This window comes from Phyllostomus hastatus, unplaced genomic scaffold (genome assembly GCF_019186645.2).
Source record: "Phyllostomus hastatus isolate PE091 unplaced genomic scaffold, TTU_PhHast_1.1 phas_contig_36, whole genome shotgun sequence".
Classification (NCBI taxonomy): domain Eukaryota; kingdom Metazoa; phylum Chordata; class Mammalia; order Chiroptera; family Phyllostomidae; genus Phyllostomus; species Phyllostomus hastatus.
Genome location: NW_025333862.1, coordinates 4,341,375 through 4,477,876, shown reverse-complemented (window position 1 = coordinate 4,477,876; position 136,502 = coordinate 4,341,375). Strand labels below are relative to the sequence as shown.

General features: G+C 45.4%; 2 protein-coding genes, 2 non-coding genes and 1 pseudogene across 11 annotated transcripts; 2 read left to right on the top strand and 3 right to left on the bottom strand.

Moving 5' to 3' along the window:
* Positions 1-9,752: 9,752 nt before the first annotated feature.
* Positions 9,753-49,361, bottom strand: MDM4 (MDM4 regulator of p53). Of its 4 annotated transcripts, XM_045841356.1 has the most exons (11): positions 49,249-49,361; positions 35,424-35,534; positions 33,910-33,984; positions 31,797-31,930; positions 27,473-27,528; positions 23,289-23,356; positions 22,201-22,297; positions 19,840-20,000; positions 18,512-18,661; positions 16,813-16,893; positions 9,753-14,968 (listed from the first exon to the last, which is right to left on the bottom strand). In XM_045841356.1, exons 2-11 carry the CDS (start codon positions 35,499-35,501, stop codon positions 14,396-14,398), a joined length of 1,473 nt encoding a protein of 490 aa, XP_045697312.1. In that variant the 5' UTR covers positions 35,502-35,534; positions 49,249-49,361; the 3' UTR covers positions 9,753-14,395. The 4 variants fall into 4 exon arrangements, 1 of the variants encoding a protein (XP_045697312.1); XR_006785995.1 differs by lacking the exons at positions 9,753-14,968; positions 19,840-20,000; XR_006785997.1 differs by lacking the exons at positions 9,753-14,968; positions 16,813-16,893; positions 19,840-20,000; positions 23,289-23,356 and having other exon boundaries at positions 18,541-18,661.
* Positions 49,362-55,417: 6,056 nt separating this feature from the next.
* Positions 55,418-55,976, bottom strand: LOC123820674 (annotated as a pseudogene).
* Positions 55,977-56,171: 195 nt separating this feature from the next.
* Positions 56,172-56,244, top strand: TRNAK-UUU. Its single transcript has one exon. It is a non-coding gene; the product is annotated as a tRNA-Lys (tRNA).
* A 260-nt stretch (positions 56,245-56,504) lies between these two features.
* TRNAK-UUU lies at positions 56,505-56,577 on the bottom strand. The gene has a single exon. It is a non-coding gene; the product is annotated as a tRNA-Lys (tRNA).
* A 9,266-nt stretch (positions 56,578-65,843) lies between these two features.
* PIK3C2B (phosphatidylinositol-4-phosphate 3-kinase catalytic subunit type 2 beta) lies at positions 65,844-130,834 on the top strand. 5 transcript variants are annotated; one of them, XM_045841418.1, is made up of 34 exons: positions 65,844-66,322; positions 84,469-84,586; positions 89,040-90,056; positions 92,987-93,090; positions 93,731-93,885; positions 94,177-94,297; positions 97,178-97,289; positions 97,405-97,484; positions 97,869-97,932; positions 99,328-99,474; positions 100,100-100,133; positions 101,017-101,212; positions 102,260-102,382; positions 105,659-105,826; positions 106,429-106,540; positions 107,705-107,847; positions 109,143-109,331; positions 110,532-110,625; positions 110,778-110,872; positions 111,305-111,485; positions 112,267-112,374; positions 113,000-113,092; positions 113,848-113,977; positions 114,757-114,893; positions 118,246-118,415; positions 118,923-119,079; positions 119,432-119,541; positions 120,445-120,646; positions 121,078-121,202; positions 122,500-122,617; positions 125,460-125,541; positions 125,952-126,058; positions 128,150-128,278; positions 128,803-130,834. In XM_045841418.1, exons 3-34 carry the CDS (start codon positions 89,127-89,129, stop codon positions 128,989-128,991), a joined length of 4,905 nt encoding a protein of 1,634 aa, XP_045697374.1. In that variant the 5' UTR covers positions 65,844-66,322; positions 84,469-84,586; positions 89,040-89,126; the 3' UTR covers positions 128,992-130,834. The 5 variants fall into 5 exon arrangements, with proteins under 5 accessions (XP_045697374.1, XP_045697373.1, XP_045697372.1 ...); XM_045841417.1 differs by having other exon boundaries at positions 84,469-84,600; XM_045841416.1 differs by lacking the exon at positions 84,469-84,586.
* The last annotated feature ends 5,668 nt before the right edge of the window (positions 130,835-136,502 follow it).

Below are 136,502 nucleotides of genomic sequence, written 5' to 3'. Positions count from 1 at the left end.
ACTACGCTGTTTTCAAGGCAAAGGGACCTTCCGCTATTGCATAGGTTACTGATGCCCTCTGGTGGAAGTAAGGGTTAACTACTGGTTAGAGACCAGAAATTTGATTGGTTGCTCTTGTTTGAGGAAGCTGCAGCCCCTGGCTCCGAGGGAAGCAAGAAGAGGAAAGAGGTCAGGGGCTCAGCACCTCGAATGCCATCACGCTTTGTCCATCACGCTTTGTTTTCCGGATGGGGAGCTGAGGCTTAGGGACACTAAGCGACATCATGATCACCCATCAAATAGCTAACTGGCAACTCTAAGTCAATGCTGAGGGTACCAGAAACCCTGATTATGAGCTTTAGAGAGAGGGGGAAGGAAGGAGGAGAAAGCAGATGCAATCACCCCCAAAGCATGTCCCATGTTTAGGTGGCAGCTTCGCCCAGTTTTAAGCAGTGCACTTTGCTGGAGTTTGAGTTATGATTTCCCAATTTAGTGCACTGGAAGTGTCACATATCTTTAACTCGATTCAGATGCAGGCTTATTTCCCACTAGTGATTTTTTTAAGGGTTACTGATGGAGAGGTAAGAGCCCCAGAGTGAGAATAGGCAGGACAGTCCATCAGTCAAGCAGTGAGTATGACTTCCCCTCTTCGTCCAGTGAGAGTGCTGAAGAGAATGATCTGTGAGGACATGGAATGCAAAGATTTTCTTTCGTAAACCTTGCCCTAAACCTGGAACGAGTGTTCACTCCTCTCCCTTTTCTCCATACTGAAAGGTTTTCTCTGTGTGTGGCACAAACACTGGGATATTTATTTGCCTAGCTGAAGTCAGAAATTTTTGCCTAGCTGAAGTCAAAAAATTGTTTTGAGTCCAGCAGAACAAAACCCCATCCTTATCCCCATGACCTTCTCTCTAGCAATTTCCTATTGCTCCTCTCCCTCCCAAAACTCGCTCATATTTTTACTGCACAGTGGTTCTGAGTGTGGGTCCACAGCCCTCCACCCCAGCGTCACCTGGGACCTGACAGAAACGCAGGCCTGCCGAGGGTAGCCTATGGAAACGGGACCTAGTGACCCGCGGGCGGAGCCCTCCAGGTGATCCCGGTGCTTGCCGAGGTTCAACCCGTAACAGGGGCCTTAACTAGGGTTCAAGGAGGGCTTCAGGGGGTGTACAAGTTTTCTGGGTTTGGATATAAAATTTACACGTGTATGTGTGTGTGTGTATGTGTGTGTGTGCGAGCGCTCTCTATATATATACTCTTTCTGTGTCTGTGGAGAGAGGATCCAGAGCAGCCACCTCTTGACTCACGCAAGTTATCAACTACTCTTTCGGTCTGCTTCAGGGTAAGTGTCCCCTGCCTGCCTCCACAGACCTCTCTCTCCTCCACTTCTCTGCCCGAAAGGATGCTTGGCTCTCCCCCAAGAATCTTGGCAGTCATTTCCCACACCTCCTGGACCTCCAGCACAGGAGATGGGCCCTGGTGTTGCGCCTACACATCATCCTTCCGCATATAAATCTCTGCGCTTGTGACACGAGTCCGAGACTTCTCCCTACTCCTCCTTCACTGTGTCATCCCTTCCAGCTCATTCATTCCCTCATTCATTACAGACTCTGGGTCCCTGCAGCCCTGCCACCCTGGTGATGTCACATCACATGAAGGACTTACACAACTCTAGCCTCACAGGACCGCCACTGGCCGCCTCCACAAGGAATTTCACCTCCCTGGCTTCAACCACTCACTTGGTATCATGTCTGGTTCTTGCCCTCACCCGGGGTCTCTCCCCCTCTGTACCTATCAGCTTAGCCTGAGTTACATACAGTGTGGTAACAAAACCCCAAATTTCAGTGACTTCCAGTAAAATGTTTGTCTCTCTGCCCCTGCCAGACAGCTGCTGCTCTACTCCCCGACCTCGTCAGGCTTGGGGCAAGCCGAGGAGCAGCCCGGTTCTGCAGTGTGTTAGCCTTATGCGGAGGGAAAAGAGCATTGACTGACCCTGGCAACAGTCCCCACACTTCTGCTCAGAAGTCGCACACCTCATTTCTACTCACTGCTCACTGACAACCTACAGCCGGTAGGGCGGAAAGCACAACCCTCCCCAAGGCCGGCGGGGGAAACAGAAGAACCAGGTAGAACTGAGAGACCAGAACACAGGCATGGATCTGCAAGCTGTGTGACTTGTCTCCTGAAGCACTCAGCCCCTGGGCCTACAACCAGGGCCGATTTTCTCCTCATGTGACATTTGCCAAATGCTGCTCCCATTAGTGGACAGGGCCCAGCGATGCTGCTGGACATCCTACAAGGCACAGGACCCCCTCCCACAACAAAGAAGTTTCCAACCCGGGATGTCAGTGGTGCAGAGGCTGTGAAGCCCTGGTCTAAAGATAGGATGGTCTCAGGCATTCATCTTGCACAATTTTCCTAGTCTGTTCTCTCCCCTATTCTCCCGAGTACCTTTCAGACCTCCATTCCTTCCAAATTCTTAACCCAGCTCCCTCCTCTCTCCTTCCATGCTTTCAGCCACACTGAACTTCACAGTCTTTTTTTTAAGTTTTTTTTATTGATTATGCTATTACAGTTTTCACAATTTTCCCCCCTTTATCCCCACTTCCCTGCCCCTCCAACCTTCCAGCATCCCCCACCTTAGTTCATGTCCATGGGGGGTACATAGAAGTTGAGTTCTCTGCTTCCTACACCATTTTTTATATCTCCCTGTCTATTTTTATGCCTACTAATTATGCTGCTCCTTCCCTATACCTCCCCCCCTTCCTTTCCCCTCCCCACTGAAACCCCTCCAATGTGATCTCCATTTCTCTGATTCTGTTCCTGTTCTGGTTGTTTGCTTAGTTTTTGTTTTCATTGTTTTTCTTTTCTTTTAGGTTCACTTGTTGATAGTTGTGAGTTTGTTGTCATTTTACTGTTCATGTTTGATCTTCCTTTTCTTAGATAAGTCCCTTTAACATTTCATATAATAAGGGCTGGGTGATGATGAACTCCTTTAACTTGGTCGTATCTGGGACGTGCTTTATGTGCCCTTCCATTCTCAATGAAAGCTTTGCTGGATAGACCAATCTTGGATGTAGGTCCTTTGCCTTTCAGGACTTCAAATACTTCTTTCCAGCCCCTTTTTGCCTGCAAGATTTCTTTTGAGAAATCAGCTATCTTGCAGGTAACTCTCCTTTCCCCTTGCTTCTTTTAGGGTTCTCTCTTTATATTTAATCTTGGGTAACTTAATGATGATGTGCCTTGGTGTGTTTCTCTTTGGGTCCAACTTCTTTAGGGCTCTCTGGGCTTCCTGGACTTTCTAGAAGTCGGTTTCCTGGGGAAGCTTTCCTTCATTATTTGTTCAAATAAGTTTTCAATTTCTTGCTGTTGTTCTTCTCCTTCTGGCACCCCTGATTCAGATATTGGAATGTTCCAGGCTGTCCCAGAGGTTGGTAAGACTCTCTTTACTTTTTTGAATTCTTGTTTCTTCATTTTGTTCCGGTTGGATATTTCTTCCTTTTGTTCCAAATTGTTGCTTTGACTCCTGGTTTCCTTCCTGTCACTGTTGGTTCCCTGAATATTTTACTTTATTTCACTTTGGGTATCCTTCATTTGTTTTTTCATTTTTTGACCAAGCTCAATCAATTCAGTGAGCATTTTGACTACCAGGGCTTTAAATTCTCCATCAGATAGGTTGGCTATCTCCTCATTGCTGAGTTCTCCAGTCCTCTCCTTTCTGAGGTTTTGCTCTCTTCTTTCCTTTGGGCCATATTTCTTTGTCTCTGAGCAGCTGACAGGCTGTAAGGGAGCGGGGCCTTAGGTATCCACCCAGGTAAGGCAGCCTTCCTTGCTCTGCTTCGGCACTGCCTGTGGGGGAGGGGCCGGAGAGGGGACAGTGTGGCTCACCTACTCGGCTCTAGCCCCACATTCCAACGAACTCTTGTGTGAGACTGGGAGCGTTTCCCACCGTGGCAACCCCAGCTGCAGCCCACGGTCAGCTCTGAGTCTCGGTTTCCTGTTCAGCCAGCCCCACCTGCCGGGTCCACCAAGTCAGCATGATTTTTCCGAGTTGGCCAGCATGGTCCACCACCTTACGGATTTGGTTGTTCTGGTTCATTTTTTCTTTAATTCCTTGGTTGTCAGAGTTCCATGCAGTTTGATTTTCTGGCACTTTTGGTTGTTTATTGATTTTAGATTGGTTGTTATCCTCCTGTCGGTTTTGCAAGGAAGTGAAGGGTTTCTACCTACGCCTCCATCTTGGCCGGAACTCCTCATCTGAACTTCACAGTCTTCACAGACATCACTGTTTCCTCACCCAGAGGCCTTTGTACACCCCTGCTTACCTGTGGCACTCTTCCCATCCTTGCTAACTCCTATCCTTCCTTCAGACCTCTGCTTCTCATTTTTTCAAAGAGGGTGCTCCCAGACCCATGACTAGATGAGGTCCCTCCTCTGTTTGTCACAGCAGCAAGTGTTCCCCCAACACTGATAGTAGGTGTTAACTAGGTTTCCTAAGCCCTGAGCATGGGGGCCACGTTCATCACCTTCCCAATGGTGTCTCCAGTACCTAGAAAGCACAACATACGTAAGAGGTACTTAGTATTTACAGCCCACATCTTTCCTGAGCTCCATTTCCATTTGGACCTTCCCATATGCACAAAGTCCACACATCCATGATTAAACTCATCGTTTCTTCCTACCTCACCACCACCATCCAAAAGCGCATTCTTTTACCTATATTCTTTACCGCAATGAAAGGCACTCCACCCACCACCTGCCCGAGCCCACCCCTGCCTCCTCCCTTTTCCTCACTGCCACATTCAAGTCTGTCACTTCCACCTCGATGACTCTCAAATCCACATACCTCTTTCAGGCTTTTGACTCAGACACAACTGTTTTAACCACTGACTGACTCTGTGATTCTTAGTTGCCATGGACAAGTTGTTAATTTCTCTAAGCCTTAAAAACCTCAGGGGATGAGAGATGACGTCAGTATCTACTGAGTGTTCAGTAAATGTAACCTACTACTGCTGTTTGCAGGCCCACTGACATTCCATAGGCATACTATCGTTCACAGCTCAGATTGCCGCCACAGCCTAATTGTTCTAGCCAGCTCTTCAGTCTGTCCTTAACAATGCACCCAGAATGACCTTTCCAAAATGCAAATGAGGTGACATCACACCCCTGGCTAAAACCCTCTAATGACCCTCCACTGCCTTCAAGATAAGGTTCAAATTAATTAGCTTGGCACATTACTCCTTCATCACCAGCCCCTTCAACTCCCCAGCCCCATCTCTCATGACTTCTCCAATCACATCCTTAACTCATTACACGGAACTTCTCCTTCAAACAGGCCACTCTCTCCTGCAGTTCTTTCATTTGCTGCTTCCTCAGCCCATGTGGAAAGTCTTTTGTCCCTAACCCCATGCACAACCCCAGGAAACACGCTATGCAGTTGGAATCATTAAATACCTTAAAGAGGTCACACACATGGAAAGGGTTATGTAACAAGAGCTGGTCTCATTTCTTGTCTCTAGTGCTCCTCGTTTCCTATTTTTAAAACGCTACCCTTGGCATTTTCAGTATCACGTCCACCACCACACCCCCAGGGCCTCCTCATTCAGGGGCAGACAACCTATCTCTACGGCATATCATTTTTTATTTTTTCATTTTAAACAAGAAATTTATCTAACCATCAAGACACTTGACTTGAAGGGAAAACTATCTAGGATTCATTTCTTTTAATTTATCTTAAGGACAGGTTGCCCTACATGTAGCAGCTTCATACAGGTATGAAATTGTCCTCGGTTACAGTGGTCAACTATGTAAACACCAGCACCTAGAGAGAGTGCTGAGCTTAAATCACTCTAGACATATAAATACTGTATACTCTGTAATTCTCAAGGGCTCAGGTGAGGGGGAAAAATTAAAATTCTCCAGTTGAACAAGGTGTGCAAGGCTTTTTATGTTGTTCTTTTGAGCAAAGTAACTCACTGGAATATAAAGTTAAGAGCTGAATGAGCATTCCACTAGTGGAGGAAGGGGGTACGTTCACAGAACCAGTATTTTCCCCCATTCCATCTCCACTTGATGTGGATTAAAACATGCCATTGGCCAATTTGTTTATTTTTTAGATTTTACTTATTTTTAGAGAGAGGAAGAAAAACATCAGTGTGTGAGACAAACATCGATTGGTTGCCTCTTGCACACGCCCTGACCGGGGACTGAACCAGCCACCCAGACATGTCCTGACCAGGAATCAAACCAGCAATTTTCTGCTTTGTGGAACGACACCCAGCCCACTGAGCCACACCTACCAGAGCAGCCAATTAGGTTAAAAAATGCAGACTTCTGACTGCATTTTTTGATGGAGGCATAGGTAGATACACTGTGCCTCCTCACACAACCAAAGGAAGGACAACAATAGTAAAAAAAAAAAACAAAAACCAGAACTGACAGAAAATCGAACTGTATGGAAGTCTGACAACCAAGGAGTTAAAGAAGACACATTCATCCAGACCAGTAGGAGGGGCGGAGACAGGCAGCCAAGCAGAGAGGACTGGTGGCAAGGCAGCAGCTGGCGGACCCGGCAAGGTGGCGGATTGCGGACTGGACAGTCCCACATCCACGTGCAGATAAACCAGGAGGAACAATGGGGGAGCGAGACAGATTGTGCAACCCAAGGTCCCAGAAGGGGAAACAAAGCCTCAAACCACTGATTGAAAACACCTGTGGGGGTTGAGGCAGCAGGAGAAACTCTGTCTCACAGGGGAGTTCATTGGAGACCCACAGGGTCCTACAATGTACACAAAACCACCCACAAAGGAAATCAGCACCAGAAGGGCCCAATTTGATGGTGGGAAGCAGGGGAAGTGACTGAAAACCAGCAGAGAGCAGAGCAAGTGCCATTGTTCCCCCTCAGACCCCTCCCCCTCAAGTAGCATCACAATGCAGCAACATGGGTCACCCTGCCTTGGTGAACACCTAAGGCTCCGCCTCTCACTACGTAACAGGAGCATCAAGATAAAAAAATGGGGGGGGGGCAAATGAAAGAACAGATAAAGCTCCAGAAAAAAAGACAACTAAGTGACAAGGAGGTAGCCAACCTATCAGATGCAGAATTCAAAGCACTGGTAATCAGGATGCTCACAGAATTGCTTGAATTTGGTCGCAAATTAGATGAAAAAAATGAAGGCTACACTAAGTGAAATAAAGGAAAATGTGCAGGGAACCAACAATGATGGGAAGGAAAATGGGATTCAAATCAATGGAGTGGACCAGAAGGAAGAAAGAAACATACAACCAGAAAAGAATGAAGAAACAAGAATTCAAACAAATGAGGAGAGGCTTAGGAACCTCCAGGACATCTTAAAACTTTCCATCATCCTAATTATAGGGGTACCAGAAGGGGAAGAGGAAGAGCAACAAATGGAAAAGTTATTTGAGCAAATAATAAAGGAGAACTTCCCCATTCTGGTGAAGGAAATAGACTTCCAGGAAGTTCAGGAAGCTCAAGAGAGTCCCAAAGAAGTTGGACCCAAGGAGGAACACACCAAGGCATATCATAATTACATTAGCCAAGATTAAAAAGAGGGAGAGAATCTTAAAAGCAGCAAGAAAAAAAGAGACAATTGCCTACAAAGGAGTTCCCTTAAGACTGTCAGCTGATTTCTCAAAAGAGACCTTTCAGGCAAGAAGGGGCTGGAAAAAAGTATTCCAAGTCATGAAAGGCAAGGACCTACATCCAAGATTGCTCTATCCAACAAAGCTCTCATTTAGAATGGAAGGGCAGATCAAGTGCTTCACAGATAAGGTCAAGCCCTTATTGTATGACCTGTTAAAGGGATTTATCTAAAAAAAATAAGATAAAAAATCTGAACAGTAAAATGACAGCAAACTCACAATCATTAACAGCTGTACATAAAAACAAAAGCAAACTAAGCAAACAACTAGGACACGAACAGAAACACAGAAATGGAGATCAAATGGAGAGTTATCAACAGGAGAGTGGAAGGAGGAGGGGGGAAGGTACAGAGACTAAGCAACATAGATGGCAGGTAGAAAATAGACAGGGGAAGGTAAGAATAGTATAGGAAATGTAGAAGCCAAAGAACTTATATGTATGACACATGGACATGAACTAAAGGCAGGAGATGTGGGTGGGAGGGGATGTGCAGGGCAGAGGGGAGTGAAGGGGGAAATGGGACAACTGTGATAGCATAATCAATAAAATATATTAAAAAATAAAAATACAATTAAAACAAAAAAAACACAAATGTTTGTGCATCTACATAGTCACTTTGCATACAATAAGGAAATGGGGAAGGGGAGAGTGAAGAAAGTCGTAGTCAGAATGTGGAGGAGCCCAGCTGCAGTTTTCAAAGTGAAAACGTCTTCTTGGTCTGCAGGAAGAGTTCTGGAGCAGTTTCTCTCTTCAGGAGACACCTCCCGTCGGTTGCTGGATCACACCAATTGTATCTTCATCCTCCACTTCCAACTGTGCGGTTGTGTGTTTCACTGATTGGCTGTCCTTCAAATAGAGATCTGATCTGCCCCATCGACAAACCCTGTTGTTCACAATAGGCTTTCATTAGTTAAGAGGTGTATGCCTCTTAATCTTACACTGCACCACAGAACCACCCTGCCCCAACACCTTCAAATCAGTATGATCCCTGTTCTGTCTGGACTTTCCTGGGCTTTTCTGCCATGGTGGGCACTGGAGTATCCTCAACTGCAGCTTCGCAAGAGGTACCAGGCCCACACTAAATGCCAATACAAGCAGGCCCAGAAGCCTTAGGTCGTATCATTCCTAAGGCACCTAGGAAGGGTACCTCCCAAAGTTGTGCAGTGCACACCAATCTGCAACCATGTGTTGGCCATAAGCTCACCACAACTGAACAGATGTTCCACTCACCTTTAAGGCCTTAGTGATAAGGGAATGACACTTTGAAAAGCATGTGGGCTGCCAAGGTTCTTGTAGGCATTCTCATTGTCCCTTAATATCCCCCAGGAACAGAACCTGAAGACCAGGGGCTTCAACATAGCTCCTGAAAGTGAATGTAAAATGTTCTGCACTTTTTAAATGAAATTTCTTAAATTTCACTTGCTTTTCAAAAAGGCTATATCCCCAAAGTTTAAGAACCACTGCTAGAGAACATAGCAAATGCTAAGCATATAATTAATGTACACTTTTGCGAGAAGCCCTCAGTATCTCTTTGCACTAGCCACAATTCACCAGGCACTCTTTGTAAACTCAACAAACCCATCATCTCACCATTTGAAATCTCTTCAGTAACAAAGAGCATGGACTCATGGGTTCAGAAGATTATATACACACTTGTGCCTAAAGAGGGCTTGCCTAAATCACTCCGGACATGCAAGCCCTGGACTCTGTAGTTTCTAATTCTCAAGATCTCTATTGGGGAAAAAAACCTCCACAATTCAATGTTTAAAAATACTCTGCCAAATTTTGAAGTCTCCTTCAGGACTGAGAACCTAAAACTGTAATATAATTACTCTATAGCTGACTAAGGGGAAATACCAAAGTTGCTGTTTAAGTACACTTTTTTTTTAAGATGTACTTACTTTTAGAGCATGGAGAAGGCAGGAAGAGTGGGAAAAGGCCCAATCCACCAAGCCACACCAGCCACAGCTAAGTACACTAATTTCTATGGCGAAAGCTACTCTATTCTCTTCGTCCCCAAATCAGACCAAAGTTCGAATGTCAAAACAGAAAATGAGATTTTGCTGTATATAAACATATATATTTCCCCAATAATGACACCACAAAATGGCAAAATTAAAAATATTTATTACACAAAAAGGCACAACAGAATCAACAGATATTTTAAAAGCATTACATAGTGCAAACACCAAAAAAACACACAGCTATTTGGTGGCGCTTATCATTTTAGCAAGCGGGCAACTATTCAGAGTTATTTTAAATTGCCATTTTCTTCACACTTTATGAAAACCCCAGAGCTTGGTCTACCAAAAACACAACAACTTGTACTATCTTATTCAAGGTTATTACGAGTTTAATTGTTCCCACATACTTAATCCTCACAACAAACTATATGAGGTACAGAGGGTAGTTATGTATATCACTTTACAAACGAGAAAAACTGAGGTGTCGGAAGGTTAGGACTGGGACTCAAGGTAGTGCAATCACCTTACTCCTTATCTCTAAGAGGCTCTTACAAGCATCTAGCTATAAACTAAGGAGACTCCCATTCACAGGCTGCTTAAGACCCCTATATGCCAAGTGCCAAGGGGGCAGAAACATTTCATTCCCCTTTGAAAACATTCTCTACTTTTAAAAAGAAGGACCAATGCCAACTATAAGGAGAAAGACATAATCCTCCTGTAGGAAGATGGAAGGTTGACCCCAATTTCTTAGTGCTGAGACATAGGGGAGCTAATTGCCTTGTTCCCCCATGACAGACACTAAAAAAGCTTCAATGACAAGTTGTTGTGACATCAGATACTCTGATGTCACAGCTTCCCTTCCTTACTGCTACAATCCACCAACTAACTCTGCAACAGAAACATTTCCCAGGACCAAATGGAAAGAGGACTCTTACCTAAAGGCATGCTATATGGAAGGCCTCTGGTATACATGCAATACCCAAGAGTAGAGAATAACTTTGAACTCCAAGGGAAAAAAGAAAAGAGTAATAGTAAAGAAGGAAGGAGGGGGAACTGTCTGACATCAACTAATCACTGCTTTAAAAAACACCCTGGGATAACAGCAGGTGTACTGCTAAACTCATGCTGTTATCATAATGCCAATTTTCAATAAGGCATTTGCCTAAGTCCACAACTGCTCTGACAAATTGCTGACACCAGTACTTGCCCTTTTTTATATCCGTGATTCATTCTACCCCCAAGAAATGCTCAGTTCTACTTCCTGTGCTACACTCGCAGAAGCCATTCAATAAGGATTCTGGATAAAGGAACACCATCTGCAGAAGCAACATCTTGCATTTCAGATAAGCTACCAAGAAATACTGACTACCTTTTCTGCAGATACACTTCTTTCTCTAACCTTTTCAGTCATTCAAAAAGTTCTTGATAGAGGTACAGTAAATGCAAGTACAGATTTATTATGTTTTCTTTAACAACGCCACATTCACTGAAAACGGCATTAGTTGGGATTGCTCGTTCTTGTATAAGATCTTAAAATACTGGGATGTTCTCCCACAGCAGAAAAAAGGTATGGTGGCTCCTATGAAGGAATAATACAGCAATGGCAAACAAAGAAAACTGTTAACAGAAAGTACATGTCAAAGCAATCTAGAAAAACGGTCCCCAAATTAGGCTCTGGGGAGCCACTGGAGCCACCACCTCAAACACTCAGTTCCAGTTTAGGGTTCTCAGTATTTTTCCTCAGATGACAAAGTGCAACTCCACTAATTACAAATCTGGGAAATCCCAGCAAAGTAACCTCCGCATACCCTGTGTCAGCGCAAAGCCCAGGCATTTGTAAACAGTGTACATTTTAGTTTTGGCACAGGAAAGAATGTGCAGGTTCCTTTATCTTTGAAGTGTAGATTCTAAACACAGCTAGCTTCTAATCTATATCCATTTTTAGCGAAAGAATTACCAGTCTTGATACTGTGTGTGCACACATGTATACCCATGAACGGGAGAACCAGCAGTACGAGTCCTTTGTTCTTTAGGACAGGGGTTTCCACAATTTAAGCAGCTACTTGGCTAAACAGAAAATAAGATTCACAGTATCTAAAGGCATATACTTTCAGATTACATAGCTCTCTGTGGGAAATAAAACCAAACAGCTAGTTAACAAGTCTCCTCCTTTCTAAAGAGAACCGAGGTAACAGTATAATAACAATCACCAATTTCTCATTAACAACTTTTCAAAGGAGGTGACGTTGCATTGAACTGGCATTTAAAAAGCTACCAATGATCCTAACCTTTAAAAATAAATTCTTACAAAAAAAATAATGTCCTACAAAGCATTATATACATCTAAATATATATAAATTATTAAAACAACTGCATCTTTCAAATGCATGGCAGTGATTCAATTTTACATTTCAGGAGTTCATGGCAGGCTGGAAGCTGGCCTGGCTGGATGCTCACACACTATTCAAGCTTAGAATTGAGAACCTATGACATTCCATACATTGGCTTTACAGAAGTGGTTTTATTGGTTTACATTTAGTGGTTTTAAAGTCTTGGTCTTAAATTTGTATAAAGTCTGATTAAAGTATCAAATATAAAAACATACCAAATATTAAATGGAGTGCAAGTACAGTTGAGTTATTAAAAGACAGGAAACAGTTTTAGCTATAATCTATAAATTTTTTGTAAGGATTTACAAAACTCCTACATTTATAGATTATATGTAGGGTTAATGTAGGACAGATTATATGTAGACTAAATGTACGATTTACAAAAATCCTTGTAAGGATTCATTACTGATGTTCTGAATCTTCTGTCATGGATAACATAATCACAAATACTAATACTAATTTAAACAGAACAAGAAACCTGCTGCTAATGTGGGATGATTCCAACAACCACAATCGTGTAGTGCGATAGAGCAGAAAAGACAGACCCCACTGACACCTACTCTAACAGGCCCCTCCGCTCAGTCAGGACCTCAGCTCAGGGCAGCTGACTAGGGGACAATGTGATTTAACATCTCAGTGAAACTATGTGAGAGTGAAAGGGACGAGACAGGACAAACCAGATAGGATGCTGAAAACCAGGGGTGAACTGCCACTGTTTCCAGCAACCCAGGGCATATAGTTATCCTAAACACAACTGAAGATAAACGGTAGTGTTTGAAAGTCAAAAGTTTATCTTACAGTAGCAAACTATGAAGAGTTCACATGCAAATGTCTTGCTTTAGTGGTAGTGAGTATAAAATAAATCTGTAATGAACACGCATTGAAAAAAGAACAAAATCTCAAACACATCAACATGTAAAAAACTACTCCGATATGCAATATTTGGCTCTTTGAAGCATTCCTGACCCATTTCATTCTACCTCCAAGAAATCATGAGTTCTACTTCCTGAGCTATACTCCCAGAAGACATTAAGTAAGGGTTCTGGATGAAGAAAAACATTTTGCAGAGGCAGCATCTTGGATTTATATAAAATACCAAGAACTACTGATTACCTCTTTCTGCAGATTCACTTCTCTATAACAGTTTCAGTCATTCAAAAGGCTCCATGGAGGTACAGCAAACCCATGTAGGTTTTTATATTTTCAGCTCACTCAGATCAAGGGCCTTCTAAGCAAAGTACTTAGTACTAGTGGGAAGAGTGAAAACCCCACATGAACAAAGCAGAAAAGAAAGCTGAGTACCATAAGAGGTGTCTGTACAAGGTCGCACCAAAATCAACTATCTACAAACACGAATAAAATTTTAAGATTTTTTTTAAGTTTTCTAAAAAACTGTAACTTCATATAAGGGGAAATCACAGGATCCTAGTGCAGATCCCCAATTCTCCCTGCCTCTTGTAAGGTATCCCTTGTAAAAAGACCTAACCGGAAAAAATAAAATTGAGGGCTGTCAAACTAACATGAAGAAAGGAGTCTTGGGGGAGTAACAGGGAAGTAATTTAACTTTCTGAAGTTTTAAAACATTTACCAAAGCCCAACAAAATACTGAAATCAAAGGGCTAGTCCCCCATACTGGGGAAAGGCCTTGTTCCTGTCCCCAGAGGCAGAGCTGTGAGCTGCACTCCCCAAGAAGGGACCGTATTGGAGAAAATGCTTCAGGGCCCTTTGCCACCTTTACTTGCCCTCCCAATAGGAGGAATCACTTACATGATTATATAGGAAAGCCTGACACTTACTGGGCCTTCTCTCTTTTGGGAAAAACTGCTACAAACTACTGTTCTATCTAAAGGCCAACCTTGGCTGCTAAGTCATATTCTCCATTATTTTAAGGCTATGGGTTGTTCCAAATTCAACAAGCACCACCATTTAAATATTTAACAACTAATAAGAAGAAAGCAAGTATGGCTTCAAGATTTACTGAAAATATGACTTAAAATATAGATCTGAATTCCAGTACTAGCTCTGACTTTCTGCAGTCACTCAACCTTTAGCCTCATGTGCAAAATAAAAAGAGGCTGAGTATATGAGTGCATTCTAGTTTTAAAGTTCTTGGATTTTAACAAACCTTATCCTCTAGAAATTAAATATGAATGCTAAATAAAAGAATCTTGTTTACTTCCCGTATCTGGAAAAACCCCATTGTTAATTGAGCCCCCAAATTAATGATCTAGTTCTGAAGAATTCATTCTCAATTTCCATGTTTGGAAGCAAAAAATGTCCTGAAAAACATGAATAAATGAATGGACACGATGGGTCACACTGAGTGGAAATGCTTAACACTGATGTTTTGCTACATGCTCTGGCCCTGTTAATATTTTTGTAATTCATTGATTCAGCTATGCTATAAAAACCCTAATAACCAAATGAATCGCTTTCTTGCAAATAGGACATGAAGCTCCAGCCTTCTTTAATCTTCTGGCACAGGGAAAACAGGTGACAAGGTGGCTCGTCTTCCCATGAATAATGTTCCCGTCTCGTGGTCTTTTCTCACATACACTGCATGGCTTCAAAAGATTCCGGCAATCCTCCACGTTTTCTACAGCTGTTCTCTGTTTAAAAAGATCAGCCGATTTGTCTCCCATGCTTGATATGGTCTCTTGGCTTTCAGATCTATGAGCCAAATCCAAGAATTCCACCGAGGTGCAGGAATCAAAGAGTCTGGGGTTTTCTTCTTTTCTATATCCATCTTTAGGTATAACAACTGGGGCCGATATGGTTCTCCGACAATCAGGAACATCGATTCCTTCACTTTCCTTCTCTTCAGGTATGGCAGTGATGTCAGACGTGGAGAGAGAGTGGGTTAACTTAGAACAATCTGAATACCAGTCCTTCCTCAGGGCCCAGCACCGAAAACAGTACCTCTTGCTTGGAGAGTTAAATTTCTTGCACTCAGTACACTGCCATTCATCCTACAAAGACAAGTGCAGCCAATTAACACTCGGTAGGGAACTGGATGCTGAGAGAAAGGGAAGGTAGGCCAAATTCTCATCATCTCACTAAGCCCGACGTCTAGCCTAGATGAAAATAAACTGTACAGCCACTTTGATAGTTACAAAATGGCCAATTCAAGCCAAAAGTTTATGTAGCAATCTTTTAAAAAGTTAAATTAATTATTTTGGTGTTTTAGTCTGAGTGGAATTTACAGTTTACTTTTCCCCACTGCCTTCTTTTACGATCATTTCTTTTTGTACAACTAACTCTTATATTGAGTTAAGAGATACAGAATGAAGAAGAGATACTATTCTCATTCTTTCCTACTATTTAAGAAACATTGTAACATCTGGCAAAAAAAAGCTACAATTCTGAGATTTAAAAACTACTAAGTGTATTCATGCTTTCTCACTGCTCTCAGGATCATAGGTAGCTAATTGTACACCCAACTTACACCCTCTGAAAAATGAATGTTCTTATCCTTGAATGCCAAGTGAATTTTTCCTACTTCACAATATTCAAATTAGGAGATCCCAGAGCTCAATACATTTTACATGCCTTGCTTAATTCAAAGGTTGCTACCTGGAACAAGTCAAGAGTATTTAATGCAGATAACTGCCTGGCTTTGACACAGGCTGACCTAACTGCTTTTAAAATGAACACCAAGCACTTTAAGTTTGGAAGTCATAACTCAGCTGCCCAGACCAAGAGACAGGGACACCATCTGTTAAACTGGGATGTTCTCTAGAGAGTTTCAAAACACTCTTATGGCTGTTGAAGATCCTCAGATCCCACACAAATACTCAAAGGGACTTCATAAAGATCTGGAATTCATACTCGGTGGTGTGTCATAATCTAATTGGCATCAACTTTTCTAGTAGTACATAAAGTAACAGGACTTGTTAAATTCGAAAAGTCTATTTGCTTAATAGGTTTTCTGGGTCCAAGTAGCCACAGAAATCTGATGAAGATATAAACACTTTACTCTGCTATTTGTACTATGGTCAAGAACACTTAATGGACTGACATATTCTACTTTATTACTTAGCTATGCACAGATAATTTGCAATGAATTATTACCATAATGGTCAATAGTGGTGGGATGGGAATGGGGGAGGGATCAACACCAGAGACAACCTAAAATGTTTCTATCCCCAAGCAGCAAAAAGTAAACCCCCTCCTTATCTTTCCCTCATCACCCCCTTTTTTTCAGTGAGTTAGCTCAGGAGAGTACTTACAGGAAAATGGGGAGCTAGCATGAAAATAGAAAAACAAGGAACACATATGTGTCTACACCTGAGTTATAATTGCTGACAAACCCACACCTATTACCTGAAACCTTAATACTAAATCTTCACTTATTAGCCCTCCATTAATGTAAATCTGTTTGGAAATTAAGCCATTTTCCATTTCTTTTTAAGATAGCATTGAAAATGTAGTTTTTATTCTTGACAAAGAATTGTAGACAGCTTGTAAGTCTAGCTTTGGCATTACAGAGATGTTAGTGGGAAAAGCAGTGCAGGACTGTTCTGAGTAACTGTGTACCCACTACATTGTGTACAAAGTTTCTGTGGCAGGGCGAAAGGCACACAAAGAAACATTTAAGTCATCTCTTTTCAAGGCAGGAAGAAGACAGATCAAGTCATCTCTTCTCAAATTTCAATAAAAATCTCAACAAAATGTAAAGAAACCCACATCATTAATCACCCAGGAAAGGTAGATAAAGATAGGGGGAAACGACATTCTTCACAGCAAACTGCTGGAATGTTACCATCTGAAGACATAAAGGGTGCAAAATGGCTCTTTTCCCAGAGACTTGTACCTCAGAGGCAACCTCTACATCAGTATCATCACATATGGACTGAGTGTCCTCAAGGTCATCACTGTTTCCTGCTTCAATCACCTGTGATGGCAAAGACATCTTATTAGTAAGGTTTACCTATTTCACATGAAGTTATTACCAGAGAGAAGAAAAGACAAAAAAGCTTCCATTGAAAGCTCACATGCTGCCTCCATCATTACCACTTTCAAAGGAGAGAACTTAAATATGAGACCAAAAACATGGTTCTGTACATACCTAGCACTCAGAGAGTTACCAAATACCTTCTGCATTCAGAAGGAAGAGGGTGCCCATATTTATGACTTAAAAAAACAAAACAGTATTTGAGTAGAAAAGCTACAATTAAATATGGAAATCTATCTTGGGACTCTACGTGGGCATTTTAAGACTGTATACAATAAGTAACTTAAATGTAAAGAATGCACATTGCATATTCAAAAGCACAACTAGATATGTGATGCTCTGGTTGTCCCACAAAAAACATGCCTGCAGCCCTGGCTGGTATGGTTCAGTAGACTGAGTGCCAGCCTGCAAAATGGGGGCCTGCGTGGGGCGGCACTGCAGGTTCAATTTCCAGTCAGGGCACATGCCTGGGTTGCAGGCCAGACCTCCAGTAGGGGGAGCATGAGAGGCAACCACACACTGATGTTTCTCTCCCTCTCTTCCTCCCTTCTCTTCCTTCTAGGAGCAAATAAATAAAATCTTAAAAAAAAAAAAAAAAAAGCCCACAGGCCAGGAAATGAAATATGTAAAGTGTTTTCTGAACTTTAAAATTTAGAATATAAAATTCTAAAAATTAAAACCCCTTATGACATATTAAATGGAATAAAACCAATTATAATACAATTATGACTCCCTGTATAGCAAATTTCTCACAAAAGTTCAAATATTTTAAGTCCCATCTCTCTATAGAGGTTCCCAAATGTCACCTTTGTCTTCATTCTAGCCACTTGCATTTCCTCCTAATGCTACCCATGTGACTCATCTAAGAGAACCCAAGCATCTATCTGCCTACCACAAACACAGTGGATATCCCCTTCAGGAACCCAAATTACTATGAAAATTCCTTAAATTAAAACAAATATCCAATTTAGGTCTGCTTTTTGCTATTTATTCAGTGGATATTTACTGAGATTCTTGATCATGTCAGGCACTGGGGTCTGCTGCCCAGTTGTTTTTGAGACTTGAGCACATACTCTCCATCTCGGTGTAGTCATATCATGTGCACTCAGAATTCTACCCCCCCACCATCTAACATGTATAATATTTAGGAAAAACTCATCTGTTTATTTCCACTGGGTATAAAATGGTTACAAAAGCCATTGAGATGTCCAAGAAATAAGGATTTCTACTTCCTACAAGCTATTGTGGCCATTTAGAACTTTGCCTTATTAGCAAAGCAAGGTCTCCAGAAAAAAAAGCTCTACCATGAGAAACCAGGCAAACAGGAAAAGGGTAGATTATTGCTTCTAACAAAGAAGGAGCTTTATCCATGGAATCCTAGCCTATTTTTAAGACACCCTTGATTAACTTAGTATGAATCTGAAAATTAATATAGGAAAATATTAAGAAAAAAGGGGGGATGATGTACAAAGCAGTATAGTACAGGTCACATCACCAGATCTGAATAGATTCTGCACACACATAAATACAATCAATGTGAAATATTTCCACAACATACCAGTTTGTCTCTCACTTTCCCTACTTCTTCACTTGTTTGTTCAGTACCAGCAGCTTCAACTCTTACTCCAGCACCAAACTGCTCTGGTACTGACTCATTCAAAAACCACACGTCATCTGTAGTATCTGAAACAATGGCAGTTCCCACATCCTAACAGAAAAAAATAAACATGAGTTTTTGTAGTCAGAGGCTTATCAGAGATGCTGAACCAACATAAATGAACCCAAAACTCAGTGTCCTCAATGTCTCCAAACACCTAGCCTTTCTCCAATGGACATCTACCCATTCAGCAAATATCTACCTGGCACCTGCTATGTAAAAGCTAATGGACGTACGGGTGCCTGGTGAGTTTTCTGATGTAACAATACCTCAGTGTTAACACCTGAGAAGCAGCACTAACGAGCTCACAGAATCCATTCCCTACATTCATGTCCACAAGTGGCACTCTGAGAACCTAGAAAACATTCTATTAATTATGAGTTATTCCTTCCTTTAATGGTCCAAGTTTGTTAAAGAAATATGAGAAATACTGACAGTAACTCAACTTTCTGATCTTAAACAACTTTAAATTTCTTTCTGCATTCAACTATGGAATTTTATGACATGCTTTTCTACCATATTCATAAGAGACAACTTATTATTTTGCCATAATATGCCCATTCATTCACTGAACAAATACTCAGTGAATGACTAGTATGTGTCAGATACTGTTTTAGGTAATAGGCAACAGAATAGAGTGGTTAATAATGCAAAAGCCCTGGACTTACATTTCAGTGGGGATAAACAGTCAAGGCATACATAAGCACAGTAAAATAATCATTTTACAAAGCAAGAAGTACAATGGAGAATATAAAAATAAGACAAAGGAACAGAATAATGATGGCTTAAATTAGGGTATGGCAGTAGAAGTAATAAAAAGTGGTTGGTTAGATTTTGGACATTTTGGATAACCTGAATGTGGCATGTGACAGAGAAAGAAATCCATCATATTCCTTGGTATTTGGCTGGAGTAACTGGTAGAAGGTAGACTTACAAAGGATAGGCTGGATAGGAGTATTTAGTATAAAAAAAAAGTTCTGTTTTCAACATGTTAAATGTCAGATCATCTAAGCAGAGGTGTTGCGTAAGGAGGCAGCTAGGTACGGAGGTTGGGCATTTAGGGGAGAGGTCAGGACTAAAGATACAGATCTGCGCATTGTCTGTACACAGACGGCACAAGTCACAGCACTGTATGAGAATTTTTAGAGAATGTCATGTGCGGACAAGAGTAACCAAGAATGTTACTCTTTCCAAAAGGGAAAAAAAGTTCCTCTCAAACAGAAATTTACCCGATTTGTCTGTAAATCAGTTGAGGCATTACTTCTAGGTGTATAATTGTTTCTCAAATTTCCTAAAAACCACCAAGGCAGGCCGGCTACATCCCACTCCTCAAGCCCGAGGTCCAGCCTAGATGTCTCATCTTGGGTTAAATTTTCTATCAAGTCTTCATCTACAGAAGTCAAATGAAAAGGATGGTAACAACTATGTACACAACCCTTAAGCATCAAGACTCTTTATAATTCTTATAATCTCTTTATAAGTAAAAAGTAATTCCTACTCCCAGTAATAAAGACTCAGAAACCAAATACCTTAGCAGAGCCCAAATCTCCTCCCCTGTTTAGGCTTCATTAACAAGTAACAACACTAGAAATAGATAATCGTTTATCAAGAAATCTATACTCTGAAATCATACAAACAATGACATTGTTCTAAAGTGGTTTCTAAGGGTCACTTACTGGCATTTTAAACATTCCTACCACTGTAGTAACTAAAGAATGTCTTGCTCTAGTACATGGTATTTAATAATAGCTGATCTACTGGACTGCACGTGGCAATGGTACAGTGGCCAGACCCTTGAGATAGGAGGTGATATAGGACAAAACACAGGCAAATACAAGGTTGTCAAAGCAGTCTCATTGGTACCACACATTTTGGGACATTTCTCAATAATTCATATGTTTGACGGGTAATAACCACTGTAAAATGCCAATTTCTAGGATGTCCAAAAAAATATATACATATGTCCCTTCTGGATCAGTGGGCTCTTTCAGAGTTAAGATACCTAAAATCCAAAAGTACTGAAAACCCAAAACACATTAAGGCCCCACATATTCCATGTAAAAGATCCTCTGTCCTACATCTAAATGACACTCAAGGCAGTTACTAACATGTGTTTGCTGCTACCACATAAAATTTTTTCTCTCCTATTGTGCAGTCTTTTTTGTTGTGTTTTACTCTTTTCCTTTCTCCCTCTCCTCTACCTCTTCTCCCAATGCACTAGACATACCAATGGCAACCACGGGTGTTTAAATGTGCTGAAGTACATATGTTTGAAAAAAATGTGTAATAATGGGTCCCTGCTAGAACAAAAATTTATCCCACCTACTTACAAATTATGTTGATCCTGCCTATTAAAAGGTTTATCTGTGCTCAGGGAAATGTCAACTCCCTTTTTACTCACTCATTGCTGAAGTTATCAGAAACCAAACTCCTAAGATGACTATTGAAGTATCTTCACCCAGTCAAGCTCTGTAACTTCTCATGCAGGGAATGGAAATAGATCATTCTTTCCACATATAAAAATTCTGTCCTTTTTACCTATACATCTTTCTGAAAATATTAGGCTGTTTATTCTCAAAATTTACATCATAAAATACATAGTTTCTTGAATTGGCTGTTGTTATATGTTAAACAGCATTCTAAGTAGAAAATAAGCAAAACACTGCATTTAAAGAAACAAAATTTTATACATTTAATGCCATAAGACTGGAATAAGCTCCAAGGCAATTAGACAGCCCACTATTCAGTTTGCAATCAAATGCAACCTGAGGAAAACCACCCAGCTGATAAACTGATACAATTTTAATTTAAACATTTACAACAATTTCTACAGTATAACTTTCCTGCCACTGCTCAAAATGTGAGCCTAGACTAGAAATCATCATGCCATAAAATACCTTTGGGGAATTTTTGACTTTATACATTACTGCAGAAAAGTTTTCAGGATATATTTCATAAAGTAGGGCTCACGGGAAACGTCAATGAACTCATTTAACCTAACCATACTATATCTAGTGTGGATGGCAAAGATCTGATAACTATCACCCAAGGGCCAAAGAACTACAAGGCCCCTTGTAGTGGCCTCTGAGATACTAAGACTCTGAGATACTAAGTATATTTTATCATTTTTCAAACTTCAAAAACCTATGAAAATTTGCATCAAGCAAATGAATCAAAATAAAAATTCTAACCAAACCAAATATGTACGGGGGTGCCAAGGTTTAAAAGGCCAAGGCAGCTAAGTTACCACTTGGCAAACTGATCAATGTGTAGCCATCTTCTATGAGGCTTGCTGGCTGAAGGAAGTGTCTCTGCACCATCCCAGTAATCATCGGCTGCTAAAAGAGCACTACCATCTTCTTCAAAGTGAACAATAGTAACAAGGACAGAAAAAAAGATTTTCAGAAAAGAATGAGAAGCAAGTATGACATATGCCCCTCCCACTTTACATGCGAAGAGATAGCATTATTATTTTTTGAGTTGTCTATATAACAGCATTAATTACAGCTAGTGCTTAATTTGGATAGATGCCATTTCTAGAAGTCATCAACAAAAAAGAAAAGTCTACACAGCCTTAATCCCAAACTTACTTTCTCTAGAAAGTTGTTTGCACTGTAAGGTAGGCACAGCGGGAATATCGCCTTCTTCAGTACCTTTCCTGGAACTGGAACTTTCCTCTGCACTTTGCTGAAAAGAAGGGAAAGGCATGTGTCAGTGCAGCAGAAACAACTGAGACCAGGGGATGTAGCAGTTCCGTTCTGGCTCAACAGCTAGTGTGCGACACAATGGGTTACACACAAGAAAGAGAACTTGAAGTTCACAGGAGTCATCAAATAAAGGCAACGTCTCAACCCACTGTGAACACAACTAGGAGAATCCCAAACCTGGGGGTGGGAGGGGAATCTCTGCACAAAAGAACAAAATCTACTGTTAAAAATAGGCTATCAATATAAATCCTTTAGTCTACTACAAAATTAAGTATAATTCAGAAAATATGAGAAATCCTCACCATATACCAAGATGATCATAAAGTTTTCCCAGGTTTAAGGAAGCTTTAAGAAATAGCCTCCAACTATGAAGACAGTAATTCTTTTTCAGTATAAGCTACTTATTACAGTGGAATGGAGCACAGCAGCAGACTGGGATCAATATTTGTAATTGATTAACAAAATCTAAGTTTGTCACTGAACTGTTGGCTGCAAGTACAAACATAAGAATAAGCACAAAATTCTGATTTTTCTCTCTTTTGATGAGTCTTATGACTAATTGAAGTGTTATTTAGCAGGAATAAAATATCAAAAATGTAAAAAAGAAAGAAAAAGAAACGACCTGATATAAACTTAAACTTACTTGCAATGAGTCTATTAAAATCTTATCAGTTTCTTCACACACCTATGAACATATACCATCACACACACACAGGTGCGCACACAAAGAAGATGCAACTGGAAAAACTGAAGATCAGAAGTGCTACATCCCAAAGAAAGATTCAGAGCCTGAAGCTCTGTTATGGATAGAACAGAGAATTTTCACTCTGTCCCTGGTCTGTGAACTCCCAAGAACCTTTCTTATTAAATTCTTACCACATTAAGCAAAAGGTCTTGGGAGTTCAAGATCCACAGGTACAGAGAAGGGGCCACTCTGTACAACAAAAGAAGTCACCATGTGGTGATTTTACCTTCAGTTGGTCTTGACTTGGAATATCCAGATTTTGATCCTGTGCGATAGCGAGAGTCTGAGCAGCATCTGGATAGCAAGTAAAACAAAAGGAAAACCTTCCCTGGTAATAACCATTCTTTCCACACAAAAAGGACCTCAGCAAACAGCCCTGGAGCCAGGTTTGGTCCCTAGAGATGAACTTCTCCATGTTGGTTGAACAAGGCTCTCATCCAAAAGGAACAGAAAAATCAAAACTGGTAAAAAGCGCAAAAACCGAAACAGGCTATAATCAAAATATATTACCAAAATATAATATAGGGGGAAATGAAAAATGACCAAAAAATCTTCTTCCACAGCAAGCTTTCAAACTTTAGTATGAAAAGTGATTGCAAGAGGAAATAATGGGGCATATTTTTACCATCTCTTCCTATAGGTATTTTATTACCAAATTTGCCTAACTATAAATAACAACAAAAGAAAAAGGTTTGGCTTTTTAATTTAATTTTTACTTTCAAATGTTAAGAAATTATAAAAGGTTATGAATCTGAAAATCTGAAATTTCTCACTTGCTTCATAGCACAACAGCATCTTCATGTAAACTTACATTCTAATGTCAATGATGATTTCACAGTTTAAATTCCCATCAACCTGAATATAGATTAGGTTTTTTAAATCAACAAGTCTTATTTTTCCCAGCTACTAGAAACATTTCCCAAGAAAGAAGAAACAGCAGAGAAAGTTTTTTTCAAGGCCAATAAAAAGATGCACAGGAAACAACAACCTGAGAGAAATTCTTAGATAGTCTGAAAGAAATGTATTCAAGGACCTAGAAATTTTCAAACAAAACAGAAAGTGAAAACTTAGCTTCTGAGAGTTTAATAATCTGGACCACTCATTATATCAGACTATACATAACTAAGATGCTTGTAAATCAGTCTATCATTGATTGGGTTCATTGACTACTATCAATCAGGTCCAGAGATATTATGGAAAATATCCTCCTCTAGGCCCTGGCCAAGTAGCTCAGTTAGTTAGAGCATCATCCCAACACACCAAGGTTGCGGGTTCAATCCCAGTCAGGGCACATACAAGAATCAACCCCAGGCCCTGGTTGGTGTGGGTCAGTGGATTGAGCACCAGCCAGCAAACTGGAAGGTTGCAGGTTTGATTCCTGGTCAGGGCACATGCTTGGGTGGCAGGTCAGGTCCCCAGCTGTGGGTATTCAAGAGGCAACTGATGGATATTTCTCTCCCTTTTGCCCCTCCCTTCCCCGCTCTCTAAAAATAAATAAATAAAATCTTTAAGAAAAAAAAAAGAATCAACCAATGAATGCATAAATAAGTGGAACATCAAATCAATGCTTCTCTCTCCCCACCCTTCACCGCCAACCCCCCCACCGCCTTAACCTCTTTTACTCCGAAAATAAATAAAAATTTTTTTAAATATCCTCATCTAAATAGACTGGCAGAGAATACAGATTCTACAACTGGTCTCATAATTCAGTTGTTTTGCACAAAGCAAACATTTTCAAAATTGTAATTATAAAGGACATTATTTCTAGAAGCACTGTTACTGATAAACAGAGCTACTGAGAAGCTATCTGCATTTTCTGACCACAGTGGTCTTCAAGCTCAGTCAACATTTAATGTAGATGAAGCACTTTTTTTCACTGTCATTTGATTGTCATTTATATTCTAAAACCTATCACCTTACTTAGGTTACAACAGTCAGAAGCAAAAAAAAAAAAAAAAAAGTTACCTGAGAAAACTATACTGCACTAAACAATTTTAAAAATAAATTCAAAGTTTGTCATATATATTTCATTTTATTAGGATGCATGTGGAAATTTGGAAGGAAAAAGAACCACTGTCTCCCTGGCCAGGCAGCTCAGTTGGTTGGAGCTTTGTCCCATACACCAAAAAGGCTGGGGGCTCGAATCCCGGTCAGGGCACACACCTAGGTGGTGGGTTCAATCCCCAGCTGGGGCACATATAGGAGGCAAACAATCAATATTTCTCTCTCATATTGATGCTTCTCACCCTCTCTCTAAAATCAATAAACATATCCTTGGATGAAGATTGAAAAAAACAAACAAACAAACAAAAAACCTTGAGTTTAAATAACATTTTCTTCAACTACCAAAATAAAAGATTTAGCTCAGTTGCAGAGGTGTAAAATAGGTGATACGGAAATCACTTATCTCATTTGTCCTTTCAAATAAAACACAGAGCAGGTAACCCATTTTACAAAAATGAACCGCAAGTACTAATGTAAGTGCAAGTCAGAGCAGACACGGTTACTTCTACAATGATTATGCAAGATGTTACCCTTTGGGCAATCTAGGTAAAGAATATAAGAACTCTTTATAATAGTTTTGTAATTGGTTTTGTAGGTGAAATTATTTCAAAGTGACAAGCTGAAAAATAAAACATTTTAAAGATTTAATGTTCAAAATGTTCAAAGAAAAGATTAAAACATTTTAAGGATTTAATGTTGAGAAAAAAATGTTTAAAAAATTAATTGGAGCAAATTCTGTTACAAGCAAGGGTTAAGCAATGTGTGGCATAATAAAAAAAAAAATCAAGGGCTCGCCAATCAGATGTGTCTCCTGTACCACTTAATCAGTGGCATCTAATCTGGAAAAATTACTCTTATTTAAAAAAATCTTAGTTTTTTTATCTCTAGACCTTTCTCAGGGTTGTTGTGAGGATCTATTGAAATGTTTGTCATAGAAATGTTCATTAGTGAAACAGCGTAATAAATTCTGCAAGGGGAGTGTGAGAAAGAAAATGAGAGACAAAAAGTGAGAATTATACCTACTCTAGATATTCACAGACAGATCAGAGAACAAATTTTACTGAAATGCACAGAAGCAAATATAAAATTCTCTATTTCAAGCATGTAGTAAATACCACAGAAATGCCATATTATTTCTCAAGTGAGTGAACTTCAAATCAAACTATCATTTGGAAGGCCTTCCCCCTCAAACAGAAATTTACAGCTGGGTGAAGTGGGCAAAAGCTCAGTGAAACCCCAGGCTTCAAAATTTGCTCTCACTTTAAAATGTAAATCTTTATTAGGAACAGATTCTTTTCCAAGCTATTTGTTTCAATAAACTATTGAAAGATAGCCAACCTAAAGTGCTATCTTGAAGAAAAACAGTTGCACTACTTGGAAATGAGTGAGAAACAGGGTTACATTTCAGCTGTCTCCAGTTTAACTCACTTATCTCTAACACATCACACTTCAGACCCAAAGCAGCCAACTTCCTGTACACACCTAGTGAAGTAAACTCAAATGGCAGTATTTAAAAGGTATGGAATCAAGCAAAGTGTGAGACAAACTAGCGTTCAGATAACAGAAAACTAAAACCATTAGGTCAAGGGGTTCTTGGGGGACCTTTATAATAGATAGATCAGGCTGATACTATGCAAGCCCACAAAACCTGATCTCTGAAAGAGGGACACAAGACCTTACACGACTCTGATGTAATGCAGTAGATATACAAAGCACCACCTATGAAACTTTATCAGCAAAAAATTTAAACTTGAATCTATTCAAGCACTACTAGTTTACCAAAAATAGAGTAGAGAAACAAACATGTTAAATAACATCACAAGGATACAATCTGCTAATTCTAAAATGCAGAAAATGCTACAGGACAAATGATCCATTTCTTCACCAAATAAATGACATAACAAAAGGAGTGTTAGCAACAAATGCAATGTGTGGGCTTTGCATCAAATGTAGCCTTTGAACAAGCCCAGTGTAAAAGATATTTCTGAGATAACCGGGGGTCACTATACATAAACTGGCTATTGGGTAGTATTATGGAGTTAACTTAGTTTATTATTATACTGCTGGGTATAATAATGACATTGTAGTTAAGTTGGAAAAAAGTCCTAATCTGTTAGAGCTTTTAAAAGTATACCTACATGAAGCAAACACAGTCAAATGTTAACAATTACTAAGCCTAAGAGGCACACACATTAATTATAACAATCTATCTTTAATATATTGAAAATTTTTCACAATGAAAAATTAAATAGCATAGTAATCACATTCTGTGTAATCATGTCCCTCCAAGTCATGCTAAGATAGCATTCCATCTCCACTTGATCCTTCTTGTTTTCCCTTCCCATCATTTGCCCCCCTTGAATTCAAAGCTGTGATACAGACTGAAAAAATATAATGAGATCATACCTGCAGCAGCAGTGGTTAAAGCAACAAGATTCCTTCTTAGCATAGCATAGAGAGGGCTGTCAGGGAGATAAAAATAAAAAATTAATAACCCCATGGTTTTCCATTAAAATGTTAAGTGTATTTCTGATATGCCCTATCTCCCAACTTTGTAACATGTGGAGAGATAACCTTCCCCCCAGAACAGATCTTTTAAATTACTAAAATATCAAGATGTTGCCCTGGCTGGTATGGCTCAGTAGATTGAGCACCAGCCTGCAAACCAAAGGGTTGCCAGTTCCCAATCAGTGCACATGCCTAGGTTGTAGGCCAGGTCCCCAGTAGGAGGCGTGTAAGAAGCAACCACACACTGATGTTTCTTTCCCTCTCTTTCTTCCTTCCTTCCCCTGCCTAAAAATATATAAATAAATAAAAATATGCCCTGGCTTGTATAGATCAGTGGATTGAGCGCAGGCCTGAGAACCAAGGCATCACCAGTTCAATTCCCAGTCAGGGCACATGTCTGGGTTGCAGGCCAGGTCCCCAGTAGGGGGTGCGCAAGAGGCAACCACACATTGATGTTTCACTTCCCCTCTTTCTCCCTCCTTTCCCCTCTCTCTAAAAATAAATTTTAAAAAATTTACAGATTTTATTTATTTATTTTTAGAGAGGGAAGGGAGAAAGAGAGAGAGAAAGAAACATCAATGTGCGGTTGCTGGGGGTCATGGCCTGCAACCCAGGCATGTACCCTGACTGGGAATCGAACCGGTGACGCCTTGGTTCACAGCCGGCGCTCAATCCACTGAGCTACGCCAGCCAGGGCAATAAAATATTTTTTAAAATTAAAAATTTAAAATTAAAATTAAAATCTTAAATAAAATAAAATATCAAGATGTTAATGCCCAAATCCTATTACTTGTATTACTTGTCCATTAAAAACTGATTAATTTATGTTTTACTTTATTAGCTGAGTAACCAAAGTGGGGAGATTTCCTTGGCAGACTACTCCTTCCTTATGAGAGTTAAGTTTTACATTTTAATCAGGGAGTGGTGGTAGAAGTGAGTCTTTGACCAGAAGACAAAATAACTCAAAAGAAAGTCATCACAAAACTATATAGAGAGAAAAAGAACACTGGCTTCTCAATCACTAATTAGCTTTTGATTATACAAATAACCAAATACTCCATGCATATGAAGAAAGTCACACAACAGGTCAGAGAACTGCTACTGTGACTTTTATGAAGTCCATTATCAACCTCAGACTACCCAGCAGTCCTACTTTTCTCTCATCATCTTACTTTTCCTTTCTCTACAACCGTTTCACAAAATTCTAACCTAGCCACACCAAGCTCCCTAATATCCAGGCCTTTACATATAGAGGTTCAATCTGCCATAAACGCCATTTCACCCAGCTCCTTCTAATTGACTCTTTAATTATCCTTCGGCTCTCTGTTCAAATATCAGTTTCTCAAGGAACATTTCCTTGACACTTAAGATCCTAAGCCCCAGACTGCAAGATGGCAGCGTAGGCAGACATGGCTTGCCTCTTTGCACAACCACATTAAAATTACAACTAACATAAAGAATAACCATCACTTAGAACCACCAGAAACTGAGTTGAGTAGAAGTCTGAAAACTATGGAATTAAAAAGAAACCACATTCAACCAGACTGGTAGGAGGGGTGCAGATGCAGAACAGGCTGGTCCCTCACTCCACATGTGGCAGATAAACATTTGGGCAGAATATCTAGGAAGCAAGGAGTACCAGCCCTGCATCAGGCCCCCTAACCCAGGTTACCAGTGCCAGGAAGTTAAGTCCCCACAACTTCTGGCTGCAAAAACCTGCAGAGATTGGGTCAAGGCAAGAAAATGCTGGAGCACCAAGCAGTTCCTCTTCAAGAACACACACACAGACTCACCTACTCAGACTCCCTCCCTCTGAGCTCCAGCAGCAGGGTAGCAGCTTAAAAGGCACCAGTGACATACAGGGAGAAACTAAAGTGTCTGGCATCAAAGCAAGCAGAGGCCATTGTCCCTTTTCTACTCCCTCCCACCACAGAGCCAGAGGGCTGGTGCCATATCTGAGACTCCATAAACATGGCTAACACTGTGTGTCCCGCCTTAGAGATCAGCACTCAATGTACTGGCCCACCAAAGCTGCTTTTCCATATGAATGGCTGGTCCTGGCTCAAGTTGCACAACTTCCTAACTCCTCTCAAGCAACAGCTGCCCTCAGTAGCCCCAGGCCTGACACTAGCAGCACCAGCCTACATTCAGAGCTTGGCTGCACCTGGGAATCTCCAAGTCAAGCACAAATAGAAGCCATCTCTTTGAGCTCTAGAGCTTTATAGCTCAGGCAGGGTAGCCACAGGCAAAACACAGGTGGGGGATGACCTTGGGTTATACCACCTGGGAAACCCCAGAGCCAGTGCACCTAGTAGACAGCTACAGACCATGTCAGAGCACCACCACCCTGCCCCTGCACAAGTGATCGACCCTCCATGGAGGTTAGGTGAGGGTTAGTGGTCAGTGGTCACAGCCAGTCCTTGCCTCTGACTAGCTTGGGTACCCCCCCACCATTGATCTGCCAACAGCAACCAAGGCTCAACTACAAGGGGAGGGTGTACTCAGCACATGAAGGGCACATCTCAAATACCCAGCTGGGTGATAGGGGAGGCTGTGCCACTGGACCCTACAGGACACCTACTACATTAGGCCATACTACCAAGACATGGAGTCAAAGCAGCTCTACCTAATACATAGAAACAAACACAGTGAGGCTGCCAAAACAAGGATATAAAGAAACATGGCCCAAATGAAAGAACAGATCAAAACTCCTGAAAAAGAGCTAAACAAAATGGAAATAAGCAATCTACCAGATGAGAGTTCCAAAAACTGGTTATAAAGATGCTCAAGGCACTTAGTGAGGACCTCAACAGCATAAAACAGGTCCAGTCATAAACAAAGGATACACTAATTAAAATAAAGAACAATTTACAGGAAAACAACAGTAGAGTGAATGAAGCCAAGAATTCGAATCAATGATTTAGAATGTAAGGAAGAAAAACACAACCAATCAGAACAAAGAGAAGAAAAAAGAATAAAAAACAAAACAAAATCCAAGGATAGTGTAAGCAGCCTCTGGGACAACTTCGAGAAGTTCCACATTCAAATCATAGGGGTGACAGAAGGAGAACAGAAAGGGCAAGAAGCTGGAAATCTGTTAGAAAAAATAATGAAAGAAAAGCTCCCTAATTTGGTGAAGGAAATAGACATGCAAACCCAGGAAGCACAGAGTCCCAAACAAGATGGATGCAAAGAGGCACACTCCAAGACACATCAGAATTAAAATGCCAAAGGTTAAAGATAAAGAGAGAATCTTAAAAGCAACAAGAGAAAAGAAATTAGTTAGCTACAGGGGAGTTCCCATAAGACTGTCAGCTGATTTCTCAAACTCTGCAGGCTAGAAGGGACAGGCAAGAAATATTCAAAGTCATGAAAAGCAGGGACTTACAGACAGACAACATTGCTCTCTACCCAGCAAAGCTATCCTTTAGAGTCAAAAAGCAGGGAAAAAGCTTCCCAGACAAGAAAAAGCTAAAGGAGTTCATCATCACAAAAGTGATGTATTCAAGAAAAAGAAGATCAAAGCCATAAACAATAAAATGGCAAAAAATATGTATCTATCAATAATTTAATCTAAAAATTAAACTAAGCAAACAAGAAGAATAAGCAAACAGAATCATGGATATGGAGAGCATTTTGATGGTTGCCAGATGGGAGGGGAGGTGTGGAGGAATGGGTGAGGAGATGAGGGGATTAAGAAGTGCAAATAGGTAGTTATAGAATATTCATGGGGATGTAAAGTACAGTATAGGAAATGGAGTAGCCAAAGAACATCTACACATGACCCATGGACATGAACAATGGTGGGGGGACTGCCTGAGGGAGTGGGGTTGCTAGGTGGAGAGGGACAAAGAGGTAAAATCAGGATAACTGTAATAGAATAATCAGTAAAATAATTTAAAAAATTTTAAAAAGATCCTAAACCCCACACATCACAATTTCATGTACCTCTTTTCTATAATGTTTATCATAGTATAATTTTACTATATATTAGTGTGATGATTTGATTAAGATGGGGAACAGCATCTGTCTCACCACACTTTAAGCTCCATAAAATCAGAGACTGTTGGTCACTACTATGTTCTCAGTACCTCATAGGCTACTTGACTTATGTAGGCTCTTAAATATTTGTGGAATAAGGGAACATACAACCATTAATAACTTATGGAGATTAAGTGGTTAGGAATAAGCACCCCAAAAAATAAACCCCCACTCTTTTTACCTTGGATCTTTCACAGAGAAGCTCTGACATCCTAAGAGTTCTCCCAAAAGATCTCCACCACAATATACCATATGCTGTTCCCGTGGATCATACAGCTGCTTCATTGTTATATACTGGCCTAGATAGTGCATGACCTGCATGGAACCAAAATACCATTAAGAGTTCTATCCAGCTGCTGTCAAAAACATACAAATTATAAGGAGGTAAGGTAAGTTAGGCTTGCTAGAGGAAGAGGTAAAATATAAGGGGTCCAGGGTCATACAACAGTATAGTTGACCCCAACTACTAGGTTCCTCCACTTATTATTATCATTCTGGACATTAAAAGACCCTTACGTTTTGTAACAGAAATGACTGGGAATAAGAAAAAGTGGTAATTTACCTAGTACCCCTTTAAGTTTTTCTCACCAATCCAAATAAAGGGGTCTCTTATATTACAAGAGGGGACAAAATTTAAATCTGCCTGGGTCATAAAAATACTTTACAAGTCCAGGGATACATAACTATAATAGTCTTTTGATATGTGTTCACTTAATTATTTAATGGTTAATAAACCATCGGCTCTATAAGTGCATAAAACAATTTAAATTTTATCAAAACAGAATTTAAAGTTTATCAAAACTTTAGTCTTTTTTCACAGGTTCACAAAATAGAAGGGAACACAGACAAGTTCATAATTCAAAACTTAAGAATGATCAAATTTTGTCCTAATGTTTTCCCTAGGTAACAGATTTTTTTAAAATTGCTTAATAATCAAGTTCACTTATGGACAGTAAGAATACTGTTATCTCAGATTACAACAGACCAAAGCAGCTATCGTTATCTTTAGACCCCAACTTCTCAGAAATTATTGGATATCTGGTGATCTATCCAACACTGTTCCCATTATACTAGGAGCAATGATGCTCCTAGGCTACCTGCCATCCCAGGCAGGATGCCCCAATATTAACAAAGTTCTCATAGCTAATCAAATATCCAGGGGAAAATAAGGTGGGGAGAGCATCCACTATAAAAAAGCGGGGAGGGCAAAAACGGGGGGAACAAGTGTTTTATTTATGTCTACCCAAATTTCAGAAAAATATACACCACTCTAAATCTGTATATTCTCATTATACTACACTGCCTCAATGCACACCCTGAGAACCAATATTTGAAAGTACTTAGGGAATTCCTCTTTATGGACCAGGTAGGGTCAAGATTCATAACATAGGGCTTAACACATAAACTGCCTCTGTCCAACTTCTTCCCCAGTAAAACATTTTCCCTGAACATTACGTACTTCATTTCTTAATCTAGGTAAATTCTGCTACATTATTAGAGACAACGTAACTCATAATTTTGATATAAAAATCCACACTTTTAGTAAATTTGAAAAAAAGTCACTTATCAGAATTTTAGAGATATAGTCCAAAATGATGCAATTCATTTAAAATAATAAAGAAAATATGAATGTTCTAGAGAATCTGAAATGCCCCCAGATTTGTTTCCTTACGCGTTTTCATGGCTCAGGGGTACAACAGTGCAGATAGGTGTTATAGACTTTTTAACAGAACTCAAAAAAAGCTTAGTAATTTTGTTTTCTTCTGTTTAGGAAGAGTTTACCTTACTAAAAGCAAGCACAGTTGGAAGAGTTAACATTTTAATACCGTGTCTTTTCCACTTCAAGATTGCAGTTTGTTTTTGTTTTTGTTTTTTAAAAAAACTTTAGAAGCTAAATAGGTTATTTAAATGCATAAGTGTTTAAAATAACTCACGGTGCCCCAAAGAGTATCTGACACATTTATAATGCAAAACTACAGCATTTAATTCCTGCCTGGCAGCATATCCTGTAAATCATAGACAAGTCACTATTTAAAATCTTACACGTTTTGCATTTTAATACTAAGATCAACAGACTCATGATTATGTTTAACTGGTGGGAATTTGATAACATACTTCAAAAGGAAATTTAAAGGAAATATGAAATTCAACTTAATTCGATGGTTATTAAAACAGAGTGAAAGTTGCCTCCCCAGTACCTCAGGAGAATTTCCTGTTTTAGGCCTGAGTTCTGAACTACATATTCATCAGCTTCTACTTCTCGGCTATTCTTAAACAGAATTTTGACAGTTTACCTGGGTAACAGTGAAGATTTCACCTTGTGCACCTGCTGTCTGCAAAATCTTCAAAAGTGGCAGTTTTGGTCGTACCTGGGGTGAATATAAAATAAACCTGATATTTACATTTCAATTAGATTGGCTTCTGATATCTCAGAAAACAAGAAAACCTTTACCTTTTTAACACTGGTAGTCACTTATCTAATACTGTACAATCTTTCAATGCATAAGGTAACTACAGATAATTTTTTTCCCTAAAAAATCACACTTTCAAAAGATAGCACATTCACACCACTAAGATGGCTATAATAAGAGGAAAAAAGAAAATAGTGTTGGTGAGAATGTGGAGTAACCAGATACCTCGGGCACTGCTGGTGGGAATCTGAAATGGTGCAGCTACAGTGGAAAACAGTTTGGCAGTTCCTCAAAAAGTTAAACAGAATTTGCATATTATCCAGCAGTTCCACTCGTAGGTACACATACAAAAGAACTAAAAGCAGGGATTCAAGCAAGTATTTGTACATCAGTGTTCATAGCAGCATTATTTACAATAGCCAAAAGATGGAAACAACCCAAATACCACTGGCAGATAAACAGATAAGCAAGGTGTGGTATATCCATATAAGGGATAATGACTTTGTTTAGTATCTCTTGACTTTTGATTGTGAAGCCTGCCTTTAGCCACACAATTTTGTTTTCTAAATTTTACATAGTCAAATTTGTTTCTTTCTCTTAACCCTAGACAGTTTTGTCCTAAGGCTTCCCTCATCTAAAGTTTCACAAATATTTCTTAAATTTTCTTTAATGTTTTTAATCATTTCATTTTTTACATTTAAGTCTTTATCTATCTGCAATTTGTTTTTATACAAGGTTTGAGGTCTTAATTTGTTTCCTTCCAGAGATGGCCATGTATGTCGAAACCATTTATTATATAAGCCACTCTTTCCCATCAAGTACACATTCCGCCTTTTTAACAAATCACACTACATACTACATAATAGTGTGCACTTTTTGTGAAAACACAAAACAAAAATGATGTACTTTGGTATGTTAGGGAAAAGATATGGAACAAGACACAACAAACTGATTAGTAGTAGTATCTTAGGGGAAAAGGACTTTGGGGGAAGAGATGAGTCAAAAATCTCTATAAATACTTTAAAGATAAATATATTATAAAGTTTTAATCTTTTATAAGAATACATTTATCTACAATTTAAAAATTAATTAGAATGAAGAGATAAAACACAAATTTATGCAACTTGGTCCCAAATTCCCCACTAGCCACCTATACCCTAAAAATGCTAATTTTCAAAATTTACCAATGAGCAATCAGTAACTTCCATACATTTATATTAATCAATGAGCAGTTCAAATTTAGGAGTGTTAATACTGTTTATTAGTTTCTCTGATGACATTTTTAAAACAGTACTTCCACTCTGTATAAAATCCTACCATCAGTGAAGTCGGCTACATCCCCTGACTCGATTTTCTAAAAACATAAAAAGAAGTAGGAATGCTTAAAAGTGATTTACCTGCTTGACTTGTCTCGGGGGGCTCCTGCAAGCACCATCAGACGCCGAACACTGGGCGGAGGTAGTAAGTGATGCCATTCTGGCAGTGAAGAAATTAGCCTGTTGATAAGTCTAAAAGGATAAAAAAATTATAAAATCTCTTCTAAAGTAGAAAATTCTCTCTTTAGAATTTACAAAAAGCAGTCAGCAGAAGTAAAAAAGACGCATACGTCAGAACGCCCTACACAGGTGCAATATACCTATGCTGACATTCCTGATACCCCACCACTTCCTAGTCCCAATCCTGCCAGAAAACAGGAGCATAATCAAGAGTAAGAACCATTTATGCAATCTACCAACTTAGCTTCAGGAATATGAAACTTTTTAAAGTTTCAAAGATGGGAATGAAGGGGCCAAAGTTTTGCCACCCCAAAATAAGCCTTTTGGGATATTGAGTTTAAGCTGGTTTATTAAGAAACAAAAGACCCAGGAAGAACCTTTGACATCCCCCTCTCCTGCCTAAAAGAATTCAGATAGAAAAATCTGCTCAAAGGAAGGGAACATTAGTATCGTAATATAAACTAAATGTATCAGGGAGAAATCTAGCAAAGCCCGTTTTCCTCAGTCCCATTGTTTGCGGTGGCCCAGTAAAAACTTGTTTATCACTTGTTGCTCTTTCTCTACACATAAAAAGGGGAGGAAAAATGGTGAAGTAAGGGCAGTTCTTTCATAAAGGCACAGTTTGTAAGAAAATGTTTACTACTTTTGACTGGTTATGGCAACAGTCCCCAGAGAGTTCGTGCATATGCAGGATTCCGAGGCCCCAAAGGTTGGTCCAAATCTCCAACATACACTAAAGGGATGTAAGCAATCTTCTGTTAATTGGCCCATGGTTATTAAATGATTAATTATTCCTGTGTTTCTCACTCTCCAGCAGCTGTAATTTAATTTAGGCCAGAATTTTTCTCTTGTCAAAAGCAACTAAATATCTATAAATTGGGTTAAACCAAGGTGAACACATATGATCAAATAAAGATCTAGCATGAACTGAAATATAGAATAAGGTTTAATTAAAAATTCTCAACTTCTACCTTTTCTCCTTAAAGAAAAACTGTAGAAAACAAAAATAAAATTTTTAAATAAACTTGCTTGACTTTACTTCAGGCCTTTTCTAGTAGAAAGGTGACAATCAGTGAAATTTATGAACATGCTGCATCAGGAAAAGGGTGAAAAGAGCATAGAGAAACCGATAGTCTGGCTAAAGCCAGCAAGATCCCTCACTCTTCTTACAAAAGTGTCAATTCCTCCTTCCTATCAGCTTCCCTTGCTACAAAAAGGGAAGTCTAATAGGATTCTAGCATAACTCACATTTTAAAACAGCTAGCTTTTAACTGACATTTCAAACTTTACAAACAAACTGGGGGCCAAAAAAAAAAAAAAAAACTACCTACCTTCTAGGTTCCTCTAGCTGGGCTAATAATTAACAGACAGTTAACAGGAGAAAATCAAATTTTTAATACATTTCACAAGGATGAAAACTCCAAAGACAGGCAAAACTGGGTATATGACATTTTAAACAAAAGAGAAACAATGGGGAATGGGATCTTAGATTTCAAAAGTGAGGGTTGGCCATTTACAGATAACTGTGGAAGAGTGGAACATAAAAGCAGGTAAGTTTTTGCTAAGCAGCCACAAAACAATGAGATGCTGCAAGGGGTGCCTAGTTAACAGGGCTGGGTTTGACACCCTCCAATCTACCACACTCAACTGAAATTAGGCTAAAGTACGTATGTTAAGATTTCCTTCCTGGAACAAGTTTTTTCCATCTGGAATTCTCAGGCAGTAAAGGAGGGAGGGTCAAAGTTTCTTTCTGAGTCTTGTTTTTTAATAACCAATTTAAAATTAATATACCAAAAAGCAGCTTTAGGTGGGCAAAACTCTGGTCCTCTTCAAAACCCATCCTCCCCCCAAACCTGCTAGTCCTGTAGTCTTCCCCATTCCAGTAAATGGCAACCCCATCCTTCAGTTGCTCAGGTCAATGGCTTAAACCATCCTTAATTTCCTTTTTCTCTCACACTCCATACCCAGTCCATAAATAAATTCTGAAGCTGTGCCTGCACAATGTATTCAAATCTAAGCACTTCTCCCTACTTGTATTATCACTACACTAATCCATCTCTTAACTGCACTGGCCTTTTAAAAGTTCTCTTGCTTCTGACACGGGAGGGGCAAGTCTATAGGGAACCTATCCAAATGATATGGCGCATGTAGCCCAGTCCCTGATATGGAAAACCAGTGCAGAGCGAGTGGCACACAGGAACTGAGCCCACGGATAGGTTCTCCCATGGGGAATCAGGCCTGCATTGCACCTAGGATACTTTGAGGCTTGCTTTTTTGCTAAAACTCCCTCACCCTGAATTGAGGCAGCAAATGTTTACTGCATATCTTTAAAGTAACTTCCTGAAGTCTTTGTGCTAAACCTCCAAAGTATGGAGGGGAACCAGTTCAACCACCTTCCCCCTTGCATCTGAAACATCCTTTTCTTTGAAGTCATTAGCAACATTCTTTCCTGTTACCTGTAAAAGGTAACCACCTAAAGCAAACCTGTGCATAGTAAATGTGATATACCCAAAAGAGCAATTTAAAGCCTGTCCAGGGAGGGCTCAGGGCCCTCTCTCACTCAGAGTGGCCATGCTGTCCCTGTTTCTCCACAGGACTTCTGCAGTCCATGTGGATTTGTTCACCACAGCCACAACACACAGACCCCGCTGGCCAGAGTCTGCATCACAAGTACCTAGGGAAAACTCCATGGAGCCAAGAGGGTTCTCAGCTTCACAAAGGAGCTAGAAAGAATCCAAGACTTGAGCCAGACCAGAGGTTAAAGCAGAAGCAAGTTTACTGAGTACAGAGGATAAGCAAGAAAACCCACTTCACAGAGTGGATTCTCCAAAAAAGAGAAGGAAAAAAGATTCACAGCCATCTCTAGAAGTTGAACTGTTTGTAGATTCTATGGAAAATTACCAACCGGTAGAAATAGAGGGTGGAAAAAAACAGGATTAACATTAACCTTTACGAGGTATATTTTGCAGTCTGTTTTCCTTTTATGGTATGGGTAACCAGGAAGGTATTAATCAATCTTTGCAGGAATTTTCTTTGTTCTGGGGGCTCTCTGTAGTCTCCCTGCCTGCCTATGTCAGGTAGCACGTGGCAGGCTCCTGACTTTATGTAGTTCCCATGCCTCTCTCCTATGTTACTTCCACTCTTATCTCTCTAGCACCTAACCTCCTCCTTTTGTTTTTTGCTCAACTGTCAATTTACCAATGAAGGCTTCCATGACCACCCATTTTTCAAACTGCAACTCCCGTACCCAGTGTTCTGTCTTCCTGGGTTATTTTTCTTCACGGTCCTTGTTACCAACCAACACACTAGACATTTTAATTATTTAATCACTTAAGATACAAGCTACAAGTGGGGAGGGATTTGTATTTATTTATTCATTAGTATACCCCCAGTGTCTAAAATAACAATATACATGGTACAGCAACATTGTGGATACAAATATTAATAATAGTATGGATGATTTCCAAAAATGGTCTCCAATAAACCACCTCTCCCAACTGGCTCTGTGACATAAGTTAATCTATAGAATGCAACTGTTAAAAAAATTGTTTTTTAACTTTCAAGGGAGAAAGTATTTTGTAGAAGAAAGGATTAGGCCATGGACGGCAAGAAAGACCAGGTCCTGAGGCACAAAGCCTGAACCATCAGCAGTATGGCTAGGTGAAAAGACAACATTTCTACTGTCCTGGTGTTGTTGAGTGTTTTTATACATCAAGTGGACCAAGTGACGGGGAAAAAGATGTAAGCCATTCTAAAAAATTTACATTAGCTATAGACAAAGGAGGTGGGAGAAGATGAAGCAGAGCCAGTTCTGGGATAGGCTCAGAGTCAGCAAGAAGTGTCATCTATAGTTTAGCTGTGGGCAATGGATGGAAAATTCACATGTAAATAAAATGAGGAGGGGTGCCTGGCTATTCCCTTTTGGGTAATCACAGAAATAGCCACCTAGAAAGTAATCCTAAATTCCAACAGATACACAGGAATGTGAGCAGCCTTTCCTCAGAGCTAGTCCACAGCTATTAACAGGCTAACTGTTCTCTCCCCTTCTCCTGCAGCTGTAATTTAATGTGTCCAACCTGCAGGCCACATGCGACCCAGGATGGCTATGAATATGGCCCAACACAAATTTGTAAATTTACATAAAACCTTGTTTTTTGCTCATCAGTTTTCATTAGTGTTTGTTTATGTAATGTGTGGCCCAGAGACGCCAAAAGGCTAGGCAGCTCTGATTTAGAACACCTCAGAATTTTTTTTTCTAATCACAGCAGAACGGTATGTCCCTGTTCCAGGCCTGGCAGCTTCATTTCCATGCTTATTGAAGCCCCTGAAATCTGGCCACTCTACTGGAGACCCCACAAAAAGGACATGTGGATATCACTCCAATAAGTTTAATTTAAAAAAGGAAAGAAAAAAGGATACATGGAGAGGTCATTTGTCCATCTGAGAGCCCCAGCCTTCCAGGTATACCTACCCTCAAAAAGCAACACACATCTTTGGACACGTCAGCCTCAGATGGACACCTGTCTACGGCTCAATGACAGACCACAAATGAAACAGCAGAAAAACCATGCAGCCCACAGAATTTTAAGAAATAAATATTAAACAGCTGCTGCTTTAACTCACTAAGTTGTTGGATGGTTTATTACATAGCATTAGATAATCCAAACAAATGGCAAAAACTTAGAGATCACTCTGTACCAGGCACATGTATTAACCCATTTAATATTCAAATAACCCTATGACGTAGGTAATATTTTATTTTACAGATAAGGCAAGAGAAGCATAAGGTTGTTATTTGCCAAAGAACAAACAACTCGTAAATTGCTGGAGTCAAGATTGCAAACTCAGAAGAGCTCTTACGTCCCCACTTGGCATTTCCCTTTACACCTCAAGTGCACAGAACTAACCACAATCCTTTCCTTCACAGCATACTCTCATTGTTCATCCACACCTGACCCACTTTTGATTCTTTTTAAGTAGTGCAATAAGCACCCACAAACTAGGGCTACAACCATAACACTGCTCACCCTATTTCCCCAAACTCCCCCCAACAATCATCCTGAATCCTAAGTTTTGCTTTACTTCCTTTTCTTTTTTGTGCATTTTAGTGAATCAAAATGGAATCCTAAAAAGTGTCTGTGTGTGAGTGGTTTGGCTGTTTTTAATGTTTTTAAAGCAGGTATATATTATATGTAACTTTAGCAATTGTTTCACTAAAATAATTTTTACTGTATTGTCATGTCAGTTCTTTAAAAATAGTGGTAAACGATGTGTATGTGAAACACATACATATATATATGAACACATAAACACATATATATATGAAACATAAAATTTACCATTTTTAGGTGTACAATTCAGTGACATTAAGAACATTCACAATGTTGTACATCAATACCACTATCCATCCATCTCCAGAACTTTTTCATCACCCCAAACTGAAACTCTATTCATTACACAATTACCTCTCCAATGCCCCTCTCCCTTGACCCTGGTAACCACTATCCTATTTTGTCTCTATGAATATGCCTATTCTAGGTAGCTCATATAAGTAAAAGCATGCAATATTTTTCTTTTTGTGTCTGACTTATTTCACTTAGCATAATGTTTTCAAAACTCATCTATGTTGTAGCATACTTTATTTTTCATTTAGTTTGACTTATATAATATTCCAGTGTGTGATGACTTCCGTTGTTTCATGTGCCACATAAGAATGTTTTGGTAAACAATGAATCAATCAAATGTACAATGATGGTTCCATAAGATTATAATGAAGTTGAGCCCTGGCTGGTGTGGCTCAGTGGACTGAGTGCCGGCCTGTGAACCAAAGGGTTGCTGGTTCGATTTCCAGTTGGGGCACATGCCTGGGTTGCGGGCCAGACCCCTGGTGGGGGGGCACATCAGAGGCAACCACACCATGATGTTTCTCTCCCTCTCTTTCTCTCTCCCTTCCCCTCTCTCTAAAAAATAAATAAAATCTTTAAAAATTTTTTAATTTAAAAAAGATAAATCTTTAAAAAAAGAAAATCTTTTAAAAATGATTACAATGAAGCTGAAAAACATCCAGCACCTAGAAACACCACAGCCTTTGTAAAGCTGTAGCACAATATATCCCTCATGGCTTTCACCATTGTCTAGTTCAGTGATTCTCAACCTTTATCATCTCATAGCACACATAAATGAATTTCTAAAATTCTGTAGCAAGTAGCACACCAAAAAACATACTTTTTGCTGATTTAACAAAAAAAGGTATAATTTTTTAATTTGACAATCTAAGGTAAAAAAGGTCAGTGCCCCTGACTGAATAGTTATGTACTGAATGTTTTAAAAATTCTTGTAGCACACCAGTTGAAAATCACTGATCTAGTTGATTAATTCTGTAATGTATGCTTACAAAAACTCTATGTTCATTAGGTTAACCTTATTGTTTTTTTACAATCTTATATATCTCCTAATTTGTCAGCTTGATCTATAAATAATTACTGAGAGAGATGTAATGAAACCTCCCACTATGTTGGTGATTTGTCCATTTATCCCAGCCCTAATGTAGTTCTAACCAATTGTGCTTCCTTTATTTAAAAATTTTTAATCAGATACATAAGTGCTTTAAATTGCTTGATGGGGGGGGGTAAACTGTTATTATATAGTGATTATTATTATGTAGTGGCATTTTTCATCCCAATTAAGATATTCTGTCTTAAAGTGTATTTTAACTTTTATTAGTATAGTCACGACAGCTTTCTTTTAGTTAGTATTTCCCCCATTTTTTACTTTCAATTTTTGCATGCCTTTAATCTTCTGGTGAACCCCTTATAAGAAGCACATATCTGGACTTTGGATTTTTAAATCCAAGTAGTCAAATCATATCTTTAACTGGTTTAGTTCATTTATTGTAATTGAAATATATGGATCTATTTAACATTCCTACTCTCCTTATGCTTATTTGCTTTAACACCAGCAGAAAGTGTTGTGCCATTAAAAAAATACTGATTTAAGAGCCATGGAAGTTCGGAGCAGAACAAATTACTTTTGACTGCAAGGCAGAGGACGAATGAGAGGGAATGGGGACAGGAATGGATTTTCAAATTGGAGAATACTGGAAAAAATGGGAAGGAAAACATCATGAGCAAAGACACTGTTTGAAGACATATGTGAGAAAATGAAATCAGTTGATGGACTCTGAATCCCAAGCATAATCTTGTTCCCTTTCCACTTGGAATCTCTTTCCATTTATTTATTTTTTTGATTTGAGAGAGGGAGAGAAACATCAAGCTGTTGTTCCACTTATTCACACATTCATTGGCTGGTTCTCATGTGTCCTGACTGGGGATCTAAAGAGCAACGCTGGTACATCAGGACCACACTCGAGCAAACTAAGCTACCCGGCCAGGGCCTGGAATCTCTTTTGAGTACAGCATGGTTAGATATTGCTACTTATTCCTTAAAAGAGAAAACAGGCTTAAAGAAGTCAAAAAACTTGCCCAAGCCAAAAAGCTTATCCTTTTTCATTATAGGCTTGACTGCATGGGTCTGCTTATACACAATAAAGAAATAAATAACTGTAAATGTATTTTCTTTTCCTTATGATTTTCCTTATAACACTTTATTTTCTCTAGCTTACTTTATTGTAAGACTATAGTATATAATACATATAACACACAAATTATGTTAATTGACTGTTTAAGTTACCAGTAAGGTTTCCAGCCAACAGTATCTATTAGTAGTTAAGTTTGGGGAAGTCAAAAGTTATATGTGGATTTTTAACTGGGTGGGAGGTCAGCACCCCGACCCCTCCCCTAACACTGTTCAAGGGTCAACTGTCATTACATTCAGTTGCTCAAACTAGGAAGTTATGAGTCATCTTGATCTCTCCCTCCCCCCACCATTATCACATCATCAAACCTTACAGATGTCAACTCCTAAATCTGTCAAAACCACCATCTTCTCAACTTCATGACAATGTAACCTTACAGATGTCAACTCCTAAATCTGTCAAAACCACGATCTTCTCTTCAACTTCATGACAATGTCCCCAAAGCAAAAGTGTTATTTTTTTCCTGCATCACTGCAACAGACTCGTAAGTGATCTCTCTAACCCCACTTCAATCCAAACTCCACATTACAGCCAAGGTTAAAAACAAAATAAAACAAAGGGGGGAGGGGAGAAAAGCAACCCTATAGTGCAAGCTCTATAGCTTGCTACTGCTCTAAAAATAAATGACGGAATCTAGCCCCTCAGCACCTTGCCAGTCTTTCCACTTGCACTGTTCTTTTCCCTGCATCCCAGCCACACTGACCTTTTGGCTTCTCAGACAGAACTTTGCTTCCTGCTTTAAAGAAGCTCTTTGCAACCCAGTTCCTTCATTTGAGCACTGTGAGTTCTGTACAAGACTGACTCATCCTAAACTCTTCAAATCTCAGGTCAAATGTCACTGCCTCAACAATCATTAATAGATACTGAAACCACTGATGTGAAACACTAGGGGAAGAGGAAGTTTAAAACACCTGGAGCAAGCTTGGCATTTAGCACTTAACTCACTGGCCAAATTTATCTCATTTAGCTCTGGGCCACTGTGACCTGGTTGGAGCAGAGTCCCCTAACCAAAAGGTCACAGGATCGATTTCTGCTCAGGGCACATGACTAAGTTGAAGCTCATCACATCAGTGTTTTTCTCCATCCCTCTCTCTTCCTCCTTCCTCTTTTTCTAAAATCAATGAACAAGGCCTCCGGTAAAGGTTTTTTAAAAAACCACATACATAAAAATAAAATAAAAGGTCATTCACACATTATGTACTCCCTAATATGAAGAAGTAGGAAGCACCCCCTACCTATGAAGTATTCTTGCCCCCCAATCCAAATTTAATCAAGCTTCTAGACTGACAAGGACTCCAGCCAACAATGTCACGGTGTCATGGCTAAAATGAGATGAATTCACACAGACTTCTGAGTCCTGGGGAGGAAAAGGGATCGCACGGCCATACTCTCAAGGGTAGAGTGCCCCGGCCCTTGCCTTGACAGGCTTTTATTGGCTTTAATCTACATAGGAATACAGGGCACATATGGAAAGCTCATCAATCATTGTCAGGAAATAATGATCAAATAAATAACATTCAAAGAACTCAGAGGGCCTATTCTGAGTCAGGGTCAAATAGCTAAAGGGCCATAAAACTTTGGGGAAACAAACTCGTTTCATGCTTGGACCCTTATCATTTAAATTGAGGGTATTCACAAAGCAGGTTTCACAGGATTTTATGTATTCTTTCTTAGGCCTTATTGCCCCAGGGAACCCGCCCTTTCCAGCACAGGGCCGCACCCACCTCCAGCATTGTTTCAGGCTTAAGTCAGGCAGGGGAAGTAAGGCAGCCAAGAGATTAGGAGACTTCTTGCAGACGGAAAGAGGACTCAGGCTATGTCAAAGCTAAGGGGCGAGGGTCCATCACCCCCTTTTTCTACAGCCCCCCAAGTCCTTCTCTGGGGACCCCCCGTGATCCTGCCTGTCTTAGGTTGTCCCTCCCTTGAGGAATCTTACCCATCACTAGCTAACTGGTCATGAACTGAGGGCCAGGCAGGGTGAAGTAAAGTGGGCAGAGGCAGTGCCCCTGCCAGGGGTATAAGCTTTGTCTCCTCAGTGGCTTATGGTCTGAAGGTCTCTCACTCAGCCTTAGCCAAGTGCGGAGGGGGGGGGGGCGGGGGGGGGGTTTACAGCTTCTGAAACCAGGCAGGGCGGTTCCCAACACTAGTTCTCACTGCTAACTACCTGTTGGAAGGAAAAATGGAAGGTAGAGGAATGAGTAAATACTAAAAGCAAGCAATCTGCCAAATTGAAAATGTAAGAAATTCTACAGGACCTGGGGTGGAGGGTATGGTTGACGTGGGGACATTACAAAAACATAAGCCTAATACAATGTGTCATCTGTAAAATGTCTTTTTTCCCCTAAAAATCAGTAAATTTTAAATTATTTACTAGGTATGAGATACTATTAAGAAACTGTTGAATGTAGTAGAAAGGCACTGTGGTAATTTTTTTTTTTAAAATCTTGATCTGATTAAGAGATAACATCCCTATAGTGTTTAAAGGTAAAATAAGACATCTATGATTTGCTGAACAAAGGGTTATTGTTTTAAATAAATTACCTTATTGAATGGTATACACCAATGTTGGGAAAACAATAGTAAAAATTCTATGTGTTTATCTGGAAAAACTAGTACTCTTGGAAAATATTCCAGTTACACTAAAATAATCAGTACCACTAACCTGTACCTACTTTGGCTCTGTGGAGATGTGATTCTCTCCAGTTAATAATAAAGCCAGGAGTGAATACAGATGGCTGAAAAGAATATGCCTGCTTTTAAATGAAATGAGGAAAGAAAGTTCTTTTTGCAGTTTTTTAAAATTATTTTTTGAGAGAGAGAAACATAGATTTGTTGTTCCACTTACTTATAAAGTCATTGGTTGCTTCTTGTATGTGCCCTGACCACATCCTTGGCTTACTGGGACAAGGCTCCAACCAACTGAGCTACCAGGCCAGGGGTGTAGTTTTGTCTGCCTGCTTTCAAAAGGATTCTCCCTGATCATTCCACAATATAGCTGAACCCAAAATAACCAACGGCAGGCCAAAATACCTTGGTTTTTCAAGGCAGTTGAAGAGTATAGGACTATCCTAAAAGTAAAACTAAGGCACCAGGCACTCCCATTTCCCAAAACTCAGCCACCTCACCAGGGATGTGTACATAAGCTTTTACTATGTCTCCAACTTACTCTTCATTTCATCTGGTACTCTGCTCCAAGTCTCCACTTAACCACTCAACACACACCATAATAAACAATGAACTCAATTTCGTTAAGTTTTCTAACCCTTATCCCACTCACCTTTCAGTGTTTTTATACTGTTTTCAAACGACAAATTGTACCCACCCCACTGGTCTTAACTCCTTCCCTCCATTAAAGAAATCTTAAGCGAGCCCTAACAGGTGTGGCTCAGTGGGTTGAGTGTTGGCCTGCAAGTCCTGCAAACTTAAGAGTCACCAGTTCGATTCCCAGCCAGGGCACATGCCTGGGTTGTGGGCCATGTCCCCAGTAGGGGGCATGTGAGAGGCAACCGATTAATGTTTCTCTCCCTCTCTCCCTCCTTTCCCCTCTCTCTGAAAATAAATAAAGTCTTTAAAAAAAAGTGAGTAACAATTGTAAGTTTGCTCTGTGGAACATGTTTCTGTTATTGAAAACAGTAGACACTTAACAATTAAGCACCTTTGTGTCAGGCACATTTTACATATACACTTTATATATAATAACCCTTAAGAGATCCTAAGAGGTAGATATATTATTTCTTCATTTTCAGAAAAGGAACTGAAACAGAAGAGGAAAATAACTTGCCCAAAATCATGGTCAGTAGAGCCTGAGCTCTTAGCCATCAGCCTTCCAATGTGTACTGAGTCATAATATAAAAAGTATTTTCAAGTGGCAGTCATGGTTGAAAATGTTTGAAAGCCACTGCCTTAGCACCAGTCTTTTCTCTCCTCTTTTATGCCTATTTTCTGTTCTCAAAAATTATCATATCCAGGTCAAAAGTCACTTCCTTGGTGAAGGCTTTCCTGACTCCCCAAGGGAGGCTGATGACACCACAGCAAATCTACTAAGAGGCCACATTACATTTATGCTTTTACGTGTGTCTCCTACTACCCTGAAATCATGGAGAGCAAGAACAGTCCTATTCATCAGAATGATGAAAGTCATTTTTTTGTTATACTTAGTTCAAGAAACTCCTACACCTCATCTTCAAATCTCTACCTCTGAAGACAACTGTGACTTTAAGAACAATTAAAATAAAAACGTCTTGTGAGAAGTTAGCAGAACTAAGCATTCTTGCCAATTCTTTAAACCCTCAGGACCTCTATATTAAACACTGTTGTCTGGATTCTTTCACTCAAATGTATGAGTATTAAAATAAATACATAAATCACGGGCCCAAAATGGGTCTGTGCTAAAAGTCCGTGATACCAAACCTGTCAATAGATTTAATAGCAGATCAAAATGCAGTTTCAACTTCTCCCAGAAATGTAATCTTAATCAACTTCAAATTTTCTAGTCAAATACTAGTCAATGTGGACCCTCTCCATTCCCCCACAGAAAGAGGCAATCTGCATGATAAAAACCCTTCCATTTTCTTCCCCAAAAGAAATGGTGTCCTGGCTCAAAACGAATCCTTCCTGTATGCCAACTGTAAAAGAAAATAAATTTACAAACTAATCCTTCCTTTCCCTTGCTCCACCCTTCTTCCTACAAGTCTTCCATTTAGCACAACGCTACGGAGCTCCCTTCTAGTAGCCAGATAGGATGCGACCCAATTCATGAATCACTTAAAGCCAATTAGATCTTCAAATTTACTTGGTTGAATTTTTTTTTAAAAAGTTAATAGAAACAACTTTTTCTTGTTAAAAAAGCCACTATTCCGACTTTTTAAAAAGATTTTATTTATTTATTTTTAGAGAGGGAAGGGAGGGAGATAGAGAGAAACATCAATGTGCGGTTGCTGGGGGTCATGGCCTGCAACCCAGGCATGTGCCCTGACTGGGAATCGAACCTGCGACATTTTGGTTCGCAGCCGGCGCTCAATCCACTGAGCTACGCCAGCCAGGGCCCCAACTTTTTAGTTCTTGCTAAATATGCCTACACATGTACAAAGATGAAGTGTATGAGAGAGTATATAGTCTAGCCATTTGCAAAACCAACAACACGCCAAGAAACAATCTAAAAACCCATCAATGGGGAACTGTTTAAAGAAACTGTTGTACAACACAAAAGACAGTATATCAAGTATATTTTATGTAAAGGGCATATTTTATGTCCCTGATATTATCTGAAAAACTTAGGGTGCAGAATCATACATACAAAATGATCCCACTGTTGTTTAAAATGTGTGTGTACAAAAGTCTGGAGGGATGTAACACCAGGCAGTTAGTTAACAGTAGCTAGCTTGAGAAGGAAAACGGTTAGGGACGGTGGATTAATGTCACACACTTCTATATTGTGTGCATTTTTTTAAAAGGCACACGCTATTTGCAGTTTTAAGACTATAAAAAGTTGTGATCTGCCCAGTACAGTACAGATGAGGGGAAACAACAGCTTTTTCTTCGGGTGTCGCTTTAAAACAGTGACTTTCAAACTTTAGGCTGACCAGAATCAACGGCGTGGGGGGGGGGGGGCTCTGCGGATTGAAATACATATTCCCAAGTCCCCATCTCCTGATATTGCTTGGGGAGGTCTGGATGTGGCCCCAAAATGAGCATTTTGGAAACAAGCACCACGTGCCTCTGAGACACATAACCCGCAGCCCTTCTGAAAATTGCTACCTTAAACTTTCGAGACACTTCCTTGTCATTCTCTCTGCCTTCCTCTCTCATACCTCTTTCTCCAAAGTGTCTCAGTATTCCTCAAATTCTGCGTCCAGTTAAACATCGTCAACCCGGCTATTTCGTTAGGCTGGTAACCTCTTGGCGGAAAGGCACCACTTCACTGCACCTCCATTTTCATCTTCCGTGAGTCCCGACCTCCCAACCGTTTCCCCACCAGCCCTTTCTCCGCCATGAGCGACTGTCCCAAGGCCGCCACCCACGCCGCAGGCTCCTCCTGCCCGCTCCCGCAGCTCTGGGACTCACGGAACCAGCCACACAGCCACGCTGCCACGCCGCGCCCCCCCTTCCCTCTTCCTGACCCAAGAACCACACCTTAGCACTCCACGGCCGCTCTCACGCCGAGCCCGTGGGGAAGACGTCAAAGGTTCAGAAGGATCAGCAGCAATTCGAAACAGCGAGCACTGAGAGCGCAATTTCCGGCCGCCAGAATCTGTCTCATAGGGGAACTTCCGGGGAGGCCTCCAGCAACCATAGATGATGAACTCGCGGGCTAGAGAGGATGACCTCGCCCTACCATAGAGTAGAGAGCTCGCAGTCAGGCGGACGGAGTGCGAAGCCTGGGGTGATTAAGAGCTGCGAGGTCCCAGAAGCGAACATTTCAGGAAATCGCGAGGTCTCGCTTTATCTGTAGCTGTGTCCCAGGAGACCAAAAAACCGAAAAGGGAGAAACGTAAGAGCATCCTCGGAAGCAGGCCTCAGCTCATCAGAAAAACGCTACTCTGTGTTCCTCAGTGTTCTTCATTCTTAATCCCAGAGGAGGCTGGAGAAAGGAAATGGCCCGCTAGTGTTGTAGCTAATTGGGGGAGATAAGACACACAGACTCGAATCACTTCCAGATATGTGGTAAATGCAAAAGGACAGGTGCAAAGAACAATGAAATGGAACTTATTTTGATCACACAACCAGGTCATAGCTCTCTCTCCCAATGTAAAAATAGCTTCAACAAACCTCTGAATGGGTCGTCTTCAACCTCTGCGGCTGCCAAAGGAAGGCCATTACCTCCCCCAAATACCTCAATTTATTTTAGAATGATTATAAATGTTAGAGGATTTTCTGAACGGAAGTATGTTCTTCTGCAATTTCAGTTTGTTTCAGTTCTGCACTTCGGAAAAGAGTAAGGCTTCATTCTTTCCACTATAAATACTATTCAGTTATTTGAAGACAGATGCCACGTCCCATCCCTTACTCTCCTTTGATTTTCTGCAGGCAAAAAATTCCCTTAGAGACTTCAACTACAGTTGACCCTTCAACAACAGCTCAGGGTTAAGGGTTCTGACCCCCACAGTCCGCCTATAGCTTTTGATTTCCTAAAAATGTTACTATAAAATAACAAAATTCAGCTAAGTAAATTCTAAACATTTGCTTTTCACATTTAAGCCTTTAATTCACTTGAACTGACATTTGTACATGTTGTAAGATCCAATTTTATTTTATTTTACTTTTTAAATTTCTGTAGAAAGAGAGAAGGGAGAGAGAAACGTCGATACAGGCCCTGACCAGGGTAGAACCCACCACCTTGGTATGTGGTATGGGGATGGTGCTCTAACCAAATGGGATAACTGGCCAGGGCTCAAGTTTATTTTTTTCAATGTGATTAATAAATGTATGGCTCTATTACTGAATCTATAAACTGAATGTGTTTATGGCCTCTTGAATTAATCTTTCCTTCCTATTTAACATAAACATTGAAGGTTTTGTGGCAGAAGTATCATGTGAGTTGGGCCTTAAAAAATGAATAGGATTTCAAGAGGCAGAGATATAGTTTGAAGAAATATGGCATAAATAATGAAGAGAGGAAAGGTATGACGAATGAGAAGACAGTCTTGAAACTGAGAAGAGTCTGCTTTGCTTGAAGTGTTGAATGTTGCACAGAAGATTGACATTGTGTTGAATCACACACTCCAATAACACAGTCCAATATTTCAAGCCACATATAACAATATGTTATATGAAATATTTTTAACAATATATATGGCTTGAAATGTGATGGTCCAAGTTGAGATGTGCTGGAAGTGTAAAATACACATCAGATCAACAAACTTTGTAGGAAAAAAATAATAATGCAAAGTATCTCATTAATAATGTTCCATATTGATTACATATCAAAATAGTATTTTGGATACATTGGGTTGAATAAAATATATTTAAATTAATTTCACCTATTTCTTTTTACTTTTTTAAATGTGGCTACTAGAAAACTTTAAATTACACATGTAGTTTGCATTATATTTATATTAAATGGCACTGGTATGGAATGCTAGCATAGTAGGCTGGGGCCAGATTGGAGAGGATTTAGAAACTGTTACAGAAAGTTCCATGTGTGCCCTGACCGGTATGGCTCAATTGGTTGAAGCATCATCCTGTAACCAAAGGATTGTAGGTTGGATTCGATAGGGGCTTAAGACTTGGGAAAATTTAGCTTGAGGTAAATAGTCATAAATCTAGCAAGATTATGTTAAGTTTTTTGTTTCAGAAACTACAGATAAGGCCCATCCTGGCGCCTGAGAAAAAGCAGCTGACCTCCTGGGGCACTGATTAGAAATTACTGCCTGGAGACATCCATACCAGGAAGAAGCAAGTGACTCCCCCTCCCCCTTGGAATTTCAAGGCTTTCACTGACACCTTGTTTGTCCTCTCCCAACCCCCTTATAAAAGATCTGGCCAGAAAAGAAAGGGCAAGATGGTTAGGTTATGAACCCGCCATCTTCTTGGATCACTGGCCATCTGAATAAAGCGCCTACAAAAGATTCAATCACTGTCATTGCTTATTGGATTTGGTAGTGACAGGCAGCCCGAACACCGGTGTCTTTTCCAGTTACAGATTCATGGTTAGAGCACATACCTAAGTTGTGTTTCAACCCCTGGTGCAAGAGGCAAACAATCAATGCTTCTCTATCACATCATGTTTCTCTCCCTTCTTTTCTCACTAAAGGCATGTCCTCAGGCAAGGGAGGGAAAAAATGTTTCACATATTATTCAGTAAGTAGTAGGAAAGAATCAAAGGCTTTGAAGAAAGAAAAGGCAGTCTAATAACCCTAATTAGATGGCTCAGCATCCCATCTGCACACAGCCAATTTTATCATGGAAACCATTCTACCTTTAGCACTGGGTAGATGATTAACTCTGGTGATGTGATTCTTATAGACAACACTTAATATAGTAGTCCTTGTTATTTTTAATGTAACATGAGTGGAACAAACCTAATGTGAGCTCCTTTGAATGGGAAATTGGAACATTAATGAGCCAACTTTTAATAGTTACCCAATGTTTAAGGGATAAAGTTACTCCTTTTGCCAAGAAATAACCCAATATTGTCTGCTTTCTAAATTCTCTATATCTCCCTCCATTCCAGCAAAATAAGTCAAGCCATATATATAGAATGATGGCTATAGGTAACAACACTGTATTGCATATTTGAGATTGCTGAAAGAAAATCTTAAATGTTTGCAAAGGGAAAAATTGTAACTGTTTGGTGACAGATGTTAACTAGACCTATTGTGGTGATCATTTTACAACAAATACAAATATTGAATTACTATGTCGTGCACCTGAAACTAATAATGTTATATGTCAATTACACCTCAATAAAAACAATTTTTTTAAACTATGTTAAGCATTTGTTGAAAGGTGGATAGCGTCAGAGAATAATAGAAACAGGAGAAGTCATAGAGTCTGTTACTGTTACATCTTTGCCAGTAAGACTTTTTTTTCCCTCTTCTTTGCATCTTTATTTTTTTGTTTGTTTGTTTGTATGTCAAATACAGTTGTCATTCAATGTTGGGAACCACCCTGCCTGGTTAAGAAGCTGTAACCCCCCCATGGCTAAAGCTGAGTGAGCAACCTTCAGACCATAAGGCACTGAGGAAACAAAGCTTATCTCCCTGACAAGAGCACTGCTTCTGCTCCTTTTACTTCATTCATAACTGGCCCCCAATGCTTGATTGGTTAGCCAATGATGGGTAAGATTCCTCAAGGGAAGAATGACCTAAGACAAGCATGATCACAGTGGCCCCAGGGAAGGACTTGGGGGGCTATAGCAAAAGGGGGTGATGGACCCTCGCCCCTTAGCTTTGACATAGCCTGAGTCCTCTTTCTGTCTGCAAGAAGTCTCCTAATCTCTTGGCTGCCTTACTTCTCCTGCCTGACTTAAGCCTGAAACAATGCTGGAGGTGGGTGCAGCCCTGTGCTGGAAAGGGCGGGTTCCGTGGGGCAATAAGGCCTAAGAAAGAATGCATAAAATCCTGTGAAACCTGCTTAGTTTAGAATGCTCTCAGTTAAATGATCAGGGTCCAAGCAGGAAGTGAGTTTGTTCCCCAAAGTTTTGTAGTCCTTTAGCTAACAGACCCTGACTCAGAATAAGTCCTCAGAGTTCTTTGTATGTTATCTATTGTTTGATCCTTACTTCCTGATAATGATTAATGAGCTTTACCTGTATTCCCAAGCAAAACGAGCCCAATAAAAGCCCATTAAGGAAAAGGCTCTTGGCCCTTCTCCTTTGAGAGATCAACCACCTTTCCTTCCCAAGCAGATCATATCTTGGTAGACTTATTCTCATCCATGGTGGCCGGGGGCCCTGTGGGTGGAGACCCCCCCACAATTGAATATTATTTTATATGAGTTTCAGGTGTAGATAATGGTGGTTAGACATTTATATAACTTACCAAGTGATTTCCCCCAATAAGTTTAGTACCCATACATATTTATTACAATATTATTGACTATATCCCCTGTGCTATATTTTACATTCATGGGACTATTTTGCAACTACCGATTTGTACTTCTTAATCACTTCAACTTTTTCACCTATCCTCTCAACCCCCTACTATCTGGCAACCCGCAGTTTGTTCTCTATATCTGTGAGTCTGTTTGTTTCATTTGCTCATTTATTTTGTTCTTTAGATTCCACATATAAGTGAAATAATAAGGTATTTGTCTTTCTCTGCCTGACTTATTTCACTTAGCATAATAGCATCTACATCCATCCATGTTGTCACAAATGTTAAGATTTCATTCTTTTTTATGGCCGAGTAATATTCTATTATGTATATGTACCACTTCTTCCTTACCCAAACAGCTATTGATGAACACTTAGGTTGCTCCCATTTCTTGGGTATTGTAAATAATGGTTTGCCAGTAAATTTTTTACTGTATCAATGCTTATTATGTATCAGCCACTGTTCTAAAGAATTTATATAACTATCTCATGTAATTCTCACAATCCTCCTATCATCCTGAAACAGAGAAGTAGCTTGCTCAAGATCACATAGTGATAGTAAAGATTCAAACAGGGCCACCTCCCTTCAGAACCCAGGCTTTATGTAGAAGTATTTATCCTTTCAGTTTTTCAGTGCTCCTCTTGAAAAAATGATTTGAAATATTTCCTTACTTAACAATAGTTTGCATTTTCCCCAAATTGTATTCTTCTATAACAGGATTACTAATGGCTGTCTAACATTTTATATTAAGGCTGTACCATAATTTTTATAGCTATTTATGTCTCTTCCAATTTTTTCCAATCAAAATGCCATGACAGTATCTCCCATAATCAGGTCTTTTTGTACATCCCTGATCATTTATTTCTTTAGGACAAATTTCCAAAATCGGAATTGCTGGACCAGAGCAATCACCTGAGAAGCGGTTGGAATTAAGCAGATGGAATTAAAGGAAAGCAACATCAGCTAACAAAAACCCCTTCTTGTCTCACTCCAAGCTCCACAGTGGGTAATTCTCAATCCCGCCCTAAAGCAGAGGGAGTGCTCAGATACTAAAGGCTGTGGACAGGAGACCAGTTTTCGGATGACAAGATCAAAAAAGTTCTCTGTTGGCGGTTGGCTTTCTAGTCTCTGGCTTAATAGGGTTTCTACCCCCTAGGTCACTGCTGGTGACCTCCTCTAGGGTTTGCTTCGCTTAGAATTACTTACAAGACAATCACTATCAGGCTGCAGGGTCCTTTCTCCCACTTTATACTATACAGTTGAACACTATAGTTTCAGAACAGCATATTTGTATTCTCTTAGACTCATATATTTTTTTTACCTGTTGTAGGGTAGGTTAGAGAACTGATATCCACCCTACTATCAATATCAATAGTATAATAGACCAGACATTACTGCAGCACTTCAAAAGCGGTATACAGTGTCATTCTCTTAGTCCTGTACCTATTACAGAGATTACAAATCAAAGAAGCCTACCTAATGATAGTTATTTAGTACATAAACATCTCACGATTCTGAATTAGCTGGTAATGCTAATGAAAGGTGAATGATTTAGGTCGTGTGTGTGTGAGTGTTTTAAACCCAAAGTGTATTTATTTATTTATTTAATATATTCATCACAGGGGCTCAACCAGGGACTTAATTTAAAAAACAAATAAAACAAACAACACAGCTGAAGATACAGAGTCCTATACAGAAATCAAGGCAAGGATAAACCATTTAAGGAAAAAATAAAAAGCACAAAGAGAGAGGCTGAACAGTCTGGGTCAGGGCTCTTGGCTGGAGACCTGCTTTGCATAGATTTCTTGTAGGAACTTTTTAAACGCGTGGGGATATGCCAGAGTTGGGCAGCACGTGTGTTCAACCAGGGCTGTCGAAGTTGGGTTCTCGTAGCAGGCTCTGAATGGAGAGCAGGATCGTCCTTACGTCATGCAGGGCAGGCCACTTGTCCTTGACGACATCCAGGCAGGTGTTAACCTGGGTGTCCACGTTGGGGTGGTAGCAGGGCGTGAGGAGCTTCACTGTGGGGGCGTTGTACGGGTAGCCACACTGTTGGGGGGTGGCGGGGGGGATTCAAGGGAGAGCTTATACCTCAGATATTTATATACTGTGACAGCTGCTCCGTGGATAGTCCCCACACATTTAAAAAGATTGTCTGATGAAAGAAAGGCAGAAATTCCTTTGTCGCCAAACACCGTGTAGATCGTTAGCTTCCATCCCAGGCCTGGCGCAGCGGTCCGGCGCGGCGCCCCGGCTGGGCTCCGCCCGTGTATTACCAGCGGCGGCCAGGCTGGCGGCGGCTGGGTGCCAGTTCCGGGAGGCCATCGGGGCAGCACAGGCAAGGACACAGGAGCTCGGAGAACACGATTGTAACTCGTCTCGGGTTTTCCTTTGGCAAATGAATCCCGAACTTTTTGAAGTTTAAAACAAGTGTCACAAAAATACAAGTGGGAGGAGTCTATCACGCAAGAGTCCTTATTTTTATGTAAGGGTTTACAAGAGCAGCAGTCATTTACAGGAGCCCGGATAGCTCAGTCGGCAGAGCATCAGACTTTTAATCTGAGGGTCCAGGGTTCAAGTCCCTGTTCGGGCGCTTTGCTTTTTCTGCCTGTTTTCTTTCTTGTTTTGATGTTTTTTCTCCTCAATTATTAGTTATCTGAAAAAAAATTACTTTTCGCTGGAAAACCACTGGGCAAAACCTCCATACTCACAAAGAAATTAAGTAATTATACATAATCACTTCGCTCCAACCCGACCATTTATCTGAAATGAATTGAACCTAAAATAAATATACGCTGAGCTTTGGTATTTTTGTATAACATTTGGTAACTGCAGAAAGGTGCGAAAAGAGGACGCCCGAACAGGGACTTGAACCCTGGACCCTCAGATTAAAAGTCTGATGCTCTACCGACTGAGCTATCCGGGCACTCATGCAGCAAATTTCTTCTTTTCTTTACTTGGTATAATTCTAATAAATTATTTCAAAAATTAAATTTAGATTCTAATTATATTTAAAGTGTCTTTTTGAGAAAGATAAAAACAAAGTTCACTTTTCCATTTTTCTCCATGTATTTAAAGCATGTGTCCTTCAAATTGTTTCATATTTCATATTTCATGTTTGATAAATTGTCAATATCAACTGAACTCGCTAAAACTCAATGGCACTAAATAAAGGACAGAAAAATGGGCAACCAAGCTGAACATCGAACATTCAGGTGTAGAACTGCAACCTATTTTTGTTATAATTCTTCTGTCTTCCATTCATCACTTCCCTGATAGGACCTCTTAACTTTAATTATTCTACTGAACCAGATTACAGTATCTTTCCCTTTAATGAAAAATATATTTCCATTTACTAAATGATGTAGCTGTTAGATAAGCATTCCTTAGCACAAAAGAAGGAAAAACACATTTGATTCACCAATATAGGACAATAGAAGTGATTGTAGAAATGTGGGTCTGAATTTACATTGAGAGAAAGGGAGTTTTCCACCTTTAATTCAGATTTTTATTAATTTTTTGCCTTTTCTGCTCTTCCAGACAAGTTGTAGTTTTCAACTCAGATTCACAAGATGAATACTTTTAAAGTTTCTAATACTTCTGAGTATAATACTTAAACTAAGTGTGCACCAGAGGGAACAACATGCAGCATTAAGAATAAAAATTTCCAATTAGCCCAGTTTTTCCTACAATCAGTTTTATCAACCCTGATGCATAGGGTGTGGAACACAAGATTATGAAATTTCAAAGACTGATGAGGTAATTCATTTTTTTTCTGGGAAATTGAGGCTTCTGAACACAATGGACAACAAAATAGCTCAGCCTTGGTTGGAGGTATTTCTTTCCTATGATTGTCTAATTCCTTTAGAACAAACACCAACAAATTGTGTGGTCCTGAACAGGCCTGGGTTTCCACATTTATAAAATGTGGGAAACCGATTAGATGACCTGTAAGATGCCTTCTAAATCTAAAATCTTACCACTGTTCCTTTTCCCACTGTGAATACAATTAAAAGTGACAGACTCAAAATGCAAAGGGAAGGAATGATTTAATTGAACAAACATTTATCAATCATCTATTATTTTTTAGGTTCTGTTTTAGCTCTAGAGGTACATGACATAGATCCTGCTCACAGTCTAGGAAAGGAGGCAGACATTTGAGCAAACAATTTTAACAAAGTAATAAATGCAGTAATAAAAATTCAAGTACGAGTGGCAAAAGATGAAAATGGATGGAAAGGCATGGGTTATAAAATTAAAGGAGGTGGTCTGTGAGTTTTCAGCAAGAAAAACACATGATTAGACATCTGAAACCTCTACAATTTTGTTAACCAGTGTCACCCCAATAAATTTCATAGAAAGGGGGGAAAACATCAGAGCTGTATACAAAAGAAATTGTAATGAGCCAGACAGATATTCATTTATTTATTCAGACATTTCTTGAACACACACTGTGTTAGATAAGGAAAAACTCTTTGCTCTCTTTTTATGAATAAGATGAATTACACCTAACTTTTCTTAAAGGAAGATAGTTAAAGCAGCAAGAATAATGAGGACTTCGAGTATTTTTTCCTGTCCAATAACTTTGTTACATCGCATTACCTTTCCTTCTAGATAATAAACCAGCCATTTAAAATCAAACAGACTAGTCCATAAAGTTGCTTATTGAGTACCTGCTGTTTCCACAGCAGTGAGCTAGGCACAACAGGAAAAAACGGTAAGACTGGAAGGAAAGTGAGGAGTGCAAGCTCTGTTTCCGGGGGTGGTGAATAAATTAATCTGGCTGGACTGGAGGGAGGAGGTCCTGATTGGAGACATTTGACAGGTTTACTTCAGAACAAGGAGAATAATTTTGCATTTGTTAACATTGCAAAGTCCCATCTGAGGTCGCATATACCAAAATCAGCTTTTTCTATGTTGCATTATTTTATTTAGACTATTGGACTTCATTCTCCCAGTAGAGGGCAGTCTAAACTGACAGATTTAAGCCCTACCACTCTCTCTGCTCCAATTTCTCCTGCTTAATTTTCTTCACTCTTTAGGGAAGGGAGGGAGAAAGAAACTTCAATGTGTGGTTGCCTCTCATGCGCCCCCCACTGGGGACCTGGGCTGCAAACCAGGCGTGTGCCCTGACTGAGAATGGAACAGGCAACCCTTTGGTTTGCAGGCGGGTGCTCAATCCACTGAGCCACACCAGCCAGGGCTCCCTCATTAATTTTTAAAGGGATTCTTTTTATCCTCCTACTCATCAGACTCATATGTCTTTGAAAAATCACCATCAATTCTTTATCAGAGCTGGGAAAATTTGTGGAGCAAGCAAAAATTACAAGGCTTATCCTTGGATTTTTCACACCTTGTTCTCTCAGTGGCCCTATTTCTTACTTGGACTCTGACACAGTACTCTTCCTCCAGCCAGCAAGCGTTGGCTAACGTGTTTGCACATTGGCGCTGCAACTGTGTTTTCACAGGGACTTGGGGGCACCTACTTGGATGGTGAGGTCTTGTCTCCCTCACCCTGAGAGTCTCACAGTGGTGTATCTAGCACAGGGATAGTTGTGAGTTGAATATAATGACATTAAACAGCCAGAAAGCACACCTCCAATGGTGGAATTTTAGGCCAGCAGGAAAAGTTTAATTTCAAGAGGCTTTTCCAGGGCTCCCCAAACCAACATCAAGTGTAGCTGCCTACTCAGAGACCAAGATGTCCATTATCACTGCATAGTCTTCGGAGTTGAGACCATTACAAGGCACTGGGAAAACGTGTGGTACAGAAGTCTGTGTGTGTGTGTGTGTGTGTGTGTGTGTGTGTTTTGGCCTAGTAACTCCATGCTGAGAGCAGTCTGGGTTTCTGATGGGCTCTCCAACCTCTCTTCCCCCACCGTCCTCTGAGAGTACAGACCAAGAATCTTAGCAGCATCAAAAGCTCAGACACTGGCATCAGCCCTCAAATGTTCTGGGTCACAGAAAAGATGTAGGGGAGAAGAGGGACTAATTTCAACACCAGTCAGAGTAAATCCATCTAACTACCAAATATTTTACAGAGCACCCTTACCCCATCTCCAATATACATTCTTCTTTCAAAGATACTTGAATCTTTTTGAAGACAGTATACTGAAGAGCTTTAAAATGAAAATGGTACAAACACTGCCTTTTTTTTATAATAAAGATTTTATTTATTTTTAGAAGGAGGGTAAGGGAAAGAGAGAGGGAGAGAAGCGTCATTGTGTGGTTGCCTCTCACACGCCCCCTACTGGCCCACAACCCAGGCAAGTGGGTTTGATTCTGACTGGGAATCAAACCAGTAACCCTTTGGTTCACAGGCCTGCACTCAATCCACTGAGCTACACCAGCCAGAGCCAAACATTGCCGTTTTCAATTTTAGCTCAGATTTGTTTTACATTTTAGTCTTAACCCATAGCAGTACCCTGAGAGAACATAACACAGGTAAATAGATTCAATAACCTTCTCCCATTCATTTCAACCACTTGCTCCCTGACTGATAACCCACTTCTTGTTATTACTACTGAAGTCTTAAATTCTCAAGTGCTCCATTGTCTAGCTTGGTCACTCTCTTCCTGTGAACTAAATCCAGGTCTTCATTCATTCACTCATTCACCAAGTCTTTATTGAGCACCAGCTTTGAATCAGGCAATAAATTAGGCCTAGAAATTGAAAGGTAAACCCAATAGAGATATCCTTGTCCTTAAGGAGCTTATCGTCTAGTTACCCTCTTCTTCCATTTCCTCCCCCATTCAGACAAAAGCAAACAAACAATTCCAACATGTGATTAGTGCTCCAATCCAGGCAGTTATCGGGTGTGCCTAGAGAGCCTTAGAAGGCACTCTGGGGAAGCTTCCTGGAAAACTAGTTGTAGGGTGCTGGTGTATTAGTTTGCTATTGCTGCTGTAACAAATTGCCACAAATTTAGTGGATTAAAACAACACAAGTCTATTAACGCAGTTTAGATCAGAAGCCCAACATGGACCCCACTGGGCTAAAATTGAAATTTCAACAGACTCTGTTCCTTTCTGAAGGCTCTACAGAAGAAATTGTTTCCTTACCTTTTCCAGTTTTTAGAAACAGCTCACATTCCTTGGCTCAGGACCTTCATTCTCCAACATTAAAGTGAGCAATGTTGTATCCCTCTTACCATTCTTCCATCATCACATCTCCCTCTGACTTAACTGAGAAAGCTATTCCACTTTTAAGGACTCTTGTGATTAAATTGGGCTCACTTGGGTAATCCTGGATACTCTCCTCATCTCAAGGCCCTTAACTTAATCACATCTGCACGATCCTTTCACCGTTTACAGGTTCCAGGAATTGGGAAGCAGACATTTCAGACATTTCCTCCTTTGGGAAGCTACTATTCTGCCTACCATGTAGAAAAACAGCCATGTGGGGTGATAGAAGTGGGGCTTCCAGGTAGGAGGCCCTTTCCAGGCAGTGGGAAAAGCTTGCAGAAAAGTCCTTGATGAGAATAGTCCATATTCTTGGAACTGTAAGGAGTCTGGTAAGAGCAAAGCCTGAAGTTTGCACTGAAGTGCCAGAGGGAGTTATTTATTCAACCCACATTTATTGAGTGCCTACAGTATGGCAGATGATGTTTTGAGGAGACAAAGGCAAACAAGACAAAATTCCTCTCCTCCGAGGCTACAGTTAAAAGCAAGGGGCAGATTGTGAGAGGCTTTGTTAACTTTCTCAAGGAGTTTGAACTTTAGCTGAGAGCTACATGGGCCTTCCATTCAATACATTTTATTGAGCATGTGCTATGTGCCAGGCAATGTACTAGGCTCTAGGAATACAGAAGTTTAAAAATCAAAGTAAAAATTGCCTGCCTTTGTGGAGCTTATATGTTAGTAGATTTTCAGCAAGAGAAGCAGATGTTTGCTTTAGAAAGATCACTCTTGCTGGGGTGTTGGAGAAAAGTCTGGAGGGGAACACTATTTGAGGTAGCCCAGTCTTCTAACTCCCCCTTCTTCAAGATTCACAGCCTTGCCCTGACTGGTATGGCTCAATTGGTTGGGCCTTGTTTCCCAAGGCAAAATGTCGCTGATTCAATTCCTGGTCCTGGGATGCGGGTTAGTCCACCAGTCTGGGTGTGTGTGAGACTCACATCAATGTTTCTCTCCTTTTCTTTCTCCTTCCCTTCCCCTCTGTCTAAAAATAAATAAACAAAACTAAAGAAAAAGATTTACAGCCTTTCCCCAGTTTCATGACCCTCCTTGGGTACCTCCTCTTTTGTCGGGGATCCTCTTTCCCCTTTATCCTTCTGCTGTACCTGTTCTGCAACCCCCAGCCCTCATTCAACATTCTACATCTGAGCTTCCCAGGGCTGCAGGAGAAAATGATAAAAATATTTATATCAAAGCCACTGCGTGTTGGAATATCTGATCCCAGCCACATCCTCAGCTCTGCTGACAATTCTATTTCTTTAACAAGCTACCATTCTCATTTCTTTCAGTAGCTTTTGAACCCTAACCATTCTCCTTAATCCTCAATCCCACCCTGACCCCTTCTCTCTCAGGAGATGACTTTGAGACTGTCAGGTAGCAAACCTTTCTCTCAGCTTCTGACCGCTAGGTTTACATGAACTCATCGGCTTGTGCACTCTTCCTCCCAAAGACAACCCAGGCAGCTCCACCCTCCCGTGCCCGGGTCCCATCCTGTCTGGGACATTTTTCATTATCACCTCCCCATCTCCTTTACCTTCCCCCTCAACATATGAGCATGTTTAAGGCTTCCCCATCTGAAAAAGACATAACAAAAATCTTCCCCTTGATTCTGCATACCCCCTGTTCATTGCCCTTCCAATTAACTGCCAAGCTTCTAGAAAGAGTGGTCTGTATTCATGTGTTTCCTTTACTCCTTCACCCACTGGGGCCTGGTTTAACTATGACTATTCTCACACCACTGGTACCGGTGGCTTTCTTAATATTTTTTTAAGATTTTATTTATTTATTTTTAGAGAGAGGGGAGGGGAGAGGGTGAGAAACATCGATGTGAGAGAGAAACAGCGATTGGTTGCCTCCCATATGCACCCTGACCGGGAACTGAACCCCCAAAACCCAGGCATGTGCCCTGACCTTTGAAGAGGTGACCTTTCACTTTGCAGGCCAACCAATTCACATTGATCAGGGCCAAAGGGCAATTTGTAGTCTTGTCCTCCCGAATGTCCCTGCTGCACTCATGCTCCCATCACTCCTGGTACTTTCTCCCAGCCTCCTTTCTGAAACTCTGTGGTCTCAGTTTTTCTATCAACTTGGTTGTTTTTTCTTGATTTCTTTTGCAAGTCTCTTCCTTCCTCTCTGTACCCATTTAGGTGACCTCACCCATGCCCATAACTTTGTTGGCCACCTATAATGTGAAGAGCACAAAATTGATATCCCTTGTCCACGCCTATACTTTGAGTTTAGTTTCAGAAATCCACTGCCTATGAGACGTCTTCACCTAAACAATCTATAGATACTGCAAGTCCAACACGCCCAAAATTACACTCATGCTTGCTCCGCAAAACCTGGGCTCTGCCCCTCACGTAGCAAATGACACCATCTGCCCCCAGTTCCTCAGGTGTCAAGTGGGGAGTAATTCTATTTTGTTTTCAAATTTTTTTATTGGTTTGAGAGAGAGAGAGAGGAAGAGAGGCAGAGAAACATGTTTGTTCCACTTATTTATGCATTCGTTGGTTGATTCCTTTCTTATTTTTTTTATTTTTGTTTATAAAGCTTTAAAAATTTTTCATGCATTGATTGGAGAGAAAGAGAAAGAGATCAACCTACTATCCCACTTAGATTCTTGTATGTGCTCTCGATTCCTTTAGGTGCCCTGACCAGGGATCATACCCACAACCACCTGGAAGAAGCTATGATTTTTAGCTGAGGATGGCAGCCAGAGCACAGTGGCCCCAAAGAGAGAGATCCTGAGTAATAAACATCCATCCCTTCCTGGCCTCCCTCCTCCCAGTCTCCTCTCATGGCTTCCATCAGCCCACCCCTATGAGAAAGCCGGAGGGCCCAGGATGGATCTGAGGGGCAAAGGGAAGACATATAGCACATCTTCCAGATCTTTCTGGGTAATACGCCAGGAATTTGTTTTCTGATCACATCACTCCAGGCTCCACTTGTCTACACCCTGGGTTCTCTGCCACCTACAGGACGAAATCTAAACTTATTGGCATGCCCTGGTTTTCTTTATAACAAAATTTTCTCCCTGATAAAACATATTAGAAATGGTTCGATATGATCCAACAGCCCAGACCTCCTCCCTCTCAGACTTTTCACTCCAGCAACATTGAAGCACTGATGGCCCCTATGCCCCTCTGTTCTCGCAGACTTCTGAGCTTAGCCTGATGACACCCACAGAGCAAGCTGGCATGAATGTTTGTATTGTGAATAAGTGGTAAAAGAGTGAGTGAATGAGTAAATGTGTGTTTATCCCCTGTGGCTCTTGAGGATCAGGAATAGGAAGGATCATGTGTACATTACGACATAGGTGCAGAGCAAGCTGCCTGTCCACATCAGAATGGTTTACGTACATTCATTCTCTCACTTGATCTTTGCCACAGCCCGAGTGGAAGGTGAGGCTGATATTTTACCAACACTCAGGGGCGAAGTGGACTACCCAAGCTCACATCCCAATGAGTGGAGAGCGCTACAGGCCTCAGTCCCCTCTCATGTGCTTCTCCTCCCATTGCTTCACTCAGGGTTGCCTGCAACTAACAGTCCTTTCCACTTGCCCAGATTTCATCTTTTATGAGAATAAAGCATTTCCCAAGAAATCCTTCTGAATCCTGAAGTCACTTTTTAAATGCTTTCTCCCTTCTGTAGGTTTCCTTTGGGCATTCAAATTCCCTTTCCAACAGTTATCCTCTTACTGAGTTCTGAAGGGTCTTGCAACTGTACTACTTGATGAATCTAAGAATTGTGTTGAGCTGCAGTTTCATGATAATGAGGACATTTTTAAAAGTCCTTTCTGACACCTTTGTCTTTTTTTTTCTTTAACACCCTGGTGAACCCAAAATAGACTGTAATGGTAGCACTTTCACAAATATTTCCTTGAGACCAGGGAAGAGGAAGGTTCGTTGGCAGATGTTCTCACAGGAATGCTGGCTGGGGGTCCTGGGCATCTGAAGGAGGCTAGGATTCTCCAGACCCTGGGTACACTCAGGGGACTGCAGAGGAGAAAGATTGAGAACTGGGTGTTGATCTCCGCAGCCTGGCAAGAAAGGAGGATCCTGGGGAAAAACAAGTTTCATGCTTTGAGGAAAATGTACTTTGAGATCATAGATCATAGTTATTATGCAAACCAAACGCAGATGAGGAGCTGATCGCCTATTGTGTTTTTTTTTGGGTGGGGCCTCTTGTTAAATTCTATAGACCACCACTCAAAGAAAGGTACTTAGAGCCAAAAAATGCTAAATACGAGGGTGTGACATTCTGCACGAAAGGGTTTTTTTTTCCGACCATAATTGGGTTGGAGGATCTGCCCCCGCGCCTTCCCTCTCAGGTTGTTGATTTCTATCCTGAGGCTCAGGGCCGACGACCCACTTGGGCAAACAGAAAAACCGAGGAGGCTGAGTGTGACAACGACTTTGCAGCTGCTCCTCAACCTGACCTCGGGCCTCAAGTAGGGGCTCTTCCGGGTTTCGCTACCTTAAAGATTGGGGAAATTCCTCAAAAGGATAACGGAACCTCAAAACTCTGCCCTGTCATTTCCAGCAGAACGACTTGACATTCATTTGACACTGTGCAAAGGGAAAAAGTCACAACCATCTGCAAAAACCCTCACCCGAGTGGGAAGGGGAAAAATTGGCTCTTGGGTTTTCCAAGCAAAACTTGCCGCTGGCGCGTTTCTCCTCCAGGCACACTGGAGGGTAGGGAGGGAGTTGGAGGGAGGGAAAAAGGAGAGTAGGGGAGGGGAAGGGAGATAGAGGAGAAGGGGAGGGGAGAGTTGGGAGGGGACACTAGGGAGCAGAGAGGAAGGGAGAAGAGGGGAGGGGAAGGGAGGGGACGGGGGGGGAGGAGAGGGGAGGGGAGAGGGGAGAGGTAAGGGGGGAAGGGGAGGAAAAGTCGATGACAGGATGAAGTGGAGGGAAGAGAGAAGGGAAGGGGAGGAGACAAGGAGAGTGGGGGGAGGAGAGGGGGGGTGGAGGAGCCGGGGGGTGGGGGTGGGGGGGGGGAGGCGGGAGGGGAGAGCAGGGGAAGGGGTGGAAAGCAGTCAGAGCTGCGGGCCCGCCTCGCCTGCCGCCGGGATTCTGCGAGTTCGGCCCGGGGGCCGGGGCTAGAGCTGGCGCGCGGGGGCGCGGGTCCAATGCTGTCCTGCGCGGGCTGGGCGGTGTGGCCGAACCTCGCGTCGGTGTGCAGTGCCCTGGGTCCCCGGGAGATGGCCTCTGTGCTCTCGTCCGCTGCTCCCGCTATTGTCTCCCGAGGGGTTGCCTGACTGCCGGCTGCGCACGCTCCGGGCCAAGAGGACTTTCTTTCCCTGGAGCTGGTCCCGGCGTCCCTTCCTGCTTCCCAGCTGCTCGAGAGCGCTGAGCCCGGAGAGGGGCGGCGCGGAGGGGCTGTGCGCTGCGGGGCCGCCAGCACGGGGCCGGAGCCGAGGCCGCCGGGAGCTGTGGGGCGAGCTGCTGCAGTCACTGCAGGTTCTCGGAGGAGAGCCGGCGGGGAGCACAGGTAGGACACACACACGTTTGAGAGCAACTACCCAGGGGGATGGCCCGGCTGGGAGGGAGCGGAGGTCAAGGGTTGTCCCTCTAACATGGCAACAGCCGAGGCACAACAATAGCAAGAGCCAAGGGTGCCCGAGCACGCTGAGCCTCAGACGCCGTGGGGGCGACAGCTCCAGTTCCCAGCGCGGAGCAGGTTGCCGGATCACCGCCCCCCACCCCCCCAACCCCGCTCCAGCAGTTTTGGGGCATCTGGAGCCCCGGGCCCGTCCTTCCACACTCCTTTCCCTCTTAAACACACTTCCTGGCTCCCAGCTGTTAGAAGATCTGAACCAACCAATGGTTTGTCTGTTTGTTTATTTACGAGGAGAAATAAAACGCAAAACCTGCCCTGGTGTGGGGGTAGTGGAGATGGTGCTTTCTCGTGCAGTGGGTAAAAAGTCATCATCTAGCCTGGAGAAAATATACATTTAAAAAAAAATCCAGATGGGTGGTGGACTTGGTTTCTCCCTTATAAGGAAGGATACTGCAGCAAGAGGAGAAAGCCTGGGAGCGGGACCCTTCAAGGCCCGAGGTCCCTGCCCTCCGGAGAGGCGCTGCTCTTCTGGCCTGTACTTGTCTCTCATTTTCAGCTTCCCCACAGCAGTGGCTTTGATGCTGGAGAGCCACGCAGCAGCAGGAAGCGCAAGGGAGGCTGGCCAGCTGGGGTGGGTGGGGTGGGGTGGGGTGGGGTGAGGTGAGGTATGGTGGGGAGTCCAGGGGCTTAGCAGGGTCCTGAGTGGGGGGAAGAGGTTATAAATGTATGAAATTAGTGAGTGCACATACCCTCCTTGGCTGAGGGCGGTGTCGTGTGTGGTGAATCTGCCATTGCTCTTGCTTCTTCAGGCCAACCTTCTCTCTGCATCTCCACCCCGTTTAGGGGTCTTTGTGGCTTCCCTGTCCATCCCTCTCCAACCAGCCTGGAATAGAATCTATTGTCTCTGTCTGCCCTGATGTGTTTTTTTTTCCCCTATTCCATTGGGGAATTTTGTCCCCTAGTCTGGCTGGTCCCAGCATGGCACCAAATTCTTTAGCAAACAGCTGCTCCTGCTCCCCAAAGTGGGCCAACACTGCCCCTCCTGTCTCTAAACTACCTGACTGGGACATGGCCAAGCAGATGTAAGCAATTTGCACTAAATTCCAACCCTGTAGCAGTTGCTGAATGAAAACTTACTCTATTGCCATAATAGACCTTGGAAAGATACTGGAAGGGAAGTGGCCCCAGGGGTAGCAACTCTGATTCCCAAATACTCCCTCCCCAACTCCAGCTGTGGATCTCAGAGCAGAGCAGTTCTAAGGCTTCAGAATTTGCAGCTCCTCCGGAGCCTGGCAGTCCCATGTGGGTTGTGTCCATGGAAAAATTAAGTCGAGGCACATTTTATAGCTCCGCCTGGCAGCCAGCGTCTGAGAAGATGGTGGTTGCCGCTCCTTTGGTCTTTGGGTGAGCCCAAGGTTTCGTTTCCATGGCTCTGAATTTGCTGCTGAGTTTGCATGGGTGTGTGTGCCTGCATCTGATCAAGCTCTCGGCCCTGGCCAGAGGGAGTGTGTTCAATGCCCTCCCCTGGCAGCATGGATGAGGGAGGCCTCTCTGGCCTTTCCCTGTGGTGCTCCTTTGGGCTTGCCCCATGGCCTGGATGCCCTGTGTTGTTTGCTGTGACCCGGTGGTGCTGTAGCAGATCTCCTACACCCTGTGGGCCTTTGGTTCCCACTCTATGGTTCCCTCATTCCACCTGGTGAGTGTCTCATGTCTGTGGCCCTTCAGGCTGGATATCTCCACTCAGGCCAGCAGGGAGAAAAACAAAGGGTCTCTGTTCCCTTTGGAGGCTTGTAACTGGCCATATACTTCAGGCTCCTCATGCTCCCAGGACGTGAACTTGGACATGATAATGTGGAGTAGCAGAGCAAACAGTGGGTAGGTTCAGTGTCAAAAGGCCTGGCTGGTTTTGAGTCCTGGTGTGACTTATGTGCTAACTGTGTGAGCATGGACAACTTGTGAACCTATCTTTGCCTTAGTTTGCATATCTATAAAGTAGGAAAAAATAGTGCTCTTGGCTCACAGGATTGTTTAATGGGTGAAATGTACTCCTTACCATGAATTGAATAAAATAACATGCAAAAGCATGCATGAAAACGCATGCACTATAAAAACTACAAATGTCAGTTATTCATCCTGAGTTTACCTTGGTGACAAGAGAAGGTGAGCTGGTAGATCTGGGGGGAGGGGTTGGAGGAAAAGAACATGGAACAGAGGATGTTCCAGAACCTTTCCTTTCTGGCCACGGGAAGAGTGATGTGAGAATACTGAGGTAACTCTTCCTTGGGTATTTCTCTTTGAATAGGATTGGCTAGATGGGAACTGGGAGAGAAGAAAAGGTTGCTCAATGATATTTGTAGGGAACTGAGGAGAGACATACACTCCTCAGAGGCTGGCTGCGCTCTATAGACAGGGTGGTGCTAAAATGGCAAACAATGTAACAGCCAACGCCCACGTCAGCCAGCTAGTAAACGACAGAGGAGTGGTTTGAAGCAAGCCATCTCACCCTATAACTTTGATGGGACTATCAGGTGGGCATTGGAGCTTTGGGGAGCTGAAGGGGCAGCAGAGTTGCAGAAATCATTCACACTGGATTCCTTGGCTTGAATGCCCATGAGATGTCACCAGACTGGACACACTAGATGATAAACTTCTGAAGAACAGGGGCCCAGCCCCAGCCTGGCACACAATCTCCCTGGTTCCCAGTTGTTTGAGGGTTGAGGCACTTGTGTGTGAATTCCTTGGGCTCCTGCCTCACTGGCCTTTCTCTGCTTTCTCCATCATATCCTTGCCTTTGGCTTAAGAAGACTGGGGATAATCAAACAAGTAATTTTGCCACCTCCTGGGAAAATGTGGGCCCTGGGGACCCTGGGAGAATCGAGGCAAATCTTTTGTTTTGGTATTTCCATATCTGCTTTATTTTGTATCTGTTTTATAAAACAAGACTATTCTTGCATTTCCTATGATCACATAAAGTGTCACAACTGGAAAGGACCTTGGGAATCATCTCCATGAGAAGTCACACAGTTGCTAGCACTGCTGAGACTTTACGTTTGCCCTACAGATCACAGGATGGGCAATGGAAGAACCTACCCTTTGGCACTTTAGAATCCTGCGTGTGTGTCGACCCTCTCAGTGGTTTTATTGTTGATAAATTCTGTTCTCTCAGAACATTGGTGATGGAATTCACTCCTCCCAAATCTTCTGGTTAAAGAGATTAAAGACAGAGGAGGCATCACTTGTGCTTTGGGACAGAGACCCTCAAGGTATGGAGAAGAGGAGGGAGATTTTCAACAGCCCTGGGGCAGAACAGAGAACCTATGGCTGAGGGAATCTTTAACAATTACTCCTCCCTCTTCCTGAGAACTTCCTGTAGAAAGTCTTACCTGGCAGAGTCCCCATAGTATTTCAAAGAGAAGACAAAGCTCATTCACCTCTTTAGAAACTGCTTTCCTTGCACCTTAACTCTGTTTCAATGTTCCTTGAAAACTTTGCTCAGCTCCTTACTTTCTGGACCTTTCTTTCTCAGCCCCAGCCAACCTTAGTCATTGCAAGACCAACCTCCTGAGCAGTGGTTTCTTCTCAGCAGTTCCTACTATGTTTTGTGCCTTCTTCTCAGTTTCTGGCCCTGTGGGATAGAGGTTAGAATCTAGACCTTAGGTTTTGACTTTATCTCCTCTTTCTACATCCTCCCCACAGTGGAGGTGGGTGCCAGGACTGTGAGCTGCTCTACCAGGGCTAGCTGCTCATGCCCACAGGGAACAAGCTTCTGTGGAGGCATCCTCTCCAGCCAAGTCTTTTTCTCTTTCTAAGTCTAATTGGTGCTTCTTGGCAGCAAACCAGAAGTCATAAGGGTGAGGGGAAAGAAGGAAAGAATCAAAGAGTTTCCATGTTGAAGAAACACTACATTTCCCTTGCCAGTTAGAAGAAATAGATGGGCACTCTTCTTATCGCAGGTCACAAACTGACCCTGAACTGAGATGAGAGTAACTGTGGAGCCCTTCGACTGCCGAGACTTCTGCAGAGAGCCCTGCTTTTCTGGACGCAGAGCGTCTGTCTCATTTCTGACCTGGACTAGGTGCACCACTGGGTCCAAGGAAGGAGAGGTTGCTTGCAAATTGGATATTTAGAAGAACCTAAGAGAAGGCAACTGTATTTTCCCCCAAAATATTATAACCAGGGATGTCAGATTTCCAATGTAGACTTGAGGAAGGCAGGTTTTGTTTTTTTTTTTAATTATGAGAAAAGATAGATACGGTCCCCTGACGAGAGACTTTGAAAGACAGAGTGGTTCCAGGGGGGCTGGCAAATTCTCTGAAGTGTGGTTTTGACTATGCTGTCACAGACGATTGCACCGAGGAAGGGAGAGGGGAGCTGCCTGAGCAAAGATTCGAGTACTGAGAAATGCAAGAGGATAGCTACTGGCACTGAGTGTCCACCCACCTGAAGCTTTTAAAACATTATCTTCATTTTCCTGTCTTCCCACCCTTGGAGGAAATTGGTGATGATAAAATTATCTCTTTCCTCCTTTACATTTGGGAAAGGTGAGTTTTATATTAGGTTTATATTCCAACTAAAGAGTAAAACACATGCCTAAGATCGTACAACGAATTAGAGAAAAGCTGCAGTTTGAATCCAGGCCAGGAGCTCCCCTGTGCTGCACAGAAGGGACCTGTCAGAAAAAGGTCAATGGGGCCCAAGTTTGGACTGAGACAGGGCTCCCCAGGAGCCAGGGGGTGACAGCAGGTGTTCTTCTGAAAGTCACCTGTGGAAGAAGATATGATCACAAAGCGGTCTCAGTCTGTCAGGTAATGTTTAAAAAGAGCTCATTCATTCATTCATTCATTCAGCAAATGGGTGTTGAGTGCTTACTAAGGCCTATAGGTACTTTCAATGCCTAGGATAGATAGCCTTCCAGAACTTACTGGCTTTTTGTTTTTTAAGATTTTATTTATTTATTTTTAGAGAGAGGGAAAGGGAAGGAGAAAGAGAGGGAGAGAAACATCAATGTGTGGTTGCCTCTCATGTACTCCCCACTGGGGACCTGACCTGCAACCCAGGCATGCACCCAACCGGGAATTGAACCAGTGACCCTTCAGTTTGCAGGCTGGCACTCAGTCCACAGGACCATACCAGCCAGGGCAGAACTTATTGCTGAGTGGGGATGCAGACAAGCACATAGCTGTGGCAGGGGTGGGAGAGTGTGGGATGCCTTGACAATTCCTATGTGAGGAAGTTGGGGTGATCGTACTCCTGGAAGAAATAAAATGTTGGCTGAGATCTGAACAATGAGTGGGAACTGGGGTGGGGGATGAAGTGAAAGGTGAAAGAGATGAACTGAAAGTAGTTTAATCTGACCAGAGCCAGTGAAGGAGTTTTCATTTTACCTTTTGCTCATTAACTTTTTCACTCGCCGGTTGTGCATTGAATGTGCATGATGTACCCGGCGCTCTCCTAAGTGCGCAGCAGTGAAGAAGGCAGACAAAATCCCTGTCTTCCCAGTGTTGACGTTCTGGGAGCACTTAGTTCGCTAAGAATGAATTAAAACTGATCTTCTGTGTTTTACTCACTAGGAGTTTCTCCCTGTACAGGAAATTACTTGTAGATGTACTCTGACTGAACTCGAGGTTGGTTTGAGGACTCTGGTGATAACTAGGATAATAGAGAGTGGATTCACTAATGGTTGGTTAATTGTCCCTCCAACAAAAACATCTGCAGCAGTGCCTCTGCTCTTTCATTCTCAAATTCGTCAATGGAGAGATGGGATAAATTCAGCATAAGGTTAAGAGCATGGCTCTGGGGTCAGATTCCTTGGGTTCAAAATCTGGTTTCCCCACAGACTTGTTGTTTGACCTTGGGAAAGTTACTTAATGTACCCATGCTTCCGTTTCCTCCTACGGAAGACGGGAGACATAATAGCACCAGGGGGAGAAAGGCTGTTGTGTGAATGAAATGAGGTCATTCATGAACTGCCTAGAACAGCTCCCCATAAACGGCAAGGGCCCAGTAGATGGTGGTTGTTACAGTTACTCCATCACCTTCCAACAGCAGGTTTGTGCTGAACCCTAGGCATACAGACTGGAGTTCAATGTGGCCCCTGACCCTGAGGTAACTTCGCCATGCTCAGAAAATCCAAGTGAGTGGATGAATCTCTGCGGCATGGGGTAACCCTATATGCTCAGAATGAGTCACTTGCTACATGGCCACCCCAAGTTTGGTGTAATCTTGGGTAGCATTTCATAGAAGTATGGAAGTTTACCAGAGTGCTTACTGTTTTGGGGGCCTGTAAACTCTGAGAATCTAATAAATGCTATTGGAAAGGTATCTACCTGGAAAAGTACATTACAACTTGGCCTTCCTCATTCAGCCTCAGAACCTCTGCTCTTGCAACACGAGGATGTGACTCTCCTCTGGGTTGGTCAGAGCGCCCTCGGAATGCAGTCTTTAACAGCTCTGGAGCTTGTGTAAAATACTGCGCTGAGCAGTGTGGGGAAGACAGGATAAATAAGAGGTTATTTTTATTTGTAAGATTAATGGGTTAATGTCTATGAAAGTGCTTTTGGAACTATAAAGTACCTACATGGATGAAAGATATTTTTATTCTGATGACTAGTAGAGATAATACAAAACAATATAGATGCAGTAGGACGCAGTAAAATTTTTAGAGATGTTTGGAAGAGAGCGAAGTGGTAGTCAGAGAACGTGAGAGAAAGCTGCAGTATGAGAGCAAGTGTTCTGGAGAGGGCAAGCGGGGCTCCAGAAGGCGCTCACAGGAGTGAAAGTCTGTGGGGCCCTGGAGAATGGTTAAGAACCATCAGTGTGTGGGGGGTCTTCAGGGGACTGGGCTGGGGCTCAGTGTAGAGTGAGTTTTTTGTTTGTTTCTTTCTTTCTTTTATGTGATTTCAGAGACAGAGGGGGAGAGAGAGAGAAACATCGATTTGCTGTTCCACTTATTTATGCATTCATTGATGGACTCTTGCATGTGCTGTGACTGGGTACCAACCTGCAATCTTGGCAGACATGGACGATGCTCTAACCAACTGAGCTGCCCAGCCAGGGCATTGTGGGGAGCCGTGAGTATCTGACAAGGAAGGGACAGGCAGAAACCCTTTCATCGGCAGAGTGGCATGACCAGAGCTGTACTGCAGGAGGGTTATGCTGGCAGTGCAGTGCAGGGGAGACAGACTAGGAGGCTGATTTAATCATTCAGGTACCAGAAGAAATAATCACTTCCTGGTGCTTAAGAGTTTACTTAATGAAAGTAATCAGTAGCTTGGAAAGGAATGGACCAACCTGAGAGAGAATTGAAACAGGAAGGCCCCTTCCCTGGAAGATTCTGAGAATGGGGGGCTCAGTCTGGGAAGAGCACTAGAGTGAGAGTCCAAGACCTGCTTCTAGTCCCACTGGGGCCACTGACTAGCCGTGTGACTCAGACAGTCGTTTCTTCCCTCTGGTCATTGGTTCTCTTGTCTGCAAAACTGGATTGGGTTTTTTTTTCTTGCTTATTCGCTTGTTTTTTGAGCAGCTGGCGAAGGTGAAGAAGTGTTTTGGGTTGTGGGGGGAGAATGCGGGGATGCATCAGAATAATCTTTGGTATCAGCTTGAACACTTAGTTAAAGTGTGATGTGTCTGGGTCTGTGGCAGGGTGGGAAAAACACTGAATTTTGACCTTGTGTTTAAGTTTAACTCCTGATCTTGTTATTTACTAGTTGTGCGACCTTGAGCAATTCACTCAGTCCCTTTCCTGTTTTCTAGTTTCCTCATTCATAAAGTAAGGGTAATAATATCCACACTTAAGGTTGTTGTGAGGACTGAACAAGACAATATCTGGCACAACATACCAGAGGCAAACAATAGATCTGTTTCCTTCCTTCTATTTCTGTGGTGCTCATATTCACTTAGCCTTCCTCTCTGCTCGCTCCTCTCCCTCCCATCAAAACACTCCGGTCACAACCAGGGACACAGCCCTGGAGGTACCGATTTGACAGACTTTGTATTGGTGATTGTGTTACTTGTAACGGGATTTCAGCAAGCTGCCTGTGGATTGTCAGCTCCCATAGGCCTACACATGCAGTTACACCCTGGCTACGTGTCCAGCTGCCAAGCATGTCAGCTACTGCCTGCAGAATGGCTTCTGACTGCTGCCATCCCAGTAGGCCCTGAGAGAGGGTCACGGTGAGTGATGGCCCCGTGAGGAGGGGGTTGGGGGACTGTGAGTGTGCAACACTGTGCTGGGTGGGCAGTGGTTCACCCCTCTGCTGAGTGTCCACTTTGCCCGGTATAGACGGGCTCTCTCTTAGGGGGACCTCTGTCTTCTCCCTTGGGACCTTCCTGTGCAGAGTGGGGCACAGAGGACGGGAGAAAGGCATCAGGGCTCGTGCAGAGCAGCAGTAAGACAAACTGACATGGTTTCTTGCTGTACTCCTCCACCCCCGAGTCACCTCTTACTTAGAAAATACATCTCCCTGACCCCTTCCTGCTCAGAGATGCAAAAATGGGTTTTATGCTGTATAAGGCAGGTGAGTTGTTCTTGGCCCCAGACACTAGGCCAGCATTTTAATCAGTCATGTCACGCACACAGCATCACAGTGTTAAGGAGACACTGAGAATAAAAGAAGTAAGGAGAGTGCAAAAGGGTTGGCCAGGAGGGCATCTAAGGATCTCGAGTTGGGGCGGAACGAGGAGAGAGAAAGCAGGAGGTAGAGAAGGGCCCTCCAGCCACACCCATGGCTTTCTCAAGGCCCTGAGTCAGGTGGCCTGGGAAATAGGGCACGGGGTGTATACCTGCCTGTGCGAGCAAACAAGCCAGGCTGAAGGCACTGGGCCTACCACTAGGACAGATCTGGGGGTGACCAGGCTGATGTGGGGAGTCATGGCTGGAGTCCCCTGTGGTCTGGCACCATCAAGACCACTACCTGCAGTCTGGGGCCTCTGGACACTGAGAGGCCATCTCGGAGGGGACCTCATTTCTCAGTTCCCTGTTAGGGCCCTGCTTCCCCAGTGGGGTTTCTCCTTTGACCTTGGTAAATAGAATCCCTGCCGCAAGTTCAGTGTCCTTGGCTGCCCTGAGCTGGATATCCTTCCGGCAGGTTACCAGGAATAGTGGAGTGGAAGTGTGTGGCTACTGGGGAAGGCCTGGTGTCTGCCTGGGTCAGGCTGGGTTAACAATAGCCAGGGCCAGGGATTCGAGGGGGTCAGTGACTGAAACGGACAGGCTGCCTGGTGGGCAGCACTGGAGGACTTGTGTTCAGGAGAGGGGCAGCAGATTCCTGGGGTTCAGTAGCTGAGACCAGGGGAGGCCATGGAGAGGCCCAGCCTATACCAGGGATCTGCCTGCCTATGTTACTGGGTCATTCTTCCCGGCGCCACCAGACATGTCCCTTACTGCTGCCAGAGTAGTTGGGCTGGGCACTCTTTCCCTCAGACTCTGCTCTACAAACGCAAGTGTCCCTGGGGGCACTAACGCCCAGGCCTCTAACACCCTGTGCAAATTAGTGTCAGGTGTTTGGTAGTGTTCTGTTTGTGTGTGTGTGTTCTTTTTCTGGGCTGAAAGATGGGGGCTGCTTGAGAACTAGCACCCCTTTCTTTTCCCACCCTGCTCTGTGGGTACCCCAGGACTCTTTCACTCAGCCCTGGCTTAGGAAATAACCACCCCTGAGGCCTGCCAGAGCCGATGGCCTTGGGCAAGGGCCCCCTGGGCTGTCCTGTCTGGGGTCTTCTTCCCTGGCACCCTCACTCTCCCGTGCTCCCAGGCCTGCCCCAGTGTGTTGGAATGTGAACCAGGAAGAACCCGCTGGGAAAGGCCCTCCCTGGGAAGGCCCAGAGCGGTCCCCTGGGGCCGAAGGTCCTGTTTCCTTTCTCTTCTGGGTTCCGCCTTCCATCTACTTTTCTCAGACTCACTCGTTTGCCAATGATACTAAGATCTCGACTTCATGGTATCTAGACCAGCTTCCTGTCCTCAGGGAGCCAATGAGGGAGTGAGTGAGCTGGAGAGTGTGGGTGTGTGTGTGTGGGTGTGTGTGGGTGTGTGTGTGGGGGAGGTATGGGTATCTGTGCTGTTTGTGTGGTTACCATGGCTTTGGATCCCTATCAGGGATTTTCTTGATTTGGAGAGTTAATGCTGACTGAAAAGATATTCCCTGTCTCAGACCACACATCTAGATGGCTAGTTTAGGAACTGTGCTGGCAGAGGGACCGTGGGAAGGGCTCTGGACGGTGGTGTAGAACTTCCTCGCTCAGAGGGAGGGCAGGAGCTTGCCCTGGGCATGGCGTGGGAGCAGGTCTTCAGCTCCTTGGAGGACCTCATGGATGGCTGATTTACCTTTTTTGCTCAACTTCCTTTCACGCTCCTCTGAGCCTAGCAGGTGGCTGCCAACTGCCAGTAGCCCACCGCCCACACAGCGTATCCCTGCCCAGCCTGGGCTGACGGGCCCCCGCCCCTCTCTACCCACAGACAGAGCCATCACACTGCACACCGGGCTGCTGGCCCCACCTTCTGCACTCTGCGTATAGCATTGTTCTGCGGACTAATTTCATGAGTTCTTCTTGTCCCAAGGCTTTGGAACATCGATTACAAGTGAGCACTTGTTTGGGCGGGGGTGGGGGGTGGGCATAGGGCTGGGGCCAAGATTATTTCTGAGTGTCAGCTGTCTGGACCCTTTTCCAGTCTGATACCCAGGGCAAGTTGGTGACCCTTAGTGGTCCTCACTCTCCTCATCTCTGAAAGACGAGAGGACTCTGTCATGGAGAAGGGAGGAAACCTTTTAGAGGTATCAGGAAGGTGCTACCAGAAAACCACCTGAGAATTGTTATAATTAAATGAACTGCAGCCACTCCCTAAAGATCAGAACATTGATCCCCAGCAACGACGTTCTCTGGAAGATGGTCTCACTGGCATTATTTGGTGCATTCTGGTTAGTCCAGTGTCCGCAGTTACCCTGAAATACATCCTGTCTCCTTGCCATGGAGTAGGACCATGTCTGAAGTACATCCTTGCTCCTTGCAGACACTGATAGGTTAGCCTGACCCTGAACATGAGGGTGTGGGGTGTCAAGACTGAACCTGAGCATGAGGTGGATTCGCACTGCTTCTCATCTCTTCTCCCCAGGCAGAGCATGTTCTGTCCTGGCTTTGGTGCCTCAGCTGGATAGAAGCAGCTATGACCTACTTTCTGGATTCTGCTCAATGGGCTGGTCTCCTCCAGGGAGTTTTTCCAGCCCCAGGAAGGAATCCTGGAGAACTGGATTCCACAGGGCATGAGCTGGGTAAGCTGGTCTGCAGGTTCAGCTGGAGGTGACAGAGGCGGCAGTCTGGGCCTTGCCAGGAGCCCTTGTGTTGCAGGAAGCAAATGGCTCTGTGAAGTCAAGCTGAGGCGCTGAGGAAGGGAAAGCAGATGGCAGGCAAAGACTAGAGGGGGCTGCTACGTCCCCATCCTCACACACCCGTGTTCTCAGGTCCCCCTCCCAGAGGGGCTTGTGCAGTGCTTCATGGGGCCTGCAGCACCTTCAGAGATATAGGGTTTCCTGGATCCTGGATATTGCTGTTTGGGAATGTTGGGGTTCTTTTTTTCTTTTTAAAAGTTTTTAAAAATTGATTTTAGAGCGAGAGAAGAAGGGAAAGAGAGAAACATCGATTCCTTGTTCCACTTATTTATGCATCCATTGGTTGAGTCTTGCAGGGGATTGAACCCGCAACTTCGGCGTATGGAGACGATGCTCTAACCGTCTGAGCTACCCAGCCATGGTGGGGTCCTTTTCCTGGCGGGGGTTGTGCTGGTGGGAAAGTTGTCTGTGAAGATGTTTCTTCAGGAGTCCTCTCCAGGTTCAGCTGGAGGTAACAGAGGGGACAGAGTCGCCCTTCAACCCACATCAGCTGGGGGCCAGGACTGGTCAGGGAAATTCATCCTGGGAGTTCCTCTTAGCCCTCACATTCTGTCCCACTGCCTTTCTCTGGAGGGCTGAGAAAGCTGGGAGTAACTCTTCTTCTTTGAATTCTTTTTAAATTTTAATTTTTTAGTGAGGTAACATAGGTTAATAGCATAAATTTCAGGTGTACAACACTATAATTGGTATCTGTGTGCTCTGTTTTGTGCCCACCATCAGAAGTCTAGTCTCCTTGCTTTGCCATGTATTTGACCGGCTTCACTCACTTCGTCCATCCCCGCCCCCCTTCTCTCTGGTAACCACCATTGTGTTGTCTGTATCGACTAGTTTTTTGTTTGTTTGTTTTAGTCCATTTGTTACATTTTTATTTTAGATTCCACATATGAATGAAACCATATGTTTTGTCCTTTTCCCTCTGACTTATTTCAGTGAGCATAATACCCCCTAGATCTGTCACTGTTGTTACAAAGGGCAATATTTGATATTTCCTTCTTCCCTCCCTCGCTTCCTTCCTTCCTTACAAGTTTATAAGAGCATATTTGAGCCAAATTTTTCAGGACATGTCCGGAACTAAGATCTTAACATGTTGAGAAAATGCTCTGGAGAGTGGTAGTTTTGTGGTTCTTTTTATGCATTTTTTAAAAATTATGTTATTGTTGTTCAATTACAGTTGTCTGCATTCCCCCACCACTCCCCCCCACCCCAGCCAAACCCACCTGCCTCCCTTGCTTCCACCCTCCCCCTTGGTTTTGTCCACATTTTTTTTAACTTTAAAAAAACTTTTATTTTAGAGAGAGAGAGAAACACCGATTTCATGTACTCACTCAATTCTTGCACTCGCCCTGACCAGGGACTAAACTGGTAACTTTTGGTGTACCGGGATGATTCTCCAACTAACTGAGTTGCCGGTCAGGGTTCTTCTTGTGCATTTAGAGTCAGAGAAGATGTAAGGAGGGTTACGTGAAATCTGTTGGTGATAGATTAAGGAGGTAGGAGAAAGCAAAATGAGGGAATCTCGAAAATAGGGTAAAGAGCAAAGTGGAGAGACACACTGGCGGGCACAGTGCAGTAGCGTTTACAGCACACAGAGGCGGTGTGCAAGGGATGAGACAACGAGGAATCTGGTGGTCTTATCTCTGGTGCCAGCGGTTGTGCCTTCGAAGGGTTATTTTGCAAGGGCCACCCCCTCTGGTGACACAATCCCTAGTGGAGGCTTTAAAATGACTGTGTGTTGGAAGTTGATCTATCCTAGCAGGTCTGCCTCGTGACCAGCTTGTGCTGGGATACAAGGCAGAATAAAGAGTGAGTTTCATTTTCCAAATATTCGAACAGTCGGGTGGGCTGAGGGCCTGTGTTCTTTGCAGACTTGTTGTCATTTTGCTGGGTTGGCCAAAAAGTTCATTTAGTTTTTCCATAAAATAAAAGACACATTTTTCATTTCCACCAATAACTTAATTGATTTGGATATTTTGAGTATGCCAGCTATCTCTCACTATTTGCCTCTAGTGGGTAGAGGCCATGGGTTCTGCTAAACATCTTCCAATGCATAAGACAGCCCCACAGCAAAGAATTATTTGGCCAAAATGTCAATAGTACCAAGAAACTTCACAAACCACTTTTGACACATTCAATCAGTCATAGCACCTTCTCCATACACCGCACAAATCTTTTTTCCCATTTCAGTTGCATTTTTACCTTTCTTGAAATAATAAAGCATATTATGCCAAAAATGTATATTTTCTTCCCTCTTCAATATTAAAATAGCTGCACAAAAATTCACCAGTTTCGATGTTTTTTTTTTAATGCACTCTGATATGACAGCTGTCACAATACAATCTAACAAAATTGTTTCAAATGAAGTTAAAGAGGACTAAGCACTACTAGAGCCATCTTACTGGGGGGAAAAATGAACTTTTTGACCAACCCAACAATTAGAGCTGCTCATGGGACAGGGTTCATCAGCAGAGGCCAGTGCAGTTTTGGAGCTGGGAATCCAAGATCATCGTGTTGATAGGGTTGGTTTCTCTCAAGGCCTTTCTGGCACGTAGATGGCCACTTTGTCTTTGTGTACTCACATGGTTTGTCCTCTGTGTCCATCTTTCCTTATGGCTAAATAATATTGCATTGTGTATATATACCACATATTTTTTAAAATTGATTTTAGAGAAAGAGAGAGGGAGAGAGACACATAGATTTGTTGTTCATTTATTTATGCATTTATTCGTTGATTGTTGTATATGCCTTGACTGAGGATCGAACCCACAACCTTGGTGCTTCGGGATGGTGCTCTAACCAACTGAGTTACTGGGCTGGGGTCTAGCATGTCTTCTTTATTCATTCATCCATGGTTGGATGCTTACATTGCTTACGTATCTTAGCTATTGTAAATAACACTGCAGTCAACATAGGGGCTGCATATATCTTTGTGAATTACAGTTTTGGATTTCTTCAGATAAATACTCAGAAGAGGAATTGCTATATCATACAATAGCTCTATTCTTAATTTTTTGAGGAACTTCCATACTGTTTTCCCTAATGGCTGCACCAGTTTACATTTCCACCCAGCGGATCTGAACTAGAAAGGCTGGTTCTTGAGGCTGCAGTAGCTAAGGCCAGGTGGTGGGGAGAAAGCAGGAAGTGTGGACCAGACAGAGATGTGGCTGCTCTGGCTCATGGGATGATTCCTGGGCCGGAGACCCACACTCTGCCAAGACCTTTCTTTTCTATTTGCAAAAGGTTCCATTCAGCTGGTTGCCAGCTCCTGATCCCTGGTCCTCCCATCTGAATCGTCAGCTCTAGGAAGGAAAGTTTTGAGAGGAGCCACGAGCTGCCTCACCTCTTCCACCCCCGACTTGATACTCAGATCCCAAGTCTGCAGGGTATGTGGTGAGAGCTATGATCTTGTGGATTCTGTGTGTGTGCGCGTGCGCGTGTGTGTGTGTGTGTGTGTGTGAGCAGAACCAATTGCAAATGGTTTCTGAGCCGGGATCAGGGACTGCAGGGCTCTAAATACAAACCCAGTTCAATCTAACCATGTCACACAGCCTCCGAGCACCCGTCCCTCTGCTCTCCCAGGACCCAGAGAACCCTCTACTAACTCTTTTGTCCACTTTGACTTCAAATTAGTGGAAAGTCCAGGGTAGGCCTAGGGAAGCTAGAGATGGAAAGTAAGTTCCAGCAGGAAAGACTGAACCATGTGGGGTTGCTTTAATTTGGCCAAGAGGACTCTAGAAAGGGGCTGTATGAGTGGGAAGAAAACAGGCAGTTGTTTTGTGTCTCCCCACGTCTGGAACTGAGAACCACACCAAGGTGACATAGGTTAGCTGAGAGGAAGACTCTGCCAGTGCATGTGATTCAGTGGTGGGCCTGACGTCAGAGAAGCTGTGTAAAACCTGGAGGTTTTCAGTACACAAGCAGGGATCAGATGCGTATCTGTTTGAGGCAAGGAGTCGGCCTGCGTGACCTTCTTGTATATGTTCCTGCTGGAGGAATTGGATTCCTAGCATAGCACACGCTGAGCTTCCGTGTTTGAGCTGGGGCTCTGGGAGGGAGAGGTGGAGTTGGGCTGCAGGTTTGTGGACTGAGGGATGGGGGGTAGGTCCCTGGCTACAAAGCCAGTGGAATTTTGGGTATGGATAAGTGCAGCTCTTGGGGGTTGGTTAGGGTCAGGGATCCTCTCTGAAGAGAAAACTCTGGAAGCCAAAGGGGTCAAGTCCTTAAGGCCTCCAACCACTTGACCCATTCTGTCCTTGAGAGAAGGTGCTCCCCAGGGAAGTCCTAAAACTGAGTCCACTTTCCTTAGTAAAAACTACTAAAAAGTGAGATGCCCGAGGCTGGGGACTGGAAACCCTCTGTATTTTTCATTATCTTGTTGACAGCCTTCCACCTTCCCCGCCTAGTAAAGATGGGCCAAGACATCTTCCCTGCTTTGTGCCCCGGGAGGGGGATTGATGTATTTCTGGAGATGTCTATCATCTTCGCTACGTTGTAAGTTCTCTGGAATTATGACATAGTTACCTGAATACTTATAAATCTGGCATGGCTCTCGACATGTAACCAATACTCAGTGCCCATTGGGATCCAATTCTGTGGCTCAGGAAGTGAGGAGAAGATGACCTAGACCCATTAGGCCATCCCAAGCAGAGCAGCTCTGATAAGGTATCCTGAGCAAGACGGCAGGAAGCCCTGTCCACCACAGCTGCTGTCAGTGCTGGCCGCTGGGCCCTCCTGCTCCGGCAGCTCACTGGAGGATGTGCCTTCTCTTTACTGTCCTCCCTCTGACTCTGAACCGTTGTGTGTCTGGGCCCTGACCCTATTTCCTGCCCCCCTGCCAGCCTTTGGCCATCTGTTGGCAGCTTGTGTGGAACTGAGTTTGGTGCCTGGTGCTGCATGGAACCTCGCACTGACCTCCTTGGCCCGATGCATGTCCACTTCCTTCAGCTGACCAGAGCTTTTTGGGGTCCCTTTTCACAGTTCCCACTTGTCTTCCTGGGAGTTCTAAAACCCTCATTCGTGGGTCATACCTGGCTGCACATTTGAATCTCTTGAGGGGCTTAGAAACATTCAGTCCAGGGGCTCATTCTACTGAATCAGACCCTCCGGGACAGGGACTAGGAATTTGTATGTTTGAAAAACTTCCCACGTGACAAATATGGACTCTATATTCAATAATGTTATTGTGTCAATGTTCGGTTTTGTGGGTGGCATTGTGTTTATATAGAGACCGTCCTAGTTCTTAAGTGGTTCAGGCTGAAGTATTTAGGGGTGAAATGCTTGCATCTTTCTTTCAGATGGGTAAGCAAAGACAGAACGCATATATGGGGTGATGAATGTTAACAAGCAGTGCATGCAGGTGGTGAAAGGATACTGGCTAAAATGACCTTTTAGACGATTTTCATCTGTTCTCTGAGAGATGGTTACGAGATGAGAACACAGCCAGGGCCACCAAGGTGCACAACCAGGGAGCACCATTCACGTGGTTTTCTTTGTTGTGGTCAAGGGTGTCATTCATTTAGAGCACAGTGTGTGGGTGCTCCCTGGGGTTGTGTGGCGTAGCACTACTGGCCCCAGCCTTCTCTCTGTGGATGGATCCGCCCCGCCTCTCTCCTTGGGACCTCCATGGATGTTTGCTTTTTTACAGAATTTCTAGTAGCACTTGAGGACTAAGGAAATAGAGCAGTTTCTAAGTTATCGGTGCAGCAGAGGCTGGCAGAGAATGAAGTGAATTGGGGAAGCGGGAGGCAGGAAATGTGATGGGATGATTCCTAAAATACTTGGTGCATTGCCCCTCCTGCTGGAAAATTTGGTTTGGAGCGTGAGTTTCACCATAGCTCCAGGCTGTTGGGGCTGGTTGCTCCTGCTGCCCCTCTTTCCCTCTCTGGATTTCCCCTGCGCCTGGCTGCCGCTCTACTCCGAACCTGCTCTTCACTTTAGGGGTGACTCTCCTGGTGCTAAGGGTTGCTGCCTGTCCTACCTCCTCACCGTGGATCTCTCAGCATCAGAGTGAGCTGAGCCCGAGCCTTTTGCGAGGAGCGGCTCTCAGTGTGGCCCAGGCGTGAGCTGTCAGCAGGCTGGGCCTCCTTCTCAGCACAGCTGACAGACAGTCTGGCGGCATCCGGGCCAGGAGGCCAGGGACAGGTGGTGGTGGTTAGAGACCGGCAGCTCAGCTTCCCTCCTCTGCATTCCAGGCTGGGAAGAACCTCAGGAGCTGGGCCTGCTGGGTCATCCTTGGACCTTTCTTCTCTTTCCCCCAGGGTTAAGGAGCCTTAGCCTTGGTTGGAGTCCTCTGGGAAATTTGCTGGAAGGGATTCAATAGGTCAGAACAAAGACTCCCAGAACTGGAAGGCACTTCACGAGGTGGTGCTGTCCATCCACCCACCTCCTTTGAATGCCAGACCTGGCCTACTGAGTTGAAACTCAGTCCCATGTTTGAAGGACTGCAAAGAAGGAAGCCACCTGCATTCTGACCACCTATCTCCATGTCTAAAAATTCTTACCACCAGAATACTCTGCCCTTATATCCCAGTTCATGTATATTTTTCTCAGTGGAAATGAAATGACTTTGGAATTTGAGGAGCTTAGTGCGGGTGATTGATCCATACACCTTTAATTTTGAATAAAATATTTTAAGACTATGTTTGAGATAAGCACAGGTTGCTATTGAGAGCATAAAGAAGGGGCCCTTCCTTCCACCTGCAGGTTCAGAGGAGGCTTTCTGAAGAACACGGTATCTGAGCAAAGTCTGAGAAGGGTGTGTTGGAGTCAGGCAACAAGTATCAGGAAGCACTTGCCCAGGAGTAGAAGCAAAATCCCGGAGGTATCAAATACTTGGTAATGAATGGTTGCAGATTGGTGGGAGATGGTGGCCGTGATAAAGACCTTGTAAAGGAACCAAATGGAGAGCCTTAGAAGGGGTTTAACCAGGGAGTTGGCGGATCAGATTTACACTCCAGAAAGAGCCTCTGGCTGCTCTGTGGAGAAAGCCTTATAGAGGGAAAGATTAGTAGGAGGAAGTGCTCCAAGAGGCTATTGTAATAGCCCAGGTAAGAAGAAAAGGGTTTAATTAGGACAGCAGCAGTCATGATAGAAGGAAGGAGTAGATTTGGGAAGTATTACCGATGAAGAGGAAAGGTTGGTAGACCTTGGCATTGGACACGGGATGCAAGGAAGGAGAACTCTAGAAGGGCTGCAGGTTTCTAGTGTGGGTGATGGGTGGTGCCATCCCACAGTGGGGAACCAGAGGGAGGAGAAGGTGTCGGAAGGAAAGAAGGTGATCATTCAGTTTGGGACATTTGGGGTATGAGGAACGGGTGGGCTTATAAACCTGGGGGGGGCTACACATTTGGAATCATCAACACGTAAGTGGTGTGAATAGGAGACAGAAAGGATGAAGCTGCCCAAGGAGAGGGTGCTGAGTGAACACTGGGCTGAGAATGGATTCCTGGGCCAACACCGGTGTTTCAGGGGGGCACAGAGGAAGAGCAGGACGAAGAAGGATGTGTAGAACAAAAAAGCTGGTGTCCGGGGAGCCAGGGGCAGAGTGTTTAAGGAGGAAGGGAATGGTCTTTGAGCCCAGTGCAACAGCCATAAGCAGGCAGATGGACATGCCTTCGGAATTGCACGGCCTGGGTCTAGTTGCTGGGCCAGCTTTAGAGGAGTGTTAGGGGCAGAGGCCAGATGACGGTGAGTTGAAGAGTAAATGAAAAGGGAGAATTGAGAAACTGGCTGGGAAAGGAGGGAAGAACAGAGAGATTATTAGCTGGAGGACAACATGTCAAGGGGCCCTGGCCAGTGTGGCTAAGTTGGTTGGAGCATCATCCCATAACTGAAAGGTTGTGGGTTCGATTCCGGGTCAGGGCACATACCTAGGTTGTAGGTTTCAGTTCTGGCCTATGGGGGGGGGGGCGGGGGCACTGCAAGAGGCAACTTTATCGATGTTTCTTTCCCTCTCTCTCTTCCTTCTCCTTGCTCTAAGATCAATGAGCATGTTCTCAGGTGAGGATAAAAAAAAGCCAAGGGAAGGTGCTTGGGGAGTAGTGGTTTTCTTCCCCCTTTCTTTTTAAATTAGAAGAAGCTTGAACATGTTTACGTGCCGAAGAGACAGACTGACTTAAGGAGAAGAGGTGGAGGTACAAGAGAGGGAGGGGAAATTCATGGAGCGCCATCCTGATGGACCCTGTGGAGGGGCTGACACGAGCGTAGGGGGGAAAGGGAGGCCGAATGCTTACATGGGTGACTCAGCAGGGGGGAGAGGCAGGACGCTGGGAGAGATTCCTTACAATGACTTCAAGTTCCTTCTTCACAGAGGTGCCTGGCTGAGGTACCTCTTACTATTCTGCTTGCCCCAGCTCCGGCCCAGAATCCACAGTGGGGATCAAAAGGCTTAAATTCAGTCCGACCCTGAGCATTTACCTAGTGGCTCTCATCTAAAGAACGGGGTCCTCCTTTTCCTGGGACCAGCTTTCCAGCTCTGGGCAGTTAAATTCCCGGTATCCTCATCTGGCCATCTGATTCCTTTGAATTTCAAATAGAAAGACTGCCTCTGACTCTCTGTAGGTAAAAAATAATTTATAAGAAGCTTTTGAAGGGTGGACAGACTCAAACAGGCAGAGAAATTGACGGAGTGCTCTGTGTGCCTGAGGCTGGGCTTGGGCTAATTTGTCTTTGGGAAACTACTTCTTAAAATTTGCCGAGCCAGCCCGGGCCCTTGAGGGTCCCGTGCCTGTGCCTGACAGATGCATGGGGTCCTGGGGTGGTGGGCGGGGCCTCAGTTAAGGGATCCCCTTGTCCCAATTCATTTTGCTTTCTCTCTCTACCTTCTTTTATTTGTTTGCTAACTCCTTTTGGATCTGATGGAATTTGCCACCTAAGAATCTGTCTGAACTTTTTCCTGTTGATGTTTTCAGTTTTCTAATCTGGAGGAAGAACATGCTTCATATATTTATTATCTGCCGGATAAGCAGTACAATAGAATGTACAATTTTTGATAATTTTATGAAATCATGAACCTCTTTGTTGCTGGTGCTAAGGGTCAGATGTGACTACTTCACACTTAGCCTCCCCAAGCTCATCTGAAACACATGTACAACACATTTTGTTGTAACATTGATGAAAAAATAAAATTGATCCCCGCCAGGGCCACTGTCGGTGTGGAGTTTGCACATTCTCCCCATGTCCCCGTGGGTTTTCTCGGTGCTCCGGTTTCTTCCCACCTCCCAGAGATGTCCACCTTAGATGGACGTGTGTCTGAATTGTCCCACTCTGAGTGAGTGTGGGTGTGAGTGGCCCTGCAGTGGAAGGGCGTCCTGTCCAGGGTGGGGGTCCCACCTTGCTCCCTGAGCTTCTGGGAGAGGCCCCAGTCACCCATGACCCTGAACTGGAATACATGAGTTGGAAAATAATGATCTCACTTGTGTGGATAGCACACATTTCTTTCAATGTTTAATATTAGAAATGATTTGGGTCTTTATTTTGAAGTTTGGTGATGTTTCTGTGACCAGAAATATGCCCTAGGAACTCAACTCTTGTTTGTATTATTGGCCTGAGGCGAAATTGGTTCTATTCTATGTTTTGTGTATAGTCGCAGCTTCAAGAACCTGTCAGTAACATTGAGGAGTTACTGTGCACACATAGGCCTGTTGGTTCTCAGCTTCAGCTACAGACGAGAATCTCTGGGGGCAGCGGGGGAGGGGGATGGCTTGAAAATATCACTGCCCTACGCACACTAATGAAATCACAGTCTCTTGGGAGAGCGTGGGCATCAGGACTATACTTCTAAAAAGTTCCCCCAGTTTCTAACGTGCAGCCAGGGTTGAGAACCGGTGGGCCAGGCTACCGTTGTTATTACAACCATTTGCTCCGTGTCTTTTTTGTGTCACGGCTTCTAAAAGAAAGGGTGCCAACACGAGTGAACGAGGGGGTCTGCCTGCAGTTAGAGGCAGCTGGCCCGGGGCCCTGCCTTTCTGCCTGGCTTCCTGAGGGCCTAGGGGAAATCAATATTTTGGCAGAACTGTAATCCGTCCGGGACCTGGTCTCACCCTTTGGAAAGCTTGTTTCATCGCTCACGTCGGAGTATTTAGGGAGGATCCTTGTGCAGCCTGTGCCATATTGTGCTGCACTGTGCTTTCCAGTTACAGCTTTACTGAGGTATGATTGACGTACAGTAAACTGTACATACTTAAAGTGTACAGTTTGAGAAGCCTTGACACGTGTGAAACCTTTGCCACAGTCTAGATAATGAACATATTCTCATGCCCCAAGGTTCATCTCTTTTCCGACCCCTCCTCAGATAACTGCTGATCTGCTCTCTTACTATAGATTAGTCTTCATTTTTCAGAATTTTATATAAATGGAGTCCTACATACTCATGCTCTTTTATCTGACGTGTTTTACTTAGCATATTTTGATCTTTATCTATGATACTGTATGTGTCAATAATTCATTCCTTTTTGTTGCTGATTAATAGTCATTTGTGTGAACATTCTTTTCATCTGTATACCTATTGGTGGGCATTTGGGTTATTTCCAGTTCTAAGATATTACACGTAAATCTGCTATGGATAGTCATGTATAAATCTTTGTGTGGATACGTGCTTTCGTTTCCTTGGGCGAGACAGGTGAGTCATACAGTAGGTGACTGTTAACCTGTTCAAGAAGCTGCCTCTGCTTTAAAGAGGTTGTACCATTTCACATTCTCCACCAGCAGCCTCTGAGGGCTGCCTCTCTAAACTGACTGATGAGCCCTTGTTTCTGTCTTCTCCTCTTGGCTGATACATCCTTCTTTCCTCTGGGTACATGCGAGAGAGATGAGGATGGGCGTTAGAGACCGGAGGCGGAAACATGTCCAGATGAATGGGAGGGTGGACGGCTGTAATAGATACACAAGGTTGTCCTGGTATCTCTGTTTTTCCCTCATCTTTCTGATTCTTTAAGATTGTATTTATTTATTAGGGAGAGGGGAAGGGAGGGAGAAAGGGAGAGAGACATCGATGTGAGAGAAAAACATCAATTGGTTGCCTCTTGTATGTGCCCCAGCTAAGGACCGAACCTGCGACCCAGGCATGTGCCCTGACCGGGAATCACACCCTCGGCCCTTCATTTTGTGGAATGACACCCAACCCATTGAGCCACATCAATCAGGGTGCTGTTTGTTTCCAAATGTTGTAGGCAATCAAGAAACAGGCACTGGCCCAGGTGATGTCACTTAAGTCAGATTATTAATACATCTCTTTTTGTGACTGAATCATTGATATTTTTACCCTTCACCTGCAGGTGCCTGTCAGACACCATGCCACAACCCTGCAGACCTGACGTTGGCAGGAAATAGACTTCCTGGCCCCCTCCGTCCCCACCCTCACCATGTCGTCCGCTCAGGGCAGTGGGGAACACTGGAAGTCCCTGGAGTCGGTGGGCATCAGCCGCAAAGAGCTGGCCATGGCCGAAGCCCTGCAGATGGAGTACGATGCTCTGTCCCGGCTCCGGCACGACAAGGAGGAAAACAGAACGAAGCAGAACCCAGACCCCTGTCTCATCAGCTGGGATGAGCCCGTCCTGGACTTCTACAGCAAGCCGGCGGGAAGGCAGAAGGACCTCAAGCTCTTACGCGGTCTCTCTGGCTCCGATCCTACCCTCAATTATAACTCACTCTCCCCACAGGAAGGGCTGCCCAACCACTCTACCTCCCAGGGCTCCCCGTCTGGCCCGGTTCCCTGGCCCACAGGCTCCCTGGCTAGAGACTATCTCTACATTTTTGATGGTTCAGATGGAGGGCTCTCTTTGTCCCCAAGACCTGGGGACATAGATGGCTCTTCTAAGAAACTGTCCCCACCTCCTCTGCCTCCTCGAGTCTCTATCTGGGACACCCCTCCCCTGCCTCCAAGAAAGGGATCCCCATCTCCCTCCAAGATCTCCCAGCCCAGTGACATCAACACTTTCTCTTTGGTTGAGCAGCCTCCGGGCAAATTGCTAGGGCCTCAGATCCTGGAGGAAGAGGAGCTGAGAGGTGGGAGCACGGGGCACCTCCGGGGGTCTGTGGACTACGACGGCATCAATGATGCGATCACACGGCTCAACTTGAAGTCAACCTATGATGCAGAGATGCTGCGGGATGCCACCAGGGGCTGGAAGGAGGGCCAGGGCCCCCTGGACTTCGGCAAGGACACTCCTGGAAAACCCGTGGCCCGGAGCAAGACCATGCCCCCTCAGGTGCCCCCCCGCACCTATGTCTCTCGCTGTGCCAACCGAAAAAATTCGACATCTGGCAAGAACCACCGGATTTCTGCTGCTTCGGTGAGGACCTTAGTGTGTTTCTTCTGTCTTCCTTCCCTCGTGTCATTCAGAAACAGAACAGTTCTTCTTTGCTGTTCCAAATCTGCTACATACTCATACCTGTACTCCTCTGCCCTCTGCTTCTGCCATCGGGCCCCTGGGTCCTGGTGAGGGAGAAGAGGAGGGACACCTAGAGACATGGGTCCTTTCCAGGGCTGAGTTTTATGTATCTCCTGGGTGCAGGTATTTCAGAATCCCAGTCCCTAGTGTGTGCCTGCTTTACAATGTGAGGACAGAACTGGGGTTCTGGGACTCACTGTTGGCTCTGTGGCCCAATGGCCTTGTGGACAGGAGTGAGTTGCTTTTGCTTTTAGCTCTGCCAGAAATGCTGCATGGTGATGAGGCTCAGTCCTCACAGTAACCATTGTTCAGTGCTCACTGAATATCAGACCCTGGTCCAGACCCCTCAGCAGTCCTGCCTGGTGGTCCAAAGCACACAGCCTGGTCTCTCCCATCTCAAAGCTGGTTTGTCCTCACTCTCTCTGTCTCTCTTGGCGTCTCTTGCTCCATGTGTGTGTGTCTGTCTCTGTGCCTGTCTCTCTCCTGTCTCCCTCTTTCCTCTGTCTCTCTTTCCTTCTGTATTCTCCCTCTGTCCGTCTTTTTCCCTCTCTATCTCTCTCTGTTTTCCTGTGTCTACTTCCGTATTCTCTTTCTCCCCACCTTTCTCTCTGTCCCTCTTTAATCATGGTAAAATTGCATTAACTGTACTCCCTTACCTAATCGTGAGCATACAGTGCAGTGGCGTGGAGTACATCTCGGGTGCTGTGCGCCCATCACCACCACTCACCACTTTTCACGCTGAAATGTTTGGGGAAAACATGTAGTATGACAACAGTGGTTTCACTTTCATCAGTACATAATATAAAATAGAAAAGAGTTTATGAAAAAGCACAGAGTGGGTTCCAGGGTGGTTTTGATCTTTTCTTCTGGTTTAAAGAAGTGCCAGCAGCATGCCCTCAGGCGGGACGGGAAGACCGCTCTGTGTTTTCCCCTTGGGCCCTGTAAGCCCTGGCCCTAGAAGGGTCAAGAGGCACCCTCGTGGCTGATGACTTCTGTAGGGACAGTGTTCCACTTCGTTCCTTCCCTGTTTCCTCCTTATAATTGTCCAAGGGACACCAGGGCTTTCCCACCTCGTGGCCTAGCAATTGGAATCCTTCGCGACTCCGAAAAAGCAACGTGGTCCTTCCTTCCCGTGCTGCTGCTGAGAGAGCCCCCAAAGTAGCATCAGCTCCTCAGATAAGTCATAGCTCTGGATGGAGCTCAGGGCTTTTGAAAGGCCCTGCTCTGAGAGGTGGGGCTGCTCCTGCTATTTATAGGGCAGGGAGAGTCCTGTTCCCAGTTCCCAGTTCCTCCCGCTGAGTAGGGCCTGCTCACCGGGTCCAGCCACCCTGGTAGGTGGTCACCTCTGTCACTCCCTCTCCTGCTCCCTCCACTCCCCCCCTTCCCCCTTCCCCTGTGTGTCATCAGAGCTGCAAGAGGGAGCTCACTCCAGAGTCTCCTTGAAGAAGTGAGGGCAAAGCACAGAGCTCTTGCCCATTCTTAGTGGGGATATGCGGCCTTGGTCTTCCCCGCCTCAGCTCCATGCAGGGACCCATCCTCCTGGGCGGAGGGGCCCCTCAGGCCCTCGGCCTGTGCCGCCACCCCGCCTTCGCCGGGCTTCCAGCCAGAGCGACCCTCCTTACCCCAGGCCTGCGGAGCCAGCTCTGGAAATGGTTGGCTCCAAGTGCCAGCTTGGTACCCCCGCTGCCAGCCTCTGCCTGGCAGACTCTCCCAGCCAGCACCGGGCGATGCCACCAGGGCCTGCCAGCAGGGTGAACGTAAGTGGCTTTGTTTTCTTATAGAGCCAGGGAGTGGCACTGGAAGGGCATGAAAATGGCCTTCAGAAGCTATTCTGTTCTCTACCCGCTGCCTTCCCCTCCTCTCTCTGTCTCTCTGTCTCTCTGTCTCTCTGTTTCTGTTTCTTTGTCTGGTTCTGTTGCTCTGTCACTCTTTGCTCTCCCTTTTGTGGGTTAATTGCTGACAGTGGTACTATTGTTTTGACTGGGACACAGTCATGAACTTGGCAGAGCCAGGGCCTCACATGCCAGCTGCCCCCACTGCTGCCCTCCCCTCACCGCACCCCCTCCCTGTTCACCCATGGGAGCAAGGCTCACAGGAGAGGGTCACTCAGCAGAAACTCTGGATATTCAAATCAGGAGCTCGGTGCTGCCCTCTGCCCAAGGGGTGGGGAGGATATGAGAATAGCCAGGGTTGGGGTGAGAGGCGAGGCACTGCTGTGTGTGCAGACCCCAGCTTTAGGCTCCCGGAAGCAGGTGTTGGCACGGGCTGTGGGCACTCTGTTCTAGCTGCAGCTTCATTGCCTTGGGGTGGCCTTGCCTGGCGGCTGTGGGCAGGCCCATCAGGTAGACACCCTCGCCTCGCATCACGCACCAGTTCCCCTACTTCCTGCTCTCGGGGCTGGGCGGCAGGACTGGCCAGAGGGCTTTTTTAGCACTCCCTGTGGGTGAGCGAAAACAGCAGTGCTGTGACTACAGGAGACAGTTTGAGGTCTTGTCTGAGAATGTATCCACATAACCTTACTCCACCTCAAATCTCTACTTACCTGCCTGACCTGCTGCACTGAGCTTATTAGAAACTGCCCCTTGGGAAGGAGGTTTGGTTTCTGGATTCAGACAAAGCTTCAAGTTCTCTTTTTCAACTTGGCTCTTGGTCTCCTGGGATGGCAGATAAATATATTCCAGGATTTTCCATATTGTTTGTGCCCCTTTCACCGAATATCCATTGCCTTGAAAGTCTTTACACCTAGAGTGGAATAGTGCAGCAGGTCCGAGGGCAGGGGGAAGGGGTGTCCTGAGGGCAAAGGCACTGAGTCAGCTGTTCCCCTTTTAAAGGCGGTCTCTCGGCCCCATGCCGCTGTCACCAATGGCCACGAGCTGTTTGAGGTCTCAGAGGAGAGAGATGAGGAAGTCGCTGCGTTTTGCCACATGCTGGATATGTAAGAGTTAAAGAGCGGGGTTGTGGGGGCTGGGGAGGAGGTCCCCTCTTTCCAGAAAGAAAGGAGCAGCACATATAATAAACCTCACTTCAGAGCTATGGGATGCTTCCTATAAAAGGTGTTTGTAGGCTTTTTGAAATCTTAGAAGCTTCAGATTGTGAGGCTGATGTGCTACTTACTGTGCTAACGAGGCACCTTAGATGTTTCACAGATTTGACAAAAGTTATAAAGCCTCAATTTAACAGTCAAATTACCCCAACCCCTTCAGGCTCAGTGGCCCTTAGGAGCAAGTACCCCCCCAGACGGAGATGGGAGTGTTATCTGAAGCTAAAACAGAAAGGAAATGGATTCAGAAAATCTTTCTGTTGCACTTAGCCTGGGGCGCTTTGTCGTCTTAGAACTATCCCTACTGCTCAGCTCCCCTTGGCAAACATTTTGTGACTGTAGCAAATGTGTCAAGGACACGGTTTCCCAGAGCTGCTTCCCCACCACCTTCGCCCTGGACTGCAGACCTGGAGGGCAGGACCGAGTGGGTGCAGAGGGGCCCTGGGCCTCAGGGCGGGTGGGTCCCAGCAGGCTCTTCTCGGCTGCTCTCTTCTGAAGGCAGAGCGAGGGTCCTTCTCCCTCTCTTCCTGCACAGCCTTCGGTCTGGCTCCAATATCCAAGACTACTTCCTCACTGGATATGTCTGGAGTGCTGTCACCCCAAGCCCAGAGCACCTTGGGGATGAGGTCAACCTGAAGGTGACAGTGTTGTGTGACAGCCTGCGGGAGCCACTCACTTTTACCTGCAACTGTAAGTTGGGGGGAGGAGGGTGAGCCTCCCTGCAGGTGGGTTGGGATCCTTTGGCCTCAGTTTCCACCCCACCTCATGGCCTGCATGATGGACAGTCAGGAAGCTCCTGTGGGAGACTGGCTTGGGGGCGAGCTTCTTAGGTCCATGGTCACTTCCTTTAACCCCACACTGTTTTATCCGGTTGGTGATAGTGCTGGAGCATGCTTAGCCAGGAATGGGGATCGGGGTAGAGGCTGAGCCCCTCCTGCCCTAACAACTCCCTTCATTGCTCCCCTGCCCCACCCCGCACAGGTTCCTCCACTGTGGACTTGCTCATCTACCAGACCCTGTGCTACACTCATGATGAACTGAGGGATGTGGATGTGGGCGACTTTGTGCTGAAGCCCTGTGGGCTGGAGGAGTTCCTGCAGAAGTGAGTGAACTGGGGCACGAGCAGGGTGGGATAGGACGCAGCACCTGCCTTCTGGGTAGTACCTTTGCCAGGGGCTTCCTAGGGGAGGTGCTGCGTTCCAGGCTCCGGGCTGCTGGCTGCCCCACAGTCCCACAGGCAGGACTCCTGCTTTCCAGGCACACTCTCAGCCACGTTGCACTTTCCCAGGAGCTCCGTCTTCCAGCAGGGTTGGCTGGCTTCCTGAGCCAAATCTGTGGAAAGAGTTTGGAGCAGGGGTTAGGCAAAGACTAGGTCATATTTGCTTGCAGACTCCTACATGTGGAGAGATGGAGAGACGGGTGGCGGGGGACTGTGTGGGGGTTCCCTCCTGCCCTGGATTATGTGAGGTAGCCTAAAGCGAGCGGCAGGAGGAGGACTGGGCAGAAGTGCCCAGTGGAACCTAGGGGAGAAATCTCAGTTGCTCTCTCTTCCCCCTTCCCAATGCCAGCAAGCCTGTCCCCTCTGGCATGTGCTGCTGGTTAGCCTCCTCACCCAAGGCTCACAGCCAGCCTCCTCTCCAGCCAGTGTCCTCTGCAGCAAGTAGCCTCCCTGGACAGTCGGATGTGGAGCAGCAGCTCTGGAGCTCTGGCTGGAGTGGGGGATTACACCCTTCACGTGGCAGGTAGAATCAGGCAGACGGCAGCAGATCAGGAAATAGAGACCTGCTCTCCTCCGCACACTTCCAGTTGCCTGTTGCCCATGAAAGCAGGCCTTGGAGTGGGGATAGGAGAGGCCTGTGTCCTAGTTCTCAGGGGAGCCTATAAGTACCACTGCTTGCTCTTTCTCCTAGATCCAGGTGTAGACGAAGGATGGTTGATCTATGGCTAGAGCAGTTCTCAGCTGGTTTCTTTAGCCTGAGGGATGTCATGGGGCCTTTGTGGCTTCTGTGCCCTCTGCTGGGAAAGGAAAGGGGTAGAACCTCACGTGGCACAACTCCAGGGAGTAGCAATGAGATGTTTCCATGTGTCTGCAGTTTCCCCTGGAACACTGAGAGGGGTCCTAGATGGGAAGCACCCTCAGCAGCCTGTCACTGTCATAAGGGGACAAGGGGCAGGGTGGGGCACAGCACATCATTGTGGCTGGTTCGGGTTCTAGCTTGCCACGTACTGGTTGCAAAACCCTGACCCTCAGTTTCTTCCGTAAATGTAGTGAGGATTAAATGTAAGGATGGCCCAGTGAGCAATCAGTAAATCTACCAGGGAAGGACCAGCCCAAAGGGAGGAATTCGTGGGGATCTGAGTAGGTGGGTACTGTCCGATCTCCCTTGTGGGCCCCCCCGTCCATCGGTCCACAGGTGGCAGATGAGCTGTCTGGCTCTACCTTCTTGCCAAGGCCCAGGGGGAGTGTGCAGGGCGAGGTGGGACAGGATGATGGTCCTGGGGTCATGCCTCCCTCGCTCCAACTAAAATGCACACATAGGAAGGCCTTCCATACAGAAGGCAAGCAAGTCCCCAGGGGACCTGCGTCCAGGAGCCCTCCCCCACTCCATCCAATCTCTTCTCTTTTTTCTCACCAACAGAAAAGTCCAGACCCCTGAGCACAAGACAGCTGCCTTGGATGGGGTGGAAAGGTCCCTCTCGGGGGGTCTAGAAAGCTGCTAGCTCCCAAGGAAGCCCTGTGGTTTCCCACTGTGCCTAGCAGGGTGGCTGATGCCAGGGGGAGTGGCAGGGCCAGGATGCAGGCTGCTCTCAGATAAGAGCCCCGAGATAGTCCCAGAGGAGGGTTGGGTTTCCTGCCTCCTCCCCACCGAACCACACTCTTCCTTCCTTCCAGGGCACTCCCACCAGACCTGCCCCAGAGCCCAGTCTCTCCAGCCCTAGGTTTTGGCTACAGCTCATACTTAGCAGGCTGGGGCCTCGCTCAGAGGCTTGGTCCCTCAGGATGTGGAGAACTCCCTTAAGTCTTAACTGAACCCTGGCTGGCTTTGGGCCAGGGCACCTCCGTTGGCTCCACACACCCCTCCCTCCCTTTGCTCCTCTACTCTCTCCTGCATTGCTGGCCTTAGACTCCCAGCTGTGCTGAGGAAGGAAGTCCCTTTCCGGCTTCTGTTCCTCAGCTGCTGGAACCCAGCCCAGGCCTGCAGTGCTAACCTTCAGGTGAGACTCTCTCTGCCTCTCTTCTGGGTTTCCTTTCTGACTGAGGTGTGATTTGGGAGGAAGGAAGAAGCTGAATCATGGAGGGACTTCCTAGGCCTCCTTCTCTGAGCTTGGGGTGAAGGCGGGGTCTCACTTGTCACGAGCAGAGGGAATGGCAAGCAGGCAGGTGTCTGCCAGGAAGTCTGTAGAGATTTATATAGTTATTCACAATCAGGCAGGACCCCCGGAGGAAGGGAAGAAGCAGACCTTTGATGGGTGTTGGGATAACAGACCTGGAATCTTGCTGGGTGTGCTTGGCTGACCTCAGCACCCCAGTTGGTAACAGTAGAGGGTGGGACACCTAGGACCTCAGCAGGGGGACAGCGTCACTCACTGAGCTCCACACCCAAGTCTGAGTACAGGCTGACTTCTAGCATGGCTTGTATCCCAAAGCCAAGAATGGGGTTTAAACACTGTCCCCTGAGAAGTCCCTCTGTTCCCCACCCCACCAGAAGTCCCCACCCTGGAGTGAACCACCGATAACAATACAGGTGATAAATATCTGGGAAAGTCAGTGTTTGTACAGACTAAGGGCTTAGTGTATTAGGTGGCTTTTCTTTAGACAGGCTCTACCATGACATTTCTAGGAGCCAAGGTAGGGGTATAACACAGATAGCCCTCCTGGGTCACTTCCCGGTTCTCCTGTTTCTCCCTAAGGCTCAGGTCTAAACCTCCTTTCCCACCAAGTCCCCAGGATGCTAACGGTCTTGTCCCTCTGTCCCACCAGCAAGCACGCCCTGGGAAGCCATGAGTACATTCAATACTGCCGCAAGTTTGACATTGACATTCGGCTACAGTTGATGGAGCAGAAATCTGTACGCAGCGACCTGGCCCGGACGGTTCGTGGGGTAGCAGAGGGTGATATGGAACAAATACATTTAGTGGGAGTAGGGTAGGAGCGCTGGGCTGAGATGAAGGCCCCGCCCCTCCCTGAATAGGGCACTTGTTACACAGGTGAACGATGACCAGAGCCCCTCCACTTTGAACTACCTCGTCCATCTGCAGGAGAGGCCAGTCAAACAGACCATCAGCAGGTGAGAGTGGTGCCATCTTGGATTTGGGCCAAGCAGGAACTCTAAGGGGACCCCAGCAGATGCCCTGTTTACCTTTCGGCCAGGGCTCCTTGCGGGAGTTGGGGGTGGAGTCAGGAGTCTCATGGGGACGGTGCCCACTCCAGGTGTGTTACATCTCTGCCCTCTAGTACTTTGCCGTCATTCTCCAGGTGAGAGGTGGCGGAATAGAAAGGACTTGCTGCCTTTCAGTCTTCATGGGACATATGGAAGGAGTGACAACTCCTTTAAACCAGAGTCAGTTTCCTGAGACATGGAAAAAGGGAGAGAATGGGTTGGCCAGTCCATGGGGCGGGGGGTCTGTCCTGACGTCTACGACTTAACTTTTCCCTGTCCCCAACTTCCTAGGCAGGCCCTGAGTCTTCTGTTTGACACTTACCACAATGAGGTGGATGCCTTCCTACTGGCTGATGTGAGTATAGATCGTGGGCTGGGCCGGCTGCCCAAAGCTCCTCCCCGCCGCTCCCCCAGTCCTCCGGGGATCAGCCCGCCCTAGAAGGGATCTGGAGAAGCTATTGAAGATTTGTCAGGAGAGTACTTCTTTTCATTCCCCTGGCTCGTGGGCAAACCAAGACTGCTGGCCGTTGGGTAGCTGGCACGTGTGTGCGCAGGGGGTTCTGCCCCTCCGTAGAAGTAGGTCGGGCACTGTGTCCTGATCCCTGTCTCTGCAGCAGGGCATCTCCAAAGCCAAGGGACATTGAGTTGTCACTCCAGCTGCCGTAGTTGAATGTGCACCGGAGAGTGTCCAGAGTCACGAATGCCCAGAAACTGCTTTCAGGGGCTCTGAGGTTCTGGCGTCACAGATGGAATACCATGAGGAGGTGGAGGGTCCTAGAGGCGGGGAAGGGCCACAGCTCTCCTTACTTGGATCCACAGGGGTTTTTAAGCCTCAAAACCATGATAATAAACATTTGCCCCAAATGTGGTGAAACTAAAGAAATTCAGATAGGGATCTTCAAAACAATCTTTGTCTCATTGCTTCAGTCCATAGTGGTCATAGACCCTTCCCTTTTGGGGAGTTCAGCATTGTATCTAGTTCAGAGCTCTCAGCAATGCCAGAATCCCTACTCTAGCAGTCTCTGCTTGAACATTTCCTGTGATGAGGGGCTAGTCCTCTGAACCCTTTTTCTGCACTTGTCTGGCCCTATGTTAGAGGCTGCTCCGGATGAGTACAAATGGGATAATAACATATTAGTTGACAGAGCAGGGTGGTAATGAGTTAATCAAGGGCTCATGGAGAGGCAGAGAGAGGGGGACTGGCCAGCGAGGGCTTTGGGAAGGAAGTTGGATTTTAGCTGGTCCATGATTTGAATGTATAGTGGTAATCAGGGCAGCACAGTGAGGGAATTCCAAACGAGAAGACTGCAGGGGCCAAAGCGCAGAGGGGAACGAGTGGGCGTGGCATGCCTGGGGTACTGAGATGAGATCTGTCTAAAAATTCTAGGAGGTGGTGGAGAAATAAAATAAGGCTGTGTGGACAAGTGGCACCTCAGTGTGGTCTCTGTGGCCTCCTTGCTATACCCTGTGGATGCCTCTGTGGGAGATGCCTTGCGTGTTTGTGTAGTATAAGTAGGCTGTAGCTGGGGGTAAGAGGAAGCTCAGTAAGGATGGCTGAGACAGACCTGGGTAACATGGGCATGGCTCATTGAATTCAGTAGGAGCGATTATTCACCCGTGTTAGGCATTTGAAAATGAAGCATGGGTCCCACTAGTTTCTCCTGAGGGTCATGAGCTCACACTCCTCCCACACTGGGTGCCAGAGGCTAAGAGTGCCAGTCTGCCAGCCTCACTGTGCTTCCTCTCACAGGGGGACTTCCCACTGAAGGCTGACAGGGTGGTCCAGTCCGTTAAGGCCATCTGCAATGCCTTGGCTGCCGTGGAAACCCCCGAGATCACCAATGCTCTCAACCAGCTGCCCCCCTGTCCTTCCCGCATACAGCCTAAAATTCAGAAGGTAATGGGGCCCAGAGCACTAGCATGGGGAAGGAAGAGAGGAATATTCACAGGCAATTGGGTAATTAGCTGTCCAGGCTCTTCTCTGCACCTCCATCTTTTATGTTTGAATAACCACAAGAGTTCTTGGGAAAGGGATGCCAAGTGTGTCCCCTCTTCCTGAGGATGAGGGTGGGCTAGGGTCCGCTTCCTGGGACTGATCGCTGGGAGCTCGAACCAGCAAACGCTTTACTCGCTATCACTGAGGCATTGCCTGGCAGTTTGCATCGGGATCAGAGTGCAAAGCCAAAACCTCCCTGAGCCAGGGATTTCCTGACTCTCCAGTGGGGACTGTGTGCTGGGCAGACAGGGCCAGCATGACAGGCACTTGGTCTATAGTAGAGTGTCCTGAGGGTTAGCGTGTCTCATCTGGGTGGACTTGATGATTTTTATCTTGGTCTGGCTCACTCTGTCCATTACACAGATCTGGTAAAAACCATTACTTTGTCCTCCCTGGGGAATCTCCGCTCCTCACACTTCAGTCCAGTTTGGTCCAGAGGAGCGCAGCTGTGAAAAGCCCTTCTTCTAACTGGGATGGAAAAGGCTGTGGCCCTGAAGTTCCCTTCCTTCTCCTTTTTCCCCAATAGGACCCCAGTGTCTTGGCTGTGAGGGAGAACCGAGGTAAGGGAACCGCTCTGTCTTTCTGCGGTAGGGGCAGGTAGATACTGCTGACTCTGCCCGGATTCCTTTCCTCCCAGCCCTCCTGACTGCCGGGGACTGCTGGGGCGTTGTCTGTGTTTCCTTATCAGAGGCTTGGGCACATCTGGAGATCACATTTCTTTCCACACAGTGTTTTCTCACTATTTTTACTGGTTATTCCTGTGGTGTCCCTGGGAGGTGGTGATGAGTGGGTGTGAGGGTGGGGTGGGGTGGGGTGGGGTGGTGATGCAAAGTTAGCCCTGGGTTCCAGATTCGAAAACTCTCCCTTAGGGAGGTTGTGATTATTCTCAAGCGTCTCATCAGCCCTGCGTTTTCAAGTTAGGATGCGCCTGGGGAGCAGGTGATAAGGAATTTTTCACTAGGATTCCTCCTTGAGTCTTTCAAGCAGAACTTTGCCCTACAAAGCCCATGTTCTGGGACTTTTGGTCAGTGATTCCCATTCTTTTGGATTTCACTGACCAATAAAATGTTCCGAAAGTACTATCTTGGGGATCAACATAGAAATTGTCATCTTTTATTTTGCCAAGCAATGACTTTTTTAAAGTAACCGACAATTGTGATTCCATTTCCTAAAAGAAAGGACATTTTATGTTAAATAAGTTACAAGGTATAAAAGGACAGTGTTTAAAATTTAGTATCTGTCATTGGATGAGAAGCTTATTACATGCCCCTGCTTTTTTTCTCACTTCACCACAGATGGGTGCACTTTGTCATGGCTGCTTAGAAATCTGACTGGCATTTGGGGACTATTTCCTAGGGTATTCCATCCTAGTCAGCACCATGGCAACAAAATGGGGCATGTTGAGGCCTCATGACTTTTCCTTCTGACCCCTTCCTTTCACAGAGAAGGTCGTGGAAGCCCTGACAGCTGCCATCTTGGACCTGGTGGAGCTGTACTGCAGCACGTTCAACGCAGACTTCCAGACAGCGGTTCACGGGAGCCACAAGCATGACCTGGTCCAGGAGGCCTGCCATTTCCCCAGGCCCCTGGCCTTCAATGTCTATGCCACTCACCGCATCCCTATCACCTGGGCTGCCAGGTGAGCCCAGGGCTGATGGCTTGCAGGGGGAAGCAGAGTTTGATTTCCAGATGGCTTCTCCCACTGCCCTACATTTAGATCTCTGGCATTATGGTGCACAGTGGCTGAGGGGGAGAGCCAAGTGCCTGAGGGGCACACGGGCTGGAACATCCCAGAGGAGAGAAAAGGTCTCCTAGGAGATGGTGAAGAGGCTGCCTGGGGCAGATCCTGCCATTCCCTCTTAGTGCTGGCTCAGAGCTGGCTGCACAGGCATCCCTCCCCCCTCCCTTCCAAGGCCAGCTGATGGAGACTTGGTGACAGATGGCTGCTTCCCAGATCCAGGGCCCGCCCCACAGCCAATGACTGCACTCCCCTGCAGATGCACAAGGGGAGGGGCGGGGAGGTGGAAGATGACCCTTCTTCTGGACTGAAGTGGTGGGTGTAGAGAGCCTCCTTCATTGGGTAATCCTCAGCTCCTCTGCAGGGTCCCCAGCATCCAAGGCCTAGGGGAACGAGCATCTGGCTCCACCTCCCCCTTCCGGACCCCTCCTGCCCCTCCCTCCCCTTCTCTCTTTGTTCCTCACTTAATGTATTCCTCTAGGCAATTGACAGAGAACAAAGGAGGCAGCCTGGGAAACCAGGGCCTTCTCTGACCTCTTCTGTCAGGCACCTGTCACAAGCCACAGGGACCCCCATGTGCTGGCATTCAAGTAGGCAGATGTCGTTTTCATCCCCTACCCTTCTCACCTGCGCATGTGCACACATGCACACCCGACCCTGGTGGGCTGGAGCTGACTGGAAGGAAGAGGCTGCAAGGCTGGTTCCCTGTGAAGAGGGAGGGAAAACCATGACCCAGCATGGAGCCTGAAACTGGGCAGAGGGATCCAGATTGAGTTGCTTCTCCCGGAGCACACTTCTGCAGCTCTGATCTGGCCGTCCTGTCTGTGACCCCTGTTATAGTCCCCAGAGAGCCAGAGGGTTTTTACCAAGGGAAATAGTGTTGGCACAGTTGAGGTGACTGAGAGGGGGTTAAGCTGAGTGGCCTGACCTGCCCCCTGTCTCTTGTAGCTATGAAGACTTCTACCTCTCCTGCTCCCTCAGCCATGGCGGCAAGGAGCTGTGCAACCCCCTGCAGACCCGCAGGGCTCACTTCTCCAAGTACCTCTTTCACCTCATCATCTGGGACCAGCGGTAAGCCCTCCCTCCAGGCCCCAGCAGGAGCCAGGCCTGGTCACTAGCCCTAACCAAACAAGTCATTCAGCATCTTGAGTCTCCACTCCCCAAACTCACAAATGAGGACAAGTGTAACTTCTACCCCTCAAGCTGTTAGGAGAGTCCAAAGAGAAGTGTCTGTGAAGGCTCTTGGTGAACCACGAAGGGTCACATACAATGTTCGTTGTTAGTTTCACCAATAACTCATTGTTTTGATCTTGTCTCCCTTAAAATATTTCCCTGACTTTTCTTCCCCAAGTTTCCACAGAATAGAGAGGGGACTTACACATGGAGGAGAGAAAGTCATCTAGAGGAAAGAGTAATGGGCTTGGAGCCACAAAAACCAGGCTGTATTTTAATCTTGTTCTGGCCTCTCTATGCCTCAGTCTCTCAAACTGTAAAGTGGGCACATTTGCTTAACTTAGAGACAGTTGTGACATTGACAGGAGATAGATCAGTTATGAATGTGAAAACCATAGGCCCAAGATAGCATTAATTAGCATTTATCAACAGTAATCTGCTGCCAGGAAGGTAGGCGTGAACCACACGAAGCAGGAAGGAAATGGAGGCGAGGACGCCTGAAGCGGCTGCAGGTGTTTGCCTGGCCCGGCCCAGCCCTCCTGTGTGCGGCGCTCTGTCCCCACCCCAGGGAGTCAGAAAGCCCTTGTTTGCCGCCCCAGGTTCACTTCCCCATACTGACGACATCTGAGTCCTCGTCTGCAGAGCAGAACTACCGCTTCAGCATTTAGAGTGCATATTAGAGAGACTGAGAGGGTCCCTGGGGAGGCCAAGGTTGGGGAGGCCAAGGTTGTTGAAATAGGTCAATGGGGGGTCACTTTAAAGCAGGACAACTGGGGAGGCAGGCCCTTTCTCCTGTCTTCACACTTGTATGATTCTTAGTGCAACAAAAATGTGAATCAAGTCCTGTCATGAAACAACTCCAGGCCAGGAGAGTCTCCCTAGAGGCTTCTGGTGAGTCCCCCCACTCCCTTGGCATTCTCTGGCCATAGTTACTTCCGCTGCCGAGGGAAGGATGCTATACAGTGCTCCAGGCCGGGCAGACCCCGTAAAATTGGCCTTCGACCTTTTCCCCATAGAGGGTCGGAGGTATAGGAGCAGCCAGGCCTGTCCTCCCTCAGCCTGCCTACTCTCTGGGCCTCATTCCACTCCCCGCCTGAGATTTCTGCCTGGGATCCCGAAGGGCTGGTGCCCTGCCTGGAGCCTTGCAGGAGGTGTCATCTCAGCACTGCTCACCCAGATGCCCTAGGGGAGACTTTTGGCACCTTCCTGGTGAAGACAGAGGCACTGGGGAAAAGATGCTACAATGAAGGGTCAGAGCACAGGCTCTGGGTGCAGTCATCCTCCCATCCTTCCTACAGGTGCAGCCTCGGGTGGCTCATCCAACCCCAGGGGTGTGGTAATAGGACCTACCTGTAGGATTGCTCTAGAGCGTTGGGCCATGGCAATACCTAGCACGTGATAAATGCCGAGGGAGACCTCTCAGGTCCTGTTCCAAGTGACTGACACTGACTTGTGATACAAGGGGATTTTTGTACACGAAAATATTATCTGTACAGCTCACTTCTAGTGCAGTAGCCACAGTGTCACACAGCAAAAAGCACACAGACTATGTACACACACCACACGAGTGAAGCTGTGTGACCCTTTTCAGTGGTGAGAAAACTGAGGTGCAGGGGTGGGAGTAGTTGCCCAAGGGTGTAAGTGGCTGACCCAGAACTGGAACCAGCACATCCCAGGATCCTTTCCTGGAGGAGGCAGCCCTTTTATAAGTAAGTGATGTGATGCTGAAGAATGGGTTGCAGTGGGAAGGCGGGGTTCCTTGGACAGGGAGGAGGTTCAGGGCTGCAGCTAACCTGCTGATTATCCTGACTGCCCCTTGCGGCAGGTCCATGGGGAGACTGTGGAATACCAGGCACACTCAGGGACTGAAAAGAGGGGGCCTTGACTGGTTCCAGGGGTTATGATTTCAGTGAGAAAGTTTCTTCACTCCCCTCTTCCTTCAACAGGAGGTCGGAAGCCTCTTCCTGGGTGAAAAGAAAGGGACCAGGCTCAGCTCCTTCTGCTCTTTGCTATGGGATCAGCTGATTCTCTCTCAAAATAGGCCCAGGAGCGGCACTCTGCCACCCCAGCCAGGCCCCTGGCATGTCTGATGGCTGCTGGAGGGGCCCTAATTATAGCTGCCTGCCCCCCTTCACCCACCCCCAAGCAGCTGGGACAGAACTGGGCTCTGCCAGTCTCTGGTGGGAGGGAGGGAGGGAGGGAGTGCCTCACTTGGGTGGAGAGGAGAGTCCCCTGGAGGAGTGAGGGGCAGCCGGGAGGGAGGCTGCTTTATCATGAAACTACTAACCTTGGGGGTGGCAGCTCTGCCTCTGTGCCCTCTGGCATAGAAGCTGTTGGTCCTGGACTGCCAGAAGGGTGTGACAGTGTGGACTTTGGCCCAGGGACAGCTTCCCTGAAAGGTACAGTGGGCCTTCCCTCTCTTTCCACAGCTCTACCCGACCCCACCCTAGCTCCTTATCCTGAGCTCTGAGGGAGCAGCCTGGTGGTTCCGGCAGAGGAGCCTGGGAGAGGACAGCTGGGCCTGGGTCATGGCGAGGGCTGAGCGTCTCAGTTCTCGTGCCCTCCCCCCTCACTTTTGAGAAGTCCCCTCTCTTTATCCTTTTGGCCTTGAAAATGTTTAGGATGAGAACAAACCATGCTGTGCCCTGTGGGGTTAGGAGAAGGGGACAGGGAGCGGACAGACAGGTGGAGGACTGCGGGGGAGGGCGAACGGAGGGCAGAGAGCATGTTGCTGCTTCCTGGTTCTCAGCAGCAGGTGGGGGAAGGGATGGGACTGTTCAGTGGAAAAGGATTGTCCAAGGAGCAGCTTCTCGGTGGACCTCTGTAGAAATCCTAAAACAGGAAGATGTGAGGCTCACAGTATGGGACATGCAGCCCCCTGAACTGTGAGATGGCTCTTTGTCTTGTCACCATGGAGAGTCCCCAGATTAGGGGGTGTCTGCCTCGCCTTACTGAGAGGCTGCAAAGGCACTACCCTGTACTTGTGGGTGCGTCCAGCGAGGTTTTACCTACAGTGTGGGACTGTCCCGGTTCAACAGGAAGGCCTCCCCACGAAGCATGTCCGGTATCCTGAGAGGAGGGCCAAGTTCTCAGCCTCAGCTTGACTTCCTGGGCCACCTGTCCCTTGAAATCCCAGGGTCAGCAGCTCCTGACATCGTTCCCTGTTCTCCCTAGGATCTGCTTCCCGGTGCAGGTGGACCGGCTGCCTCGGGAGACGCTGCTGTGTGCCACTCTCTATGCTCTGCCCATCCCCCCGCCCGGGAGCTCCTCGGAGGCCATTAAGCAGCGGCGGGCCCCTGAAGCCCTGGGCTGGGTCACTACCCCGCTCTTCAACTTCAGGCAGTACGTGACCCCCAGGGCAGTAGCTTCTTGGCCTTGGAAGGGAGGGAGGGGGATAGAGAGGGGCCTGGCTGTTGCATTGGCCACAGCCTATTGGGAGGGTCGGCCATGAGGGGCTCACTTGGCAGAGTCCAGAGGGTCCCAGCCCTGGTACAAGAGACCAAAGCACAGGACTAGTGACCAGGATGATGGATGCAACCAAGGGCTACTGGGAAGGACTGGTGGCACAGGACTGTTGGGGAGAGGCATGGACATGCAATGCTTGGGTGACATGTCATCTGGTCTTGTCATTAGAAGGACCTTAAAGGTCATCTAGTTTGGCTCTCCACATCAGGAAGGCACCCCTGTCACCCCTGTCACCCCTGCCACCAGCTCATCCAGACCAGAGTGTGGTTAGCTCAGGAAGCTTCCTGGAAGGGGGTGCTTTTCTAGGACTCAGAAGAAGAAAAAGGCTGTGGTCCCGGGGGGAGAATGAGAGAGAGTATTTGAGTGGTCACTTCAAGCAGAAAACGCAGATTTTTGGATTGGGGAGCAGAAGGGAATCCATGTCCTTAGCCACTGGCTTTGTTGGCTTATCTGCCCGCCCCCCCACCCATCCTCCTCAGCATCCTGACCTGTGGCCGGAAGCTTCTGGGCTTATGGCCAGCAACACAGGAAAACTCCAGCGCCCGTTGGAGCACCCCTAATTTCCACCAGCCGGACAGCGTAATCCTGCAGGTGAGAGCCCAGCCTCAGCCCCGCCTCCCACACACTCATCAGGACCACAGCAGAGTCAGTGCCAGGCCTTGCCTTGAGGTTAGGCTGGGACGGAGGAGAAAATGCTGGAACTTGGGGCATGGGATGATGATGTGACTGAGCAACTAGGTGACTGTAGTTAGACTCAGGGTGGGAGGGCGAGTTCTGTGGAATCCATGCCCACGTCCTGGAGGTTAGCATAGATTTAAGGGGCCTCAAGACAGGGTCTGAGATCCTCCGCATCTGCGATTCAACTCCTTGGAGCCCCTTGTGTTGAACCCTCATATTACAAATGTGATAAAATCGTAGCTGTCCTGTCTTGGGGCCTGAGGGGAAGTGCTCCCCAAAGCAGTCACTCAGAGCTCTAGTGGGTGCACAAACTCCTGGGAAGGGGAGGAGGAGCCAGTCAGCACCAAGGTCTGGCTACCGGTTTCCGGCTGCATGTTCTGTGGTCATCAGATGCATTTGGTATGGAACGTGCAACATCAAAGTGGACATGAAACGAGATAGAGTGATACAGAATGAAAGCTTCAAAAGGCATTGTCTGTCTTATTTTCCACTCTACATGGAGGGCAGAGAACAGTGGTTGGCACATACTAGGGTTCAGTAAACATTAGCCGAATGAGGGAACACAGAACTCCTTCTGGGAACTGACTCACTCAGCTTCGATATCCCTTTTGGGAGGACAGACACTTGCCAGCATAGAGCAGGGAATCCAGGGACTCAGGCTTGAGAGTTGGTAGGACCCTCACCCGCTGTGAGACCTGACTCCCGTCAGGCAGCAGTGCCCTCCAGCACCACGCTCAGGGCTCCTCCACCTCGGCTCAGAGGGTCCAGTGCTCAGCCTGGTGTCACTTTGTTTCAGAGCTCTGGCTGAGGCCCGTCCCTCGCTCACCTACCTGCACCTCAGGCCACCCTCTCCCTCACTTGCCCATTGTTATTTCTCTTCATTTCCTTCTCTTATTTTGCTCAACATTACAGCTGAAAGGGACTTTTGGGAGCACCAAGTTTAACAGGGTTATTTTATCGACAAAGGACCTCAGGGTAAGGAATGGAGGCAGGAACACTGGCACGTGAGGGAGAAGCTGGAGACCCGAGTAGGTGGCAGCCCCCTCTCACTGCCTGTTCTCTCTCCTTGCTTCTCAGATTGACTTCCCTGCCTCGGCCTTCGACGTCAAGTTCACCAGCCCCTCTGGAGACAAGTTCAGCCCCTGCTATGAGTTTGGCAGCCTCCGGGAGGAAGACCAACGTGTGCTTAAGAACATCATGCAGAAGGAGTCCCTGTACTGGTGAGGCCCACGGCATCCCCCACGTGTGGCTCAGCCCCCACTAAGTCTATCACATTCTGTCTGACCTCTCTCATCTCCCAGCTTCATGATCTTGTCCTCCTGCTTTGGGAGTAGAGGTGGGATGGGGTGGGCATTGCCACCTGGGCAGGAGGAGGTGGTGGAGAGAGGGCTCTGCTGAGGGCAGGCCCCAGGCCTTTTCTCATGAGCTGATGCTAAGCAGGTAGAGCCGAATGGGTTAGGAAATTAGATCTGGGAATGCCCATCCCCATACTGGAAACTTGGCCCAGACTCAGCTTGCCAAGAGGACCAGTGCTCCGCCCCACACTGCAGATACGCCGTCTACTACTTGCTGTCCACCAGGGCAGCGGGCTGCTGACTGCGCCACCCTGCCCCCATCTCCTGTTCCTTCCATATCCACAGCCTTTGGGTTTCTCTGGCTCCATCACTTTTCAAAAAGGATCAGGTGTCAAGGCAAGCTGGCAGCTCTCAGGCGTAAGGGAGTACAAGCTGATGTCATCTCTGGGGCTGCTTCTGTCACCAGCGTTAGAGAAGGGGGCTGAGGAATCAGGACCCAGAGGAGCTGGAGGGATGCCCACTGTCTCCATGCACCTCTCTGGCTCCTGCGCAGCCCTGTGCCTGTTGTGGGTGGGGAAACAGACAGAGACAGGGCTCATCTCTCTCCTTCCTGTCCCACCCCGTGCAGTCAGAGCAGCTGAGTGACCGAAGACCTCTGCCCCCACTCCTCTGCTGGACCTCCGGCTTCATTAGCCCCTCAGCTCCCTTCTCCCATTAGACACCTGATCTCAGGCAAGGCCTAATTAGCTGTAGGTCCTACAAATCCTCCAGCTGGCCCGGGGAAGCCCCAGGATGTCTCTGAGCTGCCCAAACCCTGCCCTGTGGGGACCACTGCCCTCTGGTGGCTATACTTGGGAGTGGTGCCCCAAAAGGGCATCCTTAGGAGGAGGAGCACATTCTGTGCCTTTGACCCTGCATTCTGCCTCAGGTCTGAGACATCCCAGAGCCAGCATCGAAGATGCGATTTGGACCCTGGTTCCCTTTCCACACTGCCGTCACCTAGACATCTTTTGAAAATACCAATGTCACTTTCCCAGACATGAGTTAATTAGTATGGGCTGTGGCCTGGGCATGGGAATTTTACAAAGCTCCTCAGGTGACTGTAATGCCGCAAAGTTGAGGAACCAGAGTTGGACAGTGTGTAGCATTCTGTTGGAGAATAAATATCCTATCCTCTGGCTGACTCTGCTCTCTCACCTGCCCTACTGCCCGCACCCCAGGCTCACTGATGCCGACAAGAAGCGCCTGTGGGAGAAGCGATATTATTGCCACTCGGAGGTGAGCTCGCTTCCACTGGTGCTCGCCAGCGCCCCCAGCTGGGAGTGGGCTTGCTTGCCCGACATCTATGTTCTCCTGAAGCAGTGGACCCACATGAACCACCAGGACGCCCTGGGACTCCTACATGCTACGTGAGTTGTAACACTCACCCTTACTGACCAGCTGTCCTTCCAGAAGCCAGGGCTCCGCACTGTCTACTGGGAAAAGCCAGTGGCCTGAGCCAGCTGACCTGAGCCAGCCCTGGAAATGCAGGGCTTTTCCACTCCTCCTTTTCTGTTTTTGTCTCATTCCCTCCCCCAATGTTACGTGATGAACATTTCTCAAACATGTAATAACAAAACTGAACATTTTATAGTGAACATCTGTCTACCCACCACCTGGACTCCAGCCATTAGCATTTGCTCTGTTTGCTTTATTGTATGTGTATCCATCCATCCATCCATCATCTTTCTATCCATCCTTCCTTCAGTGCATCTTATTTTTTAATGCATTTTGATGTAAATCGCAGGCATCTTAACTCCACCCCTAAATACTTTAGCATGAATATCATTGGCTGGAGCTCAATTTTTTTTTCTTTTGAGGTGAAACTTACATGTAAGGAAATGCCCCAGCCTTACCTGTACAGTTGCTGAGTTTTGGCAAGTGCACACACCCATGTGACCCAGACCTCGTTTAGTTCTACTCTAACAGTCCTCTCTTCCCTTTCTCCTCTGAAGAGTTCTCAGGGGACACAAGGTTCCCAGTCTCAGACCACTGGGCTGCCTTTCCCAGACAGTACCCAGCATTCTTGGCTTCTTTCTCACCTTTTCAGAAATTCAAATGTGCTCCATCCTGTCTTGCCTTCGGGACTTTTTAAGGCAATAGTTTTGCTCTGCTAAACTAATTTTGCCAAGGTGTACAGGTTTATATAAAATTCCACAACTGTCTGTTATTCACTTGGCAAGATTTGCATTAAAGGGCTGTACCAAGACACGATGCTTTGACCCTCATGGAGGGCTTTTTGGTGACGGGAGTTTCTGGCACAGTGGGAGCTAAGAAGAGGTCTTTGGGAGTGGGATTGAGGGCTCTGTCCTGTTCTCTTTAAGTCATGCGAGGAAGGAATGTGACTACCCTCCTGCTCATCTGTGGCCTGAGGCCAGCTTTGACCAGAGGACAGGGCCATTCTCAAGATTGCTCTCCAGAGAAGGTGCTAAGGATTCTTCTAGTAGCCTTGGCAGAGTCTGAGGGACTTTGTCTTTTCTCCACCCATGCCTCCGAAGCTCAGGTGTGAGGTGCTGGCTCGCCCCAGTGTCTGTGGCTGGGTGGTCAGAGTGCTGGGCTCTGTTTCATAGCTTCCCGGACCAAGAGGTACGGCGTATGGCTGTCCAGTGGATCGGCTCCCTGTCGGATGCTGAGCTCCTTGACTACCTGCCCCAGCTCGTGCAGGTGGGTGGAATGGCCTGCTCTCCAGTTCTGACAGCCCCGCCCCCAAGCCCAGCTTGGTCTGCATTCTCCCCCTTAGAACCTAGGGTGGAGGTAGTGGTAGGTATGGATTACAGGCAGTTAATACAGCCTCATCTTCCCTCTCTCCTAAACAGGCCCTAAAGTATGAGTGCTACCTGGATAGCCCCCTGGTGCGCTTCCTCCTGAAACGGGCAATCTCTGACTTGAGAGTGACTCACTACTTCTTTTGGTAAAACTGTGTGTGAAAAAGGTGGGGGAGATGTGGGTCCTTTACTTGAGAGTGTTTGACTCCTAGGCATGCAGGATGGGGTTTCATTATGCTGCACACTTACCGTGTGGCTTTGGGCCAGCCTCTTACGCTGAGGGGGTCTCAGTCCATCCCCAGGTAGCACAGCGAGGATCTTCCCTGGCCCTCTTACCACCCACACATGGTGGAAAGAAAGGAGAAACGGTTGCCAAGGGGCTTTGAGCGCTACTTGAAGGCAGAGTGGGCACAGTGGGCACAGTGGGATGCGGATGAATGCCTCTGTATGGGCCGTGCATGCAGAGCTGTTTCCCCTCCCCAGTCTGGGGTTGCAGCTGGGTCTGATCCCTCTCCCCCTACACGCCCTTGCCTGTGATTCTTTGAGCGGCCTGACTCCCCACTTCGGTTGCCTTGCAGGTTGCTGAAGGACGGCCTCAAGGACTCCCAGTTCAGCATCCGCTACCAGTACCTGCTGGCGGCCTTGCTGTGCTGCTGCGGCAAGGGGCTGAGGGAGGAGTTTAACCGCCAGTGCTGGCTTGTCAACACCCTGGCCAAGCTGGCCCAGCAGGTCCGGGAGGCCACCCCATCTGCACGGCAGGTGAGTGCAGTGAGGCTGCACCTACCCATTTCTGGTCCTGGGCTTCTGCAACCAGTCATGAACTTCCCAGGCATCCTAACCAGCAGGATGGTACTCGACCATCTCTGATTTAGGGGCTGGATGGATGTGACTCTCTAACCCCGAGGTCACAAACTGACAATCTGCAAGCTGGATAAAGCCCATGGATATGTTTTGTTTGGCCGGCAAAGTATTAAAATTTTTATTTAACTTTTTGCCTTAAAGGCCGAGCACAGTTGTGTAAGTTGTTCACTACACAAGAGCACCCAGGCAGAGGTGGCCAGAAAGGGCTGAAATGCAGTGAGACTTTGTTCACCAAGCTGTGTTGTGGCCAACCCACAGAGGGCACCTTTCCCTGTTTGCATAGACAGGCCAAGTTAGGCCAGCAGTGTGCCTGTGGCTAACATTTAAAAATTGAGATTGTAAAGTCCAAATTGTTAGCTTTTCTTGGCAGCAGTCTGAGCAGCCTCTTCCCCTTGACTCACAGCCTGCTCTCTTGGTTCACGGGGCCTGCCTTACGCTGCTCTGTCATCATCTAGCCTCTTGAGGTGCCGGGCTTGCTGCCAGCGCACTGTCCCAGGCCGCGGTGTGGGAGGGCTGGGCTTTCTTCCTCGCGGTCTCCAGGACGCTGCCCGTATTCCCAGGGGGGGCTGTTTTCAGACCAGTCACTGTTGGACGCCGCCCTGGGGAGAGGCCTGGGGCTGAGTGCAGCAATGGGCCCCTCACCTCACCCCTTCTCCTTTGCCTCCTCCCGTCCTCTCAGGGGATCCTCCGCAATGGCCTGGAGGAGGTAAAACAGTTCTTTGCCCTCAATGGCTCCTGTCGCCTGCCACTTAGCCCCAGTCTTCTGGTTAAGGGCATCGTGCCCAGGGTAAGTGACCGCTGGGTTTGGGGTTCTTGGAGCGGGGAGGGTTCAGTGGAGTCAAGGTCCTTGAACACCCGTTTATTGAAAAAGATGAGGAAGAAAGGCATGTTTGGGGTCTTCCCCCAACCCTGGCACACGGGGACTTTTCCCCAGCAGCTGCAGGGTGACAGGGTGGAGTGCTAGGGATGTGTCTCATGACCGTGTTGGGTTGAAGCCGGGCTGGAGAAGCTGTTGTGTGTTATTTATGAGCACTCTTGGCTCCTGGCACTGCTGAGTGCTTCAAGCTGGTTATCGCATTTCATCCTCATGACTTACAAAGTCACAACTGTTGGGAGCCCCGTTTCACGGCAGAGTAAACTGAGGTGTAGATGGGACACATGACTTACCAGAAGCCACACAACATGCAAGTTGTGTGCAGAATGAACTGAAGGGATGAGAGAGCGGGTGCTCGAGCTGAGCTCACAACAAGCTGCACAGACAATGGTGCTCGGGAAGGAACAGGGCTCCTGAGAAAATCTGGAAGAAACCACAAGCAGGTGGAGGGAAGCGGCTTGACCCACATAGACAGGCCATTCTCCTTCCTGGGCGTGGGCCACCGCGCTCCTCCTCACGACCCTCTCTACTGTGGCAGGACTGCTCCTACTTCAATTCCAACGCGGTCCCCCTCAAGCTCTCCTTCCAGAATGTGGATCCAATGGGTGAGAACATCAGAGTCATCTTCAAGGTGAGGACATTGCCCTCGAGCCTGGTGGGACAGAGGTGATAGAGAGAAGGGGAGGAGCCCAAGGTGGCAGAAGCAGCCCCAGATAGTTCTCTTTCTGCTATTCCATGTTGTCATCTTAATACATGAAAGACCATCAGCTGAAAAAGGAAATAAACTGATTCCACATGGCCCCAGGGGTTGGGACATGCAGGGAGGCAACTGACAACTTGATAGACAGAAGCACTTTCTAGGAGGCAGAGCTACCCCCACAGTGGAATGGGTAAGGTGGTTATCTGCTTGTCCCTGGGGGTATTCAAGCAGAGGCTGAATGACTATGTGGCAGTCGTGTCAAAGAGGAAATTAATATATCATATGCAGATTGGACTAGTTGAGCCATAAGGCCCTCTAACTGATACATCCAAGTTTTGGATAAGTGAGTGATAGTTTCAAGGTGTGTAGTCTAGTGAGAGGAGATGAAATGCACATGTTGGAATCCAAGGTACAAACATTCAAGATTTAAAAGGGCATGATGGTCAGAAGGGCTGCATGAAGAAAGGGAACCTGACTTCAATTTTGATGGGGATGTGGGGTTCGGGAAGAGCCAGAACACTGCATAGCCCGTCCCTGGTGGTCTGACCTGGTGTGAGCTGAGTAGGTAGGTCAGAGGTAGACGACCAGGCAGTCCCTGTCACTATTGTTTGGATCCTTCTGGGAGATCTGGGAGCCAAGGAAGGCAGTAGAGATGGTTCTGGTCATCACTCTCTTCCTCCCTCCAGTGTGGGGATGACCTTCGTCAGGACATGCTCACCCTGCAGATGATTCGCATCATGAGCAAGATCTGGGTCCAGGAGGGGCTGGACATGCGCATGGTGATTTTCCGCTGCTTCTCCACCGGCAGGGGCAGAGGTCAGTTGGCAGTGGGCAGGGCTGTGAACGGGGCGGAGGGTAGGATGGGGGTGCCCTCTGCTCTCTGTCCTTTCGCCTATTCTCAACACCACCTTTGTGTTTCTCCGGAAACATCAAAAGGGCAAGATGATTTAATCAGAAGCTGTGGAGCGGCATAAAAAAAAAAAAGGCAGGGAAGAGAGACTTATAAAACAGAACAGCCAAACGTACTCTGTAGACTTTGGATCCTGATTCAGCTGAACCAACCGTGAAAAGAAAATATGAATAAGGACTGGGCTGGGTGAGACTAGTTTAAATGAGACTAAAGAATGATTGTTAATTTTTAAATGTGATAATGGCATCGTGGTTTTGTCCTTATTATTTGTACTTGAAACATTTACAAGTGAAATGACATGTCTGGGATTTGCTTTAAAATACTCCGGCGGGGGGAGACAGCAGTGTTGGGTGAGTGAAATAGACGAGACAAGATTAGCGAAGTGTTGATGGTTTTTGAAACTGGGCAGTGGATATGTGTGAGTACATGATCTATTTCTTTATTCTTATATGCATTTGAAAATTCTCCGAGTAAAAATTAAACACAAAAAGGAGCAGCAGCTATGGACAGGAGAGACCAGAGTCACAATGCTGAATGTGAGACCTGGGAAATGACATCCTTCCTATCATGATCTGCTCCCCTCATTATGAGACTTGGTCCCACTGCCCTAGAGTTATTTACTGAGAAGCATCTCCCGACAGTCCCTTCCCTCTGCTCTGGAGAGTGACCCAGTGCCCCCTCACAGGGATGGTGGAGATGATTCCCAATGCTGAGACCCTGCGCAAGATCCAGGTGGAGCACGGGGTGACCGGCTCCTTCAAGGACCGGCCCCTGGCCGACTGGCTGCAGAAGCACAACCCTGGAGAGGACGAGTACGAGAAGGTAGGGCTGGGAGTGGCAGGTGGGGCTGGGGCGGGGTGTGCCCAGAGTCTGGCACGTGGCAGTGCTACTGCCAGGCCTGCACGTGCTCAGAGGAGACAGCTCACCTGTGTTGGGAGGAAAGACACACCCTTTCTTGGCTGGCTGGCGTATCCAGATGTCTGAGGGTGGGTCAAGTGACTCCTGAGTGGACAGAAAATCTCCTGGTAGCCAACTGGGAAACCTTCACTGTGTTCCCCTGTCAGACCGAGTTTTAGAGGAGGGGGGCCAGCCTTTGAGAACCTGCCTGTATCTCTCCTAATCATGGATCCTAGTCAGTTTTGTGTCCTCTGAGGGGTTCAGTACTTTACAGAACAGATGTTAGTTGGAAAAGACTTTAAAAGATCATTTTAACCCAACTCCTCTTTACATAGATGTGAATTAAGATAGGCTAGTTCCTAGTCTGGGGGCTGGTCTGTGGCAGGGCTGTAGCGGAAAGCCAGGATTAAGGTTAGGTAGCAGATGGAGGTGATAGAAAAGGGGCGGACCTGTCCCTTGGTGGAGCCTTACTGGGTGGAGGGCCTTGGTGGCCTGGTGTGTGTGGTCCATGGCTGGGCCACCATTTCATGGCTCTAGTCTCTGGGTTAACTGAGTTTAGGGAAGGAAATAAATCACAATAACCACACTCATAAGAGACTGACTATAAGCCAGAGATGCTAATTGATTCAGCTGAACTTCCAGGGGATCCAATTACTAATTTATATTGATCAATGCATTTTATCCCTGAGGAAAAACTACCAGACAAATTATCATCAGAATGTTGTTTCATGAACATCTATTTAGATCATCTTAAATGGCCTTAAACATTGATGTTCCTCAGGGTTTAATTTCTGACCTGCTGTACTCTCTGCATTCCAAAGTCTTCTCTCTTCCCTCTCTCAAGTTGTACACTCTATAGCCACCTGTTTGCTGGACATCTCAATGTAGGCAAAACTCAGCTTTTTGTCTGCCCTCTCTCGAAACCTGCTTTTTGTGTGTCTGCTCTCAGGAAATGGTGTGACTCTCTGTGCAGTCCCCCGAGCCAGAGCCGTGGTCTTCTCGCTGCTTCCCCTGTCCCACCTCTGCTGCACCAAGCCCTGCTGATACTTCCTCCCAGACAGTTCTCACATCTGTCCTCTTCTTTCCATTCCTTTTAGTGCTTTACTCTTGGTTCCCTGAACCACTAGCCCGTCTCCTCCTTCCATCACCATTCTCTGCTTGATTTCAGAGGTGTTTTACAAAACAGTACTGCATGCACACATAACCCAGCTCTGCCTGCCTCTGGAGTCTCGCCCTTCCCTCCCCATCACGAGATAACTTATGCTGCAGCTTAGGGAGCTATGTGCATGTCCATGATACCTTTAGATGCTAGCAATCCCTTCCACATCCCTCAAAACACCCTCCCTCTATGTTACAGACTTCCAGGTCCTCTGCCCTTGGAGAGGAGTAATGGATCTGCACCCAACCCCCACCCCACCTATACTGTTTCTACTAACATGTGTTTTTCAGGTAGTAAACAGCCACCGTGTACAGGCACTATGATTGGTGTTGGAATTATGATTACTCCCTGCCAAGTAATAAAGAGTCATAGTAAATATGAGAGATGTATATACAAGAATACATGCATAGAAAAGTAACTTTTAATATTTAATAAGTCTTTCATAGATAGCTTTTCAGCTCTTCTTGCCTTTCTGCTAGAATAATGCTGGTAGTTTCTTATGATGGCTCCCAGTAGAAAAGAACTAGAGATGTTTGGTTCTTGGCCACTTACTCAGCAAAGAGAGTTCCCTACCTCCTGCCAGTGAAAGCCCCTAAATCAGGAGAGCTCCCCTTGTTCAGTGAGACTTCCTGCCAGTAAGTAGCTAACACCCTGCAAACTTAAGTGATGGGACTTACTCATTTGCCCATGGGCACACAGCTATCGTGTAAGTCAAAAGAGGATGCATTTCAGGTAGAAAGAATATCTGTGTCAGGAAGGCAAGTTGATGCAAGTGAAAGTCAAGACTGGGAGTTGATGTGTTACATCCCTTAGTGATTGGTTTCCTTTGATTCCTATGCTTCCCTTCCATGGAAATAGTCTTGCTTCCAAAAGGCACATTCTATAATTTCTTTACAGACTTCCTATTCTGAGTTTCCTATGGGTTAGTCATCTGGTTTAATTCAACAGGTATCTGGGAAGTTTCTGTGTATAGCTAGTTTTGAAACAGGCCTTATGGAATAGCCAAGAAGCTGCTGAGAGAAGAGATCCCTAAGCCCTGGGGGAGTAAAAAGACTAAACCCTTAGTGAGTGGTGGCCCCAGAGCAGCTGCAGGGGATCAATGCGGAGGAGTCAGTGTAAGCCGGGCAGGTCTGGGGAGGTGTGGGGCTCAAGGAAGGTCTATGAAGGATGGTGGAAATTTGCAGAGGGATATAGGGAGGGCGCACATTCTCTTTCTGGGAAGCTTTCTTCCATTCCCAGCTTTGTACATTCCTGGTTGGCTGTGATGGTTGTTGTCCTCTGCTGATGTGCCTTTCTGGAGTGCTTAGGAATTCTATAATTGTCACAAAGAGGATTTAGAGGGTGTAAGTGTCCATTTAACAATTCCACATAATTTTTACTTTCTAGAAAGAGGTAAGGGACAGGTATTGACCAGATAAAATAAGGTAGATCCAACCCCTTCCTTTTCCCCTCCTGCTTTAAACTCAAATATATATCTGCCCGTTCACACTTTACGAACTAGAGATATTTGATTTTCAAGTGTAAAACACACCCAGAGCCATTAAGCTGCCTCAGCTCTTCTTCGGAGTGAAGTGACTTTAGTGAAATTAACATTTAGCTGTTACTAAGAACACTGGGGATAGTTGTTTGCGGGGAAGGGGGAAGGGTGGAAGAATCAAGAGCAGGGTCAAGAAGGGACCCTTAAGTTGGTCGCCTCAGTGTGGGCTTGAGTTAACATGGTCACAACTGGTTGGGAAAGTTGTATATGTCAGTCTTCCTCTCTCTTAAGGTCTCTTCCACCTGGGCTGCTCCAATTTGGGCTCTGGATGAGTTCATTGTCTTTCCAACCATCTTCCCTGGGAGAAAGAAAGGTGCAGAGGAAGATGAATTTCAGATAAAGTGGTGGAGATACACATAGAAGCCTTCCACCTTCTCATACTCCATAAGATACAAGTGATGAATCTATGTGTATCAGTGTGTACACTGGTCCATGATGAAGGCTGAACGGGCAGATGTGAGATACTGTTGGGACTCACGAGAGAGAGAGAGGCCAAACCTGGTGGAATTCAGTCTGGCTGTGCCCGTGGTGTCCTTCCAAGCCAGCTTTATGTCCTCTCCCGTCTCCCTTTCCTTTTCCAGGCCGTGGAGAACTTTATCTATTCCTGCGCCGGCTGCTGTGTGGCCACGTATGTCTTGGGCATCTGTGACCGACACAATGATAACATCATGCTGAAGACGACTGGCCACATGTTTCACATTGATTTTGGCCGCTTCCTGGGACATGCCCAGATGTTTGGCAACATTAAGCGGTAAGTGGTCCTTGGCGGTCTTCTGAAGCAGGGATGTGTATGTAGGCTTGGGGAGGGGTGGTCAGTGGAAATGATTCAGGGCTGGGACACAAGCCCATGATGGAAGGGGCTGCACGTCAGAGCGGGGTTTGGGCTGAGCAGCTTTGGAGAAGAGAAGACTGAGAAAGGTCAGGTCCTTTCAGGGTCTTGCAGAAGGCAGGGACCAGCTGCTCTCTCCCTGCTGAGGACTGAGCAAAAGGAAAAGAACCCAAACCACAGCAAAGGGAATAAAGTTAGATATCCAGGGAAAAAATCCTGCTGGTTCGTGGATAAGAAACCAATGAAAAATGTTTCTGAGGACATTTTAGGATTAAAGTAGGAACCCCCCCCCCCAAAAAAAAACAGAGAGCCCCATCTATCTAGGTTTGCATAGGCGATGAGGGGTGAGGGGAATGATCCCCAATAAGCCCCCAGGGTGGGCATTCTCCTCCAGGTTGACCTTCTCCCTGTATGTTCCCCTTGGCCCAGGGACCGTGCCCCCTTTGTCTTCACCTCGGACATGGCGTATGTCATCAACGGGGGTGACAAGCCTTCCAGCCGCTTCCATGATTTTGTTGACCTTTGCTGCCAAGCCTACAACCTCATTCGCAAGCACACCCACCTCTTCCTCAACCTGCTGGGCCTGGTGAGGAGCCCTACCCTTTCTGAACTCCTTGTTTTTAGCCTCTGGCACTTCTTTAAGACTTCCCTGTCTTGCTTCAAGGGATCCCTGGAGATCTACTTTTTTGAGCTCTAGATAAAGGCAGGGCCCAGACGCCCTGGGTCAGTGGTGAATCAGTGGTGTCTATGCGGGTGTCTGGCTTCCTGCTCCAGCCCCTCCATTCTCGTGACCCTCCAGCCACTGTCCACGGCATCCGTCCACCACCCTCTAGGAGGGCTAGGGAGCCTAGCTGTAGAAAATCTTGCCCTACAGTGGGGAAGAAGCAAGATTCCTGGTTGTTTTAGGCACCGTCTCTTCTCCTTTACTCTCCTTGTAGATGTTGTCCTGTGGGATCCCTGAGCTCTCAGACTTGGAGGACCTCAAGTATGTGTATGATGCCCTGAGGCCTCAGGACACAGAGGCCAATGCCACTACCTACTTTACTAGGTAACACTCTGCATATAAAACGTGCTGCCCACCCTAAGTCATTGATTTCCAGGCTGCCTGCTTGGGAGGAGGAGGGCTAGGGAAATGGGAAAGGCTTAGCACAGGTGGCAGAGCCAAGGGTTGACAATGTGAGTATGCTGTCCTGATTTTGCCTCTCACTTAGGCAAATTACTTCACCTCTCATAGACCCATCTGCGCGTCAGCGCTAATCTTCATCTATAGAGGTATTGCAATTTGCTTATTTACATCCTCACCAGGTCTTGGTCAAAGAATTTGTTTATGGAGCAAGTACAAATTTTTAGATTTTAGCCCTTTGGATCAAAACCTTCCCTCTCCCTTATCAAAACAAGAATTTCATGGTTTCATTTTCCCATCTTTCACAATGTTTTTAGGTGCACTATGTATGACATGGAATTGTCTATGTATGGATGCCTACAGTTTTGTATAGATGATGTCTCCCATTTTAGTATGCACTCTTTTTGGAACTTTGCAAACTAATTCTTTTTCTGTTGGTCTAACACAGACCCTTTCCTTTTGGACTAAAATCTCCAGATTGAGTAGTGCTTGGTGAGGTTACATGGTACTAACCCTTGAAATTCAGTTTGACACAATATTTAGATACTCGCCTGGTGAGTCTAGATGGAATCCTTAATTCCTTTCCACCTTGGTTCAACACTCTTTGGCTTAGGAGGGCAGCAAGGGGAGATAAGACCCCTGGATTCACATGAATAAACTGCATATAGATCATTGTGTGCTAGTCACGTGCTCTATGAGGATATGACACAGGGAACATGATTTGATGTGAGTCAAGTGTTGTCTCAGGTGTCAGGGGATATTCCTTGAGATAGCTCTGTCCAGGCAGTGGGGACATAGGTCCGTGGTAACATCCTCTTATACCAACAGGTTGATTGAGTCCAGCCTGGGCAGTGTAGCCACAAAGCTCAATTTTTTCATCCATAACCTGGCTCAGATGAAGTTCACGGGCTCAGACGACCGGCTGACCCTTTCCTTTGCCCCCCGCACATACACTCTTCAACACTCTGGCCGCCTCAGTGATGTCTTCCTCTGCCGCCAGGAGAAGGTCTTCCACCCCAACAAGACCTACGTAAGTGTCTTCTCCAGTCTGATCATCCCTTGCTCCCCAATGACCCCAGATTACTGGGTTCTATTTCTTCACATCCACACTGTGGGCATTGGAGTCACCTAGCACTTGGTGCTGGGAGCAGTCATAGACCATGTCCCTCTCCCTTGCCTGAGTGGCCTGCCTGGAATCAAGGAGCTGAAGTGGATGGTTACTCCCTCTGAGTCAAGGGTCTTAGGAAATATGTGCAGGAAATACTTGCTTTCAGATCCCTGCAGATGTACATGGGCACATCACCTTTGTCTCCACTGGAGATAATTTTGCCTTCTTCCTTCTGGAAAGTATATACCTCCCCACACACATGCGAGCAAGCACACACTTCAGTTCCCTTACCTACCCTCCTTGTTGAGTGCAGAGGCTGTGGCAGGTGTTCTCTAAGACTGGAACCTTTGCAGATTTATGTGGTAAAGGTGATGCGAGAGAATGCTCATGAGGCCACTTATATCCAGCGGACGTTTGAGGAGTTCCAGGAGTTACACAATAAGCTGCGGCTGCTCTTCCCTTCTTCTCTGTTGCCCAGGTAGCTGCCCCCTTTACTCTCTGCTAGAGGGATACTGGAGAGGGAGAATGGATGGGTGGTGTGCAGGACTGCAGGAGCTATAGATCAACAGAAGGTACTTGATTTTCTGGGCCTGGTAATGAGTTTGATAACAACTCAATACCAGCTCCCCCTGCTGGTCAAGCTCTCCAGACTTGAAAATAAGCTGGAAGGAGAGCAGATTGGATCTAAACGTAGGGAATTTACTAAATGTGAAGATGTTTGAAGGTTTCTAATGTTTTAAAGAGTAAAAGCATTTTTCAAATGCTACACAACATGCAGATTTAAAAACAAAGAAATTCTGGCACATGCTACAACATGGGTGAACCTTGAAGACATTATGCTAAGTGAAGTAAGCCAATCACAGAAAGACAAATACCGTGTGATATTCCATATATATTAAGCACTTATAGTAGTAAAACTCATAGAGACAAAAAGTAAAATGTGGTGGCCAAGGCCTGGGTGGGGGGGTGGGGAACATGAAGAGTTGTTTAATGGGTAGAATTTCAGTTTTGCCACATGAAAAGAGTTCTGGAGACAGTAGTGATGGTTGCACTTATGAACTTCGTGCCACTGAACTTAAGGATGGTTACGATAGTGAATTTTGTTAAGTGTATGTCACCACGAATTTTTAAAAAATGAATTTTCAAATGATTTTTACCTTGATGGGGAAAACTGGGGACTCCATAGTGAAAGGTTTTCTTAGGCTTTGCCGAGGCATAAATGCCAATCAGCCACGAAGTTAGGCAGTATAGAGCTTTATTGGGGTTTGTGCACCCAGCAGGCTCCCCGTCCCCAGGGTGGGGCCCAGGAAGTCACACCCCAGCAGTGAATATGGCCGGGTTTTACCTTGGTTGGCTCTCTTCGTGGGAGCTGGGGATTGGTCCCCATTGAACAAAGCAGCATCATATCATTGGTGGGTCTCCTCACGCCCTGGTTTGACGTCAGCCGTCTTTTCCGGGTTGTAGCTGAGCCGCCATTTTGTCCTACCTTGCCCATCCTGACACGTAGCCCCTGTGGCACTTCTGGGGACCCGTAGGGCTCTGCCCATCAGTTTGACTTTCTCATCTGGGGGTCCTCAGAACTGCCAGGGCACCCTGGGCACAGATCTGGGGAGCTGCGGGAGGAACGGAGTGGGTGTGGTCCCTGGGGAGGGAGAGTGGAGAGAGACGTGGGTCGGGTGGCTGAAACAGCAAATGAAATGTGACAAGTCCTGTTGTCTCTTACCTTTCTCTTTCGTCTGCCCCTCCTGTGCTTCCTTGTCCTCCGGCCACTCCAGCTTCCCCAGTCGCTTCACGATTGGCCGCCCCAGGGGAGAGGCGGGGGCCGAACGGCGGCGGGAGGAGTTGAACGGCTACATCTGGCACCTGATCCACGCCACCCCGGAAGTGGCTGAGGTGGGTGGGGGTCCCCTGGTCCTGGCCCTGGCCATTCTGGCGCTGCTGCGGGGCCGGGGTGGGGGTGGGGGGACGCAGCGGAAGTGTGGGGAGCCCGCTGTCAATCAGGGCGGGCCTTGGCCTCCGCAGGCCTCGTCTTCCGCTGCAGAGGAGGAGGAGCGGAAGGAGGGGTGAGGTCACGCTTGTCCTCGAGGTCTGCCTCGGAAGTCGTGGGCGTGGATTCAGCCTCGCACGAGTGTGGAGTCAGATCCGTCCCAGGGGCCTTGGGGAGCTCAGAACCTGAGAAAGGAAAGTGTTCCCAAGGAAAAGTGTCTTGGGCAGATAGAGGGTGTGTCTGTCACTGGACCAAAGTTGTCCGAATGCTCTGTAGTTGCCAGCCAGAAGACAACTCCTTGATAATTTGATGAGAAAGAACTTGATTACAAGCTTGGAAAGCATCTAGTCTGACGTTATTAGGGGAAATCATGCATAAACATCAAGGTAGACTTCATTGTCTCATGTATATAGGAGGGGACATTCCAGGGCACGCACGGTCAAGAAGCATGTTTATCCATGCATCACAGATTCCGACACGGCAGAATATCTCCACCCCTGGGAAGATTTTAGAATTCTAAGGAGGACATAATGAGGAAAGTTTAGAGGAGGCCACTGGAAATCCTTCAGCTTGTTCTAGTCCTCCCAGGTGATGTCATCTGGTTGACCTCCTGATCCTGCAAAACAGGCCCGGCTTGTTCCTGAAAACCAGTTCTAGCAGAGAAACTTTCAGCAGATGGCAAGATAGCATCAGGCAAATCTTACACATTTTTGAGTGTTTTAGGTGGAGTCACAGGTTAATGGAGGCAAAGTTATAAACTCAAAACAAAGGTTAACTTGTGCTAGGTTACGTGCCAGGCTGCATGTGTAGCTTAGGTTATGTACCCACTGTTAAAAAACAAAAATTCAACCAAGTAAATTGGTTACTGAATATGCATGGATCCTGTGCCATTTCATCTAGTAAACAGAGAGGGGCTTTAAGAAGTTGTACAGGATGGAAGGTTTTCCCTAGGTAGAAACTGGGTGGGACAGGAAAGCTGTTAGCAAAAGGAATGAAAGGATTGTTTCAGGTAAGGGCCACTTGGTGGGAGGTGGGCACTGCAGGGGTCTTACTTGACTGATTACCTCACTAGTGTTGATCAGGAAATTCCAAGTCAATTGGTTCACATTCCTGAGCTTCCTTTTTTATTTCATAAAGGCAGAAGCTGGGGATATTTTTGTTGTTTTTATTTTTGTTTTTTTGAGAGTGCATTTATTAAAATTGGGGACAGTGAAACAAGGAAGGGCCTAGGATAGAAGAAGCAACAGGAGAGAGGCTAGGCAGGGCGGCTTTGGCTCTCCAGAAATGTTACGGGAAAGAAATGAAGCAAGGCAGGGCTGCTTTAGCTCACTGGGATGTCAGGGAAAAGGGGGCCCTGGAGACAGGGTCAGGGGATCAGCCTGGGTCAAGCTGCCACTGCCCACTGCTCCCCTGGTTGCAAGTCTCACGTGGTCTCTTAGGGAGAGCATGCCAAGGTCAAAGCTTTTTATTTTAAAAAATGCAATTGAGTCTTGTTTTTTTTTTGTCCTTGGATCTGCTCTTTCTTAACCCACTTAAGATTTTTTTAAAAAAAATTGTATTACAAGCCCTGGCTGGCGTAGCTCAGTGGATTGAGCGTGGGCTGCAAACCAAAGTGTCGCAGGTTCGATTCCCAGCCAGGGTACATGCTTGGGTTGCAGGCCATAACCCCCAGAACCACACATTGATGTTTCTCTGTCTCTCTCTCTATCTCCCTCCCTTCCCTCTCTAAAAGTAAATAAATAAAATCTTTAAAAAAAAAGTATTAAAAATTGTATTACAATTTGGTATAATTTGTTTTATAATAAGTATGTATATAAGTAAATAAACATAGCCATCAGATCCATCACCCTAACAAATCAGCAAGCCATGTCCTTCTTTCCTTCCTATCTGTCCACATGCAAATGTGACTCTCACAGTTTTATAGGAGTCATGACTTAAATATAGTTCTATACTGTTTCTTTTCACTTAGCAGTTAAACATAATTTTGTTTATTTTTTCTTTAAGAATAAACATAACTTTAATACATTGACTTGGAATACCATTTTCTCCTTAACCGTCTGCCTCTTGAAAGATACTTAGATTATATTAATTTTTTCCTACTATTAATGCTAGAAAGGATATTTTCACACATTTTTTGGTTTGTTTTTTTCCTAGTTATTTAGGAAGCATTCTTCAGAGTAGGATTCATGGTCTTTGCCCCAGGCTGGCTCAGGCATTTCTGTGCCTAAGGGAGAGGTGTGTGTCTGTAGGGGTGGGAGTGGTAGGCAAGACCAGGCTGCTTTTGACCTGATGTGACCTCATTTTATTTTTTTTCTTTTTTTCTTTTTAAAAACCTTTCTATTAGGAGAACTTTAGAGAGACAGTATAATTGGTGCACATACACATATTCATTAACCTAAACAGTTAATATTTTGCTATATCCGTCTATTTCTGTATGAAGTATTTTAAAGTAAATCCCAGACATAAGCCGTTCTACCTCTAAATACTCTGCATCTCTAAAACAAGGACGTATTTGTACATGATTATTGTGTCATATTATCCAGTACATAGCCATCATTCAAAATTGTCCTCTCATCCCCCAAATTCTTTTTATAATTGGCTTGTTTGAGCCATGATCCAAGCAAGAACTGCGTATTACACTTGATTGTTATGTTTTATAAGTCCATTTTAATCTCGAATAGTCTCTTTCCTTTCTTATTGGGCCATAGTCTTATTGAAGAACGACCCTGTTTACTGATTTTATTCCAGTGTGATTTGGTGTATACCTTCTTCCACCCCCTGCCCCGGGATGAGAAGGCTGCGAATACCAGCCCAGCTCCCAAGCCCTCAGGTACAGTGCCTTTGTGACACTTCTGCCAACCCCTCGGAACCATTCCCAAGGGGAACTTCTCCTGCCCCGACCTCTTCCCAGTTTTCTGTTCTTCCCTTGTCTCTGTTTCTTTGCTTGCTAGCCACAGAATCTGGTTTCCTACTCAGGCTGTGGGATCCACTGCTCCTTGTGCGGGTTCCCCAGGGACTGGGTATTTAGTTGATGGGTTACACAAATAGGATAGACCCACCCCAACCCAGCTCTAAATCATGTTCACAGATGCCACCTGACAGATCCCCCAGGGGGTATCAGGACCCTGCCATGGAGATAGTGTTGGTGGAGGAGGGTCAGAGGAAAATAAACATCTGCCTGACGCCAGATGGAAACAGGGCTGGCCTCACAACCTTTCTCGGTTTTCTTTGTCTCTGCAGATGGCTCATGGGCCCGTCCTGTCGGGAAAGTGGGAGGGGAGGTGAAGTTGTCCATCTCCTATAAAAACAATAAACTCTTCATTATGGTGATGCATATTCGGGGTTTGGTAAGTATGTGTGCAGTTGTCATTTGATTCTCTATCTTTCTCCTGGTACTCTCCTGACTGGTGAGACCTGTACTGCCCCTGTCTCAGGAGAGTAACCACAAGTTTGCTGGATACCCAACGTTGGGCCTGCTACTCCGCCAGGCCTAGGGTATGGCCAAGCAACACAGCTTCTTACAACCTGTGGTCTTCGGCAAGTAGCCTAAGTACTCTCAGCCTCATTAGAATGAAGATCATGTTAGTATCCATCTCATAGTGTTATTATGGGTGTTAAATGAGATAATGCATGTAGAACACTTAACATAGTATTTGGTATTGTTATGGTAATCATGGTGATTGTAATGAGGGAGAAGCCCAAGGGATTTTTTACCTGATTGTACAGGTAAGGCAACCACATGACCATCCTGGAGAATAATCAAAGCAGTATATAATTACTAAAATTTTTGGTACAATTTTGAGAACATTGTGAGTGGATAGGGGAGGGAACTTTTATTGAAATTTCGTAATGTGCTGGACTTTTGTAAGCTGGGACATTGGTATGTGACAGAAGGACCATGAGCTTTGGAATCAGAAAAACCTGAGTTTTGCTCTTACAACATCATTCATTCATTCAACAAATGTTCATCTAGTGCTTACTGGGAGTCAGACACTGCTACATTAGTTCTGGGTACAGGGTAAGGAAAATAAAACCCTTCCCCTCAGGGAGTTTATATTCAAGTAGGAAGAGACAGACAAATACATGGCAAGTGCTCTGGCAAGAAATAAGGCAGAGAAATAACACAGGGCTGGAATGAGGGTGCTGGCAGTTTTGCATAGAGTGATCAGGGAAGCCCTTGTTGATGAAGGACGTATGTGAGCAAAGATGGAGGAGGTAAGGGGCAGGCCGTGCATATATATCTGAGGGGACACTGTTCCAAACAGAGGGTCCAGTTAAAGCCAAAGGCCAGGGACCCGCCTGAGGTACATGAGGAACTGTAAGGGGCCCTAGTGGCTGGAGCCTGTGGAACAAAGGGGAGAGCGGGGACTGGTGAGCTGGGGGAGAGCACAGCTGACTGGAGGCCGTAGTCAGGACTGGGCTTTTACCCTGAGTGAGATGGGAACCACTGGGGGGTTTTGAGCGGGGGCATGTAAACAAATTAATTTTAGACTGTAATAAAGGTTAAAAAAGCATTTATTTGAGCAAAAAGAACTGCCACCAGGCAGACACAGATTCAGGTAGCAATCTAAATTGTTCTCCGCTGACACAAAGGGAGGTCATCTTTTCTGTAGAAAGTTCCTGCCCAAGTTCCCAGTTTCATGCAGATGAGATTTCCAAGTTGTTCTGTTCTAATTGGTTATTATGGAGCAGTTCTGATTGGGACCTGGCAGGTCTTAGTCCCTTGGTCAAGAGACAAGATCAGGAGCTCCCTTGCAATAGTTGACTCAGCTGCATGATCATTGACAAGGCAGGACATGGTGCAGGAACCTGAAAGTTCAGTCTGAGGTTCTTCCTGGTATGTGGAGTACGTGAGAAGCCCCTGTCCGCAAATGGCCCTTAGGCTGTTATTCATGAGATTTGGGCCCTCGAATGATCATAGGGAGTCCATCTGAGCAGGTAAATTCCTTCTTGTGATTCACATCAAATGAATCTTTCTTCTCGAGGGTCTGCAGGCATAAGATCTAACTTAAGATTTAAAAGTATCAGGCTGGGTGAATCACTAATTGGTTGACCTTGAGCAAAGAACTTAATTTCTCTGACTCATTTCTCTACATCTTACAGGGTTACTTGCATCAAGTAACAAAATAGACAAAGACACTGGGCAAGGCCGGGAGATACCTGGGGATATGATCATTCACTCATGCCCTGAGCATTTGTGTAAACAGTATAGACTGGATACAATAGGCAATCTGACTGATATTTTAGTAGGACACCTAACTTTATGGTGGATATTTTTATCAGAATGGAGGGAGCTGGGAAGCAGCCAAGTAAATTACATGCATTGTGAGAAGCCAGGTATGGGATGAGAGTCTGGATCCGGGTGTGATCACAGGGATGGTGATAAAAAGACAGGTAGAAGAATCTTCATCTTTTTTTGGTTTTCATTCCCTCTGCAGCAACTGCTCCAGGATGGGAATGACCCTGACCCCTATGTGAAGATTTATCTCCTTCCTGACCCTCAGAAAACCACTAAGAAGAAAACCAAAGTGGCCCGGAAAACCTGCAACCCCACCTACAATGAAATGGTGTGTGGGGAAGGTGCTGGGGTGGTGCAGGGGTTTGTAAATAAAGTTGTGTTAGAACAGGGCCACACCTATTTTTTAAAATATCATTTATGGCTGCTGATATTGCAGGGGCAGGGTTCTGAAGTTGTGACATAGACCAGACTAGATGACCTGGAAAGTCACGTTTATTCTTGCCCTTTACATGGAAATTCTGTGGACCCTCCGGGTTGGGGTTCCAGAGCTGGGTGTGGCCTGGCCCCTGTCCTATGGGAAAAGGAGTCTCCTGATCCTTTGCTAATAAGAGCAGTGTCTCTAATTAAAAAAAAAAAAAAAATAGCCTCCCATTTGCTTGAACTCTGAGCAAAGAACAAAGTTCTTTAAAGCTTCCTTTGGCTTCTGTGTGCCTTCTCTATTCCCCTGGGCTCTGGTTGGGGAGATACAGTGGTGTTCACCTCAGCAGGTCAAGTGACCACAGACGTAAGCATCTCCCTCTTCCACGGTTCCCTCTCTTACGACTTTGCTCTTCCCAATCTCTGCATTTGCAGCTGGTGTATGATGGGATCCCCAAGGGAGACCTGCAGCAGCGGGAGCTACAGCTGAGTGTGCTGAGTGAGCAAGGATTCTGGGAGAACATTCTCCTTGGAGAGGTGCACATCCGCCTGCGAGAGCTGGACCTGGCCCAGGAGAAGACTGGCTGGTTCGCGCTAGGATCTCGAAGTCATGAGACCTCGTGAGCCCCAGCAGAGCCCCCACCCAGGGCCCCAAAACTGGTGGTGGAGCTAGGGGAGAGGACTCTCGCTTCTTGACTTGTGTTTGTCTTATGAAGAGGCAGGGCCCTTGGCAGGCCTCCCTGCCGTCCAGGCGGATGGGGCCTCTGTGGTGGGAGGCAGGGAGAGGAAGAGGCTCTCTGCCACCCCTGCCTCTGCAAACTGAATTTGAGTTGGTTGTAATGAGCAGCCCCTTGGAGGCTGTGAGGTTGCAGCAAAGTTTTAAGTTTACCTTGTGTCAAGGGAGCAATGCCTGGTTTGGGGTGTGTGGGGTGGGCTGTGTGAAGTAGAGTTTGGAGGGAGGGTGGGTGGATATCTTTATTTTTATTTTTAAAAAATGAAATAGTAATGTTGTCCTAAATGGACAGGAAGCCTTGTGAGAAGGGACTTACATATGCCTCAGAAGGCAAAAAGAAGAAGACTATTTGGACTTTTTGTATGACTAAGGTTCTTTTTGGACTTTTCTCTAGGGTTGTATTTGTTTTTTTGTTTTTCTCTCTATAGGAATTATTTGGAGAGGGGCCCAGCGGGTCCTTGGTGACAGCCCCCCTCTCTAAGGGCAGGTCGGGGAGGGGCAGGGAGGGCTTCGTGTGCTGGACTGAGGCCTGTGCTGCTGGGCCTTTCTGATTTTGCCTCCAAAGGAGAGCAGTGTGATACCTATGTGTCAAAGGAAGGGCCTTTCCTATGGGGTCCCGCAAAAGAGCTGTATTCAGGGACCCGTGCTCTTTTGGGGAAATTCTTCCTCTACTTTGCCGGGACTCACCCTGAGTATGTCTTCTACACCTCCATCCTTCCGCCCTTCTGGGGCCGTCTGGTCCCAGTGAGTACACTGGGGCTGCTCCCCCACAGGTCTCTCTCCCTTCGTTTTCCTCTGTGGGATGAAAATGCTGCCTTGGCCCTTGATTTTGTTTCGTGTGTGGGCATCCGGGCCCTGGGAAGGGGCCCGAGGCTGCAGATGCCAATGTGGCTGCCTGCTGGTTAAGTCTGGGAAGGCTTCCATAACCCACCACTACTTTTGTGCTGCTTCTCTCCCAAACTCCATTCTGTCACATTTTTTATAAGAATTTCCCTCATTTTATGGGGCCATGCACCTACTTAGTCTGGAGCCAAAAGGAAAGGGGCTGGGGTCCCGTCAAAACTTTTTTTTTCCAATGGTTTTCTTTGCTCTCAAGGAGGCTGGATTAGAGTGGTGATTGATCTCCTGGAGCTGGGAGGGAAAGACTGGGTCTCTTATCTCTTATACCCCGAATTTATTATCACTTGGATTTGAAATTCACTCTTGCGCTTTCCTTCAAAGCATATCTTCCTTGAAGAAAAGAGGGAGAGACTTTGAGTTTGATATTAATGTTTTAAACTAGCACTGGCCTGATGTGCCCTGTGATTGGGGAGTGGAGACAATGGGGGATACTTTGCACACTGTCTGTCCCTCCTCAGCTTCTTCCCCAGCTCCAAGGATCGGAAATCCCCGCCCCCCTTTGCTGACTCATTCCGTAACTGGAGAAAGAAGCTCCACTCATTGAAGCCATAGGGCAGCAAGGAAGTTTAAACTTTTCTTTTAAATTAAAAATGGCAAGTATAAAGCTGGCTGTTGTGGGGAGAGGCTAGGGAAGTGGGAACAGGAGTGGACTTCTCCAGATGAATGGACCATGGATACGTTACTGGCTTTGTGCCTGTAGCTCATTTTATTTGGACCCTCTAAGCCCCTGGTTTAAAGAGGTCCATGTATTGTACCCACTTTCCAGATGTCCTTGTATCTCCTACTTTCTCTGGAATTGTATTTTTTAATAAATGACATTTAAGAAAAACAAAACTATCGTTTTCATGATCAGTTAATGTTTACATGTTTAGAGTAAACATCTGGTGTACAAGAGAAAAATAATACTAATGGTTTACAAATGGTAACTTTTACATATACTGGTGCACTTCACTAGATGTTTTACATGTGTCACTAAACAGAGCCTCACAACTTGATACAACAGGTGAGCATTATTATCTATCCCCATTTTACAGATGAAGAAACTGAAGCTCATTGGGATTAAGAATTTTACTAAGGACACAGCCACTCAGCTTGGATCTGGAATTTGAGTGCAAGTTTATTTGACTCCTTCTAGGCCATGTTAAATACAGTTCCTTAAAATGGTGTAATATGTTAGTTTTCAGAGTGTTTTAATATATATGATGTCATTTCTTATTACAGCTACCCTGGAAAGTAGATATGGCTCATTTATTAATTCTGTTGCCATTTACTGTGCTTACCAGGACTACCTAGTTCAGCTAGCATGCCTCCATTCACAGGGTATACAGGCCTTCAGTTGTATGCTGGGTCCTGTACCAGGTACCAGGTTGAGGTTTAAAAGGTAAATTAAGATAGTCCTCACCTTGACATGGTAGCTCAGTTGGTTATAGAGTCCTGATATGCCAAGGTTGCAAGTTAGATCCCCAGTCAGGGCACATACAAGAATCAACCAATGAATTCATAAATAAGTGGAACAACAAACTGATGTGCCGGGGTCCAGCCTCGGTGGGTCTCAGGGTCCCCGAAGGAGGAATGGCTAAGGCAAAGTGAATGGAGCGAGACACCTGGTGGGGTGCTGGAGGACAGTCAGGCTTTTTGGGCCCGACTGACTCACCGAGAAAAGTCAATCTTTATTTTCATAGGGGAGGTTATACAACATTCAATGCGTAGTGTGATTATTAAAACAGAAACGGTTACCATAGAAATAACTTCAAAAACTACAGAAGGTTTTACTTTTACAGATCAATCATGTTAAAGAAATAACCGAAAATTACAGGAGGTCCCACAGACCAACCATGTTAAACAAAGGTTATTTTGACCAAGAGGGTCATTAATCAGGTAGCCAACAAAGCTATACGGGCACAAACTTTCAGATGCCAACTAGTAACTAGGTGTCTATTAAAATTCTAGGGATTGGTTTGAGTTAAAAGGGTGCAAGAGGTGATTTATAGGTTATATAGAAGTTAGCTATTGTCCGTTGAGGTTAGATTTGTCTAGGTTAGGTAACTGGTTTCCTACCTAGGTGTCTTGATTTATACATCTTGTGGGGGTGGGCATATTTTGTATTCATTTCCATGTATTGAGATTATTTTCAACTACAACCCCTTGCTTCTTTACCCACCTGGTCCCATTAATAAACATTCCTGTCCAGGGTATGGGAGGGGTAGTGGCTTTAATAAATCTTGAGCTTTAAGTGGTGACTTCTTAAGGGACATTCCTAGCAACAGCTTCCTCCAGCATTCTGGCAGCTGGTCTGCCCATAGTTTAATTTTGTCCTTAACTTTCCAGGTCGGGGAGTAGGCAGCATTAAGGTTGTTAGGGATTTCTGTTCTGTGGTCAGCAAATCATTCCACACAGAATCAGAGGCATCGTGCAGATATTTTGTTATAACACTCAGGTATCTAAAAATCCTACCACCTATTGCTAGCAGGGACAGGCATACAGGAGGAGATAGACAGGAGATCCTGCCACAGTCGCCTCTGCTGTGCAGATGCGTCTCATCCGACCCGACTATGTCAAAGGTCAGCTATTGGTCAGCTCTCTACACTGATGTTATTTTTCTCTCTCCCTGCTCTCACTCTTCTTTCTTCTCTCAAAAAAAGAATCAATCAATAAAAATAAAAGACAATCCTGTACGTTTAAAAAAGTCACTGCCTAGTTAGATGCACCCAAATTTACCCAAACCCAGTTTATGAGAGAGCAGAGCCGTAGCCCAGAGTTGAATACCCCAAATGGAAGATGAAGGCTATGTGACCTTTGTTCAAGCATTTTACCCAGAAGTTTTCAAAACTTGGGGGGGGGGTGTCATATTTCATGCTGAGAAATTTCATGGGGCTTCCAAGGGATTTTTAGTAGTAAACAGGAGGAAGTGTCGCTTGCTGTATTTCTAAGTGGTTTTGAGGGGTAACCGCAGTGCTGGACAAGTCCCAAGGGACCTTTTAAAAGTTAGAATGTGGGACCCTGGCTGGTGTGGCTCATTGGGTTGAGCGCCAGCCTGTGAACCAAAGGGTCACTGGTTTGATTCTGGGTCAGAGCACACTCCTGGGTTGTGGGCCAGGTCCCCAGTAGGGAGCATACAAGAGGCAACCACACATCGATGTCTCTTTCCTTCTCCCTCCTTCCCTTCCCCTCTCTCTAAAAATAAATAAATAAATAAAATATTTTTAAAAGAAAGTTAGAACGTGGGTCTGGCAAGAGTCTTAGTTAAAGGAAATTTCTTGGCCAAATGGGGTAGAAATCTGAACCACCCTGAGGGAGTGAAAGTGAGAGCTTGTGGAGTGAGGAATGGGGTTGCCTGAGGAGGAGAGAAAAGAAGCCCAGGAGGCCAGGTTCTCTGAGTTCAAAGAGAGGCGGCAAAAATAAAGTAACCCAACTTGCTGGGAATTTTGGGGAGGCAAAGATTAGATTGGATTTGAAGGGTTAAAAGTAAGGCAGCATTTTAAGCTGTGAGGTAATTGTAGTGAGTGGGACTGGTGCGAGGTGTCCAGTCAATAGGCAACACTGACAGCCTCCTTGGGGTCGGGTGAGGACTGGGCTCTGTGGAGATTACGATGATAAAGGTGTGGGTCCTGTCCTCCAGTTCAGTACAGCTCGGGACGCAGACAGGGACACAGGTAATTGCAGGGCAGTGTCTCAGGGCCAAAGTGCAAATGGGAGTGGTCAGTCTGGAGTTTAGATGTGGAAGTCCTCAGCACTTAGGTGGCATTGAATGCCATGGAACTAGATGAGATCACTTAGATTAGAGAGGCTAGAAAACAACGGGTGGACTGAGCTCTGATGCAGGTCGACATGTGGAGGAGGAGCCACCGAAATTGCATGGAAACCAAGAAATTGGTGCCATGGGAGCCTACAGACAAGTACTGCTGATATCCTAGGGCTGCCATAACAAAGCCACACAAACTGGGTGGCTTAAATAACAGAAGTTTCTTTTCTCACAGTTCTGGAGTATGGACGTCCAAAATCAAGGTATTGTCAGGGTTGATTCCTTCTGAGGATTGAGAAGAAGAACCTGTTCCATGCCACTTCACAGGTTCTGGTGGTTTACTGGCAGTCTGTGGCATTCTTGGCTTGTAGATGCATCACCCCAGTGTCTGCCTCATGTTCACATGGTGTTCTCCCGGTGTGTGTATGTTTGTCTATGTCCGAATTTTCCCTTTGTATAAGGATATAGTTATAGTGGATAAGAGCATACCTAATGACCTCATTTTAACTTGCAAAAGACTTTTCCAAATAAGGACATATTCAAAGATACTGTAATTAGGGAATTAGGACTTCAATATCTTCTAGGGTAGTACAGTTCAACCTATGACAGAGAATGATTTGGCAAAATGCTCTCGGTGACTTTGACAAGATCTGTTAGAATGAATGGAGGGAATGAAAGCCACATTGGAGTAGCTTAAAGAGAATAGGTCATGAGAAAGTGAAGACCATCAACATGGATAATTTTTTGTATTTTTAGGCATATTTTATTAATTATGATATTACAGCTGTCCCATTTTTTCCTCCTTTTTATCCCCCTCGACTCTGTACCCCCCTTCCCATCATCATTCCCACAACCCCTATTTCATGTCCATGGGTCATACATATAAGTTCTTTGGCTTCTCCATTTTCCACACTATTCTTAACCTTCCCCTGTCTATTTTGTGCCTACCAATTATGCTTCTTATTCCCTGTACCTTTTTCTCCCATTTTCCCCTCCCACTCCACACTGATAACCCTCCATATGATCTCCATTTCTGTGATTCTCTTCCTATTCTATTTGTTTGCTTAGTTTTTGGTTGTGTTTTTTAGGTTCACTGGTTGATAGTTGTGAGTTTGTTGTTATTTTACTATTCACATTTTTTTATCTTCTTTTTCTTAGGTAAATCCCTTTAACATTTCATATGCTAAGGCCTTGGTGATGATGAACTCCTTTAATTTGACCTTATCTGGGAAGCACTTGACCTGCCCTTCCATTCTAAATGCAAGCTTTGCTGGATAGAGCAATCTTGGATGTAGGTCCTTGCCTTTCATGCCTTTGAATACTTCTTTCCAGCCCCTTCTAGCCTGTAAGATCTCTTTTGAGAAATCAGCTGATAGGCTTATGGGAACTCCTTTGTAGGTGATTGTGTCCTTTTCTCTTGTTGCTTTTAAGATTCTCTCCTTATCTTTAATCTTGGGTAACTTAATTACCATGAGTCTTGGCGTGTTTCTTCTTGGATCCAACTTTTTTGGGACTCTGAGCATCCTGGACTTCCTGGAAGTCTATTTCCTTTGCCAGATTGGGGAAGTTCTCCTTCATTATTTGTTCAAGTTTTCAATTTCTTGCTCTTCCTCTTCTCCTTCTGGCACCCCTATGATTTGGATGTTGGAACATGTAAAGTTGTCCCAGAGGTTCCTAAGTCTCTCCTCATTTTTTTGAATTCTTGTTTCTTCATTCTCTTCTGGTTGAATGTTTCTTACTTTTGTTCCAAATCATTGATTTGAGTCCTGGTTTCTTTCCCTTCACTGGTGTTTCCCTGTACATTTTCCTTTATTTCACTTTGCACAGCCTTCACTTTTTCCTCTATTTTGTGACCATACTCAATTGTTTCTGTGAGCATCCTGATTACCCGTGTTTTGAACTCTGCATCTGATAGGTTGTCTATCTCCTTGTCGCTTAGTTCCTTTCTGGAGTTTTGATCTGTTCTTTTATTTGGGCCATAGTTCTTTGTCTCGGTGTTCCTGTTAGATTGTAAGGGGCGGTGCCTTTGGTATTAGCCAAGGTGGAGCAACCCACGTTGCTGCGTTGTGGCGTTATATGTGGGGGAGGAGTCAGAGAGGGAATAACACTGCTGGCTCACTTGCCGAGTTCTCACCCCACTTTCCGTCATTTCCGTTGCTTCACACAAGCAGATTGTGCCCTTTCAGGTGCTGAGTCCTAGGTGGGGGAGCTTGTGTACATTGTAGGATCCCATGGGCCTCTCCAACGGACAATCCTGTGAGATGGAGTTTCTTCCGCCGCTGGCCCCTTCACAGGTTTTTACAGCCAGAGCTTTTGAGGCTTTACTTTCCAGTGCTGGATTCCTGGGTTGCAAGGTTTGTCTCACTTCCCAGTGTTCCTCCCGGCTTATCCCCACACGAATGTGGGACCTTCTGGTTTACCAGCCGCCATCTCGCCCACCCCAGTCTGCCAGCCGCCACCTTGTTGCGCATCCTCTCTGTCCCAGCTTCCTACCTCCGCCTGTCCTTTCAGTCTGGATGAACATTTCTTCTTTAACTCCTTGGTTGTTGGACTTCCATACAGTTTGATTTTCTGGCACTTCTCATTGTTTTATGTTTTTAAATTGGTTGTTATCCTTCTTTTGGTTGTACAAGGAAGGGAAGCGTATCTACCTACACCTCCATCTTGGCCAGAACTCCAACATGGATAATTCTTGAGAAATTTTGCTGTAGTGGTGCAAAAACTTGGAGGGGCATGTATCTCGAGAAAGTTTATTTTTAA

Coding starts and splice junctions, on each gene's coding strand:
- MDM4 (XM_045841356.1), bottom strand. CDS start 35,501: ATGGCATCACTTACTACCTCCGCCCAGTGTTCGGCGTCTGATGGTGCT. Junction 31,931..33,909: donor AAATCTTCACTGTTACCCAG/GTAAACTGTCAA, acceptor GGTTCCATGCAG/GTCATGCACTATCTAGGCCA. Junction 27,529..31,796: donor TTCTCTGTGAAAGATCCAAG/GTAAAAAGAGTG, acceptor TCTCCCTGACAG/CCCTCTCTATGCTATGCTAA.
- PIK3C2B (XM_045841416.1), top strand. CDS start 89,127: ATGTCGTCCGCTCAGGGCAGTGGGGAACACTGGAAGTCCCTGGAGTCG. Junction 102,383..105,658: donor CTCATCATCTGGGACCAGCG/GTAAGCCCTCCC, acceptor TGTTCTCCCTAG/GATCTGCTTCCCGGTGCAGG. Junction 109,332..110,531: donor CTGGGACTCCTACATGCTAC/GTGAGTTGTAAC, acceptor TCTGTTTCATAG/CTTCCCGGACCAAGAGGTAC.